Source organism: Bubalus bubalis, chromosome 18 (assembly GCF_019923935.1).
Source record: "Bubalus bubalis isolate 160015118507 breed Murrah chromosome 18, NDDB_SH_1, whole genome shotgun sequence".
Classification (NCBI taxonomy): Eukaryota; Metazoa; Chordata; class Mammalia; order Artiodactyla; family Bovidae; genus Bubalus; species Bubalus bubalis.
In genome coordinates this window covers 53,246,036-53,366,926 of record NC_059174.1, presented here as the reverse complement: position 1 = coordinate 53,366,926, position 120,891 = coordinate 53,246,036, and the positions used below count along the sequence as shown (strand labels likewise).

At 52.5% G+C, this 120,891-nt stretch overlaps 5 protein-coding genes, 1 long non-coding RNA gene and 1 other non-coding gene across 11 annotated transcripts; 5 read left to right on the top strand and 2 right to left on the bottom strand.

Moving 5' to 3' along the window:
* Nucleotides 1-9,388: 9,388 nt before the first annotated feature.
* On the top strand, nt 9,389-9,461 carry TRNAE-CUC. The gene has a single exon. It is a non-coding gene; the product is annotated as a tRNA-Glu (tRNA).
* Nucleotides 9,462-12,024: 2,563 nt separating this feature from the next.
* Nucleotides 12,025-23,614, top strand: SLC1A5 (solute carrier family 1 member 5). The gene is made up of 8 exons (XM_006067463.4): nt 12,025-13,263; nt 15,580-15,622; nt 16,077-16,124; nt 16,950-17,116; nt 19,874-20,107; nt 20,840-21,034; nt 21,181-21,315; nt 22,755-23,614. Exons 1-8 carry the CDS (start codon nt 12,701-12,703, stop codon nt 22,987-22,989), a joined length of 1,620 nt encoding a protein of 539 aa, XP_006067525.2. The 5' UTR covers nt 12,025-12,700; the 3' UTR covers nt 22,990-23,614.
* Nucleotides 13,974-15,144, bottom strand: LOC123330151. Its single transcript, XR_006545853.1, has 2 exons — nt 14,689-15,144; nt 13,974-14,102 (listed from the first exon to the last, which is right to left on the bottom strand). It is a non-coding gene; the product is annotated as an uncharacterized LOC123330151 (long non-coding RNA).
* A 5,541-nt stretch (nt 23,615-29,155) lies between the features above and the next one.
* On the bottom strand, nt 29,156-39,403 carry LOC102405213 (fukutin related protein). Of its 3 annotated transcripts, none has more exons than XM_025269370.2 (3): nt 39,362-39,403; nt 37,809-37,870; nt 29,156-32,921 (listed from the first exon to the last, which is right to left on the bottom strand). In XM_025269370.2, the coding sequence occupies exon 3, from the start codon at nt 32,880-32,882 to the stop codon at nt 31,395-31,397; it is 1,488 nt and encodes a 495-aa protein (XP_025125155.1). In that variant the 5' UTR covers nt 32,883-32,921; nt 37,809-37,870; nt 39,362-39,403; the 3' UTR covers nt 29,156-31,394. The 3 variants fall into 3 exon arrangements, with proteins under 3 accessions (XP_025125155.1, XP_025125156.1, XP_044786715.1); XM_025269371.2 differs by lacking the exon at nt 39,362-39,403 and adding an exon at nt 38,185-38,917; XM_044930780.1 differs by lacking the exon at nt 39,362-39,403 and adding an exon at nt 38,104-38,128.
* STRN4 (striatin 4) lies at nt 39,006-63,625 on the top strand. Of its 2 annotated transcripts, none has more exons than XM_025269369.2 (18): nt 39,006-39,305; nt 46,191-46,294; nt 46,777-46,850; nt 47,778-47,856; nt 49,860-50,057; nt 52,145-52,286; nt 55,494-55,653; nt 56,181-56,294; nt 56,664-56,758; nt 58,601-58,776; nt 58,867-58,914; nt 59,267-59,388; nt 60,448-60,618; nt 60,756-60,896; nt 61,358-61,456; nt 61,638-61,724; nt 62,430-62,667; nt 62,894-63,625. In XM_025269369.2, exons 1-17 carry the CDS (start codon nt 39,021-39,023, stop codon nt 62,597-62,599), a joined length of 2,265 nt encoding a protein of 754 aa, XP_025125154.1. In that variant the 5' UTR covers nt 39,006-39,020; the 3' UTR covers nt 62,600-62,667; nt 62,894-63,625. The 2 variants fall into 2 exon arrangements, with proteins under 2 accessions (XP_025125154.1, XP_025125153.1); XM_025269368.2 differs by having other exon boundaries at nt 56,643-56,758.
* A 2,747-nt stretch (nt 63,626-66,372) lies between these two features.
* PRKD2 (protein kinase D2) lies at nt 66,373-99,946 on the top strand. Of its 2 annotated transcripts, XM_006067466.3 has the most exons (18): nt 66,374-67,363; nt 69,583-69,721; nt 73,805-73,936; nt 77,882-78,036; nt 78,141-78,363; nt 79,922-79,999; nt 80,077-80,230; nt 81,162-81,279; nt 81,567-81,644; nt 83,139-83,397; nt 85,228-85,280; nt 85,431-85,503; nt 86,181-86,287; nt 87,140-87,301; nt 91,399-91,497; nt 96,030-96,297; nt 99,067-99,152; nt 99,487-99,946. In XM_006067466.3, exons 1-18 carry the CDS (start codon nt 67,124-67,126, stop codon nt 99,697-99,699), a joined length of 2,637 nt encoding a protein of 878 aa, XP_006067528.2. In that variant the 5' UTR covers nt 66,374-67,123; the 3' UTR covers nt 99,700-99,946. The 2 variants fall into 2 exon arrangements, with proteins under 2 accessions (XP_044786713.1, XP_006067528.2); XM_044930778.1 differs by lacking the exon at nt 99,067-99,152 and having other exon boundaries at nt 66,373-67,363.
* Nucleotides 99,947-105,462: 5,516 nt separating this feature from the next.
* On the top strand, nt 105,463-115,438 carry DACT3 (dishevelled binding antagonist of beta catenin 3). The gene is made up of 4 exons (XM_045163506.1): nt 105,463-105,847; nt 111,453-111,549; nt 111,710-111,862; nt 113,180-115,438. The coding sequence occupies exons 1-4, from the start codon at nt 105,599-105,601 to the stop codon at nt 114,577-114,579; spliced, it is 1,899 nt and encodes a 632-aa protein (XP_045019441.1). The 5' UTR covers nt 105,463-105,598; the 3' UTR covers nt 114,580-115,438.
* The last annotated feature ends 5,453 nt before the right edge of the window (nt 115,439-120,891 follow it).

Sequence of the window (120,891 nt, the reverse complement as noted above, 5' to 3'; positions counted from 1 at the left end):
GTTATTACATGATACTGAGTATAGTAGGCCCTTGTTGGTTATCTGTTTTATGTATATGTGTGTGTGTGTGTGTGCGTGCACGTGCGCGTGCACACTGTGGTTTCCCTCATATACAGGTGGCGTCAGTGGTAATGAATCCGTCTGCAATGCAGGAGACGCAGGTTTGATCCCTGGGTTGGGAAGATCCCCTGGAGGAAGGCATGGCAACCCACTCCAGTATTCTTGCCTGGAGAATCGCATGGACAGAGGAGCCTGGTGGGCTGCAGTCCATGGGGTTGCAGAGTTGAGCACAACTGATTGAGCATGCACGCATACATACGTTAATCACAAACTCCTAATTTAGTCTTCCCCCCCTTCCTCTTTGGTAACCATCAGTTGTTTTTTTGTTTTTTTTTTCTATGTCTGTGGGTCTATTTCTGTTTTGTATATAAGTTCATTTGTATTATTTTTTAAGATTCCACAGGTAAGTGATATCATATGATCTTTGTCTTTATCTGACTTCACTTAGTACAATAATTTCTAGGTCCATCCATGTTGCTGCAAATGGCATGATTTCATTCTTTTTTTTTAATCCCTGAGTAATATTTCTTGTATAAATATACCACATCTTCTTTATCCATTCCTCTGTTGATGGACATTTAGGTGGTTTCCATGTCTTGGCTATTGTGAATAGGGCTGCAAGGTGGATTGCAACATATGAAATTGGGCGGGGGGAGGGGATGCAAATACTCAGACCATCACAGTCACATGTTGTAGGATTCCATTTGTCTGAAAACATCCAGAATACGCAAATCCTTAGAGACAGAAAGTAGACTAGTGGTTGCCAGGATCCGGTGGGAGGGGGTGCAGAGTGACTGCTGGATGGGTGTGGGGTGTCCTTTGGGAAGGTGATGAGAATGACTTGAAACTACCTAGTGGCGATGGTTGTGCAATGTTGTGAAGTTACTAAATGCTGCTGTGTCATACACTTGAAAATGGTTGATTTTTATGTGAATTTTACCTCGAACATTTTTTTCCATTAGTACTTTGGGAAAAAAAAGATGGAATGTATCTTGATGTCCTTCTCAGACTGTGAAGCCTTGAGACTTCGTTGTCCTGGATGGATTGGGCCCTTCTCTCTTCCAGGGACTGATAAACCACCCCTACCCAGGGCCTTAGCTGGCTTGGCTTACAACTCATCCCCTGGGTCTTGCAATAATTAGCTTGGTCTTTGGAACTCAGCTTCTGTGTCTGTACCAAGAGGGACTTGGACCCATTGGTTTCTCTTTTTTTTTTTGGCCATGCTGTGAGGCTTTCAAGGGCTTTCTAGGTGGCTCGGTGATAAAGAGTCCCCCTGCCAAAGCAGGAGACACTGGTCTGATCCCTGGGTTGGAAAGATCCCCTGGAGAAGGAAATGGCAACTGACGCCAGTATTCTGGCCTGGAAAATCTCATAGACTGAGAAGCCTGGCAGGCTACGGTCCACGGGGTTGCAAAGAGTCAGACACGACTGAGTGACTGAGCACGCATGCACGCACACATATGAGGCTTGTAGGATCTTAGTTCCCCAACCAGGGATTGAACCTGAGCTATGGCAGTGAAAGCGCTGAATCCTGACCACTGGACCTTCAGGGAATTCCCCAGACCCACTGGTTTCCAACGTGTCCTCAGATTTCACAGGCCCAGGCATTACTTGAGCCCAATGCCGAAGCTGAAGCTCCAACCCTTTGGCCACCTGATGCGAACAGCCAACTCACTGGAAAAGACCTCGATGCTGGGAAGGACTGAGGGCTGGAAGAAGAGGGGGGTGACAGAGGATGAGATGGTTGGATGGCATCACCGACTCAATGGATGTGAGTTTGAGCAAACTCCGGGTGATGGTGAGAGACAGGGAAGCCTGGCGTGCTACACTTCGTGGGGTTGCAAAGAGTCAGACATGACTTAGCGACTGAACAACAGCAACAAGGTGGTACCCCTTCACTCTACCCTTCCCCCTAAATGCAGACTCTCTCCCAGATCTAGCAGGATTTTGCACAGGGCCTGGGAATCAGCATTCAGACACCCACCCCCATATTGGACTGCAGACTCTAACTCCTCTTGAAATCAGGCCACCTGCTCCTCACTCCTCTCAGGAAGGGAGACCGGGGCTCTTTGGACTTTTCTCCCGGGATCCAGCTGGCTGCACACAGTGATGGGAGGGACCGGGCACTCCAGGTCTCTAGCCCCAGGCAGTCAGAGGTGGCCAATGTCTGCCGACTCACAATGTCCTGGTCCTTCGGGCTGGCCGCCTTCAGAGATGGTGCCCACACAGTCACAGGAGCAAACTGTGTGGTTATCCGCCCTCAGAACTGGTTCTTGACAGGCCCTCATCCTTTACAGCCCCAGGGCAGCCTAGCATCCCCCAGCCTCCGTGCTGCCCCCCGCCCCCACCGTCTGTGGCTTGGCTTGCCTCTGACCGGGGCTCTCTAAAGAGAAAAGCTAATAATTGCAGTAATAAAAGACTCCCCAACATACTGCCTCTTAATACATCATCCAGACCCACGCGAAGGACTTTGGTCATGCCATTTGTTCGTTTCTTGTTTTTTTGGTTTTGTTTTTTGTTTGTGCTCTGGTGGATGTGGGATCTTAATTCCCTGGCCAGGGATTGAACTCGTACCCCTTCCAGGGGCAGCAGTCTTAACCATTGGACTGCCAGGAAAGTGCCCTCTCACATTCTCTTACACCACTGGGGTGGAAACTCCATTCATCCTGTTTTAGACCGGAGGATCTGAGGCTCGGAGGTGGAATCCTTTGTCCAAGGTCAGCTAAGGAGTAGGCAGGCTCGTGTCTCTGGCCCTGCCCCCTCTGCCTTTGATCATTTGATGTTGTTGGTTGGTCGCGACGTCGAGTCTGACTCTTTATGACCCCATGGACTGCAGCACGCCGGGCTTCCCTGTACTTCACTGTCCCCCGGAGTTTGCTCAGACTCGTGTCCACTGGGTCGATGATGCCATCCAACCATCTTGTCCTCTGCCGTCCCCTTCTCTTCCTGCCCTCAATCTTTCCCAGCCTCAGGGTCTTTTTCAATGAGTCCGTCATCTTCTATCTCCCTGGAAGCATCAAATATCTTTCTCTGCAGGTCACTTGAGCTCCTGGACACCTGTGGGGTCCCAGGGCAGGGCCTGGAGTGGTGGCAGGGTCGACTTCCTTGGAAAACAGCTCCCATGGCCTTGGCTGATCTGGGCGAAGGGCACTGTCCGACTCTCCCCGCTCTGGGCCTCGAGAAACCTGAGTTACATGTTGCACACAAGCTGCAGGGGCCGGACAGCCTACAGCTGGGGGAGGTGGGGCAGAGCAACCCAGACAAGCCCGCTCTTAAATAAATAACTAGAGAGGTAGGAAAGGACGGTCTGGGCCAGTCTCCAGTACCCCCAGTTGCAGCTTCCCAGCCAGGCCAGAAAGCATGAAGTCCCCATGATTCTTGGCCCTGATAGACCCAAGGGTTCTGCTTCCTCGTTTCCTTCCTGTTTCTTAAAGACTCAACCCACACTCCCAAAGTCCCTACTGTGTGCCTGGCCCCATGCAGGGCAATGCCTGGGGGGATTCAGCAGTGGTTGAGAAGGCTCCCATCCCCAGTCCAAGGGAGGGCACAGACTCATCCCCAGAGAGTGACCACCCAGAGTGGGCAGGGCTGGATGGGGGCGTCCAAGGCGCTGGTGGGGACTAGAGGGACACCTGAGCCGGCCTCAGGGTCATGGAGACTCCAGGGATGCCCCAGGGGAAATCTGAAGATCTTAGTTACTTGAAGAGAAAAGCACGTGAGAAAAAGAGGTGAGGAAATAGGTCTAAAAATTTAAGGAGGGAGATCATGCGGGGCTCCTTTGGCCACCGGTTTTCAAGCTGTCTTGAATTAGAGACACCATATAGTGTTCATTTTGCACGCAACACAGTATGTGTATGAGCAAGTATGCACACACACGCATAAATGAAAATTTCAGGAAACAGTAATGACTTGTACACTATGTTCTATTTGACCTTTTTTTCACTTTTTTAATCGGAGTATAATTCCTTTACAATGTTGTATTAGCTTCTGCTGTACAACGAAGTGAATCAGCTATATGTACGCATGTATCCCCTCCCTCTCGAACCTCCCTCCCACACCCCTCCTCTATTTGACATTTTGAAAAATTAACTGCTTGGAACCCACTACTTTATTTCATGCCCTATTAATAGGTTAACACTGGGGTTTGAAAATATAGATGTCCAGGCTGTGCTTAGAACACCTGGACTCCAATCAAAGGAGGAGAATTCTAGAATCAGCAGGCATGATGTCTTAGGTCAGCTCAAGGATTCTCCCATCCTCCTATCCCTCTGGGCACGTGGTGTGATTGTACTTACCTCCCTTTGGAAGGTAGCCTTGAAGCCCAGGAATCTGCATTTTAACAGACAATAGGAGCTGTGAGACTTGGGAAATTTAATAAACAGTGACGTAGTGATAAACTCTGAGAGGATAGGGCAGAATCTGCTTTGGCCATTTGCACAGACCCCAGAAGGTGCTTAGAAAACATGTGTTCAAGGAATGATTTTAACTTCAGTCTTTTTATTTCTGTCTACCTGATCTAAGGCTTCCCTGGTGACTCGGTGGTAAAGAATCTGCCTTCAGTGCAGGAGCCACAGGAGATGTGGGTCCAATCCCTGGGCCAGGAAGATCCCTTGGAGGAGGGCATGGCAACCCACTCCAGTATTCTTGCCTGGAGAATCCCATGGACAGAGGGTCGCAAAGAGTCGGACGTGAATGATAGCACTCCTCTCCAGCTTCAGTTCTCAGTGATTTCCTGCTTCCACTCTGCCGGATGGAACTCTTCTTGGTTTCATAAATTTCCCATCTCCAGGTCTTTGCCCTTTCTGTCTCCTCTGCCTGTTTCCTTTTGCTCCTCTCTTCACTGTACGGCTCTGACATCCTTCCAAATGCAGCTCAAATGTCCCCTCTTGCAGGAAGCCTTCCCTGACTCCATTTCCCAAGCTGGGTTTCCCCTCTGAGCTCCTCCATTCCAGCCTTACTCACTCTGGGTCATCACCGTCTGTCTATCCCGCTGGATTCTGAACCCCAGGAGAATAGGAACTAGGCTCGTCTCAGCCACTGATGGGTCCCCAGTGCCACCCAGAACAGGGCACCCAGTAGGTACTCAGAAAAGGTCCAGTGAGTGCATGAATGCAAATCTGAAGTAGGAGGAGAAGCCTGATCACAGGCTTGGTGGAGAAGCCTGAAGCCCTGGAGTTTACTCAATCCCTCCCAAGGTCAGACACCTAGTCCTCTAGGGAGGATGAAGCTCAGAACTATGCCCATTCCACAGGCAACAAACTGAGACCAAAAAGGACCTTCTTGTTCTCATCCCAGCCTTCTCCTGGACCCTCTCACCTCCTTCTCAGAGTCTTTTTTTTTTTTTTTTTCCTAATGATGAAATCTGAATCTGGGTAGGAGGTTTGGCTGAATAGCAAGAAACCTGGCCGAGACCAGTTGTCTGTTTTTCTCTCCGAGCCTGAGGAGGACAAGGGGTGGGGCATTCCTGGCCAATCCTGAACCAAATCCTCAAACCCTACCCTCATGGCTGGGACCCACTCTGTACTTCCTGAAGGTTCTGGGATTCCAGGATCCCTTGAGTTCTGAAGCCTTCTCCCTTCCTCCTCTGCCTGTCTGGCAGCCCTGTAGGTGGCCAGTGACTAGACCAAGCCTGGCCCATGCTCATGTTGCCCAGCTGGCCTGGGTTGCTTCTCCATTGCCAGGGGCTCTAATTACCAGGAAGGCTGCCAGCAGCTTGCTGGCCCCCAGCCTGGCCACCTGGTGCTGGGTCCCACCTGGGACCTCTCATGCTCTTTTGCTCAGTGGTCCCTGGGGCCTGAACATTCCTGGGCAGAAGCACCAGTCCGTGAGTCTGCGGGAACTCACAGAGAGCTTTTTTTTTACTTTCACCCTTAGGTATAATGTCAATATCAAAAAGTCTTCGGAGCTTAAAATACTGTGAGGCTATGATTTGCCAGACACCAAGCCAAGCATTTTACACACATGAACTTGGAGGTTTGTGTGACCTTGGAGGCAGATGCTACCCTTTAAGCCCATTCCACAGTCATGCAAACTAAGGCTGGAGGATTGAGTGACTTGCTGGAGGTCATTCAGCTACTAAGCCATGAGACACGAAGATGATGGTTTCATGGTGCCGTGCTGTACTACAAAGCCACAGACTTCCTTCCTGTAAGTTTCCATTCTGAGCAGTTTCTGTGATTCTTTCAGAGATAGTCAATGCAGAGGAAACATTTATATATATATATTTTTTAATTTAATTTATTTTATATATTTTACTTATTTTTAATAAATTTTTATTTTAGTTATTTATTTTAACTTTATTTAATTACCTATCAATAATTACCTTAAATGTAAAGGGTTGAATGCCCCAACCAAAAGACAAAGACTGGCTGAATGGATACAAAAACAAGACCCCTATATATGTTGTCTACATATTTTATTTTTATAAATATTTTAATTTATTTATTAAATTTTTGTTATATATTTTTAATTTATTTTTATTTAATTTTTTACGTCACTGGGAGGCATGTGGGATCTTAGTTCCCATCTACCTAACAGGACTGACCCACTCCAGTGTTCTTGCCTGGAGAATCCCAGGGACGGGGAAGCCTGGTGGGCTGCCGTGTATGGGGTCACACAGAGTTGGACACGACTGAAGCGACTTAGCAGTAGCAGCAGTAGCAGTAACAGGACTGAACTCGAGCCCCCTGCAGTGGAAGCACAGATTTTTACAGATTCTTAACCACTGGACCACCAAGGAAGTCCCTATATACATATTATTATATGTATACATATATATTTTTTGTTATATAGATTGTTTTTTTCCCCCACAGATGGTAGGGTGCCCTGTCTTATATACTCCTCCTGCATCTTACCTTTATTTCCTTAGCAATATTTCTTGACCACCTGATTTGGTACTGAAACCTGCCCTCCACCCAGATCCCCATCTGTCTCATTCTATCTGGTGCCTCTCAGTGGGTCAGGAGGGCTTCCCAGGTGGCACTAGTATAAAGAATCTGCCTGCCAGAGCCAGAAACTCGGGTTCCATCCCTAGGTTGGGAAGATCCCCTGGAGGAGGGCATGGCAACCCACTCCAGCATTCTTGCCTGAAGAATCCCATGGACTGAGGAGCCTGGCAGGCTACAGTCCATGTGGTCGCAAAGAGTTGGACACGACTTAGTGATTAAACAATAAAAACAACAAAATGTTCCATTCAGTGGATACGGTTTGTTGAATGATTGAAGGAATGAATTACTGAATAGACAGATGCCTGGCTAAAGAGCTTGGACTTTGTCCTGAGAGAAGCCACTGGGGTGACTAGATTAGATCTGTGCTTTTGAACATTCTAGGCTCTTCTCATGTACTTGTCCCTTCATTCTTTCCCTGGATTTGGTCCAACCCCTCCCTATTCCAACTGGGATGCCTCCTCTTCCAGGCAGCCCTCCTTGACCCCTAGTCCGGGTCAAGCATCCCGTCTGGGCTCCTTCAACCCAGCTCTGCTCGCTCTGTGTTGTCACAATCGGAGGGTGTGTTTGTCACCCTCTCTGGACTGTGATTCTCCAGAGGATAGGGTTACGACTATCTTGGTCATTCTTGGATCCCTGGCACCACCTATCATAGGGCCCAAAGCTGTGATCAGAATAGATGATGGTCCCTGGAAGGAAATAGCTCTGCTTGGGATGGGGACCAACTGTAGGATAGCTGAGGTGTCAGATAAGTGTTGAGGACACCTGAGTTCAAATCTCCTGCCCAGGTAGGGGTGGGGCCACAACAAACCTCATTACCCTGTCTGCTTCCAAGTCACTAAAACGGGACTGATCTCAAAGATTAGTGAAGATCTGAAAACGTTTGATAGCATCCACACAAGGGCAGAAACCTCTTCTGCTGCCTTAGAGGTTTGGACCAGGTTCAATCCCTGCTCAGGGAACTCGATCTCATGTGCCACAACAAGAGCCCAGGTGCCGCAACCAAAGATTCTGCATGTTGCAACTCAAAGATCCCACTTGCCGTAATGAAAAGTTTCCACGGGTCACAGTGAAGATCAAAAATTCCATGTGCAGAAGCTAAGACCCAGGGCAGCCAAAGAAGTTAATTAAATAAGTATTTAAAAAAGAGAGATTTCTTCCCAGATTGTCCCAGTGGGCTCCTTCTTGTCATTCAGATTTCATGGCAAATGTCACCTCCTCAGAGTGGTCCATCCTGTACTGTTTGTTCTTGCTGTATCTGCTGGGCAATGAACGGTTTCTCTTTCTCCAGCTCTTATTCCCACCTGACAACCCAAGTTCATTTCCTCATCTCCCCTTGCTAGAACACTAGTGAGGAGTTTTGTATGAGTTATTATTTTTAAATTTTATTTAAAAAGTTTTTATCAAAGAATGGTTGATTTACAATGTTGTGCTAGTTTCTGATCTCTAACAGTGATTCAGATATATATATGATTCATATATATATATGTATATGATTCAGATGTGTGTATATATATATATAGTTTTCCTTTCCATTATAGGTTATTGTAACATATTGAGGGAATTCCCTGGTGGTCCAATGGTTAGGACTCATGTTTCACTGCCAGGGCCTGGATTCAACCTCTGGTTGGGGAACTAAGATCTTGCAAGCCACATGGCATGGCCCCCCCAAAAAAAGATAATGAATATATTTCCTGGGCTTTATTTTTAATTTTTTCCTTACTGTGGAATCCCCAGCCCCTTGAATGGCACTTGGCCCCTAGTAATGGCCCGAGGAGTATTTGTGGAATGAACAGAGTGCTGAGGAATTGTCCCCTCGTGTTTTGCGTCAGGGGTCTCTGTGTACGCCATCAAATTCACTCTCACAATGACTCTAGGACAAATGCGGAAACTGATGCTTAGCTGATAAGTGGTGGAGCCAGGACTCGAACCAGTCTGTGTGGCTTTAGGGCCCACGTTTTGTGTCTAGCAGAGCGCCAAGCATGTGGGAGTTTAATGTGAGTGTCGAACGAATACAGCTTTAGACTCGGAGGGTGGGGTGATGGACGGGGGCCTTCTGAAGTAGGAGGCGTGGAATCTGGGAGAATTTAGGAGGGAGAGCATCCAAGAGACCCAGGAAGGAGGTCTATATGGCCACTTGTGCCTGGGTGGTGGGCTCTTCAGGTTCTGGGCAAATTCTCTGCTCGGTTTGGCCCCTTCAGTTCCTGCCAGATGTCATCATAAGCTCTCAAAGCTCCTGTCCAGGCAGGTGGAGGGCTAGGGCTGGCTGAGACCAAGTGACCAGGAGGAATAATTTACCACCAGGGGCAAACACCATCTGGAGCTGGTTGGGGACTCCCAAACCATGTTCTTCAATAATAATGACAACAACAACAATAGGGTCTTCCTTGGTGGTCCAGTGGCTAAGACTCTGCATTCTCAACGCAAGGGGCCCAGGTTCAAATCCTGGTCAGGGAACTGGGATCCCACACACCACAAGGAAGATCAAAGATCCCGTATGCCATAACTAAGACCTGGTGCAGCCAAATAAATAACATAAATGCCAAAATATTTTAATAACATAATAATATTTATTTATTTATTGCTTCTGGGAAGAAAAGCTATGACAAATGTAGACAGTGTATTGAGAAGCAGAGATATTACTTTGCCAACAAAGTGATTGCAAACAGTCAAAGCTATGATTTTTCCAGTAGTCATGTACAGATGTGAGGGTTGGACCATAAAGAAGGCTGAGTGCCAAAGAATTGATGCTTTCAAACTATGGTGCTGGAGAAGACTCCTGAAAGTCCCTTGGACAACAAGGAGATCAAAGTGGTCAATCCTAAAGGAAATCAACCCTGAATATTCACTGGAAGGACTGATACTGAAGCTGAAGCTCCAATACTCTGGCCGTCTGATGCAAAGAGCCGACTCATTGGAAAAGACCCTGATGCTGGGAAAGATTGAGGACAGGAGAAGGGAGTGACGGCATCACCGACTCAATGGACATGAGTTTGAGCCAACTCCAGGAGATAGTGAAGGGCAGGGAAGCCTGGCATGCTGTAGTCCATGGGGTTGCAAAGAGTTGGACATGAGTGAGTGGCTGAACAGCAACAACAAATATTTTAGAGAGATAGTGACAACAATAAGAGTAGTTATAGTTAACTTTATAGGGGTTAACCTGTACCCCATCTAAATACTTTGAATGTAGGGTCTCATTTGATCTTCAGTACCCAAGGAAGTCTGAGCTACTATTATTCTCCCCATTTTACAGACTTATAAGAGAAAACAGGCTTATAGAGGTGGTGACTTGCCTAAGGCCCCACAGTTGCTTTAGAAGGAAGCCTCTGAGATGATCACTATCAATAATCTTTACAAGTGTGAACACGTGATACGTTATCAGAGAACAGTCCAGGTGGGAAAGAAGTAGGATTTCAACATGGCCAGGAGGAGGAGGAGATCACAACTGATTTCCTTTAAGGGTAGGGTCTTGAGAGGCAGGCTTGCAGCTCCCAGCTCCCTTCAGGTGTGGCTTCAAGATGAGTGACTTCCTCTGGCCATAAGGCCCAGTTTTGCCCATCTGGAGAATGGGTATATTAGTGGACCCAACTTCACCAAGCAATTTTGGAGATTCCAGTGAAATCAGGCATATGCATTTGTTAAAAACCAGCAGGCGTTACTAATGGTTTGTGCATTTTGTGAAAAAGGACTGTCTACAGGGAATTCACTGGTGGTCTAGTGGTTAGGATTCAGCACTATCATTGCCCAAAATGTGGGTTCAAGCCCTAGTCAGGGAACTAAGATCCCACAAGCCAGTCAGCATGGCCCAAAAATTAAAAATAAATAAATAAATAAAGAGGACTGCATACAAATATTGAACTGTGATTAATAAATGCATCCTTAATTGTTTAGAAAGGGCGCTGATATTTGCAACTTACTTTGACATGTAGCCAAAGAAGGTGAATGGGTAGATGGCTAGAGAAAGATAAATGTATAGAAATTGTATATAGAAGTATGGTGAAATAACTCTAGACTCTAGGTCTAGGCTATATGGATGTTCACTGTAAAATCCTCTAAACTTTTTTGTATCTTGAAAATTTTCATAATAAAAAGAGGAAACTATTTGGTGAAAGCAAAAGCCTTAGATTAAACTGAATTACCATTTAAAATAGATAATTGCAAATTACCTACCTAGGGGGAAGTGGATTATAATCTTCAGTTCAGTTCAGTCGCTCAGTCGTGTCCGACTCTTTGCCACCCCATGAATCGCAGCACGCCAGGCCTCCCTGTCCATCACCAACTTCCGGAGTTCACCCAAACTCACGTCCATCGAGTCAGTGATGCCATCCAGCCATCTCATCCTCTGTCGTCCCCTTCTCCTCCTGCCTCCAATCCCTCCCAGCATCAGAGTCTTTTCCAATGAGTCAACTCTTCGCATGAGGTGGCCAAAATATTGGAGTTTCAGCCTCAGCATCAGTCCTTCCAATGAACACCCAGGACTGGTCTCCTTTAGTATGGACTGGTTGGATCTCCTTGCAGTCCAAGGGACTCGCAAGAGTCTTCTCCAGCACCACAGTTCAAACGCATCGATTCTGCCATTAATCGACACGTGTGGGGCTCTGAACTGAGAACCTTTATTCTGAAAATTATTAACATCATTCACGTGAGGGATCTGTATTTTACTTTGACATCGAGGAACAAAAAACCGGAATTTAGGGTGGAAGGAGCTAAACAGATTTACACGATAAGCCCCCCGCGGATCACCTGGCACTTTCTAGATGATTTGGCTCCACGGACTTTTGTGGTTTAAAGCCTCCAATCCTAGCCTTTGGCGGGAAAAACAAACCTCCTTCCAACGCCCCGCCCCTGCGGACTCTCCACGCCCCATCCGGACCCCGCCCCTGAATACAAACTCTGTTATTTCGCCATCCCTAGGGATGTCTTGGCCCCACCCCCGTCCTAAGACCCGCTCTATAAGCGCGAGAGCCAATCGGCAGCGGCGCGCTGGTCCTGCCCACCCCCCACCCCACCCCCCGCGCTCTCTCCCGCCTCGCCCGAGGATTCTTGATTCCACCAGCTTCCGCTAAAGCCACTCAGAGCCACGCGGCGCGCTCAGGAGGTTTGGTGTAGGCTAGCAGCTGTTTACTCCTGGGGTCTCGGGCCGCCGCCTTCGGCACCCCGGGGCTCGAATCTCCCCTCTTGGACCCAGGAACCTGGCCCCCTCTCTTCCCGGAGCTCCGTCTTCTGGCCCCCAGACTCAGACTCCCCAGTCCTCTGTTTCCAGGACCCCGCCAACCGCCAGGTTCCCGCCTCCCGGATCCAGGCGTCCCGGATCTGAGCCACCAGGACCTAGTCTCTTGAAGACCTCCGCCGCCCAGACGTCTTCAACCCTTCCGGAGCCGAGGACCCCAGGGTCCCATTTCGAGAACCTCCCATATTCCTGACCCCTACGGTCAAGAACGCCAACGCTCCCACCTCCCAGCTTTCAGCGCCGGACACAGAGAACAGAGGAACCCCAGCGCCCAGCCAAGGGACTCTCAAACATTTCAGCTTCTAAGAGCCAAGGAACTTGAGCGCTGTGAACTCACAACTGCAAAGAATTCTTGAAAGTTCTAGCCTCCGGACTCTGTTAAAGTTTTAAGGAACGTCAGCGTCTTGAGAAGGAACCCCAAGCGCTCCCAACTTGCAGGCGCTAAGGAACCCCAGCGGCGTTCATCATGGTGGCCGATCCGGCTAAGGGAGACCCCAAAGGGTACGCGGCGGCGGAACCCACCGCCAACGGTGTCTCGATGTTGGTCCCCATAGAGGACGTAGGCTCGTTAAAAGGCGGCCGTTGCGGTTCCGGGGATCAGGTGCGTCGCTGCTTTCGCGCCAACCTGCTGGTGCTGCTGACGGTAGTGGCCGTGGTGGCCGGCGTGGCGCTGGGGCTGGGGGTCTCGGGAGCCGGCGGCGCGCTCGCCCTGGGCCCCGCGCGCCTGGAAGCCTTCTCCTTTCCCGGAGAGCTGCTGCTGCGCCTGTTAAAGATGATCATCTTGCCGCTGGTGGTGTGCAGTTTGATCGGCGGCGCCGCCAGCCTGGATCCGAGCGCGCTCGGGCGCCTGGGCGCCTGGGCGCTGCTCTTTTTCCTTGTCACCACACTGCTAGCGTCCGCGCTCGGCGTGGGCTTGGCGCTCGCGCTGCAGCCGGGCGCCGCCTTCGCCGCCATCAACACCTCGGTCGGGGCTCCGGTGGAAGAGGCCCCCAGCAAGGAGGTGCTCGATTCGTTCCTGGATCTTGTGAGGTCAGAGCCCGCCCTACCTGGTGGAGGGGTGGGGGATAGGGGTGCTTCAGCCTGGTGGGAAGGGGAGTCGCCACGTGGACGGAAGAGGGGTTTGGGGTCCTGGGGTGGAAGGCCCGGGACATCCCCAGGGCCTCAGGAAAAATGGGGAGGGATAGTTGGGGGGGCTCTGGGGAGGGTCAGGATAGGGAGGTTTCTAAATATGAGAGCTTGGGTACATAAAGGGGACCCCACAGGAGAGTGATAGGCATGAAAGTTTTAGGAGTGATGCTTGGCAGCCAGGGTGGTGGGGAGGGTGTGTTGGGGGGGGGGGGCTAGGGGGACCTCTGCTGTGAAGGGGGAGGATGCTGAGGGGATATTGGAAGGGAATCTTTGAGTGTTGGAGGGCCCCAGGATGAGATTTCTGGATAAAGATTTAAGTCCCCTGTCCGGATAAAAGTTTGGGGAGCCCTGTATCAGGGGGCCCTGAAGGACTCGAGGAGATTGGAGGGGACCCCCCCAGCCAGGCCCTCTTCCCACGTGGTTCCCCCACCACGTGTCACCCAGACAAAGCCAGGTCCTTTTCTGAGCCTCTCTTCCACGCCTAGTTCATCTGTGCTGGACCATGCATGCTGCCACCTATGCAGCCTTACCATCCCATTTCCTGTTCTGTCTGGTCCCCGGCCGCCCTCCGCTGGCACTAGGCTGCCCAGAGAGGGGGCAGATTCTTTTCCTTTGGGCTTTTGCTCCCTGTGCCTCAAGAATGTCTCTTCTCCCTTTTAAGGAGGGCAGACGGGCTGGGTCCACATGGCCTTGCCTCTGAGGGCTGCTGATTCAGTGTCTCCAGGTTGGTTGGGGACTTCCTGGAAGTGACAGAAGGAAATGATGAGTCACGGAACAGGGTTCCCCCGTGGCCTCTTGGCATCAACACAGGCTGATATTGAGGGAAGGCTGGGTGTCCAGAAGTTAACGTGGGTGGGCACCTCCTGGGTCAGGCAGATAGCTGCGTCCCGACCCAGCCCTGGCTGGCCTGGCTGAGTACAGGCTGACCTGCTGACAGGCAAGCCACCTGAAGGCTGTTTTTATGTGTACAAGCTTTGGTGTTGTGCCAGATCCAGGCACACTTGGCCAGTCACTCGACAACTGACCTGGAACATCTCAGAACCACTCAGCTTTATAAGCAGCTGACACACAGCTGGACACAGGCACGCAGACACACGGCTGTGCCATCTCACCAACACATGGGCTTATACCGTCACACACACTGGGCACTGCCACCTTTTTAGCACAAACAGCCACTCACTGATGCTGCCGATCACACCAACATGTGAAACCCTGCCTAAACACAGCTCAAGAGCACATAGACACTCACATACACCTTCAGGGTCGCACACCTCTAAACACTAACCCGCGCCCCCCCACCCCCCCCCCCCACAACCAGCTGCGTACCCATGGCTTTGGTGAGAGGGAGGATCTGAGGTTGCTGCGTAGTTAGGACTGTGAAACCAGCTAGCAGGGCTCAAATCCCAGCTCTGCCGCTCCTGCAAGTTTCTTCACCTGTCAGTGCTTCAGTTTACTTTCCTGTCAAATGGGGATAACAGGGCCCCGCCCCAAGGGCTGTTGGGAGGATGAAATGAGTTGATTTATATTCAGCACTTAGTCCAATGCCCATAGTTGCCTTGGCTGTTATTTTTGTCTTAACCTGAGAGACAGGGGGCCGCTGTCTGACTCCCTCACACACTGCATGGGGTTTCATGTATGCTGCTGTATCCTTAATCACACCCAGACACCCTCACACAAGAGTGGCCGCATAAACAAAGATGCCTTCACGACAGCACAGGCAATCCTTGTCACTTTCTCACCAACACACCCAGATTTTCCCCACACCCTGCAAGCCACCAGACAGCCCCCAGGGCCACCCCTTCCTCAGGCCTGAAGGAGGAAGTGGCTGATGCAAGATGTCCCTGGTATTGAGGCTGCTACAGGGGTGGAGCCCAGGCCCTGTAGCCCTGCCCCAGCCGGCATGGGAAGGGCATGGGAAGCTGGCATTCCTCAGTCTCAATCAGCACTCCCTTGGGGCTAGAATACTAGTCTCCTGGGGCCCCAGGAGTCCAGCTCAGACTCCCCACACCCTGGAAAAATGTGCAGGGCCAGGTCCATCTGTACCTGGCTGAACCTGGCTGAGGCATGGTTGGGGACCATGTCTGGGTACAAATGGGGCCTCTAAGGTTCCCTTCACCCCAAGAAGCCAACCCAGTAACCCTGATACCCCCTGATCTCCTGCCTTATCTAATACTCCCTACCCGCCCCCCTCCACCCCACCCATGTTTCTTTCTGCAGAAATATCTTCCCCTCCAACCTGGTATCTGCAGCCTTCCGCTCAGTGAGTCTTCAGGGGTGTCCCTCGGGGTTGGGGGGGGACAGGGAGGGAGACAGGCAGTCACAGCTGCTGGATGCCTGATTTGGGGTGGCACCTGGAAAAACACAGATGCCTGCTTATTTATAGCCATAGTGCAGGGCTCCTGGATGACCTATGAATGAAACCCATCCACGCCTCTCATGAAAATATGGGTTCTGAGCCCTTTCTGGGTTCTAATTCTAGTTGGGCGACCCTGAGCAAGCGCCTTTACCTCTGTGAGCCTCACAGTTTCCACCTCTGGAAAATGGGGGTATGAATGGTCCTAGTGCAGTGGGGTTGATGGTGGGATGGAACAAAATCAGTATAAGGGATGCCTAGGGTGGGCTTTGAGTATTAACAGAGCCAGGGTCGGATGGGGGAGCCTCGATGACAACTGACAAAGACAATTGATCCTGACTCTTCTCAACCCCTCCTGCAGTACACTACCTCCTATAAGGAGAGATTGTTCAACGGCACCTTGGTGAAGGTAAGAGGTGGGAAGGGTTGGGGTGGGCGGGGGGCTGCACCGTGGCCCGTTGCTGTAGATTTTTTCATTTTGTTCTTACCCCTGTCTTGTCTGCCCTCTGGGTCTTCTAGCATTTGGGGTGCAGTCTGTTTTAAATTCTCTGAAGCCCTTCCCCAATTTCTGTCTTTTCTGCCTTTCTGGAATCTCCATTTTGCCCTTCTTCCTCCCTACAGCCATGCTCTGATCTGGGTTGTTATTCTCACCCCCACCCCGCTTCAGCCTGGCTTTCCAAAGCGCAAACCTGACCTCTCCTCTCTTCCACCTAAAGCCCTCTCCTGCTCCTGAGTGCCCTCGGAAGAAAGCCCAGGCACCTCACCATAGTCCATGGGGCTCTGTGAGGCCCCAGCCCTGCCCATCCGCCCACCCAGCCCCATCTTGTGACTCCGCCCGGCTCATTCTACCCCAGCTTCTTTCTCTTCTTTGAATGCCTGGATTAGAGTCATTTCTAGGTTGTTGCATATTGTTACCTCTCTAGAACCTTCTACCTCTTCCCTGCTTTACCTTGTTCACCCCTAGTCTCCAAGTCTTTACCCTCTCCTCCAGGAAGTCCTTCTGATCCCTCTCCTCTGAGTTTCGCAGCACTGCCTTCCTCAGTTCCCATACTCCCTTGGGTTCTCCCTTGCCCACTCTGGGTGGTCCCTGGACCTGGACTATGAGCCTTTGGAGGAAGGGGCCTGGGGAATGGTCTTGTCTCTGCTGGGTCCCAGCAGTGCTCAGGACAGGCCCCCAGTCCCTGTGCAGGTTGACCGAATGGCCCCTCCTCACCCCATCTGTTCTTGCCCAAAGGTGCCCACTGGGGGTGAGGTTGAGGGTATGAACATTCTGGGCCTGGTGGTGTTTGCCATCATCTTTGGCGTGGCCCTTCGGAAGTTGGGGCCCGAGGGAGAGCTGCTCATTCGCTTCTTCAACTCCTTCAATGATGCCACCATGGTGCTGGTCTCCTGGATCATGTGGTAAGTGATGGGAGTGGGGACATCTGTCCCTTCAAACCAGATCATCTAGATTCAAATCTCGCACTGACTGTTCCCTGGCTGTGTGACTTTGGACAAGTGACTTACTCTCTCTGTGCCTCAGTTTCCTTATCTATAAGACAACAGTGCTGTATTCCATGAGAGCTAAGACTGATCCCAGAACCTTCTTGATCCTACTGCTAAGTCGCTTCAGTCGTGTCCAACTCTTTGCAACCCTTTGGACTGCAGCCCACCAGGCTCCTCTGTCCATGGGGATTCTCCAGGCAAGAATACTGGAGTGGCTTCCCACGCCCTCCTCCAGGGGATCTTCCCAAGCCAGGGATTGAACCTGAGTCTCTCATGTCTCCTGCGTTGGCAGGCAGGTTCTTTACCACTAGCGCGACCTGGCACTGGAAGGGGACCAAAAGACAGCCGCGCTGTGGCCACAGCCTGGCTAACGCATCTCAGTTTTCCAGATTTCAGGGTCATCAGATGTTTGCCTTTGGGTCGATGATTGAGAATAGTGCCTGCTTTATAGGGTTATCATGAAGATGAACCGAGTGAGTGGGGTGTAAGTAAAGCACTTAGAAAGTGCTGTAAACATCTCGCACTTACTGAGCATTCACTTAATGTCAGCTACAATTATTATTAATGTGTATGAGCTTTTGTTAAATGGCCTCAGATAATGAGGGAAAGAAACACATACTGAGGCTTTCGGCTTCACCCTTGCCACCTCCCTCTGCCGTGTCTCCCCATGGTGTCACGTGGATTCTTAGCACCCATGCTAGATCAGAAGGTCAGACATCAGGAGGTGGGGGACTTCCCTGGCTGTCCAGTGGTTGACTCTGTGCTTCTAATGCAGGCTGGTGAGGGTTCAGTCCCTGGTTGGGGAACAAGAATCCCACATGCCATGCAGCATGGCCAAAAAAAAAAAAGAAATCAGGAGGTGGGTTAGGGCAGCTGTGTTTTTACCAAATCTCCCTCCCTGACCTTGATTCCAGTGTAGCTGACATCTACAAAGCTGCTGTTGGAACTAATAGAAACAGTTTTGTTGTTTAGTCGCTCAGTCGTGTCCGACTCCTTGCAACCCCATGGACTGGAGCCTGCCAGGCAACTCTGTCCATGGGATTTTTCCAAGCAAGAATACTGGAGTGGGTTGCCATTTCCTACTCCAGGGGATCTTCCTGACCCAGGGATGGAAGCTGTGTCTCCTGTACTGGCAAGCGTCTTTTTTTTTTTCTTTTTTTTTTTAACCACCAAGCCACCTGGGAAACCCAGTAGAAAACACTCGGAGGTTGGGTCAGAGTAGGCTCTGCAGCTGGATAGCCTAGTTCCCATCCTGGTGCTGCCTCTCCCCAGCTCTGTGCCCTATGACATGTTATTTATCCTGCCGTGCCTCAGTTTGCCCGTGTGGAAAATGGAATCGATAGTACTGGGCACGAGTGAGTTAATATGTGTAAAGTTCTTGGGTCAGTGCCTGCCCCATAGCGTGCCTACAATAAATGAGCTTAGCTAATATTTGTCAAGTAATGGTGTAATTTCTGGGCGCATCCCTGTGGCTAAAGTTCAGGCATTTGGCCAAACCGTGGTACACAGGTGGCTGGGAAATGGTGCTTTTCTTTTGTTACTAAAGAGGAGAAAGGGGGCACCTCCCTAGTGGTCCAGTGGTTAAGACTCCATACTTCCAATGCAGGAGCCCTGGGTTCCGCCCCTGGTCAGGGAACTAGGTCCACATGCTGCAACTAACTCTCAGCACAGCCAAATAAATGTTAAAAGTAGAGGAAAAGGGGTTTGAAAACAAGTAGCTTTAGTGATCAGACAGTCGAGGTGATGATGGGAGCCCTCCTGGCAGGGAGGCACGAGCAACCCCTGGGATCTTCGCTCTAGGAGTTAGAATAAATCCCAGCTGAAGTCTAATTGTTGTTGTTTAGTTGCCAAGTCGTGTCGGAGTCTTGAGACCCCCATGAGCTGTAGCCCTCCAGGCTTCTCTGTCCCATGGCATTTCCCAGGCAAGAATACTGGAGTGGGTTGCTATTTCCCTCTCCAGGGGATCTTCCCAACCCAGGGATCGAACCTACATCTCCTGCATTGGCAGGCAACTTCTTTACCACTGAGCCACCAGGGAAGCCTAGCTGAAGTCTATAGACTTCACTTATTGGGCACAGAAAGCTTTCAACTCATTTCAACTGGCATCTCATTTAATCCTCCCATAGTTCTTGTGAAGTTGGTAGCATTATGGGTCCCTGTTTTATAGACCGATTTGCTTTTGCTTAATGCAATGATAGCTGCAAGAGTCTCAAAATAAAAGCTCCCTCATGGGGTTGTGGTGAAGATTCCATCCTCTTCAAGGGCTCAGCACATCATAAATGCTTCATACCTGGGAGCTGTCATTAAGACATGAGTCACAATCCTTATTTTTCATGGAGAGACAGTATATTGGTTTAAGTCATGTCAGCTGCTGTAACAAACCCCAGAAAATGTAAATGGTTTGCATGGTGGGTGTTTCTTTCCTGGTCACGTGTTAAGTGCAGATCTGGTGGGTGTCTACTCCATGTGGTGATGGAACCACCCAAACTTCTTTTACATCCCAGCAGCACCATGTCAAGAGGAGAGAGTGGCAGATGACAGGGGAGGTGTCCAAACGTCAGCCCACGATGCAGTGGGCGCTTCCTTTGAGGAAGGCTGAGATGTGCCCAGCACAGTGCCTGGCACTGGGTGAGCACATGATTAGAGGTGGCAATCTGTCTCTTGGGTAATTAGGTACGCCCCTGTGGGCATCTTGTTCTTGGTGGCCGGCAAGATTGTGGAGATGGAGGACGTGGGGCTGCTCTTTGCCAGTCTCGGTAAATACATCCTGTGCTGCCTGCTCGGCCATGCCATCCACGGGCTCCTGACACTGCCCCTCATCTACTTCCTCTTCGCCCGCAAGAACCCCTACCGCTTCCTGTGGGGCATCATGACGCCACTGGCCACCGCCTTCGGGACCTCCTCCAGGTATGACCTTGGAGCAGAACAGGACAGCGTTTTTAAGAGTAGGGGTTCTGGAGTGGGCATCTGATGTCTAAAGAGCCCTAGAATTTTGTTTGTGGGACACGGGATCTGGCACAGAGGCCACACTTCAGTATGTTTCTCATAAGGTCCTGGAAAACCCCTATTCTTAAGAAACTGCTATCCTGGAGATTTATTCCTCCCTTTCTGAGAAGCCCTCCCTGCCCCCAGGCATGCCCTTGAGGGACTCTAGGACCCTGGATCCAAACTCTCAAAATCTCCTTCCACCCCTCCTGGGTAGTTTGTCCATCTGCTGGCCCTGTCCCCTAGAAACCCAAACCTCCCTACAGCAGCCTAGTCGAGGTCTGTTATAGGTAGAGGGAAGGGGTGTGAGTCAGCGAGCACTCAGAATTTAGGTATGAGTCTTTATGTGTATTTGGCGAGTAGTGGTCGGTACTCTCCCTGGGGGTCCTGGACTCTATTTTGGAGTGCTTTCATTCTATGGGATCCCTAGTGCTTTCTGTCTCTGGGAAGAGAAGGGCATGGAGGGCTGGGAGGGCTGGGGGTGTGGGAAGCAGGGGGCGGTCTAAGGTGGTGGGCGGAGCTTGTGCCCCAGTGGAGGCGCTGTGGGCAGGGCCTGACCCAGGGGCTGGTCAGGGGCGTGGCTTGGGCGGTGGGCGGGGCCCAAGTGGCCCAGCTTAGGGAGCGAACAATGACTCTGATCTGTGGTCCTCGCAGCTCCGCCACGCTGCCGCTGATGATGAAGTGTGTGGAGGAGAAGAATGGAGTGGCCAGACACATCAGCCGCTTCATTCTGCCCATCGGTGCCACGGTCAACATGGACGGTGCCGCCCTCTTCCAGTGTGTGGCTGCCGTGTTCATTGCACAGCTCAACCACCGGTCCTTGGACTTCGTGAAGATTATCACCATCCTGTGAGTGTGGGGTGGCTGCGGCGGGGACCGCCGACCCACCTGACCCCTCCCTTGACAACAGAGAAAACCTGGGCAGGGCAGCCGCCCCCCCGCAGCTCCTCCCACTACCCAGGGACCTTCTTGTGACCTCCCTTCTCCTCCCCCAGGGTCACGGCCACAGCATCCAGTGTGGGTGCGGCGGGCATCCCATCTGGAGGGGTTCTCACTCTGGCCATCATCCTCGAGGCGGTCAACCTGCCGGTTCACGACATCTCCTTGATCTTGGCCGTGGACTGGCTAGTGTGAGTGTGGGTTTGGGATTTCAGGGTTTGCCCAGGGGTACTCCTGGGGAAGGGAATGAGCAAGTGGGTCATTGATAGCCTCTGAGCAGAAGAGGAGAGGAAGGAAGGAATTCTAGAAGAAAGGGGAAGGGATCTAGAGTATTCCAATCAGAGGGAAGGAAGGGATCTTTGGGGTTCCAACAGGAACCCCAAAAAAGTAGCATGCCCTGGTAGTTAATAGAGCAGACTCTTCAATCAGGCTCCCAGATCAGCTGTTGCTGGCTATTATGACCTTGGACATAAGATGTGTAAGATTATTACACATTAATATTACACATAAAAACTTTATCACACATAAAAACTTAATCGCCTTGTGTCTCAGTTTCTCCATCTGTAAAATGAGAATAGTTTCTCCTGAAGGATTAGATAACTTAATACAAGCAGCTTTCTTAGAAGAGTAAGTAGTAAGTGCTACATCATTGTTAGCTATCATGATGAAGTATTAAGAACCTAAGAGATTAGAAGACAGTTTAGTTTCAAAACTTAGAGAGTTACCATGTATCTTAGCAATACCACCCCTATGTTTAAACGCAAGAGAATTGAAAACATGGCCACAAAAACTTGTACATGATTGTTCATGGCAGCACCATACATAATAGCAAACAGGTGGAAACAAACCGAATACTGATCAGTTGACAAATGGATAAGCAAAGTGTCATATGTCCATACAATGGAATATTACCCAGCAATACAATGGAATGAAGCAGTGATAAAAACATACATAACATATGACCCTTGAAAATATTATGCTAAGTGAAAGAAACCAGACACAAAGGACCACATTGTATATGATTCCATTTATATGAACTGTTCAGAAGAAGCAGATGTATAGACAAAGTAGATTAGTGGTTGCCTAGGGCTGCGGTGTGGGAGAAAATGGGAAATAATTGCTTAATGGATACAAGGGTTTCTTTCTGCCGTGATGAAAATAATCTGGAATTAAATAGTAGTGATTGCCTAACTCTGAAAAAAAACTAAAACCCACTGAGTTGTATGCTTTTAAAGGGTGAATTTTATGATATCTGAATTAGATCTCAATTTTTTTTAATAGCATACACACCCACACAAAATGTATAAGAAGAGGAAGGAAGAAGATCCTTAGGGTTCTAGGGAGTTCAGGGGGCCTGAGGGATAATGTAGTATTTCAGAAGGAGAAAGAGGCATTGAGGGCTCTTCTGGGGCCCCCAGGAAAGGAGAGGTTCCAGAAGGAATGAATCTTGTATTTTACTGGAAGGAGGATCGCTGGGGATCCAGGGAGAATGGAGGAGATCTTTGAGGTTCTAAAGCAGAGAACTGCATGATGGGGCACTTGGGATTATGAAGATTTCGGGGGAGAGGGGTGAGGCTGGGGCCTGACCTCTCCCCTCCCACTCACTTCCCTGTCACTGTTCCCCCTTCAGGGACCGGTCCTGTACCGTGCTCAACGTGGAAGGTGATGCCTTTGGGGCGGGACTCCTCCAGAGTTACCTGGATCGCACAGAGAACCGCAACTCCGTGCCGGAGCTGATCCAGGTGAAGAGTGAGATGCCCCTGGCCGCGCTGCCGGTCCCCAGCGAGGAGGGGAACCCTCTCCTCAAAGGCTGCCCGGGACCTGCTGGGGATGCTGACACCTGTGAGAAGGAATCAGTCATGTGAATCCCTGCAGAGACCTTCCCTGCCCCATGGGGGTGCTCCGGACATTGGAATCATGGGGGATGGATGAACGGACAAACAAGGCCTCTTGGAGGGCCCTGGCCACACACTCGGGAGCCATGGGCCTCAGCTTCCCTCCCTGTCGTCAGATCCGGGAGGCCTCGCTGCTGGGGTGTATGTTGCTTGTGTGTGAATGAGTGTGTGTGTGTGTGTGACTGTTTCCAAATCTGCCCAGTCCTCAACTCCTGGCCCCCACCCAAGGCTAGGAAACCATATAAGACAGAGAAGTAGCATGGCCTCCACACCCCATCCTGGCAGCCTGCCTGGCCTTCCTGTCTCAGGGCATAGGGCATCATGGGAAATTCTGCTGTCTGAGAGCAAGGATGTTCTGACAGGTTGCTGGCTCCTTTTCTGGTTATTTTGGTGGCTGTGGCTCTGTGTGTGTGTGTGTGTGTGTGTGTGTGTGTGTGTGTTCTGTGACTCTCCACGGTACATCCCACCCTGTCCCCGGGCCCTCTGTCCCCTCCACAATACCAAATACTCCTTGGGAACACTGAAGGGAGACTCATAACATGTTGCTGTTACTCTGAGGATGTTTATAACAATAAAACTGTCAGTTTGTAGTCTATCTCATCAGATGTTTGTAAGAATTTGACTAAAAATGCTAGCTATGCAGAAAACAACAGAAAATACAAATAGGACTTCATTGAAATGAAATATCTGCTTATCGAAAAACACCATTGGAAACCACCATGAGATACTGCTTCACTTGGCAGGGCAGCGATCAAAAGCAATACCACGTGCTGATGGGGTGTGGAAGTGGATAGAGCCCGTGTTGTTGCTGGTGGGAATGCAAAATGGTCTAGTCATTTTGGAAAATCACTGGGTGATTATGAAAATGGGGTGTTTTAGTGTCAAAGCATATATTAAAATATCTACTTAACCAGGGAGCTTGTGAGTCTCAGTCCTGGGAATGTACCCAAGAGAAAGGAAAGCTCCTATTCACTCAAAAACTGGTACACAGATGTTTAGAGTTGCTCTCCGTAATTGCCAAAACTTAGAAACATCAACTGGATTACTGGGTACAAGCATCATTTGATGAAAGGCTGCTGGGCAAAAATATATATAGATAGATAGATAGATACACTCAATGCGATGCATCTCACAGATAACACTTTGAATGGAACTGGAAATAGTAAGTGCCTTATAATTCCATTTATATGAAGGTCTACGTGCAAAGTTGCTTCAATCATGCCCAACTCTGTGTGACCCTATGGACTATAGCCCACCAGGCATTTCTGTCCATAGGATTCTCCAGGAAAGAATACTGGAGTGGATTGCCATGCCCTCCTCCAGGGATTTTCTTGAGGGATTGAACCTGAGGTGGGTTCTTTACCACTAATGCCACCTGAGAAGTTCCATATGAAAGTCTAGAGCAAACTAAACTGGTCTATAATGAGAGAACTCAGAACAGTGGTGACTGATACCTGGGTCAGGAAGATCCACTGGTGAAGGGATAGGCTACCCACTCCAGTATTCTTGGGCTTCCCTTGAGGCTCAGCTGGTAAAGAATCTGCCTGCAATGCTGGAGACCTGGGTTTGATCCCTGGGTTGGGAAGATCCCCTGGAAAAGGGAAAGGCTACCCACTCCAGTATTCTGGCCTGGAGAATTGCATGGACTGCGATCTGCAAAGAGTAGGGCATGACCAAAGAGTAGGACATGACTGAGTGACTTGCACATGAAGATCTATCGATTTGGAGAGGGCAGAAAGGAACTTTAAAACAAGCTGTAGGGCATGTGCCATCTTAGTTCCCAACCAGGAGTTGAAATGGTGCCCCCTGCCTTGGAAGCGCAGAGTCTCAATCACTGGACCACCAGGAAAGTTGAGGGCAACTTTCTATGACGGGAAATGTGTATCTTGATATGACTGATGGTTACACACACAGTTGAGAAAACATTAACTGGTACACAATACGTGGGTATTATCTCTCCTAGGTATTTTATCTTTTAGTTAAAAGTTTTGTACCACCAGTGGTAAATTCCTTTCCCACTGTAACCACCTCCATAGTAATGCAGTTTCCTCTTGGTATCTTTTTAAGTCTGCTGAATTTATCACAACGCTGCCTCTGTTTTGGTTTTTTTGGCCCCCGAGGCATGTGGGATCTTATCTCCCCAACCAGGGATGGAACCCACATCCCCTGCATTGGAAGGCAAAGTCTTAACCACTGGACTGCCAGGGAAGTCCCTACCTCTTGATATCTTAAGTCTCATTACCCTAAAATAATGGCTTGCTCTTTTTTTTTTTTTAATCCCAATTTGCTGTTTGCATCAAAAACTTGCCGTGTAACTGTTGGCAGTCCTGTTTGAATCCCTGATGCGGAAGATAGCAATCAAGACTCATCTGTTCTAACAGGATCCTGTCTTGTGCATTGTTGAAGCACATTACTCCTGACTGATAGTCTCTTCCCCTCCCTGGGTTGGTATGTAGGCTTCTGCAGGTGCCTGGAGGCACCACCAATATGGATCCAGTTATAAATGTTATCTTGTAGCTTTGACCTTTATGGAGAGTTATTTAGTTACATCTCCTGATCATTGCTGTGTGACCCAGAAAAAAGATTCATATCTGATTCTGTGCAAAACTGTGTATTGTGCACAAACATAGCCACTAATGAGTCCACTGAGTAGAAAAATTAATTGTTTTCAATGTTTTCTATTATGCCAAAATCCTTAGTGGGTAGTTATAGAAGTGTTTGATAAGAGTGTTGAATGATATTTAGGGAAATCATTTGGGGTTTTTGGGTGGAGAAAGAGGTGTCTTATTTTCCTCAATTGAAACAGTTATTTATTCTCCAATTTTCTATTTTGTGCTTTTGGGGGAATGGATTAGATTTGGGTGATGAGGGATGGCTGTTTAAAGAGATAAACACCTATATATGTAATAAATTGCGTATACAATCTATGTAGAAAATACATGTACATATAAAGAATATGTAGTGGCCAAGTTCTGCTTTCTGGGGGGTCAACATTATTGAGTATAACTTACATACAATAAACTGCATCAGTCAAAGCACACAATGGGAGGAGGTTTGTTTTTTGCCTCGAAAACAGTGGGATCTTAGTTCCCTGACCAAGGATCGAACCCACGCTCCATGCAGTGGAAGCTCAGAGTCCTAACCACTGGGGGAGTTGAAGGATGAGTTTTGACAGATACTTACACTCGTGAAAAACCACCACCACAAAACACAGTATTCCCACTGCCTCCCCAGATTTCCTCATGCTCCTTTGCAGTTATTTCCTTCTTTCGCCCCGGGTCCAGCCACCACTAATCTGCTTTTGATCCTGAAGGATTTCTTTTTGTCTCTTAGAATTTCACAGTACCAGAATCGTACAGTATGGAGCTTTTTGCATCAGCTCCTTTGACTCAGCATAATGCTTTAGAAATTCAGTCATGTTTTCACATGTATCAGTAGTTCATCCCTCCCCCTGTCCACCTTAATTACTGAGAAGTATTCCATTGTCTGGATGTATACAGCTTATTTCATGTGTTCAAGGACATTGCATCGTTTCCATTTGGGAGTTGCCGGGCATAAAAGTGCATTGTAAACATGTCTTTGTGTGCCATTCGCTTTTCAGACCAAATATTCTGTAATGTCCAGTGGTGATACACAAAAGAGATGCTACTTAGTAAATGCATTGGCCCATCTGACAGCCACTGAGACATTCCTCCCACTGTGCCTAGTGTTAACCCTGGGCTGCTGGGTCAGGGGGAGATCTAGGGAGGGGGTCCCCAGAGAGAGCCAGAATAATAGGGTACTCTTGGTGGTCCAGTGGTCGGGGCTCTGCACTTCCACTGAAGGAGGCATGGGTTCCATCCCTGGTCTGGGAAATAAGATCCCCCATGCTGCACAGGGACACAAAAATTAAATTAAACAAGAGAGACTCTTGGCAGGGACCATTTACCAATGAATTAATAACCCGTAAGTTAATGCTTTTGTGTTTAAACCACAGGCAGGGCCACACCAGTGCTTGTGCTGACTTGCATGTCAGCTCTGGGAAACTCCTCTTGGTTCTCCTGAAATGAGGTTCATAGGTAATATAACCCACTCACACCTGATATTAAAAATGATTCCAAAAAGCAGCAAGGTCCTGCTATGCAACACAGAGAACTAGATTCAGTATCCTACAATAAGCCATAACAGAAAGGAATGTGTGTGTGTGTGTACAACTGAATCACTTTGCTGCACAGCAGTGATTAACACGACATTGTAAATCAACTATATTTGGATCAGAAATAAAAATTTAAAAAGCAAATCCTTTCACACACACAAAATAATCCCATATTGCCCAAACTGTAAGAAAAAGGAGAAATAAAAGAATAGGAATTTGGGACTTTCCTGGTGGTCCAGTGGTTAAGAATCCACCTTCCGACGCAAGGGATATGGATTTGATCCCTGATTTCGGAACTAAGATCCCACACTGTGGTAGGCCACCCTCCCTTCGTGGTGCCTCAGATGGTAAAGAATCTGCTTGCCATGCAGGAGGCACAGGTTTGATCCCTGGGTGAGGAAGATCCCCTGGAGAAGGGAATGGTTACCTTGGCTTCTTGCCTGGAGAATTCCATGGACAGAGAAGCCTGGCAGGCTACAGTCCTGCCAGGGGTTTCGAAGAGTCCGACATGACTAAGTGACTAACTCTAGCTGCTGCTGCTGCTGCTAAGTCGCTTCAGTTGTGTTCGACTCTGTGCGACCCCAGAGACGACAGCCCACCAGGCTCCCCCGTCCCTGGGATTCTCCAGGCAAGAACACTGGGCCAGCCCACAATTACTAAGCCCGAGAGCTCTTGAGCCCATGCTCCACAATAAGAAAAGCCTGTGTACCGCAAGGAAGACCCAGTGCAGCCAAAATAGCAAATAAATAAAACTTTAAAAAAATGATAACAACTTATAATATGTATTTCAATATGCAGATATGTGGGGCCACCTCCCCAGAAGCTGAGAGAAACCAAACATTTACACCTGTAAAGAAGGCAGCTCCCTAGTCAGCTATAAACACTCAACGTAGGTATCAAGTTACTGAGAACCAGGTAGAACATGATTTTTTGATATTGTTGACAATCCCTGGCCAAGCTTTGAACAAAGCCTGATACTTCCTTCATCTTTCATGGTAGTTGCACTTCCTGGAAAATTCAGAACTAGTGAAAACCATCCAATGAGGACTTTGTGTTTGCCCAAGGAGAGTCTAGTTCTGGACTTGGATGATTCTTAACCAGGTTTTTCCAAGTAGGGCTAAAATTTCGTTCATTTGTGCTAATGTGGATGGGCTGGTTGTTAAAATATTGAAAAAGCTTCCGTTCTGGCTGGTGAACAGTATAAGAGTAATTGAGAAAGCAGTAAAATTCAAAAAGACAAATTGCAACAAACTTATTAGTGAAAGGTTGTTGTTGAATCACGCGAATACACCGGTATTCTTGGCCCCCGGAGGAGAAGAATTCAATCCGGGGCCAGAGACGAGGCTTGATCGCTCAGAACTTTTGTGTAATAAAGTTTTATTAAAGCATAAAGGAGATAGAGAAAGCTTCTGACATAGGCATCAGAAGGGGGCAGAAAGAGCACCCCCCTGCTAGTCTTCAGCTGGATGTTATATAGTCACTAGCAGTCTGTTAATGAAAGAAAGGAATGTCTTATAATTCAGAATAGCACCAGGCCCCTCGCCCATAAGATGCATTTTGGGATAATCTTGGCACCAAATGGTTTATCTTGGACCATAAAATAATTAACTTGAATCTTAAAGAATAGCTAACTTCAGGCGAAACCAGGTGTCATTATGGCAACACAGTATTTTAAGAGAAACCTCTCTTTAAATTTGTATAGAGAAGGAAAAAAATATTGCTAGTTTGTTTCCTCCTGCCGCTTAAGAGAGATAAAAATGTCTGACACTTGCAGGCTATGTCCTCCATTTGGAGACCCCTGGCCTTCCTGCCTGTTACCCTCTCATTAGTTCAAGTTAGTTGTTGTGATAGGTTTTCTGTCATCCCATTATTTAGTTGAATATAAAGATATTGAACAAAGTGATTACACAATATTTTAAGGGCTAGAAAAGTCTCAAACGTAATTGCTGTTAGTTCAGGAACTGCAGAGACTTCGAAAAAAAAAAACACCAACACACTAAGTTTGAGTCTAAGAGAAATTCTTTATCTACTGAGATCTCAAGTTTCTAATGATTCTCATTTAATGGAAAGTTGCTAGAAGCATATGATGTGGTTCCTTTCTCAAACCACAGCTAAGAAAATGTTGTTTTAAATACATATATGTACATATATTTTATGTATATATGCATATACAGCTGTGTCAATCAAGAAGTCACACTAACAATTTCTAAATGAAACAAAACCATTACAATAATTTAAGTGATTTGAGCTTCAAGTTAGGTTCTTGGCAATAAGAAGTATGGATATATAGATAATTTTGATCATTTTGAGAATTAAAAAATATTTTTTAAATGTGATACATATATTGATTTATACATTTATATTACCATACCAGTTGCAAAATATTTTGAATATCACCAGTCCTTCAGGAATGCCTGATGGGACATTTTGAAACAGTATGTGGCAAGGGTCCCTGCTTCGTTGTGTGCAGGTGCCCTGCGTATAAGACATTTCCCTGGACTGTGCAGAGAGCCAAGAACACTGTCCAACCACATCGATAACCTGAATCATCCCCATAAATTTCCAGAATGTTCCCTGGGAACCCAACAGACTGCCAGCAGTTGGCAGTTTCAGTGGTTAGAAACAGGCTGCATTATAAGAGGTCAGGCTTGGGATGTCTGAGCCTCTGGAGATTGGGCCGAAGTGGCATTTAGCTTCTCTTGCTGGTGAAGCTTTCTCTTCCAAGGGCTTCACATTTCTGCAAGATCACCAATCCCTCCACCCGTTCAGAGAAGCAGTGAGTTGCCTTAGGTCACAAAGAAAGACAAGAGCCACACTTGGTCCTGAATCACAACCCCTTTACTCCTGTGGGTCGAGGATCACCGTTACTTACTTCTCAGGTGCATACTGAGGTGCAGGAAGCATAGTCCCTCATGGCCCAAGTTCATAGTGGGAGGACGCAGCAGTCCTTGGATTTGAACCCAGGCCTCTCCCTTTTCAGAGCCTGTGCTCTCAAAGCCAAGTGCACATACCCAAGGGGTGTGCAGGACATGTCACTGGGATAAGGCTGATCAACAAAGCCCTCTCTGTTTATTTTTTAATTTTAAAATGGAATAATTTGAGCTGTATTACTAATATACAGAATGCCAGTAGTGCCTGGATATAATTTAGCAATAAATACACATATTGGAGGTACACGTCCAAGCAGGATTTCCTCTGAGGTGCCCGATCACCAGAGAAAGGCTGCCACCGCGTCACCTGCTAAGTGGTTTGGCTCCCCAAGCCCCCACTTTGGGGTACCACATCTGCAAAGACGATGTGGGCAACGGCAGTGAAGTCTCCAGACTGACAGCCTGGGTTCGAGTCCCCCACTCTGACACTTCCCAAGCTGTCTGGCCTTGGACAAGTGACTTTATCAGTTTTCTCCTCTGTAAAATTAAAATAATAGCAGCTCTCACCTCTGACGGTGGAGGTGAAGGATAAGTCAGTTACTCCGTGTGAAATGCTGAGAACGAAGCCTGATATACAGTAAGTGCTCAGTAAATGTGAGCTATGAGGACTGTTCACCCTGCCTCGCGAGTGGGCGAACAGGTGCAGAGAGCTAAAATAATGAGGTAACGCAGTTCAGTGGCTTGGGCTGGGATCCAGAACCATATCTGCATCTCTGAGCTCTGAGCCTGCTTCCTTCTCTGCAAGATGGGGTGAATAGCAGCATGCACCCCCTCAAGGGCTCGCCCAGGAGGGAAGGAGGTCATTTTCGGGCGGGGGGGGGGGGGGGCGGGGGTGGTGGTGTGCGGATTGTTATCCTGTCCAGCCAGGCGCAAGAGACCAGAGAGAAGACCAAAAGGCTCAAAAGACGTTAAAGCCAGTGAACTCAGGTCCTGGGCTTACGCTCACCTTGGCTCCAAGGTAGGACAAGGTCGCCCTCTAGTGGCGAAAGCAACCCAACAGCCAAGCGACCTGGGCTCTGCGCTCGACTCCGAGGGTTCGCGTGGAAAACCGAAGGAAACCCGAGGCACAGAAAAATTGCAACAAGACAGTCTGACCCCAGAACCTACACTCATATTCTCCTTCTCTTTCCAAAACTCTGTCCCAGCCCCGGAGCCCCGGTTCTGAGACTCTTGGGTAGGGCGCATCCTTGACATCCGGGGCTGGGCGGTTTCGCAGCCCTGGCCCGCTCACCAAACGCCAGCTGCACCAACCAGAGGACAGCGCCCTGTGCCCGAATGTTCTCCGGACGCCGGGAGCCGACGCGGCAGCTTCAACTGTTTCCCCCCAAACTCAGGAGCGCCGGGTTGGGATATTCGGGGTTCTCGATGACCCCGGGGCCGAACTTGAGTTCCAGGAAGCGGCGGTAGTTGTTAGGCGCCTGGGCTACGAAGCCTGCAAAGGGCAGGGGCACGAGAGGTTGCAGGAAGTGTTCGGGGAACTCGACATCCTGCCGGTGGTCCAGCCACGTGTCCTTGGTCATGACCCCGTTCCGGGGGTAGAAGGGCCACAGGTCCACGTGCAGGTGGTTGCTCTCGCTGTACTGCACGCGGAAGAAGTCGCCCTCCACCGCCTTCTCCCACACGAAGCCGCGCTCGTCCACCACCGAGCCTGCCTCAGCGCCCCGCAGCTGCTCGCAGTTGCCCACGTCCTCCAGGTAGATGCCCAGGTCCACGTCGTAGTCCCACGGGATGATGTCCCCGTGGCGGGCCGCCCCCAGCAGCGAGCCGCCCTCCAGCCAGTAGCGCACGCCGGCCGCCTCCAGCACGCCCACCACGTAGCGGGCAGTCTCGCGCAGTGCGCGGAGGCAGCATGGGGGCGTCCAGCGCTCCTCGTACAGGTAGGCCGGCGTGTCGCCCACCACCGTCCCGAAGCAGCGCGGGGTCTCCTTGTTGCAGCCGAACCACTCGAGCCGCCCGCCCTCCCAGCTCACCAGGCGGATGCCCAGCGCCCGCAGCAGCGCCGCCCGCCGTGCGCGCCCCTCGCGCTCTGCCTTCCAGCGCGCATGGGCCGTGGCCAGCGGAGGCTGGCGCGCCGCGCCGAAGGGCAGGTCCAGCATTTGCACCGTCCAGCCGCGGAGAGCGGTCTGCAGGAAGAGGCCGGTGCCCACGGGCCGGGCCAGGGGCGCCGAGAGATTGAAGAGGTCGCGGGCGCGCAGGAGCACCACGGCATCCCCGTCCAGGGCGTCGCAGCGCGGTGCGGAGGGTGCTGGGCCGTAGCGGGCGGTCCACTCCCGCAGGCTGATGTTCAGGGCCAGGCACCGGGCCGGGTTGGCCGAAGCGACGGGAGCGGCCACCAGGCGTGCGCCGCCCGCTCGGAGCACCTCGACCATGCGCTCCAGCTGGCCTGGTGCCTCGGCCCTCGCCCCGTCGGGCACCAAGGCCACGTACTCGGTGGCCACGTACGTCTCCGGGCGCGAGGCTGCGGCGGGTCGGTCCAGGGCGGGCTGGAGCAGCGCCAGGCGAACGTTGGGAATGCGCGGCAGGGCCAGGGGCGGGTAGGGGAGCGTGTCGGCCACCACCACCACCGGCTGGGCGGGCTCTTGCTGCAGGAAAGAGTCCACCAGCTCGGGTACCGCGTTGTCAAAGGCCTCGAACTCTCGCACCAAGATGGTGACACGGGGGCCAGAGGCGGATCCACGGCGGGAGCCCCTGGTCCGGGAGCTCCTGGGCTGGTGATGCAGCCATGAGACGTAGAACAGGACCAGAAGGTTGAGGGTGATGGCGGCTGCCAGGGCAGCCTGGCAGCGGGTGAGCCGCATGGGGCTGAAGTCAGGCCCTAGCCGGGCTTCCGGGGTATCCTGGGGGTGGGGGGGTGATAAAAGGGGAGACTAGAACTGGTGTCAGAAACTCCCCCACCCATCCTCATCCTTGTCTTCCTCTCCCAGCCCTTTCTTTATTTTTCAGTTCTGACCTTTCCTCCTACAGGAAGCCCTCCCTGATCCCAGGCTGAGTCTGGGATCCTTCAGCCCCCCTCTCTGGTCTCCTTCAGCCTCCTCCAGGTTCTCTGACTCTAGCTTACCACTCTAATTCATTACGATTAGGGACCAAGCTGTGTGAGGGGGGTCCAGAGCCTGTCTTGGTCACTGTTGGGTCCCCATGGTCACCCAGCCCAGAGCCAGGGACACACTAGATGCTCAGGAAGTTTTTATCAAATGAACCACCTTCCCATCTTCCTTGTTCAATCCCACCCTTTTATTCATTGTCAACTTCTTCAGTTTCCGGTTCAGTTACAAATGCCCAGACCCCTTCATTGCCTGCTCTTACCCCAGGTCTTTCCTTCCTTCCCCTCCCACACTGTGGCCCTGGGGTCAGAGCTGTGGCCATCCAGCCCCTCTCCCCTACTGTCTCCTCCTCACTTCTTCAAATCCTGTGCCATCTGGCCATCTCTTTCCTGATGATAAGCCAGATGGTTTTGCAAGAAAAGCTAGAAGTTTTAAGTCAGAAATTCCAATTTGTAATGTTGGCCACTAATTAATTTTCTTTTTTAATGGAATGGGTCAAACTCACAGAAACAGGAAGTAGATGGTGGTTGCCAGGGACCATGGGGGAAGGAGAAAGGGGGAATTGTTAGTTAATGGGAATGGAATTCCAGTTTTGCAAGACAAAAAAGTTCTGGAGATTGCTTCCCCAATAGTATGAATATACATAACTCTACTAAACTATGCACTTGAAAACAGTTAAGATGACAAATCTTGCTATGTGTCTTTTGTTACAATTAAAAAATCATTTTTTAAAAAGTAGAGTATGTGCATGCTAAATCGCTTTAGTCGTGTCCAACTCTTTGTGACCCTATGGACTGTAGCCTGCCATGCTCCTCTGTCCATGGGATTCTCCAGGCAAGAATACTGGAGTGGTTTGCTATTTGCTTCTCCAGGGAAACTTCCCGACCCAGGGATTGAACCTGCGTCTCTTAGGTCTCCTGCATTGGCAAGCAGGTTCTTTACCACTAGAGCCACCTGGGAAGCCACTCTCCCCACCCCCAAAAAAGTAGAGTGGGCTGCATCAAAGGAAAGGCTGTGCTCCATAGAGCACCCTCTACCGTCTGTTCACTGGTCACATTTCTAGGCAACCCCCAGGTGGCGCTGTCTCCCTATACTCTTCACAACTTGACGCTTGCGCGGGTTTCCAGCATAGAAGGAATAACTAACTCGCCCCATTTTGAGCAGATACTCAAGAAACAGTTTCCCCACGAAGGATCATCTTAGGTTCAATCCTTCCCAGAAAGGGAGACATTAGAGACCCAGCTAATCTTCCTCCCTCCTGAGTACTTCTGACCCCTCCTCTTCATTCCCCCAACTCCTGCTTCAATCCAGGTTCACCCAGATCCCCACTCAGCCTCCTCCTGGTCTCCTGACCAAGCCCCTTCCTCATGGTAGCCACAGGGGTCTGCAGAAAGCACAGGCTGACCTCCCCTTCTCTTGCTCAGAATCTGCCATGGCTCCCTAGTGCTCTGGGGAGAAAGTCTAAGTTTCTCACAATGTCCCACAAGGTGTGACCTGCCTGCCCAGCCCCGTCTCCTGCCACACTTCCTTGAATTCTGAGCCTAAGCCATCTTGGGCTTTGCTTCAAACAGGTCTTATTCACCCCCACCACACACGATTTTTAAATTTTTTCTGGCCATGCTGCACTGCTTGTGGGAGCTTAGCTGCCTGACCAGGGATTGAACCCAGGCCCACAGCTGTGAAAGCTCAGAGCCCTAACCACTAGACCACCAGGGAATTCCCAAACAGGCTTATTTCTAAGCCTTTGCATATCCTGTTCCTCCTGCCTGGAAGAGTCTCTCTTGAACACCTTCTCCCCATGCCTCTCTTCCTCTGAAGAACTCCTGCTTATGTTCAGGCTTCAGCTCAGATGCCCCCCTCCTCCAGGAAGCCCTCCCTGAACCACCAGCTGAGTGAGAAATTCCCTCTAGGCTCCCAGAGCCCTTGGGCTGCCCATTCTGGTTTGCCACTATCTGGTAATGGGTCTGTCTGCCCCCAATAGACTGTGAGCCCCAAGAGGACAGAGCCAGGGCTGTCTAGATCACCGCTGTGTTCCTTGCATGCAGCTGGACACTGAAAATGTACTTGGGGAAAAGATGATGACCTGGGGCATGGTTTCTGTGTGTCTGTGTAGCCCACTCAGGTCCCCAGGGCTGCACGGGGGCTATGTACCTGGGGCCCTGCCCTGGTCTCCCTGTCTCTTCTCTTTCACCCACCAGGAACACCCTCCCATCCCCTTCAGCCATCCAGGCCTGCTTGTCCTTCTCTGATCCAATTCAGATGGCGCTTAAGAATCTGCGTTGCACTTTCAGAGTGACTTGTTATTCTTTAGGACCTTGGAATTGACTTCTGGACCTTCCATGGACCCCTCCTTCCTTTCACCCTTCAGCATCTATTGTGGAACTCTACAACACAGAGGGCGCTGTCCTAGGCAGTGGGGACCCAGCCGTGGACACATAACATAAGAGACAGACGAGACTCCTGAGCTCGGACAACGCACATTACAGTAGGGGGAGGAGACTTTGAAACCACAGAATGTTTGGGGTCTTAAAAACCTGAGAATTTTAGCGCTCAGGTACACAGAAGCACAAAACAGACCCTTAGGTGGTTTCAGAATCGTCTAACAATTCTAAAGAGACCATCCTGGGACTTCCCTGGTGGTCCAGTGGTTAAGACTCTGCGCTTCCAATGTGGGTTCAATCTCTGGTCAGGGAACTGAGAATTGCACATGCCGCTGTGTGGCCAAAAAGTAAAAATTAAAAATTGAGGACTGCTTGGCTTCACTTACAAAAAAAATAAAGAGACCATCCTGCTGCTTCACCCTTGTCCTCTATGGTCTGGGTCCCACTCGGAGCCCAGAGGGATCCTGTTCCACCTTGACTTAGATCCTGTCCTGCCTGCGTCTGCTCTCAAACCTTCTGTGGCTGGAGACTCACTCAAATGGAGGGCCAGAGTCTTCACTGGGACCCACCTACTGGGACTCCCCCTACTGTAATGTGCGTTGTCCGAGCTCAGGAGTCTCGTCTGTCTCTTATGTTATGTGTCCACGGCTGGGTCCCCACTGCCTAGGACAGCGCCCTCTGTGTTGTAGAGTTCCACAATAGATGCTGAAGGGTGAAAGGAAGGAGGGGTCCATGGAAGGTCCAGAAGTCAATTCCAAGGTCCTAAAGAATAACAAGTCACTCTGAAAGTGCAACGCAGATTCTTAAGCGCCATCTGAATTGGATCAGAGAAGCCCCATGTGATCCCTGCCCTCTCCCACTCAGCTGCAGTCACGTGGACCACCATTCTCCAAATACACCCGGGAGACCTCAGCTGCAGCACTCACTTGTTCCCTCTGCCTGGATGCTCTCCCGGCCCAGCAGCAGCTGCATGCCCCCCACCCCCGCCTCGCCAGCCATCAGATCTTGGCCCCTTCCTTTGGCAACCCTACTTAAAACGCCTCACCCTATCACTCTCATACTTCCTATGTCTTTTTTCCTCTCCTAATAGTTCTCATGTAGATGTGACTTATCTTGTGTCTTATTTTGTCTGTTTTGTTTCATGTTGTATACCCGGAACATGGCTCAGTACCCTGCCCACTCCAGGTGCTCAATAAATTTGCGTGGAAAGAATGATTCCTGTTATTCAAATGTGGAACCTGAGCCCCAGAGAGAGGAAGGTCAGAGGGAGCAGAATCCAGGTCTCCATCCCCCAGCCCTGACTCTCACTAGGCACTGTCTGGCTGACTCTGGGCCAGGAGGCGCCCAATAGAACACAGGATAGGAGCTGGTTTCTCAGAGACCAGTGGGTGCGAGGGCCAAATGAGGAGGTGATGGGACCAGCGAAGAAAGAGAGAGGACTCATCTAGTATCGTGACAAGTTCGGGCTTGGCTTCCCCAACTGTAAAGACTCAAAAACACTGGGGCCAAGTGGATGAAACGAGGCTTCTGAAAGATCATAACAGGATCATAATAATATCAGCAATTCTAGCCACTCATGCTGTGCCAGACTGTATTCTAAGCATTTTACCAGTACAAACTCGTTTAATCTTCACATTTGATCACATTAAAAGATGAGGAAACTGAGGCACAGAAAAGTGAAGTCACTTGCTGCAGGTCACATAGCGGGGAAGTGGGCAACCCAGGATTGGATGGGGAAGCTGGGTTCAGAGTTCTGATTTTAGCCAATAAACTTGGCTGTCTCTTTTGGGTCCACAAAGACAGTCCGACTCTCAGCCCATCTTCAGTGAGACAACCCTCTTTTCCCAGTCCTCACCTAACAGGTGCTTTCAAAGCTGAATATGGCCCGTTAATTAATTTAACTCGTTACTCAACAAACAGGTATTTATTGAGTGTCCTCTGTGTTCTGGAGACCCAGGATGAACCAGACAGTGGTTGGGCAGGTCCTTCCAGAGGTTGTAAGACACACAAAATCCCTGCAAACAACTTATAGACAGAGCAAGAAAACAAAAGGGGGTGTGAGCGAGAAAAAGTGGTCAGTGAGGAGAGGATTGTTAAGCTGAGACTGTCCTGCCATTGCCCACGAAACAGTGTAAGGGGATCAATACTCACTTCAGGCCAGGCTTCACCTGGCCTGAGTCTCAATGGCTGCATCTGTAGAATGGTAATGTGATGGATAAAGAAAACGTCTGACATGTGGAGAAACCTTTGGGGACAAGGGCAGTTTCCCCATGAGTGCTGGTAACACTGAGGGATTTCTTACCTTTTAGGTTGCAGGATGAGGGAGCTTTAGGGGGGCGGTTCCAGCCCAGCTCAGCTGCACCACTGAGGGAAGGAGAAACCAGGAGACCCCAAATCAGTCAATTTCACACAATAGAACACAATTTCATCTCACCTACAAAAGTGAGATGGGAAGGATGTCATAGCAACGTATAACCACCCCTTCTTTCATAAATGTGTCCAGAAAGGTCAGACTAGGAGTGACAGAAGGTGTTACCATGACAACCCCTTCCCTAGACCCACTCCATCCTGAGAAACAATCTTAAAATGTCCTTTACCTTGGTGGGTCTTAGGGTCACTGGAAGGGGGACTGCCCCCATTACCATAGTAACCAGGACTTCGCTTTGCTTGTTTCTCACCTCTCTGGGGATGGTCCAGGCCTCGTAACCATAGCAACTACTTCTCAGCAGAGCATCTCCTCTAAATAAAAACACCTGGTTGGTTTGGTCCACAGACCTCCCACGATGGGAAAGGGGGAGATGGTTACCATGGTAATGCCAACTGTGTGGCTGGGGGGAGGGGCTGGGAAAGAGCTGCTTCCCTCAGCAGTGTCCTTGGGGCTGGGGTCCTTTCTACCTGAGTGCTAGGTGAGGTTGCCATAGTAACCGATGAGGGTAGGGGCATAAGGACCACCAGGGACTTGGGTTACCTTAGCAACCTCTTCCTGGTGCAGGGCCAGGAGAGAGTTGGAGCTCCATAACTACAAAGGTGGAAGGGAGGGGAGGCTAAGGGTGTTCCAGACTGGGAGGAGTTACCATGACAACCGACCTGGGCCAGAAATCAGGATGGGGTCATTGCTGAAACCACCCCTGGTGGTAGTTCTTTCCCTCAAAGAGTGACAGTGATTGTGGAGGAGAGTGCTATTTGGGTCTGGAGAGGGCTAGAGTCTTTCTTTGGGGTGAAACGGGAGGAGGAGGGTAGAAAGCGGTCCCTCCCCAAGTACCGCGTTTCCCAGGGGCGACCCTCGCGCGGAGCCTGGGTCGCGTTTGCCTTCCTCCGGGCTCGCGCCCCCTTTCCGCCCCGCGCCCCCTCCCACGCGCGCGCCTTCGGGGTCGACCCGGGTGGGCGAGGCGCGCGCCCGACTTCGTTCCCGTCACCCGCCCCACCGGCCCCCACCGAGCGCGCGCGCGAGGGCTGGCGCGGCCGCGCAGGCGCGCGAGGCACAGCGGGCGCGCGGGCCGGCCCCGGGGCCTCCATGATGGAGGAGCGAGCGGCCGCCGCCGTTGCCGCCGCCGCCTCCTCCTGCCGCCCGCTGGGCTCCGGCGCGGGCCCCGGCCCGACGGGGGCGGCCCTGGTCTCCGCCCCCGCCCCCGGGCCCGGCCCGGCTGCCAAGGGAGGCGGCGGCGGCGGAGGCAGCCCCGGTCCCGCAGCGGGACCGGAGCCCCTGAGCCTGCCCGGGATCCTACACTTTATCCAGCACGAGTGGGCGCGCTTCGAAGCGGAGAAGGCCCGCTGGGAGGCCGAGCGCGCCGAGCTGCAGGTGAGCACAGCCCCGGGACCCCCGACCCCCGCCCGCCCGGCCCGGCCCAGCCTCACCCGCCGCCGCCGCCGCCGCCATCTTGGAGCAATGGCCGTCGGGACGGCCGGGGGGGCGGGAGGGGACGGCGACCGGCCGGGAGCCGGAGTGAGGGGCCGGCCGAGGGGCGTCCGGAGGGCACCCGGGCGGCCGGCGGCGGGAGGGGGGCCCGCGCGGTCGCCGGGAGAAGGCGGCGCGGGGGACTCGAGCCTGCTGAAGGGGGAGTGGGAGTGAACCGGCCGGCGGAAAGGTTCCTGAGAGAGTGGCCTCGGGGCGCCGAGGGGACCCCAGCTCAGCGAAGGGCGTTGGGAGAGGATGGAGGGGTCTTGTATACGAGTGAGCCAAAAGCTCCCAGGGTGCCGCACGAGGGACTCCCCATTCCGTCCCCGACCAGGTGCGCGTTGGAGGTGGAGCCCGATGGACCCCGGGTGGGTGAGAGGGGGCGTCGGGGGTGACCTAGGATCAGCCGGGGGCGAGACCGGGGCGGGGAGCCCGTGTGAGTCGAGAGAGGAAGTCCGGGAGCCCGGGACGGGTAGGTGTTTCGGAGCGTTTGGACTGGAGGGACTGAATGACGGCTGTGTTGAGGACTCCAAGGATGCGGAGCAAGGTCTCCGGGCGGGAGGTGGGGGGCGTGAAGGTGTGTGACCTCTCCTCTGAGGAGGAAACTTTGGGGAGCCCCGGCAGGCCTGGCTTCCGAGTGCAAGGTAGGGGTCCCAGGGTTGGAAGCACGAATGGAGCCAGGACGTGAGCCAGGAGCCTGTGTTGGAAGAGAACGGAGAGCCGAAACTCTTTGGGGATGTGGAGGCGTGGGGGCCCCCGCCGTGAGATGGGAGGTGTGTGGGATGTCAGATGGAGAACCCCCGAACTGGAGTATGGGAGGGTCAAACTTGGCCAGCTGTGGAGAGAGGCGGTGGGATGGAGACAGTGAAGAGGAATCGGGGGACCTGGGGCATGGCAAGGGGAGCCTTTTTGTAGAGCAGGAAGACAGCCAGAGGAAACATTTCAGAAGGATCCTGGGGTGGGAGGTGTTTGTGGAAGTTTCTGGGAAAGAATCCTATGGTTTGTGGAGTAGATTCGGGGAGGGAGGTGTCCTGAGATGTTTGGAAGAGGCTGAGGAGCTGGGCGGGTTTTGTGACCTTGAGAAGTGTGGGTCAATTGGCACAGTGTCCTGAGGAGCCTGGGTATCCCGGTGGCAAGGATTTGGAGGGTTGGGGCATTGTTAGCAGAAGTCAGTATCTCCTTCTAGCATCTGGTCTTTCCTCTTCTGAGTTGCTGTTTCGTATCTGGTTGAGGTGGGGACCCAAGTAAATAACCAGATTAGAATTTTCTCCCTAGAATGACTAGAGAGCATCCCACACTTCTCCCACCCCGAAAGGGATCTTCACTGTGTGGTAGCTGAGGCTTGGGGTTAGGGTGGGAGAGAAAGCCTTATGTAAGTACCCCTTGCTATGGTATCCCATCTCCACTTCCCGAGTGCTTGCCCAGGGTCTTACTAGATCTTCTCAATACCCCCATTGTGGAGACAGGGCCAAGGACATTGCCCTTATTTAGCAATTATAGTAGCAGCTGCTATTTATTGAGTATGTATTACAGGCAAGACACTGTATTAGACACAGCAGATACATGGTATCGCTTAGTCCTTGCAACATTCCGGGAGGGTGGGAGATGTTATTCCCCTTCCCTTCCTTTTAAAAGATAATCAAAAGAGGAAGTGGAGATTTGGAGAAGGTCAGTAATATATCGAGGGTCACAGCCTGTGGGTGGCAGGGGTGGTCTCTGGGCTTTCGAGCCCATGGATTATACCCGTCTGACGCCCAGGACAGATGACAAGCTTGTTTCAGGGCAGCTCAGTGACCTTCCCAGGATCATCCAGGCGGTCATAGCAGACCAGGGTACCCTACAGCACCCACCACGCCGCTGCCTCATCTTTGAGACCAGCAAGAGGAAAGATGCGTGTGCTCCCGCACTTAGTGATCCTTCTTGGAGTCTGAGCGGAAGTGGTGGTTTGTGCCCCGTTGGGCTGTCATTTGTCCGGGCTCTAGCGTCATTTACTTTGTACTCTTTTGTTGTTATTGTTCTGTTACATTAGTAAATTTCAAGGATCTCAGAAGTGCCTGTGTGTATAGATGTACACACACACCCAAGTGAGTGAGAAGGGAAGGAGCCACTCCCCCAAACTCTATTATTGCTATAAAAGTAATTTAGCTCTGTGTGTGTAATATACGAAATCCTATTCAGTTCGGTTCAGTCGCTCAGTCGTGTCTGACTCTTTGTGACCCCATGGACTGCATCATGCCAGGCCTCCCTGTCCATCACCAGCTCCCGGAGTTTACTCAAACTCATGTCCATAGAGTCGGTGATGCCATCCAGCCATCTCGTCCTCTGTCGTCCCCTTCTCCTCCTGCCTTTTACATCCTATCACATGCATCATTTTGTGACTTATTTTCATGTACTTATACATCTTTTGCGCTTCTTTCATATGAGCACACAGAGCGCTTATTATTTTTAGGAACTGCACCCCGCGGGTGTCTGCGCCACAGCTCATTTAGTTTGTGTCCCCCTAATGGATTTTTTGGTAGTTTCCAGGTTTTGCCCATTGGAAGTGGCTGCAGGGACTGTCCTTGTATTCCCTCTTGTGTGAGTGTACAGCAGAATAAACAGGTGGGGTGGTAGAATAGACGTGTTTATAAACTGGTGATTGGTTCTGCCAAGTTGTCCCACATTTACACTCCCCACAGCAGCACCTCTTTTTATACACTTTTACTTGAGCACTTATCACTTAGAGAGGTGTGACTTCTCCCGCGAGAGCCTTCACGGCCTGGACTGCGTCAGATTCTCCCCATAAACCCCGAATACCTCTTCTCCAAATAGCTTCTTTGTGCAGCTGCTCCTGGCACCAGACGATCAGTGTGGGGTAATGGCAGAAAAGGCAACTTCTTGGGAGGTCCTGCCAGGAGGCGCCCAGAAGATGGGAGCAGGGAGCTGGCATTGTGGGGGGATTCTGAGAAGGAGGTGGTGAGGTTTCTGCCCTTCAGAAACCTCCAGGCTAACGGAGAAGGCTGGTTTGTGCAGGGGGTTACAGAGGTTCGCACGTAGTTGAGGTTTCAGTGGTGTGGCTCTGGCACTTCTGCAAAGGGCTGTGAGCTTTTTTGAGGACAAGAGGAACCTCGAGGGGTGGGGGTGGGGGCCTGACTGGACATTCAGGGATGAGCGAGGGCAGCGAGCACACTGCTGCAGGTAGAGAAGATGGGGAGCTGGTCCCCGCCCCCTGCCCCTCCACCGCCCCCGCCAGCCTCACAAGGAGCTCTGAGGGATCCACAGGGACTCAACCCTGCCAGAGCCTGGGGAGGAGGGAGTGGAGTGCAGGAGACACAGGGCCAGATGGGACTGAAGGGCCTGGGGTGGGGGGGGGGGGGTGGGACAGAAAGCTTGGGATGGGGAGAGTCAGCAAGGGCTCCCAGGAGCACTGAGATAGCCAGGTTCCTCCCATGCCGCCTGGATGGGGAGGGAACAGCCAGAGGAGAGGCGGCCGCCCTGTCTCAGTGGCAGTGGGCAGAGGTGCTGGTTGGGTAGAGGACTTCCAGATCCCAGCCTTGCCTGCCGGCGTGCCGTGGTCCCGGCAGGTCAGGCAGCCGCGGCCATGTGGCTGTGACCGCTGGTGTGTGCAGGGTGGGAGGGCCGGGCCCCCAGCGCTTCCCCTCTCTGTGGCATTCCACCAGCTTAGGACACTTCACCCACGTGTTTCTGGTTCTCCTTCTCCTTTCTTTGCTGGAGGAACTGGGAAGGGGACCACAGAGCAGAGTGATTTTCTCGCATCATCATTGGATGGACGCTCAGGGAGCAAGGGAGGCCATGGGGGGTGAGCAGGGCGTGACTCTGACCCTGCTTCTCCCCCTCCACTTTCTTCCCCCACAGGTGAGGGCCACCTCCTCAGTACGCTAAACCTACTCCTCACCCCGCTGCCTGTTCCTGGTTTGAGCCCCTGTCGTTTCTTTCTGGGATCTGCCTCCTCCTGTGACTGGTTTCTGGGTCTTTAGCTTGTCCCTCTCCCTGCCCCCACCCGCGAGCAGGTTTGATGATATCTCTCGTCTGCTGAAAAAGCCCTTCCATAGCTTCCCCTGTGCTTTACGGTGGGTTTCAAACTTGTTTGCGTGGTCTGTGACTCTTTGTCAGGCCGACAAGCTTCTCTGACTTCCCTCACTAACCCTTTTACACATTCTCAGATGGAGCCATACTGGCCGTTGTAGAGTTTGCCGTTCTCTACCAGCTGCACGCTCTACCCCTGGCCGCCTGCTAACCAGGCTCAGATCTCAGCTGAACTGTCACTTCTTCACATAGGTGTCCCTCCTCCCCACCCTCCTCTGCTCCCTCCTGGGGTCCGAGTCGAGTCATGTGTTAGCTGTGGCTGCTTGTGCCCGGCCCGTGCCCTGGACTGAGGGCTCTGTGGGGGCAGGAGGCGCTCATCTTCTCTGTTACTCCGCCAGCCCCGCACCCTGAACCTGTCCCATCAGGGTGGGCGGTCACCCGTGTCCAGTGGGGAATGCCTGTGGGCTCAGCAGGCGGGGCAGGCACCCAGTATCAGAAACTTGTGGATGGAAGCCCAGAGTGGCGAGGGCATGGGGAGACAGGGACCTGGGGCATGTGTTTGGTGATCAACCTCGTCTTCTCCGCCACTCCCCTCACCTTCTAAAACTCACTCCAGACAGCATTGATTTGGGTGGCTGAGAAGATCCACAAAGGACATAAATTCAAACTCCGAAGATGTTGATCACGTGTGTGTCTGCCTGTCTGGCCTTAGATATTTATGTACATACGTGTTGATTTAAAGCGTAGAGAAAAGAAGTATTGGGAGGAGTCCCTTTCTCTCAGCGGACAGGTGAGGTTTATTTTCCATAGCACACCTGTGACATGTATTTATTTGTTCACTGCTGGTCCCACACCCTCCTCTAAAATATGAACTTCATCTTGTTCAGTTTTGTGTCCAGGATTGTATCTGATACATAGTAAATGTTTGTGGAGTGAATTAAAGATACTTTTGTTGTGCATTAATATATGCAAAGGAAGGAAGTCTACCCTTGCAGTTATACTTATGGGGTAAACTCCTTAGAAGTGGAACTGCTAGGACAAAAGGAATGTGTATTTAACATGTTTGTGGATGTGGCCAGATTGCCCGCTGGAGGGGTTTGTGAACTTGTGGGCCCCCCCCGGCGGTGCCTGAGTGTGCCTTTTCCTCTGGCCCTGTGCTCAGGCCAGTGCTCAGCAGTACTCAGCCCACATTTGATTCTCTGCTGACCTGAAGGAGAGACCTGGTCCCTGGAGCAGGAGGCGGGTGACGGGAGGCATTTGGGCACAGGGCCATATGGGGCATAAGTGCTAGGGGCAGGGAGGTCGGGGCTCTTCGAGCCCCAGGGCGAGGAGTAAGCCTGTTCATGGGCATCTGAGAGGCCACCAACCGCAGACAGTCCTGGAGCAAGGCTTTGGGAATGTTCGCCGCCTGGCAAAGGTGTCTGGGGGCTCCTGAGGGAGCTGCGGAAGTTCTTCAGCAAGCTCGTGATGTGTGAGGGTCGGCTCCAGGACGACGCAGCTGCCGAGGAGGGGGCAGGAGGCCTGTCAGCCACGGACACGTCTGCTCCATGGTCTCAGGTCTTGGGGATCCTAGCTCCCATGAAGAACCGGGCCCCGGGACTTTTCTGGTGGTCCAGTGGTTTAGAATCTGCCTTCTAGAGCAGAGGATGTGGGTTTGATCGCTGGTCGGGGAACTGGGATTCTACATGCAGCAAGGCAGCTAAGCCCACAAGGGAAGCCTGTGGACCACAAGGAGAGATCCCGCATGCCTGCATGCCAGAACTGAGACTCAATGCAGCCAAATAATTAAGTACTTTGAGAGAATAAAAATAACAAGAGGTGGGAGCTGGCATTTGTTAGCCCTTCGTCTGTGCCAGGCTTTGGACTGAGAACAACTTCACACGTGAGGAGCAGGCACTCTCAGGAGCCCCATTTTCTGGAAGGGGAAGGGGAGGTTCAGAGAGGGCTAATGACCCGCCTAAGATCGTCCCTCGCGGAAGTGGCCGAGCCAGGCCTGAAGCTCGGGTGGTCCCAGCCTGGGTCAGAGGAGCACTTGAGGGGAAGCCAGGGAGGAGCACGGCACTCAGGGCTCTGGCACTGGGCTTCCGGAACATGGTCGGGGGCCAGGAGCATACCTCGAAGGCTGTTGGTGTCTCCAAAAGGCCCGTTGACAGGCCAGAGCAGACGGGGGCAGACTGGGCCAGCAGATGGTGTGAAGTGGTTGGCAGGGGTCCGGGGTCATGTCTGTGACATGTCTCCCTTCCTCTGGGCCGACTCCCCCAGGACGGTCGATCCCCACCGTGGAGGTCAGGCGGCGAAGCTGTTGCATTGCAGCGGGAGCCGAGCCGAGCCACCCACTCCTGTCCCTAGACTCCAGAAGCAGCTTCCCACACCCCCCAGAGACAGAAGTTCTGCTTGAACAGTGCCGTGCCACCTCCCCCAACAACCTCGGGGACGGCACCTGCCCGGGGGTGGGGGAGGAGGCGCCCAGGGCTCTTAATACCTACCGCCCCCACCTTCTCCCCAGTGGTGGGGGCCCAGGGAGCCCCAAGCTGTTCCCATTTAGTCTCTCTTCAGTTGTCTCATCGCGGGTGACAGGGAAACAGATCCAGCCGCCCTCTCATTGCCCCGCTGAACCCTGGCTCAGGGTCTCCACTCTTGAAGAACTGGCTGCTGCATGTCCCGGGGGTGGGGGTGCTGGAGCTGCCTGCCCCGAGCGAGCATGAGACACAGGTCGGCGAGCCTGAGCCCTGCTGTCCCCCGCCCCCTTCTGTCTGCCCACAGGCTCAGGTGGCCTTCCTCCAGGGAGAGAGGAAGGGGCAGGAGAATCTCAAGACAGACCTGGTGCGGCGGATCAAGATGCTGGAATACGCGCTGAAGCAGGAGAGGTGAGCCCTGCCGTGCCCTAGCTGCCTGCCTTCATGGGTCGAGCCCCTGGGAGAATCCTCTCCTCCATCACTCAGTACCGCACGGTCCAGGAGAGGGGGGCAGAACAGGCCCTCGTGGGTGGGGTTCAGGGCAGACCACAAGCAATGGCTTCATCGTGGCGGCAGCCCACCACGTTGCAGACTCCACACAGTCCTCGTCTCATCCCTCCCTTCCAGGGGCCCGATGGGTGCAGGTGAGGCTTCTGGAGGGAGAGGACTTCTTCAAGGACTCTAGAGCTGGGACAGCAGCCCGGTGTGCCTGGCTCCCAGCAGCGGGCTCGCCACAGTGCCATCTGTGCCACTGCCTCTACCACGGCTGCTTCCCAGTCAGGCAGGGCGGAGGGCGGAGAAGAACGAGAACCCGGGCTCTGGGATTTTGGAGGCGAGGGCTGGCCCTGTCGACGCTTCGGTGCCTCTCATTCATTCATCATTTGACCTCTTAGGGCCAAATACCATAAATTGAAATTCGGGACAGACCTGAACCAGGGAGAGAAGAAGCCAGAACTGTCGGAACCAGGTACCCACGCCAGCCTGATCCTCCCTGCATGCCCGCCCCCTGCAAACCGAGCGTGACAGAGCAGAGATGGACCCCTGAGTCTCATATGCTCCATGGAAAGCAGCTTGGCCGGGACTGGGAGTGGTTGGCTCTCACTCATGGTGCCCTCCTGTTGGGGGGCAGGGGGCAGGGAAGGCCTGGGAGTCCTGCCTGCTGTCCCTCTGTCTGTCTGAGGCAGACAGACACACGAGGCCCCTGGGAGTCGGAGCTCCTAGAAAGAGGCATCAGTTCACCATCAGGGAAGTAGGGAGGGTGTTCCAGGTGGAGGGAGGAGGGTCCAGGAGCGTAGAGACGTGGAAGAGTGGCGTGTGTTCACAAGGTGAGGCTGCGGTGGCCGTTGTTCTTCATGTCGGACACTGACCAGAGCGCCTTCCACAAGGACAGGTCTGTGTCGACCCATACAGTCCAGGCACCTAGCTGGCCACATAATAGATGCCGGATAAATATTCGATGAGGAAAGTAAACAGGCTGCCTCATTCAGTCCTCACAGCAGTCCCAAGAGGTGGGTGCTGTGATTGTTAACTTCGTTTCTCAGATAAGGAAACTGAGGCTCAGAGAGGTAAACCGACCTGCTCACGCCACATAGCCGGGAAGCGGCCGAGGCGGGCTGGGCCAGTCATCTGCCCGTTCGTTCAGAGCCCAGCCCGTTTCCTGTGTGGGGAAATAGCAGAACAGAGTCTGAAGACAGTCCAGGGACGGTCTGGGGAGTGACCCAAAGAGACCAGAGAGGAGGAGGGCAGGGGAAGAGGGAGGCTCCAGGCCCTCCCAGCGTGTGGCTCCACAGTGACCGACTTGGGTTTGAGGGTGAGGACAGGGCCGGTGGAGGAGGTGGTGGGCGCCTGGATGGTGCCCTCGAGACAGCCCGCCTCCTTTCTCTCTACCCCGCAGTCTCCAATGGCCCCGTGGAGTCGGTCACCCTGGAGAACAGCCCGCTGGTGTGGAAGGAGGGGCGGCAGCTTCTCCGACAGTGAGTGTGCGCTGGGCCAGGGCGGAGGCTGGGCCAGGGAGATAAGCCCGGGGACGCCACAGTCCTTCCTGTCCTCATTGGGGACCGTGAGATCTCAGGATCCCTGCTGGCCACAGCCGAGAGGGCCCATCACCCTGTGGGGGTGGAGCGTGGGAAGACTCCTGGCAGGAGGCAGCCCTGGGAGACCCCCACACTTGGAAAGCAATCCCACATGCCCTTCCCCCCCACCCAGGATGTAATGTTAAAATTTTTTTGCTTTTCATTAGAGAGAGACGTGTGTTTTAGAAAACTTGGGAAACAGGAAAACACAGAAAAGAACAAAAATCACCCATAATTCCACCACCCAGGGAATCCATGCGCCTGTAAACATGTTGACACACAGGCTTTCGCTTCTGTGTATATGTATCTGTGCGCGTTTTATAAAAGCAGGGCTTCCCCCTCTGCATTGTTTCATAAGGCATTGCTTTTAAGTGTTGTGAACGTTTCTCCGCGTAAATTAGTTATGTTGCATCATTTCAAGACCTATGTAATCGTAATTTCCTGTGGCCAGTCTCTTCTTGTGTATTTTGTTGAAGGCATTTTTTTAATAGTGTGACAAACACCAGGAAGTTATTTGTCTGTATCCTTGATTTCCTTACGCTAAACGTCAGAGAGGATAGTTGCAGTTGCTAGCTTAAAGGGCGTGCACACAGTGATGACAGAAGGATTGTCCCAGGCGACGCCTGCCAGGTACCTGTTATGTGCCCGGAGCCGGGCTAAACACCCGGCACACAAGGATTCCTCACGGAAATCCCTGGGCAGTGTAACTGCTAGCGTTCCCCTCATTTTCACAGGCGAAAAAAACGAGGTGCAGAGAGGGCATCCGTGCAGAAGGTCCAGCTAATAAGTGGAAGGTCTGACGTGTGATCTTAGGAAGCCGTCCCCGGAGCCCAGCTCCTTCCATCCACCTTGCCCTGCCTCCCCCGCCTCTCCCTGGTGGTGGCGGCAGGGGAGCCTCAGACACAAATGCACATGCCCAAGATGGTGTGTCTGTTGTTGCCCAAGGGGCAAGGTCACGGTCAACAGAAAAGGCTCTGCGGGTGCTCCCTGAGGACCAGCCAGGGACTCCTGTCTCCAGTGATTTGAAGCCACAGATACTCATAGTTGAATTTTTTCCGTTTTTTTTAGCCTTTAGGCCAGTCTTAGCTGGCTTCAGGTTTTGTAATCCTGGGGGTGATAAATGCTCGTGTGTCGAGTAAATGACAGAAGTTCCTACTGACATCCCTAACCTCACTCTGCAGAGATCACTGCTCTGAAGTTCAGTGTGTTTCTTTCTAGGCCTGGTGCAGGGCATGATACAAATGTGTGTTTGTGTGTGGTCTATCCTTAGAGGCACATTCTTTTTTTTTTTTTCCTACAAACACTTGAATTGTAAGGAACACTTAACTTACAATTTCTGTTGTGCTATTTATTGAGCAGGCTCTCTCCTCTTCGGGCTTCCCAGATGGCTCAGTGGTAAAGAATCCGCCTGCAATGCAGGAGCCGTTAAGAGACACGGGTTCGATCCCTGGGTTGGGAAGATCCCCTGGAGAAGGGGCCGCACCCTGCTTCAGTATTCTTGGACAGAGGAGCCTGGTGGGCTACGGTCTGTGGGCTCCCAAGGGATCGGACGCGACTGAGCACACATTGAGCACTTGGCACTCTGCCTCGTTTATCCTGTGCCTAGTGTCCCATCAGCTGTCTACTTCCACAGTCCTCGTCAGCAGACGTGTGGGTCAGCCCCTGCCTTTAGGTCCCCCAAATGTACATTGTCTCTGCGAGCATCTGCGACAGCGCGATGCCCACGTAGAAAGGCTCAGGGGAACGCTTACGTGAGAGTTCGGTGTGTTGTCTTCAGTTGCTTCTCCAAAAAGGCTGGCCCAGCTTGCATCCACCCCTGTAGTATAGAAGGGAGCCATGTGGTGCCTGACCCACCCCGGTTCCGCCTCCCCGGCCTGACCTGTCCTGGTTCTGCCTCCCCGCAGGTACCTGGAAGAGGTCGGCTACACTGACACCATCCTGGACATGCGGTCCAAGCGCGTGCGCTCCCTCCTGGGCCGCTCGTTAGAGCTCAACGGGGCTGCCGAGCCCAGCGAAGGGGGCCCTAGGGCCCCGCTGGCACCCGGGGGGCTCAGCGGCGGAGAATCGCTGCTGGTGAAACAGATCGAGGAGCAGATCAAGAGGTGAGCCCTGGGGTCTGGAGGGTGTCTCCCCACCACTCCCCCTCCATGAGGCTGGTCCATGATCTGGGGTCGCATCCCTCCTGGAGCGTATCGTGGGTTTCTCTGCTCCGGAACCCGCTGTCCATCCCTTGTGGAATGTACAGGTTCTGTCCTGGGTGGCCCTCCCCTGGCGTCACCTCCGTGCTGCTGCGCTCCATAGCTCTCCTCCGGCCTGGCCCTGCACGAGGCTCCGGCCTGCGCACGCCCCATCAAACGCCAGGTCCCTGCTGAAGGCAGCCCTGGGCCCACGCCAGGACCTGGGGAGCGTAGCCCAACACGTGGTCACTGCCCCCCGGGGAGCTCTCCTGTGTTCATTCTCTCGTCAGTAGCTGCTGTTTGTCAGAAAATAACTAAATTGCTGATGACATGAGGAGGTCTATGAAAGGCAGTGAGAAAGCAGTGGGAGGGGGCTTCCCTGCGGTCCAGTGGTTGAGACTTTCCCAGGTCGAGAGCGAAGATCCCACATGCCTCGCAGCCAAAAGCCCAAACATAAAACAGACAGAATATTATAACAAAGTCAGTAAAGACTTTTAAAACAATCTACATCAAAAAAGAAAAAAAAATGTTAATTTAAGAGAAAAAGAGAGATGGAAAAAGCAGTACTGCTTAGGAGAGGATGACGTTTGGGCAGAGAACTGCATGGAGTGGAGGCCGAGCCAGCCGAGTAGCTGGGAGGGAAGTGTTCTCGGTAAAGGATCCAGGACAGGAGAGGGCTGGCACGCCCAGGAGCAGGCAGAGGCTGGCGTGGGGGCAGCGCTGCCAGTACATGGTGCCATGATCTGTGGTGAGGCTGAAATCTCAGGAGTCCGATCACAGCAGGCCTCACGGGCCACGATGAGGAGCTTGGAGACAAGCTTGTGGTTTTGAGCCAGGGTGTGACATCATCTCATAGGCTTGGTCTTCTTCGAGATGGAGAGGCTGACCGAGGGCCTGGCTGGGAGCAGGGAGGGCCAATTGGAGACTCTTGGAGACGTCCAGGCCAGAGATGGTGGACGTCAGCAGTGGAGGGGTGAGGCTGGTCCGCTTCTCAGCGGGTTTTCAGCAGGAGCCGACGATAACAAAAGGACTGGCTGTAGGGGGAGACGCAAAGAAACTGGGGTAACTGGAGGGTGGAGTCTGAGCAGCTGGGAGCAGCACTGACCCGGGTGGGGGACTTTAAGGGGGCCATTCAGAACGAGTGGAGTGTGAGGTGTCTGTGTGAGCCCCCGTGGCGAGGGTAGGGGCAGCGCTTAACTCGTAAATGTATCTCCAGTTTATCAGCACACAGGCGGGCTTGAAAACCCTGGGGTTGGGCAGTCACTGAGGCAGAGGGTGTGGAGATGGTGCCAAGGAAGGAGCCTGTTCCACGTGTGGAGGCCCCCAGGGGAGCAGGGAGGCTGGGAAGTGAGGGCTGGGGGCTGGACTGGCAGCCCAGGGGTGGGAGGTCTCTACCGAGTGGCACCCATCTTGCCCGGGCAGCTGACAAGAACACTTGGAGCATCAGCCCGGTGGCAACCTCCTTTTGGGAGGCCGTTCGCGTTAATCTGAACTTCGAATTCTGCCCTCCTTTCTGCCCTGGAGTCACGTTTGGTGACTCCATTTGGCAAACAATTCCTTGGCTTAAACTTGTCATCCCAAGGGAGCCACTCAACAGCAGGCCCAGAGGTGGACTGGCAGCACCGTCTGGTGGTGGGGAGGGCGCAGGCCATGAGGGGCCCGAGCAGTCATGGGATGACTGGTTCCGCTTCCCTGCCACCAGATGTGTTCCTGCCGTGCTCTGCCCTGAGTGTGCGTGGTTCGGCTGTGGTGACGGGGGCTGCGGAGTCAGCGGCGATCTCTCAACCAGCTCTCTGTCTGACTCGGCACACACAGGGGATGTGTGGTCAGGGTGGGGGTCTGGTCTGGAACTGCTCTGGCGAGGGTCAGAGCTCAGTGAGGGGTCTAGCCAGGGTGTGCCCGGCCGAGGCTGGGCTCCAAGCCCCATGCAGGGTCAGAGTCAAGGCTCCCCTGGGCTCAGGCTCCCAGCAGGACTGACCCCCCACCCCCCGCCCCACCCCCGTCCTGGGCAGGAACGCGGCCGGCAAGGACGGCAGAGAGCGCTTGGGTGGCTCGGTGCTGGAGCAGATCCCCTTCCTGCAGCACTGCGAGGACGATGACAGTGACGAGGACGATGAGCTGGACGGCGCGCAGCACAGGAAGCAGCGCGTGAAGGTGAGCGCGCCGGCCCCGCCCCGGAGGAGCCCTGTCCAGGAGGAGCCCCATACACAGAGGGCCTCCAGGGCGTGCTGGGCTCTTCTGAAGGCTGCTCCATCCCTTCCCCATGTCCCCGGCTCCTGCCAGCCGTGCTGTGGCCTCTGGTCCCTTCTGAGGCACCTTGATCGTTTTTGTTAGAGCAACCCCTTCTCCAGCTGTACCCCTGTCATTCTTTCCACATTCCCTCCTTGGGCTCTGATGTTTTCAAGAGGCCTTTCCTGAATCCCCAGGCCAGGCCAGCCCCGAGACGCCCTCTCATGGCGCGTTCTCCTTCCTGCCAGCCCGACCACAGTGGGACTTGGAAATGTTCTGACGTGCCCCCAGCTCTGTCTCCTGCAGTAGACAGTGAGCTCCCTGAGCCAGGGGCTGTGTGGGTCTTTTCTCTTTCCTCCCCGGCACCCTTAGGGGATGTGGCCGAGCCCCCGGCGTAGCCTGAAGTCAGGTTGGGGGGCTCTGGGGGCACTTCGTAGGATGCGAGTGTCTAGTCTGCTGTTGGTGTCCCAGGCCCAGGGACACTGCTCACAGGGTAGAGTCCAAGTCTTCTCAGCTTGGCCTGGAGGTCGGGCTCCCACCACATTTCACCCCCGCTCCTGAACTGCCGGAGCCCAGTGCTCCTGCCATCCTGATGGCGCTGTCCTTAGGCGGGGCCTGGTCTCACCAGTCAGTGTAGGCCTTGTGGGCCAGGCTCTGTGCTGGCAGCGAGGACAGGGAGACACCGAGGCCTGGTCCCTGCAGGGAGGAGCTTGTGGCCAGCAGTGGGCTTATAGGTAGTCACAGGCAGGTACACGCACCCATGAGGGGGGGCCTGTGGGAGAGGAGACAGCCTCAGGGGCTTTCCTTGACCAGCTCTTCCCAGCTGAACTCCCTTGCTCCCCTTCTCTCCACAGGGTCAGGAATCTCCTGTGGGCTGCCCCATCCTGACTGGGACCACCCTGGGTCCTCCCTGTCTGGTGTCAGGCTTGTCTTGGCCTCCACTCTGTATCCAGGGTGCCCACCATGGCTCAGCACAGGGTCCCACGCAGGTCAGGCGCTCAGTGACCACGCTGAGGGGAACGGAGCGCCCAGAGCCGGAGCCCTGGCCCTGGGGTTCCAGGAAGAGCAGGGTGTCTCTGAGTCCAGAGCACCTGGTCCCTCCTGCCCCCTGCTGGATTTCCACTCCTTTCTCAGGTCTCCCTCAGCCCCCTCTGGGAAACCTCCCCTCTCCCCTGCACGCCTGTTAGAAATGCTCGCGTGCTCCCCGCACGCCTGTTAGAAATGCTCGCGTGCTCCCCGCGGCGGCCACCTCTGTCCCCGCGTCTATCCCACACACCCTGTCAGGCGGCTCCCTGTGCAGGGTCTCACGCTTCCCTAGGCCTCTGTCTCCATGAGTGCCTCCCAGAGTGGCCACTGGCCTGGCTCTATAACCAGGGTCACGTGATTCCCTTTGTCATGGTTTTGCCCTCAGAGGCTGGTAGTTTGTTTCTGAGTTGTTGAGGAATTCAGTAAAATGAGTCCTGGGAGTTCTCTGGCGGTCCAGTGGTTAGGACTCGGCGCTTTCACTGCTGCGGCCCAGGTTCAGTCCCACCTCAGGGAACTGCAATCCCTAAGCCCCCACATGGCAGGGCCAGAGATAAATGAATAAGTGAATAAAATCTGTACGTTTGAAAAATAAATGAGTTCACACTGGGTAGATGCGTGGCACTGACGGTCCCAGGCGGTGAGAGAGAAGAAAGGCCCCTCTAAAGGACCAAGCCCTACCGTCCTCTCTCTGGGCAGGCCAGGTGTTCTCCCAGAAAGGAAGGGGAAGGCAGTCACATCCCATCCCCCTCCTCCCACACAGGCCAGAGGCTGGCCCCTCAAGATGCCCTAGCACAGCCACCTCCATGTCCATACCCTCAAGACCCAGCGTGGGGTGCTGAGCCTCTGGGACGGAGTCACCCGCGCCCCGGAGGAATTCACAGCCTGACTGAACCTGGGTCCAGGCTGGGGACACTGAGGAGGGGGAAGGCTTCCTGGAAGAGGTAGTGTTTGAGTCCACTGGTCCCGGAGTCCCAGTGCTGAGGGAGGGCTGTGTCCTAAGCCAGCACTGAAAGCAGAACTCAGATATCCAAACGGTCTTTGAAAACTCTGAAACTCTCTTTAAGCGATCTAAGTGCAGTCTGTGAAGAGCCCAGTACACAGCTCCCTCCCGGACGGCACTTGATGTAAAGCATAGTGATGCGTAGGGAGTGGGAGGCTGAAGGATTAAGTGCGAGATGTCACTTCATGAGGCTGCGTCTCAAAGGTGTCTGGTGGGGAAACGCAGGCGTGATGCTGCCCCTCAGTTCACAGGCCTGGGATGGGGTCCAAGCTCGTGGACTGAGGAAAACGAGGGGATTTGGTTCTCAGCCCTGGTTATGACCAACTGTGGGAAAACTCAGCAGACTCTGTGTTCACTCGCCCAGCATTCTGTTTCTCAGAAAGGAAGACCTGGGGTGTTTTCTCATTCTAAAAGTAGCTCCTGCTTGTTATATAAGAAAACAAAAATGCAGCCAGTATAGGAAGTTATCGGGAAGACTTGGAGACCCCCGGGTAACCTCACACCCCAAAGCTTGTCTTTGATGTATGTGGAATGGCTTGGACCTGGGCCAAGGGGCTTCACTCGGCTCAGCCTCGGTCTCCTTAATCTGTAATATGGGAATAATAATTAGAAGAGTGATAACTGTTCGTGGGGTTGTGAAATCATATGCGAAGCTGATCAGTGCACTGAGTAACTCAGAGGTCGGCACTGTGGGAAGTGTTCCTCGTCATTACTGTTGTAGCCATGGATCTGGTCTCACTTTGTAGTGTCTCCTTCGACGCCTGTACACCCATACACCCAAATATAGCTTCCCTTGCCCCCGAAACAGGTTGTCATATTATCTGACATTTTTTTCATGAGAAGTGTACTGGGCTGGGAGGCAGGGCACAGGGGAGCAGGACCAGCCTGAGCGAAAGGAGGAGGGCCCTGTGTGGGGGTCCATGCGGGCAGCAGCGAAAGGGGTTTCCAGAGCCAGGCTGGGGGCTGGTACGCCCCGAGGGCTTCCAGTAGGGGGAGCACGGCGGCAGGCTGTGGGACTGGGGGCCGCAGGCGGAACGCTGGTTTCCCCGCTCTGGGCTAGCAAGTGGGCCAGGGCCCTGAGCTCTCTGCTGGTCTCCACGCCCCAGCTGCCATCCAAGGCCCTGGCCCCTGAGACGGAGGACGAAGACGAGGAGGACGACTCAGAGGACGCTATCAGCGAGTTTGACTTCCTGGGCTCTGGAGAGGATGGGGAGGGCCCGCACGACCCGCGGCGGTGCGCTGCAGAGGGCGCCCACCACGAACTGGGTGAGCTGGGGCGTCTGGGCCCGCCTTCCTCACCGAGGGCACCACCGCTGCCTGCGCCTGCAGCTGCTTCCTGCCCCAGGGTCCCCACCGGCCGGATACGCTTCCTGAGAGGAGAGTGGCCTTGCAGAGCCGGCGGCTGCACTGCCGTGGCCAGGCCTTGTCCCCTTCCCTGGAGAATCTCGGGGTCACAGGCAGGCCCGGCTCTTCCTGAGGCAGAGCCTCCAGACCTCCAGCCCTGGGAGGATAGGGAGGGGAGGGGGGACAGGATGCAGACCCAGCGTGGGGGAGGCAGGGGGACAGCGCTTCCTGTCCTGTGACTCTGAGCTCCGAGGCCCCCGGGGTCACGTAGGATGGCGGGGGATTGAGGCCATGGAGGGTCCCCTCTCCATCTGTCTCCTCCTCCTGTCCCCCACCCCTACTCGGAGCCCAGGGCTCTCCAGCCCCCCCACAGTGGCAGGAGAGCACCCTCCCCACGTGGCTGAGTGGCCGGTCAGTGACACCCACCCACCTGCCCCCTGTGCCTGCAGAAAGCCGGCGGGTCAAACTTCAGGGGATCTTGGCTGACCTTCGGGATGTGGATGGGCTGCCCCCCAAAGTGACCGGCCCACCTCCCGGCACCCCCCAGCCCCGGCCCCACGAAGGTAAGCAGCCCCTGCACCCTGGCCCAGTCCTGAGGGCCCCACAGCAGAGGGAGGCTGCAGAAACTAAGCCCCGGGCTTCTGTGTCCTCAGGGTCAAGGCCCAGCCTCTCTCTGGTCTGCAGCCTCCCTGTCCCAAAAGTTCGTCTGTCTATCTCTGTCTCCCTCTCTTTTTGTCTGTCCTGCCCTGTCTGTCTGTCTGACTCTCCCTGTTTCTTTCTCTCCAGCTGTGATTCTTGATCTTGTCCTCTGCCTGCCTCTCTGTCTCCCTTCTCACCTCTCTCTGCCTCTCTCTGTCTCTCTCTCTCTCTCCCGGCCCTTCTCTGCCCCCTCCCTCCCCTCCCCCTACCAGGTTCCTTTGGCTTCTCCTCAGACGTTTTCATCATGGACACTATCGGGGGCGGGGAGGTGAGCCTGGGGGACTTGGCAGATCTCACCGTCACCAACGACAACGACCTCAGCTGTGATGTAAGTCCTTGGGGTGCCCCATCCCTCGCGGGCCCCCCCAGGCGTCCGGTGCAGCGCTGGGACTGGCTGAGCTCTGGCCAGGTGCCTGCCTGCACCCAGCCCCTCACGCAGCAGGACGATGTGAGATCATTCGCCAGCTCACCCTGTGTCACAGGGGTGCCGATGCAGACAGGCACCGGGACTTGACGGGGTCACCAAGGTGCCTGGCCTGGCAGGCTCTGGGGCCTGGGTTTCAGTCACGCTGCCAGGCTGCTCCTCTCAGCAATGCTCCCTCCCACCCCAGACTTCCCATGCACCTCAAATCTAGGACCCACCATAGGCGCGAAGCAGGGGCAGAGGGGTGCTGAGCCCAAATACAGCATCAGAGGCGGCAGATGCTTTGGGGCTGGGGCAGAGCAGGTAGGAGTCTGTGCAGGAGGTGGGGATTGTGGATGGGAAGGTGACCTCCAGCCACAAAACAAAACAAAAAAAATCAGGCTGATCTGGTATGAGTGGAGGCTGGTGGGGCAGTGGGGCTGGAGTGCAGAGAGACCTCAGGGCCAGTGTCCTGAGCCTGAGATCTGTGGCCAGGCTGCTGGCTCTCCGGACATCTCTGAGGCGGGCGCGTGTGAGCTTCTTCCTGTGGTAGGACACTTACCGCAGCTTCCAGCGAGACTCCATGCGGTTGGTGATCTCAGCCAGGTTAGGCATTCTGGGGGTGGGGGGGCGGGTTGGGAGAGTTTGAGCAGGAAGATGCAGGGTTCTTCTGCTCCCCCAAGACGAAATGAAGACACTCCCCACCTGGGTCTGCATACGCATGAGGGGGTAGAGCCTCTAGTCCTGAACAACTGTGGCAGGAGCGATGACCTCGAGTGACAGAGCCCAGATGTAGGGGTCCGTCGGGGTGCACCCCACCTTAGGGCAGGGCACTGAGGCTTGCCTGACAGTCTGCTCGTCTCCTTACCCCAGGGGCCCTCTCTGGGTCCCCTACCTCGAGAGCAACACCATGGTCCATCAGGCCCTCTGTGGTGTCTCGGGGACTCTCCCCCAGAGGCCTGTGGACTCTGCTCCCCGGTCTCTCCCGCACGGTGTGCTGGTCCCCTTTTCCACTCCCCGCATCGGGTCTGCCTCACCACTCCTGGGAGACTTCCCTGGGGACCTCCTCCCACCTCTCTCTGCAGCCACTCTCCTCTTCCCCAGTCCAGCACCCCCGCCATGGAGCAGCCAGAACAACCTGGGCCATTCCTCTGCTCTAAACCCTCCCGAGGGCCCCCCCCCGCAACCCCATCCCTGAGAAGGAGCAGCAGGTTCCTGAGTGTGGGCCAGCCCCCTAGGCCTCTTCCCCTGCCGCTCTCCCTCACTTGCTGGGGCCCTGGCCTCCTCTCAGCTCAAGATCCGCCTTTGCTCCCTCTGCCTCAGGGACTTCGCACATTTCGTTCCGCCCTCTGTTCCCTTCATTTACCTAGTAACATCCTGATCACATGTCAGTTCCCCAGGAAAGCCTTACTGACCCGCACAGATGGGGACGGGTTGCCCGGCACCTCCTCTCAGTGCATCTGAAATTCATGGCATTGCTTGTTAATCGTCTCTGTGATGGAGACCATCTCTGACCATCTCCCCCAGGCTCCCCCTGATGGGGACACCCCAGGGCTTGGGCTCACCGTTGCCTCCTCAGAAGCTATCATGGGCCCTGCACACTGCAGGAACTCACTGAGCGACTGAGGGGGTGCTGCGGGCGGGCGAGAAGGAAGTGGCTGGGCCCAGGCCAGAGGCTCGTGTGTGCCGCGTGTCGCTTCATGTGGGGCTGGGTTGTGGGGACCGTCAGCTGGGATGGCAGACCCTGAGGCAGCTCCCCCACCCCAGCTGTCTGACAGCAAAGATGCCTTCAAGAAGACCTGGAACCCCAAGTTCACTCTCCGCTCCCACTACGATGGCATCCGCTCCCTGGCTTTCCACCACAGCCAGTCGGCTTTGCTCACCGCTTCCGAGGACGGCACACTCAAGCTCTGGAACCTGCAGAAGGCGGTCACAGCCAAGAAGTGAGGGCAGCAGCCCTGGGGTGGAGGGCTGGGTGGGGATGTCCGGGCGTGGGGATGCAGGGTGACCCCGGCTCCTCTCCCTGCCCACAGGAATGCCGCGCTAGATGTGGAGCCTATCCATGCCTTCCGGGCTCACAGGTAGGGAAGCGCCCCTGCCCCCGTGGCAGCCTGCCTCCGGCCCGCTCGCTGCCATCCTGGGGGGCAGGGCAGCCAAAGGCTCCAGGTCCCCGTGGCCTCTGCACACACCCCACCCTCTCCTGGCACCCTGCAGACTTCCAGTGCCCCACAGCTGGTTCTTGGCACAGCCTTTAGAGGAGTTGGGGAGGCTGGGGGCGGGCAGCTAGCCTGGGTGGCCCAACCAGAGGTCCAGATGCCAAGTTCCTTTTCAGCAGCCTTGAAATACGCTAGCAGTGTACCCTCAGGTCCCGTTGAGGGGAGGAGGTGAGCCCAGAGTGTCTGGCCCCCCTCACCGCCCCTCGGTCTCCTCCAGGGGCCCCGTGTTGGCTGTGGCCATGGGCAGCCACAGTGAGTGCTGTTACAGTGGTGGGGCAGACGCCCGCATCCACAGCTGGAAGATCCCAGACCTCAACATGGACCCCTACGATGGTTACGGTGAGGACAGCTCCCTCCCGTCTTCCTTTCCCCCGCCCACCTGCCCCTGGGAGCCTCTTGGTTCCTCAGCACCCGGGCTTCACACTTCAAGAACTCAGGAGGGAACGCCAAGGGCTCCCGCTCTGGGGAAGCCAGGACCCAGGTGATTCAGCACGTGACCGAGGGTCAGATGAGACAAGGCAGCGAAGGGGCGATGGGTGAGCGGTGCACAGAGCAGCTCATTGGGGTGGAGCTTTGGGACAAAGCCAGGCAAAGGCGTGGTGGCCCTGGCAGCACTCCACGGTCTCCGCCTGCATCTGCGTGGTGGAGCGGAGGGGCCAGGGCAGGGGAGGTAGAGACGCTGGCTGGGCCGGGCTGCAGGGTTTACTGTTAAGTGGAGAAGGGAGTAGACCGTCCCCTTCGGTCAGTGTCCGTGTTCCTGCCCTCTGACACCTCTTGATAATGCTTTTGATCACACGCTTGGCTCCATGCCGCAGTGTGTCGGGGCAGAGTTTGGGGATCTGTGTCTCCTCTCAGGATCGTCTCACCCTGTCAAAGGTCAGGGGTCAGCCCCAGGCAGTGTCTGCTGTTCACCTGGCAGGCTGTCACACATTGTGTGTCAGCAGGGCCCAGCCAGAGCACCCCACATGGACCCGAGTGACCAGGGAGTCCATGGTGGGAACAACCAGAGGGCTTTGGAGGAGAGAGTGGGCAAGAAAAGACCGCGGGGACAGAGGGTGGGGCTGACTCCAGGGGCCAGGCTGCAGAAGTCTTTTCCCTTATCCCCTTAACTGAGTCCTAAAAGGTACGTCCCGTGCAGGGCTTTGTGGCAGGCACTGTCGCAGGCCTGGGGGAATAGCTTGGGAGCCAGATCATCCCTACCTCTGGAGCTTCCACTCTGGGGGCGTTGAAAGCCTGAAACCTTCACAGAACAGCCGGCCCACGGTTGCAGCCTGAGCAGCTCTGAGGGCATGAGGACTGGGGGTGGGGGGTGACGGCAGAGCCGAGGCTGCCGGGCTGTCCGAGCTGGAGCTGGGCCGCGGCCCTGATGCAGCCCTCTCCCCCCTCCGGCGGGTCCAGACCCGAGCATGTTGAGCCACGTCCTGGAGGGCCACGGGGACGCCGTGTGGGGCCTGGCCTTCAGCCCCGCCTCCCAGCGCCTGGCCTCCTGCTCTGCCGACGGCTCCGTTCGCATCTGGGACCCCAGCAACAGCAGCCCGACCTGCCTCTTCACCTTTTCCACAGCCAGCGGTGAGGGGCAGGGCGGGGGGCCGTGACACCCCGGGGGTGGAGGCCCCAGAGGAGGGTGACTCCTGACGAGGGCCCAGGCTTCCCGCCGCAGGGCAGGAGCGGGGCTGTTGGCAGCCTTCCGTTCCCTCTGCCTTCAGATCACGGGACCCCCACCTCAGTGGCCTTCACCAGCACCGAGCCTGCCCACATCGTGGCCTCCTTTCGTTCTGGCGACACCGTCCTGTATGACCTGGAGGCTGGCAGTGCGCTTCTCACGCTGGACTCCCGGGGGAACAGTGGTAAGGGGGTGCCCAGAGCCAGGGACTGAAGTCTGAATGCTTCCAGGGCCCCAGTTTCTCCTGGGGCTTTGGTGGCCTGTTGCCCAGTCAGTGGACAGTGGCTGCCCTACCCTGTGCAGGGCTCTGAGCAGGATGGAGATCAAGTCCCAGTCACTGTGCCCTTACGGACAGCTCCAGAGGGCTGGGGGAGAGACATCCCAGGGGCTCCCCTGTGGGCCGCTCGGTGGAGCAGAAGCACTGCCCTCACGGTTGCCATCCCTCCTGCTTGCCCCGGGACCGCGCAGTGTCCACGGCACAGATGGAGAAGCCCTGGGCCCTGGAGGGAGCGGCTGGGGCGCCCAGCCCTGCTCGGCATCTCGGCAGAGGACAGGGATGGGATGGCAGTTCTCCTCTTGTCTTTGTCCCTTCTGGTCTCTCTACTTGCACCCCACTTTACTTCTTCTGCTTTCTCTCCTTTTCAGGCCCAACCCAGATCAACCAGGTGGTGAGTCACCCCAGCCAGCCCCTCACCATCACCGCCCATGATGACAGAGGCATCCGTTTTCTGGACAACCGCACAGGTGAGGCCCAGCCTCCCCGGCCCCCGCTCATCTGTGCTGGTGGGGGGCGGGGTCAGCCCAGCTTAGAGAGGGAGATTGGTCAGTCCACCTTGGAGGCTCAGTGTCCCCGCTAGCCCCTGCACCTTTCCAGGCTGGGCACAGAGTGGAAAAGTAACCTGCTGCCCACCCTCTCTCTCTGCAGGGAAGTTGGTGCACTCCATGGTCGCCCACCTGGATGCGGTCACATGCCTCGCCGTGGACCCCAATGGCGTCTTCCTGATGTCAGGAAGTAAGTCGGGAGCCTCCTGGCCCCTCAGGAGTGAGGGCACATGCCCTTCCCAGCAGGAGAGGGAGAGGAGTGCTCGGGGGCTCCCTGAGGCTGGGGCGCTGGTGGGAGTGCTGTCTGAGCAGGGCTCAGGAGCTCCTCTGTGGCTGGTTAGAGTGGTCACAGGGGTGGGGTCATCGGAGCCACGGTAGGCACGCTCCCACACAGCCCCGTTGCATTTGAATGAGGTTGGTACTGCAGCCCCCATTGCGCACATGTGGAAACTGGGCCTAGAGAACTCACTTCACTTGGTCACAGCCCAGCAGGTTGAAGGGATTGACGTTCAGGCCTATCTGACTCTCAGTCCCCGCAAGACAGGGGACTCTTAGCAGTTGGGGCACCTGCCGTTTGTGGATAAAGACACCAAGCCCCAGTGACCGCGGGGCTGCTCCTCAATGGCGTGGCTGGGACTCGGGTGGATGGAGAAGGGGCTGAAACTCCCCAGGGGGGTGAAGGGGGTGCACTGGCCTGACCAGAGCCTGCCCTGCCCCGGGATATCAGCAAATGCGAGCACGCGCAGAGGCACGAGCTATGGTGGCGGAGGGCGGGGTGGCCCAGGACAGTTCAGCTGTCTCCAGGGAGGCCAGGTTCAGGAGGCAGGTCTGGGCAGGGAGCTGGGGGACCCGGAGCTGCTGAGCGACAGCCCCTTCTGCTCCCGCACCCGCACAGGCCACGACTGCTCGCTGCGTTTGTGGAGCCTGGACAACAAGACGTGCGTTCAGGAGATCACAGCCCACCGCAAGAAGCATGAGGAGGCCATCCACGCAGTCGCCTGCCACCCCAGCAAGGCCCTCATCGCCAGTGCAGGCGCCGATGCCCTGGCCAAGGTCTTCGTATGATGCCCACCTGGCCCCCCAGCCCAGGCTGCCACCCTGGCTGGGGGGTGGGGCCGGGCAGTGGGACTGAGGTGAGGGGATGGAGGGAGGGAGGCTTGGGTTGGGAGGGCAGAAGCCCCCGGCACCCTCACTCCCGCCTGGCATTTCCGGCGGGTGCCAAATCCCGACACCCTAGCTGGGATGCCCTGCGAGAATTGCCAGGGTGGCCCCAGGCATTCAAAGGAAGGGCCGGAACTACCTGACCTCTGGCACTCTGGAGACTGTGGTCCAGCCTCCCCTCCCTTCTGTCTCCCGCAGGTGACTCCCGGCCTCGGTCTGGAGGCCCCGAGGCGTGGCCGCCTCCCGCCTGCCTTGGGGCCTGGTGGTGCTATGGGCCCTCTCCCCAGGAGGCCCTTCCCGCAGCCTCCCGCCGGGTGCGGCCTCCTTCAGGAATCGCCCTCCAGCATGGTCTCTGGGAATTTTCCCTTTACCCTGGCACCCACTCCGGGTCTCTGAGCCTCCTTCTCGGGAGCCACACATCCAGGCCTGGGTGTCCTTGGGGCTCAACTTTTCCAAGATGCCAGAAGGTGCCGGGTTCTCTTTTGGAACCCCTGACTGCTCCTCTCCACCTCCCTGGCCCCGGGTGGGAGCCGGGCGGGAGGCGCCCCCACGCCCCTGCTCTGGGTCTGCTGGGGCCCTGGAGCCAGCTACAGGCAGGGATTGTCCTCCCTGCGGGGGCCTCCCCCATCCCCACCAGCGTGCCCAGTGATCCCCCTCCCCTCAGTTCCCTCAGCACAGCTTTCCAGACACTACCCGGCGCTGCCAGGGCCAGTAACTGCCTGGGGAGCAGGTGATGCCCTCGGGGGAGCGCCCAACCCTACCTCCCCCAACACTCCTCCAAGGGCAGACCCCCAAACCCCCATGGGGTTACCCATGGGGAGAGAGATAGCGTTCTCTTGCCCCTCTGCAGGGCATGGAGGGTGGAGTGGGGTCCCCTGGGCCCCCCATAACTCCCTGTATATCTGTATAAATAAATGGGATTTTAATGGAGCCCCCCCCCCATGTTGTTATCACTGTGTGATAGTCTGTCTGTTTCCGCTCCTGACCCTTCACTCTCTTCCTCTATTTATTTCACTCTGTTTTGGGTTCCACCCTGTGCCCCCAGGTTCCTGTTTATAAGCCCCATTCCCTCCGCCCTGACTTGTACGTGAAACTTGTCTCAATAAACCCTTTGGAGTAAGATGGGTGGCAGTGCTGACTGTCGAGGGGACTGGGGACTTTCGGGGAGGAGTCACTGGCTCCGCCAGGGGTGGGTGGAGCTTGGGGAGAGGAGATAGGATGGGTTGGGGTTTTGTGGTAGGGTTGGGGGGGCAGAGCTTGGGCGGGGTGTGGGTGGAGGGACGGAAGTTGGGGCACAGGACCGAATCTCCCTTTGCCCCTCCTTTCAGTCCCTAAGCGCTCCCTCCCCAGGGGCTCTAGCAGCAGCCTGGTGGGGCAGAGCCCTGACTGGCCAATGATAGACGTGACAGTTCAGCTCAAGACTCTTGGTCCCCTGCCCGCCCCCAGCGTGGCAGCGAAAAGCTAGTCGAGAAGTCCACGTGCCAACCCAGAGTACTGAACACCCCCCTTCCGTACCTGCCCGCATGGGGTGTAGGGCCTGCCAAGGGCCTGGGGCCTGCCCACTCGGAACACCTCCACCCTGCTGGGACTCCTCTCCCTTCTCGAGGTGGCCTTATCTCAGTGGCTGGGTGTTCCCTCAGTGGGAGCCAGACCCTGTGCTTAGCTCTTCGGGTGCCATTGCACCGGGTTCCCACAACCTCAGACCATGACACATGATGTAGAGGATGAGAGATGGAGGCCGGGGCTCGAGGCAGCCCCGCAGGTTGTTCAGGGCCCAGCAGGTCATCAGCGTTTGTATCCAGTCCCTTGGGACCCCCTCTGCTTGCTCTGAGGCCTCCACCCCTACCAGCCAGGGGTCCTTGGGCCAATCCCAGCACCTCTCTGGACCTCAGCATCCCCAGAAAAGAGAGCCAGACAGTAATGCCCACCTCCTGGCTTATCAAGGGCTGCCCCCCAATTCCCAGAACAGGGCCTGCCGCCTGTCAGGGCCCCGTGAACACTTAGGGAAGGATGAAGGCCTGTGAAGGGCACTTGAGGAAGGATGAAACCCTGAGAAGTACACACTGCTGTTGGGACTTCCCGGTGGCAGTCGCCCGCCCGTCTGGACAGAGGGTGCAGGTGGGCAGAGGGCCATCAGGTGAGGCTGACAGGAGCCCAGCTTCAGGCGCCACGCGGCCTCACCCGCCCCCATCCCTCTAGGCTCCGTGCTGCTTCCCCAGGTGGTGGTTTAGGTTTTCACCCCAGCCTCAGACTTCCTTCCCCAGCCCCAGCCAGCCCCCGGATGTGGTGGCAGATTCGCTACTGTACCAACCTCAGCTGCCCCCAACAGCCCTCTTAGGAGCAGCAGGGGGCTCGTCTTGAGGTCCTCACCCCCACCCAGCCCTGCTGGTCAGGAGCCCATCTCAACCTGGGTGCCTCTGGGGCTCAGCCAGGCCTTGGCCTCTCAATGCAGCCTATGGGCGGCAGCTACCCGCTGGATGATCTTGGACAAGTCACTCTGCCTCTCTGAGGGTTCAGCTTCCTGTATGTAAACTAAATGGTAGCCGCCCTTATTATTAGCTGGGGAGGAAAAATCAAGTCCAAATGGCTCCTTGAAGGGGTGTTTTATGACAGGCCTGGCCTCAATTCATACTTGCTGAATGACTGAGCAAACCCACCCACAGCACCGGAGTGTCTGAGGTGCGCACCCCTCTATCTCAGCACATTAGAGTCACAGCCAGCAGGACTGAGCTTCTGCTGTGTTCTAGGCACACTTACACCGTCTCATCCCCACAAAGACCCTCGGGGGTCAGTCCAATTGTCCCATCTGAGAGAGAAGAGAAACAGGCTCAGAGTGGAGAAGTCACCAACCTAAAGTTACCCAGAGATAAGACACGTGCACACTTCCCCAGAACAATGTGCTTTCCCTCTGTGAGGTGGTGAGGATGTGTGGTCCTCCCTGGTTGCTATGGTTCTTTCAGGCTCCCCTAGGCTTTTATCTGGCTCTTCACCCTTCTAAAGACTGGGGCAGAGTGGGAAGCTGACTACAGGAGGAAGGAAACTACACCCCTTCTCCGCCGGCCCTGAGCCTGACTCTACCGGCACTGGGCGCACCAGCCCTGACACTCCAGTCTGTTCGTGGCACTTTGGCCACGGTCGTTGGGGCAAGACCTGAGGCAAGGATCTCTGTCCATCTGGAGGCCTCGGTCTTTCCACCTGTGGAATGGGCTGGGGTGTGTCGCGAGGGAGGACGGTGACGCTCTGGGAAGACGCAGGCTCACTCCGGAGAGCGGACCGGACCTGACACCGTCTCCCACCCTTTCCCCTGCGGTGGGCGCCGGATGCAGGCCAGGCGAGATGGCTCCCTTCCTTAAAGGGCCAGACGCCTCTTCAGCCCCGGCCTCGCGACCTGTGGTGGGGGTGAGGGTGGCTTGCTCCTCCCTTACCAGCTGAGGGAAAAGTCAACTTTCCAGACAAGGCTTTGTTAGTGGGAGGAATCAGTCTCTCCTCCCAGTCCTGCATCTCCCAGCCCAGGTCCCCAGGCCTGGGCGGGGGAGGTGTTACCCCCAACTTGGAGGCGCGCTGAGCCCGCCCTCCTCTTCCGCCCCCAGGCTCTCATCAGGTTCCACCCTCTCTGACGTCACCAAGAGCGGTGCCGATTGGCCGACTGAACTGTCACTCTAAACACTTCCTCCTGGGCCGCCGCCGCGGAGTTAAACTTTGGAGGGGGAAAAAGAGCCACCGGCTCCCTGCGCTGGGCGACTTTCCCATCCCTCCCACCCCTCGCCACCCCACTGCCGATGGTAACACCGCCTTCCCCGCGGGCCCCGACCGAATTTTTCTCCAACTTCCGAGACCCGTGAGATTCCCTCCTTAGCACCCCGGCCCTCGGGATCCCTCTGCCCATCCCCGGGCCCGCCATCGGATCCCTGGGATCCATTCGATCCCCGACTCAGAGGCTCCTGCTCTCCACCCCCAAGGTCTGGTGAATCCCTCTGGCCCCCTTCTTAAATGGATCATCTTTCTAGAGCCACTGACTTCTCGACTCCACCTGCTCCCTTTCCAATCCCTTCTCTCTCCACGGATCCTTTGGATCCGGGGCTCTTTTGATCGCTGTGACTCGGACCTACTAGATTTTCTTCTTTGATTTCTTGGTATCTCCCAATCGCTGGCCCCCCTCCCCAAAAGCACTAGATTTCTCCTTTCTGATCATCTGTGATCCTTTAATTCCCCGGGTGGGTGTCTGATCCACTGGATTCCTTTTCTCTAACTTCCCAGGGTCCCACTATCCTCGAGTTCCCTCAACCTGCCAGGCACGGTTCTCTTCTTGGATTCCCGGGATCCCCGCTTATAAGGTCCCTGGGATACAGTGACCCAAGCCTCCCTGCTCAGGCTTCTCCAGCCGGATCCCGGGGTGGGCGCCGGGCGGCGGACCCCGGGCCTCGCCCTATGGCCGCCGCCCCCTCGCATCCCGCCGGGCTCCCGGGCTCTCCCGGGCCGGGGTCACCTTCGCCCTCCGGCGGCTTGGAACTGCAGTCGCCGCCACCGCTGCTGCCCCAGGTCCCGGCCCCGGGCTCGGGGGTCTCCTTCCACATACAGATCGGGCTGACCCGCGAGTTCGTGCTGTTGCCCGCCGCCTCTGAGCTGGCCCACGTGAAGCAGCTGGCTTGCTCCATCGTTGACCAGAAGGTGAGCACACAGGTTTCCCACTCCCGCCCCAGCTTTAGGAGAGGTCTGGGGGGTGGGAGGGCGCTGGCAGAGGTGGCTTCGAGCCCATTATAAGGAAGGGGGAGAGAAGTGGACTAAGCCTCGGGCTGCTGAGGGGTGGGGGTGCAGCATTGGCCCCCCAGTTGCCTCCTCACCCCACTACCCCTTTGAGAGAGGCCTGGTCCGGGGTGGGGTGCCCCAGAGGCCTCCCCGAATTGCATGTCCCTGCATGTTGTTGTTTGCTGCAGACAGCAGGGAGGAAGGGAGGGGCCAGCCAGGTGTAGGCACCCAGAAGGAGCAGGCGGGAGCCCCAGATGTGGGAGACCTCTCTGTCTGGGCCCACCCCAGCCTCCCTCCGACTTGGTGGAAACAGTAGAAATTGAAGCCGGGCCGGCCTGGGCGATCGGGTGACATGTGTGGGTGAGGGTGTGGGTGCGCACCCTGGACTAACTGCCAGGGGCAAGTGAGGTCTCAGGGACCAATTTCTGCCCTCCCCCAGGACGGAGGTGTGTATGGAGGGGCAGGCGCGCCTCTTCAAAATCCCCAGAGGTTCTGAGGTCTCTGTCCCCGCTCCTGATCGGTGTCCCCACCCTTCAGCTCTGAGGCTGGCCTGTCAACACGCGCCTTCCCCACTCCACCCCACGCTTTGCTTTGGACATCACGGTCACTGGGGTTGAGGCCTGGAGAATCTCGTCAAGGGGAAAAGCGGGTGGGACACAGTGTTTGAATTCTAGAACACTAAAAGTTAGAATAGTGGGCTACTCTACTGTTGGAATTTTTGACTTTAAAAATGTTAGAATTCTACATTGTTGGAATATGCAACTGCTAGGTAACTGACTCCTCTGGTATTGAAGTGTTCAAACATTAGACCCTGAGGTGGTTGAAGTACTAAAACATTAAAATGTTGGAATATTCTTTTTTTTTTTTAAATGTTGGAATATTCTATTCCCATGTTGTTAGAATCCTAGAGCATTAAAATGTTAGAATTTTGGTACGCTGGGTTGTCGAAAACTTTCAGGCTAAGATATTCAAATATTAGAATCCTAGTTTGGCAGATCCCTACAACATTAAAATATTAGGCTACTGCTAATCTAGGTAGTTAAAAGTCTAAACTTTATAATAATTTGTTGGAATCTAGAAATGAATCCTACCATAGGAGCATGCTGGAATCCCCAAATATTCAAATTCTAGAATCTTCTTAGACTCCTGGGAATGGATTCTCTGGGCTTCAGAGAAAACACGAGGAGCCTGGCCAACTCTCCCATTTTACAGACAAGGAAACTTAGAGAAAGACCTCCGGGGCAGTCAGGACTCAAGTCCTGGCACCTGGGGACCGTCTCCCAGCAGCAAGAACAGATGAGTTTCCTTTGCCACCAACCCCTCTTCCCCTTAACCAGCTCCCACATCCAACTCAGCCTGCTCCTTGGGGAAACAGGCTGGGGGGAGAGCAGTTGTTCCCTGGGTAAGATTCTTTATCTGCTCAAGTCCTCAGCCTACCCCCTCAGGCCTCACCCCAGTTTTCTCTTCTGCCCCCCTGTCCAGGTGTAGTAGGGCCCCTTTCCTTCCTTCCAGCGGCTCCACCTGGGTGGTTTCACTTTCTGTTCTACAGGTTTCATTTCCTGCCCCCCCCTCTCCCTAAGCTGGGGACCGGGGCACCTGGGTCCTTGGGGCTTTGGGTAGGGGCACCTTGCCTATCTCCCAACTCCTTGGAGCCCTAGACTTTCTGCACCCCCACACCCCACACCCCCAACCAGGAGTCTTAAATCTCCTCCTTCCAGATTGCCCAGCCCCAGTGCTGGGTGTGGAGCCAGGTAACAGGGACAATAGATTCAGGAAGGAAACTGGGGGTTGGGGGACAAGGAGGGGGGAGGCGGGGGGCTGCGGGAGCAGGAGGTGGTGTGGAGATAAGGGAAGGGGTGCTCACTCAGCCCTGCCCCTCTCACTTCCAGAAGATTCTAGGTCCCAAGATCCCAGAACCAGTCTCCTTCCCCAACTCTGGCAGGTGGCTCTCGCCCAGCACACCTGGGTCTCTGGCACCCTGCCCGGCTCGACTCGAGCTGGGTTTGGGAGGGTACAGACAGGAAGCAAGGGGCTGCGGGGTCCCTTGAGTTTCCGGGGGAAACAGCCCGCCCTGCCCTGGGAAGGTTCCAGACCGCTGCTCGGAGCTTTTCCGTCACCACGTCCCTCTCCCGCCCCCTCAGTTCCCTGAATGTGGCTTCTACGGCCTTTACGACAAGATCCTGCTCTTCAAACATGACCCCACGTCGGCCAACCTCCTGCAGTTGGTGCGCTCGGCCGGAGACATCCAGGAGGGCGACCTGGTGGAGGTGGTACTGTCGGGTGAGAGGCCGAGGCCCGCCTAGGGGCGGAGCCTCGAGCGGGGGGGCGGGACATCGGTAGGAGGCGGGGCGGGGTAGGCCCAGAAACAGTTCTTCAAGTTAGGGACCCGCGGTTCTAAGCGCTGGCTGCAAATTAGGAGCCCCGGGGAGCTCTTAAAAACTTCCGCTTCCCGGAATGGGTAGATGTGGTCCCTGCACACCGTGGAATTCGCCCCGCACTGAACGTAAATGAGCCAGAGCAACCGGGATGGATCTCACACATCTTGCTTAAGGGACAGAAGCTAAGCTAGGCATTGAATCATGCCATTTACGAAGCACAAAGACATTTACGCTATTTTGGCAGAAGCCAGGAGAGTGGGTGCCTCTGAGGAAGCTGCGGTGGGCGGGTCACAGTGGTTGAAACTTCCATTTATCCATCAGGATGCTGGTGACACGGCGTGAACAGTTTGACGGTTCATCGAGCTATGCGTTTCTGATTTGGCCCTTTCTAGACCTATGCGTCACCTTGATATAAAGTTCAAAATGTTTTGCTGTCTGTGTCTCCTCTCGATGACATGCTTAATTCAATCAGATTCTGCAGCAGGAGATGAAACCCGGGCACCTGGATTTTCAGCCAGAATCTAGCCCACCCACTGGCCCTTCCCATTTGATAGATGCGCAAGCTCTCAGCACTTAGAGGAATCTTTAGCGCTTGGTTCTTTCAGAAAGGCTGAGGTGGGTGGGAAGCACCTTCCTTACTCTGGTTGTGTGTCCTCCCCCCGCCCCCCCGCCCGCCCCCATCCCCACCCCCACCCTGAGTGCTGCAATGCTCAGTAAAATTTGCTGGATGGATGGATGACAATTAGAAGTTTGGATTTACCTCCAACCTAGAGTCTCACAACCCTTGGATGTTTATCTTCATCCTGGTTCTCCCCTCAAACCCTAGTCTTGTTTATGTAGCTATCTTCCTGATGCTTTCACCAGGTGCCTCCAGGCATCTCAGATATAGCCTGTCCAAGACAGAAATCTTGATTTTTGCCTTCTTTTTTGTTGTTGCACCACTGGGCATATGGGATCTTAGTTCCCCCACCAAGGATTGGACCCATGCCCTCTGCAGTGGAAGTGCAGTGTCTTAACCACTGGACCACCAGGGAAGTCCCCTGCCCTTCTAACCCTTCTCTTCCCACAATCTTCTCCAGCTTGGTGAAGGATATCATACAGGTGCTCATGCCCCAAACCTTGGGTCATCCCTGACTCTTCTTTTTTCCTGTACCCCTTTACTTGGTCCATCATCAGACCTACTGATCTCACCCTTAATTTACATCCTGAAGCTACTTCTTATTCTCTCCATGGATCCAAGCCACCATCACTTCCTGCCTAGATTATTGCAGTAACACCCAAGTCAACTCATGACATTCCACTGTTCAGAATCCTCCCATGGCCCCCCAGTACCCTTGGAAGAAAAGATGCAAACTCCTCCTCAAAGTGGTCTCAAGGCTGTGCATGACCTGGCCCCTGCCAATTCCCTGAATTCATCTCTTAACACTGTCCTTCTTTCTTTCTTTGTTCCAACCATCTTGTCTGCCTTCTGTCCCTTGAAGAAGCCAAGCTCCCTCCCACCTCAGGGCCTTTGCACTTGCTGTTTTGTTTTTGGTTTTGGCTTTTGGCATTTTTGTTTTTTTTTAACATTTCTTTACTTATTTTGCTATGCCAAGTCTTTTTTTTTTGGCTTGTGGGATCTAGTTCCCTGTCCAGGGATCAAACCTGGACCTCCTGCATTGGGAATGCAGAATCTTAGCCACTGAATCACCAGGAAGTCCCTATTCTTCTTCTTCTTTTTTTTTTTTGTAGTGTTTCTTGTCTCTTTCCTGAAAAGAATGTCAGCTCTCTGAGAGTGGGGCGAAAAATCTCTCTTGTTCAGAGCTTTATCCTGAGTGTGTAAACAGTGCTTGGCACATAGAACACAGTCCCCTTTCCATTGCATAATATAAGAAAAGTAACTTAATGATAGACAAAAAATTGGGGTGGGGGTAGGGAGCCCAACAAGATTTAGTCCAAAAACAAAACTTTTAAAATAATAGCTAACATATTATTGGGCATTTTCTCTGTGTCAGGTACTGTTTTAAGAGTTTTCCAGGACTTCCCTGTCAGTCCAGTTGTTAGGACTCCAAGCTCACTGCCAAGGGCCCAGGTTTAATCCCTGGTCTGGGAATTAAAATCCCATCAGCAATATGGTAAGGCACAAAACAAAACAAAACAAAACAAATAGAGCTTTCCATATATTCATTTAACCCATAAAAAAGAACTGTAAGCAGATACTATTAAGATACTGGGCACGGAGATGTCCCTGGTAGTCCAGTGGCTAAGACTCTGTGCTCACAATGCAGGGGGCCCGGGTTCAATCTCTGGTTGGGGAACTAGATCCCACATCCCACAGCTAAGATCCAGTGCAGCCAAATAAATAAAGTACTTAAAAGAAAGAAAAAAGGTACTGGGCCTGTTCTTTGCTAGATTCCTGCATAGCCCAGACTCTTACCTTTTTCAAGCCTGTATCCTCATGTCATCTCCTCAAGAAAGCCTTCCCTGACTACCTATTTTATTTTGGCCATGTAGCACAGGTTTTGAGGATCTTAGTTCCCCAACCAGGGATTGAGCCCCAGCCCCAGGCAGTGAAAGCACCAAGTCCTAACCACTGGACCGCCAGGGACTTCCCCTGGCCACCTATTTAAAATGGTACCTCTTGCATCTTCCCTATCTAACCTCTTTGCTTAATTTTTCTCCCAAGCATTTACTGACTTCTCACTTAGTGTATATTTTATTGCTTAAAAATTTCAGAAGCAGTATGCACAGTGGCTCAGAAAGATCCCCTGGAAAAGGGCATGGCAACCCACTCGAGTATTCTTGCCTGGAGAATCCCACGGACAGAGGATCCTGGTGGGCTATGGTCCATGGGCTCGCAAAGAGTCGGACACGACTAGCAACTAACACTTTCATGTACAGGGTTAAAAGCATGAACTCTAGAGCCACCTTGGCCTGGATTTGGATTTGAGTTCTGCACCTTGCTAGCTGTCTGACCTTGGGCAGATTGCTTCACCTACCGTGCTGTAGTCTTTTCATCTAGAAAATAGGGATAATTATGTCCCTCAGTGGGCTCTTGAGAAGGCTAAATTTGTTAATATTATAAAGTACTCAGCACAGTGTGGCTTGGTGGCTCAGTGGTAGAGAACCCACCTGCCAATTCAGGAGACACAGGTGTGATCCCTAGATCAGAAAGATCCCTCTGAAGAAGGAAATGGCAGCCCACTCTAGTATTCTTGCCTGGGAAATCCCGTGGCGGGCTACAGACTCCACAAAAGACTCGAACACAACTTAGCAACTAAGCAGCAGCAACAACTCAGCATAGCGCCTGGCACAGAGTAACTGCTAGATTGAGAGACTGTTAAATGAGAGTATTTCTCTTACTTGTTTGTCAGTCTCCCTTACTAGAGGCCAGGCAGAGATTTTGTCTGTGTTGTTCTGTGTAGTGTCCCCAGCCCCTGGAACAATATCCAGTAATTATCTGTTGAATTTCCATTTTACGGATGAGAAAAGTGAGAAACATAGATATTTTCTTTTGTTTTGTCTTTCTCTTTCTCTCTCTCTCTTTTTTTACAATTCCCAGATCAAGTAGATCAAAAATTCTGAAGGTGGGACCCAAACATTTGTATTTTTTTTTAGTTAAACATTTTTAAATTGTGATGAAATATACATAACATAAAACTGCCATCTTAACCGTTTTAAAAGTCCAGTGTTTAGCAGTGTTAATCACATTCACATTGTTATGCAATCAACCTCCAAAACTGCTTTCATATTGCAAAATTGGAACTCTGTACCCATTAAACAACTCCCCATTCCCCCTCCCCTCAGCTCCTGGCATAGGTACATAGGTGTTCTGGCCAGTGGTGGAGCTGGGATTTGAACCCAGGTCGAATGTAGGATGCGAGTAAATGATTGAAGGCGAGATCAAACCTTGCAGCCGGGAGGACTGAGAAACCTGGGAACACGGAGGCTGAAATGGCCACCGCTGGTCGCGGCTCAACCATGCACCCCTCTCTGCTGCCTGCAGCTTCAGCCACCTTCGAAGACTTCCAGATCCGCCCGCATGCCCTCACCGTGCATTCGTACCGAGCGCCTGCCTTCTGCGACCATTGCGGGGAAATGCTCTTCGGCCTAGTTCGCCAGGGCCTCAAGTGTGATGGTGAGAGACCGAGGGGGCTGGAGGCGGGGCCAAGAGGAAGGGCGTGAGCGTGAGGGCGGGGCCGAGGTGGAGCTCAGGACCTGGAGGTGGGGCCTAAGAGGCGGGGGCTCGGAAGGCGAGGTGAGCGCCCAGAGGCAGGGCTTGGGGGAGGAACTAGAGGTGGGGCAGGAGGTGGGGCCTGGGTGGGGGCGGGATCTGGGTGGGACTCGGTTTGGGGGTGGGGGGTGGGGACTGGGAGGTGGAGCTCCGAGGGAGACGTAAGAGACAGAGGCTTTGGGGTAGAAAAGGGGTGATGGAGAAGAGAGCGGCGGAACCCATACCAGTCAGGCACCAACGGGAGAAACAGAGCCTGTAGGGAGCACATATTAAGGGATATTTGGGAAAGGAATTGGATACCAGGATTGTGGTCACTGGCAACTCTGAAATCCACGGTGTGGGTCGTCAGGAAGGGCAGGCTGGAACTCAGGCAAGAGCTGAAACGTCTCTCCACCTGGGAAATCTCAGGTTGCTCTTTAAACCTTTCAACTGACTCAAACAGGCCCACCCAGATTAACTAGGATGATTTCCCTTTGTGGACTTGAATCACATCGCCAAATACCTTCGCAGTAATACGCAGATTAATAACTGGGGATGTGACACATAAAGCTGACCATCAGCGTCCACCCCTTGGCAACTTGGCACTTCCTTCTCCTAGGGCTGTCCTAACAAAAGATCATGGGCTGGGTGGTGTAAACAATGGAAATTTATTTTCTCTTGGTTCTGGAGGCTGGAAAGTTCAAGATCTGGGTTCTGACAAGATATGGCTCCTGGTGAGGGCTGACTTCCTAGCTTGCCGATGGCCACCATCTCATTGTGTGCTCACACAGCACGTGGGGAGAGGGAGATTTTTCATGTCTCTTCTTTTTATAAGGATCCCAGTCCCCCTGATCAGGGCCCCATCCTTAGGGCCTCACTTAAACTTAATTCCTTCCTTAAAGGCCCCATCTCCAAATACAGTCACATTGATGATTAGGGCTTCAATAGATGAATCTGGAGGAGAACACAAGCATTTAGTCCATAACAAGCACCTTTAACGCATCTCCTTAGGTCATACTTAAAAAAAAATAAAGGAACACAGTGTGTTCCTTTGAGACAAGTTGTCTTAAGGTTAAGCCCAAGAGTTGGGATCCACAGGTTCACTGTTTCTGTCTTTGATGCTTCTGATCGGGAACGTTGAGATCATGCCTACCCTGAAGATGAGGGCGGCACTGCACGCCTTAGCTGGGCTCTATACACAGCAAATGAGGACCATCCGTTCTAAGATGATGATCTGAACCACCATTGTTTATTCAGTGTGACCCACTATTAAAGAGTATTCTCAGATGCTCCACTGTCTAAGGATCTCCAGCTTTGTGGCTGTCAGGCTCATATGGAAATCTGGAGTCCCTGATACCCTGTGTTTCAGATGGCCCACAGCACTGGTGAGGACTCTTATCATGCATTCCTAAATATGGGACTTCCTTAGTGGTTCAGCAGTAAAGAATCTGCCTGCAGTGCAGGCAGGAAGTGCAGGTTCAATCCCAGGGGTCAGAAAGATGCCCTGGAGGAGGAGGGCATGGCAACCCACACCAGTATTCTAGCACCAGTATTCTTGGAGAATCCCATGGACAGAGGAGCCTGGAGGGCCACAGTCTGCCTGTGTGCACGCATGCTAAGTCGCTTCAGTCATGTCCGACTCTCTACAACCCCATGGACCGTAGCCCGCCAGGCTCCTCTATCCATGGGATTCTCCAGGCAAGAATACTGGAGTGGGTTGCCATGCCCTCCTCCAGGGGATCTTCTCGACTCAGGAATCAAACCCATGTCTCCTGCGGCTCCTGCATTGCAGGCAGATTGTTTACCACTAAGCCACCAGGGAAGCCCAGGCTACAGTCTATGGGGTTGCAAAGAGTCGCACATGACTGAAGCTACTGAGCAGCAACAGCAGCCCTAAATATGCTTGTGGAGGACTTCCCTGGTGGGCCAGTGGTTAAGACTCCACTTTTCCACTGCAGGGGACACAGATTTGATCCCTGGTCGGGGAAGTAAGATCCTGCATGCCGCATGGCCAAAAAACAACAACAAAAAAACAAAGCATAATTAAATACACTTGTGGCATTATTTAAGGGCTCTAGAGATAATAGCTGTATTAGGCCTGCAAAAACCAGTTTAGTGCATTCAAAGCTGCTGTCAATATTGCCATCGTTCACACATCGTATCCAACTCTTGATGTCTTGGTTTGCATAACCTTCATCACGGTGTATCCCTGGTGTCATTAAGTTCTAATGGCCATTCTCCGAGTGGACTTCATTGGCCTGGCGTCACAGATGATGGTCCAAGTACACGTGGTTCCAAAAGAGGCCCAAATGCCTGTCCTTAATGCCAGTGACAACCTTCCTACAGGAGATTGACTCCACTTTGGTATTCATGCTAGGAGTCAAAGATGAGATTCTGAAATTCGGTGAAGCATGTGAATAATTAAAGACAAACTGAGACATGGTTCCTGTGTGCGATTTGCAACCCTGGAACTCCTAGCAGTGCCAACAATGGTCCTGAGGCTTGCATCTGCAGTTGTGACATCATGCATTCGAGACTGCCTAGGAGGAGGAATTACTGAGCAGGAAAGTCTGCAACAGGCAGGCTGCCAGAAGACAGGTTTCATGAGGTGTTTCAAAAGAAGTTTCCAAAGGATGGAGGAACGCTTTTTTTTTTTTTTAGTATTTCTTTATTTGTTTGACTGTGCTGGGTTTTAGTTGCAGCATTCCAACTGTTAGTTGGAGCATGTGGCATCTATTTCCCTGACCAGGAATCGAACCCAGGCCCCTTGCATTGGAAAGCATGGAGTCTTAGGCAAGGGAGTCCCTGAAGGAAGCAGTCCTGGAGTCATCTGGAATTATCAGAGATGTATGGAGAAGCGTTCAGGAAGTCCAGTAGGAAATGACAAGCTGAGCCTGACTCTATCATGGTCAAGGATTAAAAATAGAAAAGAAAGAACAAAGTCACACTTCCACCTGATATGATACAACCATCCGGAGTGGGACTGAAAACGTGCTCTTTCTCCAGAAGGCAATGTCCTCGTGTGATAGTCCCTCTTCTCCTTTGATATCCTGTAACTTAGATGTCAGGACTCTCCAGGTGGCTCAAAGAATCAGCCTGCCAATGAAGGAGACGCGGGTTCCATCCCTGAGTCGGGTAGATCCCCTGGAGAAGGAAATGACAACCCACTCCAGTATTCTTGCCTGGAGAATCCCATGGACAGAGGAACCCAGAGGTGCCTCAGTCCATGGGGTGGCAAAAGAGTCAGACACGACTTAGCAACTGAACGACAACAACTTATATATCATGATATAAAGCTAGTTATTATTAATATGTTATAGAATAACGGGGTAGAAGAGGGAAGAAGAAAATATTTGGTATCCGCATGTATTCATAACAAAGTAAGGAAGAAATAGTCATAACTGTGAAGTCCTCGGGGCTGCAACTAATCACGTGGCTTAGGTTTCCTTGTCTTCCTTCTCCACTGCCTGGTCCATATTTCCCTCGCCCTCAGCCAACACCTCACCTGCCCAGGGTGGTGGCCCAAACCTTTCTTTCTTTCTTTCTTTTCCGGCTGCCCTACGCATCTTGGAGCTTATTTTCCCAACCAGGGATTGCACCACATCCTCAACAGCGAAAGCGCCGAGTCCTAACCAACAGGACTGCCAGGGAATTCCCCAGACCTTTATTCCTGCAGTCTCTCAGCCCTTAGCAGTTCTGCCTGAATTGGGTTTTGTAGTTTTCCGTTGAAGTTAATTACACTAGGAAGAGGTATCTCGAGGGATCTGCTCTATTCCAGAGCTTCAGAAGAGGAGGAGGAGGGGGTGAGCGGAGCTTTAGAGCCCGGACCCGGTAGAGGCTATGAATCTGACCGTCTGGCGCCCCCCACAGGCTGCGGACTGAATTACCACAAGCGCTGCGCCTTCAGCATCCCCAACAACTGCAGCGGGGCGCGCAAGCGACGCCTGTCGTCCACGTCTCTGGCCAGCAGCCACTCGGTGCGCCTGGGCACCTCCGAGTCCCTGCTCAGCATGACTGATGAGCTGGTGAGTGGCTGGGGGAATGGAGAAGGTGAGTGGCTGGAGGCTGACGGGGCTCCCATGTGGGGGAATCTCACTGGAGTGTCCCTTCCACTCTTGATGTCTGATAGAGCCGTAGTACCACCGAGCTCATCCCTCGCCGCCCTCCCTCGTCCTCCTCTTCATCTTCTGCCTCGTCCTACACCGGTCGCCCCATCGAGCTGGATAAGATGCTGCTGTCCAAGGTCAAGGTGCCACACACCTTCCTCATCCACAGCTACACACGGCCCACCGTCTGTCAGGCTTGCAAGAAACTCCTCAAGGGCCTCTTTCGCCAGGGCCTACAGTGCAAAGGTCAGCAAGGGCCCCGGGGTGGGGGTGGGGACAGAGTCAGAATCTGCCCCCACCCACACGCACACTCTAAGAGACTTAGGATCTCAGCTGGGCTTGTGGCTGGAAACAAGAACCTCTGGCCTGTTCTTTAGAAGCACAGGGTCTCAGAAGGGAGTGCCCTGAATCCTGGTGTTCTAGAACCTTTGGAATTCCGGAATCCTAGAACCTCAGTCTTTAGAAACTTGTAATCCTAGTGCCTGAGAAATCTAGATTCATATGACTCTCAGCATGGAATTCTAAAACTGTAGAACTTGAGAATTCTCAAATCAGAGAATTATAGAAACATAAGTTTCAAGACTTCTGGATCATAGGATTCAACAGAAGGAATCACAGAACCTTCAGTTCAGTTCAGTCGCTCAGTCGTGTCCAACTCTTTGCGACCCCATGAATCGCAGCACACCAGGCCTCCCTGTCCATCACCAACTCAGCACAGAACCTTAGACTCAGAAATATTAAAACTCTCAAATTATAGATTCTCAGGTGTCCATTGTTCGTTTTCATACCTTATTCAAGACTCCCCAGTGTATTTAATTGCATTGAGCAACTACAGCTTCATGCAACAAATTCTGGCAAATTCTCTTTTCATATCTATTCTATGACACATATTATCTATGTCCTTGTTATGGTTTCTTAGATACACCCATCATTTAAAAGTGGGCATTTAATTTCCAAATACATGGGATTTTTAAAGTTAAAAAAAAAAAGATTCTCAGAATGTTACAACTTTAAAACCATAGGAAGCGAGAATGATAGTGAAGTGAAGTCGATCAGTCATGTCCGACTCTTTGCGACCCATGGACTGTAGCCTACCAGGCTCCTCTGTCTATGGGATCTTTCCAGGCAATAGTCCTGAAGTGGATTGCCATTTCCTTCTCCAGGGGATCTTCCCAACCCAGGGATTGAACCCGGGTCTCCCGCATTATAGACAGACGCTTTACCATAGAAACCTAGAAACAACACTTTTGAGTCTGAGAAGTCTAGAACCATATAGCCTTGGAGGCATCCTAGAAATCTAGGATCCCAGAACTTTGAATGATCAAATTCTGGAATACCAGAAGTCTAGATCCATAAAAAGTTAGAGCCATCCAATTCTAGGATTCATCAGAACAAGCAAATTCTAGAATCTTAGGTGTTTGGCGCTAAAGAACCATAGAAACATTAAGTTCTAGGTTAATGGGTGTACAGAATCCTAAGGATTTTGACACTCAGATTCTAGAGGCTTAGAAGTCTAGAATCATAGAAGTGTAGAGTCACCAAATTTAGACTCTTTGAGTCCTAGGACTGTCAAGCCATGAACACTTCATCTGGCCCTCTTCCATTTAATTGAGCCACTCCATAGTTGAGGACTTTGACTCAAAGGCAGGATGACCAGAGTAGGACCAGTTAGCTTTCCTGCCCCACAAAGCAAGAACAGACTCTTTTGAGACTAGGGGCTAGGGGGTCAAGGGTTAACCCTTAGAGGTGACCTCTCTTCTCCCCCTCCCACTCATCTCCACATTCCTTGTCCTCCTACCACCAGATTGCAAGTTCAACTGTCACAAACGCTGCGCCACCCGCGTCCCTAACGACTGTCTGGGGGAGGCACTCATCAATGGAGGTAAGAAGCTAGGGGTGCTGAGTGGGAAAGGGCGACAGGACTGGGTGGAGGCCCCTCTGATTTCCCTGTCCCCCCAGATGTGCCCATGGAGGAGGCCACTGATTTCAGCGAGGCTGACAAGAGCTCCCTCACGGATGAGCCAGATGACTCTGGTTTCATCCCCGGCTCCCACTCGGAAAATGCTCTCCATGCCAGCGAAGAGGAGGAAGGCGAGGGGGGCAAATCTGAGAGGTACCCAGGGCCCCATCCAGCAAAGGCCCTTCTGCATCCCTACTGTGGGTTGACTACACCCTGTGCTTTTACATTTCCCAGTTTCCTGAGATCTGTTGCAGGAATAGCAAGCAACCTGGTGTGGCTGAAGCAGGGAGAACAAGGGGAAAAGGATGGGAAGTGAAGCTGGCGGGGGGTACTCAGATCACAGTGGTCACCCCGAGTTTCCTCCTAGTGCCACCGGCCCTGGCCACCTGGAACCTCAGGATCCCTTTCTCCCAGGTCTTTCCTATCATTAACAGAGTGATAAGCTCTCAGAGCTGGACCTTGAAGCACTTGAGAAGAGAGGACTATTGGGAGAGGCAGCCTATTTCACAGATGAGGAAACTGAGTCTCAGCGAGGCAAAGAGAAGTGGCCACAGCCAGTGCAGTCCAGGTTCTCACACAGGGATCAAGAGATTGTTGGCTCTGGAGTTGCACGGCCACTTAATTTTTCTCTGCCTTCATTTCCTCACTGTAACAACAGTATGTGCACAGCGGCACAGAGAGGCTGAGCCACTTGCTTGGTGTCACACAACTGGCTCCACAATCAGTGGGTTCAGGACTCATTACCGCTTACTGGGGGCCCACGATGTGCCAAACACTCTGCTAAGCTGCTAAGAAGGGCTTCACTTCTCACAACACCACCTTTGGTTGGAGAAACTGAGGCACGAAGAGATTAGTACTTGCCAGGCAGCCTGACTTTGGAAACCAGCCTTTTAATGTGGGTCTCTCAAGAGTCGCCTTCCTCATTATGGTAAATCTAGAAACACAGGCAAAAAAGCGGGGCCGAAATCGCCCTAGCTACCCAGAGATTGACTCCCACTTCCCCACCCCTCCCCCTGCTGTAGCCCCAGGCACTATGGTTATTTTCTGCTTGTAACTTCTCACTCCTTCTCTCCCCGACTCTCAGCTCCCTGGGGTACATCCCCCTAATGAGGGTGGTGCAGTCAGTGCGACACACAACGCGGAAATCCAGCACAACGCTTCGAGAGGGCTGGGTGGTTCATTACAGCAACAAGGATACACTGGTGAGTAGGGGCGGGGAGCCGGGTAGGTGGGGCTAGAGTTGGAGGAGGAGGGGTTTGAGGGGGCGGGGCTGGTTGGGGCTTGGAATGGGCGGAGTCATGCTGGAGGCAGAGCTAGAAATGGGTGGCCCTAGGCGTTTGGGGGCGGGGCGGGATTTGGGGGCGGGACTAAGGCAGGGTCAGGGGTGAGGCGGGGCTAGAATTAGGGGCGGGATTTGGCTGGGATTAGTCAGAGCAGCAGTAGCATGCGGGGCGGAAGACCTCACCCTCTCAAGCACCTCTCCCAACAGAGGAAGCGGCACTATTGGCGCCTGGACTGCAAGTGCATCACGCTCTTCCAGAACAACACGACCAACAGATACTACAAGGTGGGCCTTCTGGCTCCCAGGTCCCCCAGCCCTCTCCTCTTTGTCCGCTGTATTCTCCCTTCCTCTCCCAGTTGCTTCAGCCAAACGCCTGCGAATCACACCCTCTGCCCACCCCCTGCTTGTACGCTCCCGTCCCATCAGCAAGTGTCGCCTACGTGGACACCGTGCCCTCAGTTTGATTTCGGCTCCATCACTTTTCAGCTGGGGGACCCAGGCAAGTTACCTCACCTCTCTGCACCCTGCGCCTCTCACCTGTAAAGGGCGTCCAAGAATAGTCCTTGCCTCAGGGCTGTGCCAGAATTCAAAGAGATAATCTATGTGGAGCAATTAGTTTAGGACCAGGCGTATGTTAAGCTCCATTAAACTCCCAGTAATTTTAAGTGTGTTATCATTATTACTTTATAGTTAATTTATTGAATTCTTTCTTTGTATTTATTCATCATTGCCTCCCATGCCAGTCCTGGGTTCCAGCAACTCTCCTCCTGGGTCCTTGCTTCTGCCCTCGACCTCACTGTCTTTTTCCACACAACAGTCAGAGGAGTCCATTAAAACCATTACAACCTCCCAGTAGCTCCCACTGCCCTTGGAATAAAACCCAGACACCTCACTGTTTACCTGCTCTGGAGCATCCTCCTAACCCGTCCCATGGCTACTTTCTTCTCATCCTTCCCATCTTCCTCAAGCCATGTTATCTTAAATACCATCCCTGTTGCAACATCTCCATCTCCTGGTTTGTTTGGTTTGGCCATGCGGCATGTGGGATCATCCCTGACCAGGGATTGAACCTGTGCCGCCTGCATTGGGAGCTCGGAGTCCTAACCACTGGACCCCCAGTAAAGTCCTGGCTCCTGGCTTTATTGGTTTCACAAGTCTCTCTCTCTCATTCTTTCCTTCTTTTCTTCCTCCCTTCCTTTGTCTTTCAACACTTTTCAAAGCATATTCTTCCTCTCCATAGACCCTCCACCTTCTCTCCTCCCAGGGCCCCCTCTGCCTCCCTCCTCGTCTCCTCTGTCAGTCCCATCCTCTCTCATTCACCTTCCACACACAGTTAGAGAGAAATGTTCCCTGCCTTGCACTAAACCCTTCCATGGTTCCCCAGGGCCCTGGAGACAAAGCCCAGGCTCCTGCCTGTGGCCCATTAGGCCCTGCAGAGCTGACCCTAGCCTGATCCTTTTTTATTCATCAAACCTGGCATACCTACTTTGTGCCAGGCACCATCCATGTAATGGGGATATGGCATGTCCCTTGAACACAAACCTTTTCTACCTCAGAACCTTTGCACATGCTTCCCCCCCAACATTCCTCCACCAGCTGGCCTCTTCTTACCTTTCTGATCTCTGCTTCAATGTAAATTCCACCAGGAGGCCTTTCCTGACCACTCCATGCAAACCAGGCTCTTCCCCACCAACCCTGGATTCTTTGTGCTCATCTGAGTAAGTAGAGAGCTCCAGGGTCTGCCCAGAGCCCTCACGCATACTGTCTCTGTCCTGCCAGGAAATTCCACTGTCCGAAATCCTCACCGTGGAGCCAGCCCAGAACTTCAGCCTTGTGCCACCAGGCACCAACCCACACTGCTTCGAGATTGTCACTGCCAATGCCACCTACTTTGTGGGAGAAACCCCTGGTGGGGCCCCAGGAGGGCCTAGTGGGCAGGGGGCCGAGACTGCCCGGGGCTGGGAAACGGCCATCCGCCAGGCCCTGATGCCTGTCATCCTCCAGGACGCACCCAGCGCTCCAGGCCACACACCCCACAGTAAGGGCCCCGCTTCAGATCCCTGTGAAGAGCGGTCTCGGAGGGCTTGGGTGGGGCCCTGGAGAAGGAAAGAGCTAGGGAATGGCAGAGCGGAGAATGTGGCTTCTGGTCTCAGCAGAAATCAGTCTAAATCATTAAGCCCCAGACCTCACATGTAGCCTTGGGCATGTCACTTCCCCTTTCTGAGTCTTGTCCTGGGGCAGGTAATGACTCCTTCAGGTTGTTAGTTCAGACCTTTTAATTCATGTTCCTTTGTGCCTGGCCTGTGCCCAGACAGTGCTGTGGGCCCAGCTGTGACCAAAACAGCCCCACTCTTCCGGGACTCACAGTCCCAGAAGGAAGATAGACCTGTCCCCAGACACTGATGACTCACAGTTGGCAGGGCTGGGACAGGGGAGCCAGAGGGCTATGGGAGCTCAGAGTGGGGTGACTAACCCAGGCTGAGTGTCCAGGAGGGCTTCCTGGAGGAGGCAACATCCAGGCTAAGACATGGAAGTTGAGGAGGGGTGAAATGAAGAGAAGGGAAATGGGAAATCGTTTCAGGCAGAGGCAAAGGATGATCAGAGTCCTGGTTTACTATGTTATGGAGCTCATAGTCCAGGGTAACTGACAGATGTTCATCAGATCTTCCTGGAGGAATGACAAGTGGGATGTAGAACGTGTGCTAGAGGAATCCAATGTGGTCCCAGGGTGACATGTGAGCTGAGACTGGGAGACGAGGAGGATTTAACTTGGCAACCCACTCCAGTGTTCTTGCCTGGAGAATCCCAGGGATGGTGGAGCCTGGTGGGCTGCCATCTATGGGGTCACACAGAGTCGGACACGACTGAAGCAACTTAGCAGCAGCAGCAGCAGCAGCAGAATGAGAGAAAGAGCATTCCTGGCAGAAGGAAGAGCAAGTGCCAGGGACTGGAGATAGGAGAGACTTTGACGTATGGGAGGCCTGGCGAGGAAGCCTAAGTGTCAGGAATGCACAACAACAAGGGAGAGGATGAAGTCAAAGAGGCAGAGGGACCAGACACTTCCTGTTAGGCTATTTAAGGGACTTGGCCTTCCCCTTCAGGACACTGTGGAGCCATAGCAGAATTTTTTTTAATTAAAAAAATATTTATTTATTTGGCTGTGCCAGGTCTCAGTTGCAGCACACGAGAGCTTTAGTTGGGGCATGGGAACTCGTGGTTGCATCCTGTGGGATCTAGTTCCCTGACCAGGGATTGAACCCAGCCCCCTGCATTGGGAGTGTGAGGTCTTAGCTACTGGACCACCAGGGAAGTCCCCATGGCAGGGTTTTGAGCAGGGGAAGGACAGAGTTAGGCTTATGCTTTCAAGATCCCTCTGGCTTCCCTATGGAGGGGGAATAGGAGAGATGGAGACAGGACAGAGAGACCAGGGAGGAGGCTAAGGGGCAAGGACTGAATATTCCTCAGGGAGGGGACAGATGTTCAAATGGCAGAAGGATCAGGACTTTGGAAGTGTCTGGCCCTGGTTGGGTTGGTAGTGGGGCAAATTCAGGGGAAGAAGCCTGAGTCAGTTTCCTACTGAGCCCCAGTTTCCTCCTCAGTAAAATGGGATCATCATGCCTCCCTTGGGGCTGAGATCACAGAATGAAATGCTCGGAGAACTGCTTCATGACAACATATTTTGAGCTCCTCTCATTTCCTCCTCCCACTGGCCCTAGGAGGGAGGTCCTTTTATCATTCCCGTTCTTCGGGATGAGAAAACTGAGGTTCTTAGTGAATGAGTCTAGTCTAACTACTGGCTCCAGAGGGTGGAGTTATGGGTGATCTTGAGCCTGGGGTCTCCTCACGTCCGCCTTCCCCCTCTTCCCAGGACAAGCTTCTCTGAGCATCTCTGTGTCTAACAGCCAGATTCAAGAGAATGTGGTAAGACCCCACCCACACCCGGCAGCCCCGAGGATGTGCCCGCCCCCCCCCCGCCCCCAAACCACCCCCCAGCTCTCCCACCCTCCCAGCTTCCTTGACCACCCCCCATCGCCAGGTGCACCTCTGACTCTCCCTCTTCCCACCCTGCAGGACATCGCCACTGTCTACCAGATCTTCCCAGATGAGGTCCTGGGCTCCGGCCAGTTTGGAGTGGTCTATGGCGGTAAGGATGTTTCAAGAGCCGACCTAGAAAGGCATCCTGCGGGTTTCTGGGCCCCAGATCGCCCCTTCTTTTTTTTTTTTTTAAATTATTTATTTGGCTTCCCTGGGTTATGGCACACAGGATCTTTGATCTTCACTGTGGCATGTGGGATCTAGTTCCCTGACCAGGAATTGAACCCGGGCCCCTGCATTGGGAGCTCAGAGTCTTAGCCACTGGACCACCAGGGAAGTCCCCAGACCTCCCCTTCTGATTGGCCACATGCTCACCTCCTTTTCTAGTTGATTAAGAAGGCTGGATCCTGGGGGCAGATGGTTGCAGGCTCACGTTTTCTCACTCGGAAAGGCCAGTGACTTTCTCCCATTATTAATAGGAAAGTAAACTCTGCCCTGATTGGCCACAGAGCTAGATGCTGGATTCTGATTGGTTACAAATCTAGTTTCTTATGTTATAGCGCCTCAGAGCTCTAACTTAACCTTCCTTCATTCTACCTTTATTCCTCCCCCCCCCCCCCCCCCCCCACCCTTGACATCACTCCTGGGGGCCCCTCAGAGCCCCCTTGGTGGCTTTTCATCTACCTCTGCCCAACTGTAGCTGTGTATCTCTAGTGGGGTCTTCCTCTTGCCAGGACTGGAAGGTCCTGCTCCTTTCATCCCCCACCTCCCCTACCCTTTCCCCAGGGAAGCACCGGAAGACAGGCCGGGATGTGGCAGTAAAGGTCATCGACAAACTGCGTTTCCCCACCAAGCAGGAGAGCCAACTCCGGAACGAAGTGGCCATTCTGCAGGTGACCCCTGGAGTCTGTGGTCCCGCTCTGCCCCCATCCCCCCCCTGCAAAGACTTGCCCTTCCCACTTCCTCCAGTCTGCGGGTGGTCAGGGAAGGCTTCCTAGAGGAGGCGGTATGCATGTTGAGACTGAAGGGGTGGCGTACGTATTCTGAACAGAAGGACCAGCCTGTGCAAAGCTCCAGAGTTGAGAAGGAACACAAAGTCTTCTAGGAACTTGAAGGGGTTCAAGGTTATTAGATGGTTTATGTGAAGCAAGGTGGTAGGCGGTGAGGCTAGGGAACAGGGTGGGGTCCCACCCTATGGGCTTTCTCCTGAGGGTACTAGGGAGCCATGGAAAGATTTTGAGCAAAGAGGGGGACAGAGTCAGATGTGTGAACTTTAGAAAGATCCCACTGGCTGCTCTTGGAGTGGAGGTGGAAGATTTGTGGGGCTGGTGCCTGGAGCCCTGGGAGGAGGCTGGGTGGGGACCTGTGTGAACAGATGGGGTTCAGCTAGGCAAGGGTTGGGGAAGAGCCAGGAGGGTGGGGATTTAAAAGATACAGATGTACAAAGCTCCTTCCCATTTCTTCAGGCTCCCCTCCCTCTTGCTCTCTCAACCCTGGGCCTTCACCACAATTTCATGATGTAAAGATCCTTCTGGACACCTGGTGGTGCGGGAGGGGTGGTCCTCTCTGGGGCTGTGGACACCCTTTCCCCTCCCCCACTGCCACCCCCAGGGGGGAACGGCCCTCCAGGGACATCCTCTTGTTTGTTGTCCACCCGCTCCTGTGGCTTGTCCTCTGGGGTCCCAAGCTCATGGGCGACCTGGGTCCTGACCCCCCTCCTCCCCACCCCACCTCACCCACCCCAGAGCCTGCGGCACCCAGGGATTGTCAATCTGGAATGTATGTTCGAGACCCCGGAGAAGGTGTTCGTGGTGATGGAGAAGCTGCACGGGGACATGCTGGAGATGATCCTCTCCAGCGAGAAGGGCCGGCTGCCTGAGCGCCTCACCAAGTTCCTCATCACCCAGGTGCACACGCCCCGCCCACTGCCCCGCCCACCGCCCCCCTCCCCAGCCTGGCTCCCCACCTGTCCTGCAAGACGCACCTGTGCTGTGTGCCCTGAAGGGCAGGCAGACATTGGATGAGAATCATAATCGCAGATAAGAGAAAATGTAGTAATAGAGTAATAACGATCAGAAAAAGTATTAGAATGATACTTTAAAAATTATAATAGAATATGATAGAACAGTTAGTAGAATAACAGTAATAGAGTAATAACAATAGATACATAAGACAAGTTGAAAATAATAGAGCAGTAATAATAATATTATAGAAAATAACTATTATTTTTTATCTTTTATTACTTTATATAATGAGTCAGGCTCACTGGGCCTGACTTCACAAAGAAAAAGGGAAGGAGAGAGAAGCCTTTCCCTGGGGAGCTCATTCATTCATTTATTAAATGGTTCAGCAAACAGTGTCTGGCCCCATGTTGGGCAGTGTGAGGACACAGTGGTGACCTCGATAGCCCTGGGTCTGCACAGTGATCACCCAGAGTGGGCAGGGCTGAGATGGGGGTGCTGATAATGAGAATGATAAACAATGTGGTCACTAACCTTTATTGAGCCCTTACTGGATGCCAGCCACTGTTTTAGTTCATGTAATCTTCCTAGCAACCCATGTGGTAGTGGTTATTACTACTCCCATTTTACTGCGGCTCAGAGACTTTAAGTCACTCACCCAGGGTCACACAGCTGGTGGGATTTAAACCTGGAAGCATGCTTTTACCGAGTAAAGTCAAACAGTGTCTTAGTCGCTCAGTCATGTCTGACTCTTTGCAACACTATGGACTGTATGTAGCCCACCAGGCTCCTCTGTCCATGGAATTCTCCAGGCAAGAATACTGGGGTGGGATGCCATTCCCTTCTCCAAAAGTCAAACTAATTTGTGTTATTTGTCTCTGTGTGTGCATACATACATTTAAATTGATTTCACATCACATATAACACTGTTGTTCTGCTTCTTACTTTCTTCACTGTAATAGTGCTTCTGAAAGACCGTTCTATTTCAGTATGTAGTTAGCACAACTGTCTCTTTTTCTTAATTGTATCCCATGACAATATCACTAAATTCTGCAGTTGCTGAGCATGTAGTTGGTTTCACTATCCCACTACTGCAAACAACAGCCTGTGAACATTTGTCTACAAACATCAATAGGCTCTGGTGGGAGGATTTCAATAGAACATGTTTCAAATAGTAGACTCCCGAGCCTAAGGAAATGTGCTTAAAATTTTTTTGAAAGGTGTTGCCCAGTTATTCTCTAAAACCTCTTTCAATCTTTGCTCTCACCAACAGAGTTTGAGGGTGTCTATTTTCTCAGTCCTTACTCTGGATAATATATTCACCAGTCCTTTTTTTTTCCCCCCAAGCCACATGGCTTGAGGGATTTTAGTTCCTGACCAGGGGTTGAACGTGGGCCATGGCAGTGAAAGTGTTGAGTCCTAGCCACTGGACTGCCAGGGAATTCCCAATATAATCACTAGGCTTAAAGGTAGAAAAATAATACTTCATATGGCTTCACTTGGTGGTTTAAAAATTACTAGTGAGGTTGAGCATATTTTCACACATTTATTGACCTGTGCTTTATGCACTCTTTGGCCATTTTTTTCAGTTGTATTATTCTTATTGAATTGTAAACAGTTCTTTGTATAAGAAGGACCCTGGATCTTTGTTGCTTGTGTTGTTCCCATCTTTTATCCCAGTATTTCTTTTCCTCTTCATTTTGTTTGTGGTGTTTACTTTCATTTTGGGGGTTTCACAGCCTTCTTGGAAACATCTTCCCACCTGGCTGGGCCCACACTTAATTCTGGGACCTGTTCCCTGTCGGTTGAAAAGTCTCCTGTGCTGGCTTCCTTTCTCCAGGCCCAGCACCCTTCCTCTCCCAAGCTGTCTGCCTTTGTCAGCCTGGCTTGTGGGGTAGGGATAGAAACTCACTGAGTCAGGCCCATCTGGACTTCAGGTGGGGAGAGGAAACTGCCTGCCTTCAGCAACTGAGGCAGTTTCTCTTTCATTCTGGTCTTTCATCTCTTTCTCTCTTTTTGTCTGTGCTCTTCTCTATCTTTCTCTCTCTCTGCAGATTTCTGCTTTTTGCCTCTTGCCTGCCCCACCCCAAGTCCTGGGCTAAGCCCTATACCTCATGAACTTATAAACTTCACAACCATCTTTGAGGTAGGTATTATTATAATCTCCATTTTACAGATGAGGAAACTGAGGTTGACGGGTTTCCTAGGTCTCACCCAAGGTCATACAGGTACAAGGTCACACTGCCAGGTAGCAGTCTGGCCGAGGTTTGAACCTGGGTCTGTCCAGCTTCCCATCTACCCTCTTTGTTCACCATATTTACTTGGAGAAGGCAATGACAAGCCACTTCAGTACTCTTGCCTAGAAAATCCCATGGATGGAGGAGCCTGGTGGGCTGCAGTCCATGGGGTCGCCCCATAATCTCCATTTTACAGATGAGGAAACTGAGGTTGAGGGGTTTCCTAGGTCTCGCCCAAGGTCATACAGGTACAAGGTCACACTGCCAGGTAGCAGTCTGGCCGAGTTTGAACCTGGATCTGTCCAGCTTCCCATCTACCATCTTTGTTCACCATATTTACTAGGGGTTGGGAAAATCAGTAAACTGAAGCTATGTAGGAGAGGATTCCCATATATAGCTTTGGACCTCCAGTCTCTCTGTCTGTGGAGTGAGGAACTTGGACCTCAGCAGTAGCTTCCAAATAGCATTTCCATACTCCAAAATCATCCAGTGAAAACAACGAAAAAGTCCAAATATTTCAGTTCTAAGATATAAATTACAGCTTCATGCTTATGTCACACTTTTGACAATTTGACATTTTGTTTGAGTTGTGTAGAATCAAGGAAAATCATGGCTTCCATAGATAAGTAGTTACAAATGGTAACAGTTTTGGTGTTTTTTTTTGCATTTATTTATTTTTGGCTGTGCTGGATCTTCATTGCAGCCTGGCTTTTCTCTAGTTGTGGCGAGCATGGGCTTCTCATTGCAGTGGCTTCTCTTCTTGTGGAGCGCAGGCTCTTGGGTTCAAGGGCTTCAGTAGTTGCGGCTCCTGGGCACTAGAGACCAGGTTCAATAGTTGGGAGCAGGGGCTTAGTTGCTCTGCAGCATGTGCAATCTTCCCAGATCAGAGAGTTAATCCATGTCTCCTGCATTAGCATATAGATTCTTTACCACTAAGCCACTAGGGAAGACCAACAGTTTTTTGTTTGTTTGTTTAAGTCAGCTCACCTTGCCATCATAGAATACTCTTAAATTAACAGCTACAGCAGGAAAAGTTTTATTTGAAACACTCACAGGAAGGTGTCCACTAACAGGCCATCACAAGAATAATAACCAAAGCAACAACAATAATAATAGCTCACATGGAGTGCTTGCTGTGTGCCAGACACTGCCCTAAGCACTTCATATACCTCACTCAACTCACTTAAAGCTCACAGCAACCCATGAGGATGGTTTCTATTATTACCCCCATTTTACAGGTGAGAACACTGAGACCCAGAGAGATAAAGTGACTTGCTGTAGGCATCAGGCTAGTAAGTGTGGAGCCAGGTATGCTACCTTGATAAGGCTGGCTCTCAAACCCACCTAACACCTACCTAACACCCCACCTCTTAAGGGTGTTATGTTTGATTTATGTCATATTGGTATTGTTTGTAATTGTTTAGTATTTCAGGTTTTTAATCCGTGAAAAAATATTTTTTAAAAAATTGAATCACACAGTAGCACCTCCTTGAAACCGCTGCGTTATTCATAGCTCTTTTCCAGCAGGATCTGCATGTCAAAGGGTGTCAGGATCTTCCCAAACCCCCTGCTCCAGTTCAGTCTCCCTAGAATTATGTGTCCAACTTCTATCTTTGACTGAAATGGTTCTGGGGTTCTGAGCTTCTTCTTTGGCACTCCAATGCCTTCCCTGGTCTGGGGCGGGGGGGTGGAGTTGCAGGGGGCTGGTGATGGCATGGATGGGGTTTGGAGGACTGGCTGCTGAAGGCAGAATCTCACAGCAGGGACTCTTCTAACTTTTTTACTGGTGCCATCTCCTCCCCTCAGATTCTGGTGGCTTTGAGACACCTTCACTTCAAGAATATCGTCCACTGTGACTTGAAACCAGAAAACGTGTTGCTGTCATCAGCTGACCCATTTCCTCAGGTCAGAAATGTCCCCTCCTTATTTGGGGAAGTCCATCTAACACTAACGGTGGGTCGGGACTGTGTTAATCAAGATAATTAATCAGCCACAGAGACCCAAGATAATGGCTTAAGTGAGCCAGAGGCTTGCTTCTCACTCATGGAGGGACCAGCATAATCATTTTGAGGGTGAAAAAGCCGTGCAATGGTGTTAGGACCACAGCTCCTGCTGTCTTGTTCTGGCCTCTCTATGGCGTTGCCTGGTCTTCATGGTTCATGTTGTGCCGCTGCTGCCCCGCCTCCCAAATGTAAAAGGATAATGCGGCGGAGGAAAGAAACGGGGTAGAAGAAATGGAGGCATCATTTTCCTTCCCTAAGGTAATACTATGAACGTGCACGGGGCACGCCTCACATTCCATTGGCCAGAACTTGATCACGTGGGGCTTCAAAAGGACGCTGGGAAATGTAGTTTTCATTCTGAGCGGCCCTGTGGCTCATTAAAAATCCGGAATTTTTATTAAGAGGAGAAGCAGAGAACAGATCGGAGAAGGCAATGGCACCCCACTCCAGTACTCTTGCCTGGAAAATCCCATGGATGGAGGAGCCTGGACGGCTGCAGTCCATGGGGTCGCTGAGGGTCGGACATGACTGAGCGACTTCACTTTCACTTTTCACTTTCATGCACTGGAGAAGGAAATAGCAACCCACTCCAGTGTTCTTGCCTGGAGAATCCCAGGGATGGGGAAGCCTGGTGGGCTGCTGTCTATGGGGTCACACAGAGTCGGACACGACTGAAGTGACTTAGCAATAGCAATAGAGAACAGATATTGGAGGGGAGCGACTGGTAATTTCTTCTGTGGGTCTCTTAGGAAAACAGTTTTTTGGTGTTCTTCTTTGTTTGTTTTTAATATTTATTTATTTATTTGGCTGCTCCTGGTCTTAGTTGCCGCAAGTGGGATCTTCAATCTTCCCTTTCATATGTGAGATCTTTTTTAGTTGCAGCATGTGGGATCTAGTTCCCTGACCAGGGATCAAACCCAGGCCCCTTGCATTGGGAACGTAGCCTCTTAGCCACTGGTCCACCAGGGAGGTCCCAGGAAAACAGTTTTGATGAGCCTCTGACTGGTTGGATGAGCATCCCCTTGGGGCAAAGCCCGATTGAGCAAGGGTAATGATTGTAACAGCTCCAGTTGATTGGGTGCCCGCTGTGGTTAAGGGCCTTTAGCTACAGGTTCTCATTTAGCCCCTCCACACCCCTGTGAAGTTTTTGCTTCCTTATCTCTCTTTTGTGATTTTCATTTCATTTTAAAAGTTCATTTTGGTCATCAACTAAAAATTATTGTGTGCCTAGTATGTGCTAAGCTGCATGCTGGAGCATTAGGAACTGTAGTAAGTAGAGACATCCCCATCTCCATGCCCACTGGTTTACAGCTGGGGCTGATTTTGCACCCCAGGGGATATTTGACAACATTGGAGACGTTTTTGGTTGTCACAAGCTGTTTGAGGGGGAGCGTTACTACTGGCATGGAGGGATTGCTAAGCAGCTGACAGTGCACAGGATAGCCCCAAAATACAAGACTATGCTATGCTATGCTAAGTCACTTCAGTCGTGTCCTGACTCTGTGTGACCCCACAGACGGCAGCCCACCAGGCTCCCCCGTCCTTGAGATTCTCCAGGCAAGAACACTGGAGTGGGTTGCCATTTCCTTTTCCAATGCATGAAAGTGAAAAGTGAAAGTGAAGTTGCTCAGTCGTGTCCAACTCTTCGAGACCCCATGGACTGCAGCCTTCCAGGCTCCTCCATCCATGGGATTTTCCATGCAAGAGTACTGGAGTGGGGTGCCATTGCCTTCTCCGAAATACAAGACTATCTTTCCCTAATATCAGTAGTGCAGGGTATGAGAAACTCTAACTTACAGCAGTAATATCCACTAGAAATATAATGTACTGGGACTTACTTCCCTGGTGGTTCAGTGGCTAAGACTCTGTGCTCCCAAAGCAGGGGGCCGGGATTCGATCCCTGGTCAGGAAACTAGATCCCACATGATGCAACCAATAGTTCACAGGTCACAACCAGAGATCCCGTAGAAATTAAATTTTATTAATTTATAAATAAAGATAAATTAATTAAAAAGAAATATAATGTGAACCCCTATCTATAATTTTACATTTTCTAGTAAGCCACATTTTAAAAACTGAAGAGAAACTGGTGAAATTAATTTTGCTAATATACTTTATTCTAGTATATCTAAATATTACCATTTCAACACATAATCAACCACATAAACATTATTAATGAAATAGTCTTTCTTTTCCTACTAAGTCTTCCAAATCTGTTGTGTATTTTACACTTAAAGTAAATCTCAATTTGGGTAATAAATTTCTATGAGAAATACTTGATTTTGCACTTAGATTTCAGAAAGTTAACAGTTGGGAAAGTAGGTTGACACACCTAAGTTGTTCCAAGCTTATTTAAAAATTATCCAATAAAAAAATCTAGGACCCCCTTTAAAATATAAATTAATTAAAATTAAATAAAAAATAGTTTCTCAGTTGCACTTGCCACATTCAGGTGCTCTGCAGCCACATGTGGCCACCATACTGGACAGCAAAACTCAAAGAGGAAAGATGAAATACTGGTCAAATTGTCACAAGAATGTAATTATATCTGTGATGAGTTCTGTGACACAGTTCTATGAGCTCAAACTGTATAGCCCAGTGGAAGTTCAGAGAAAATTTATCTGAAGAAAGAGTAGGTTTTTTTGGGGGAGGGGACAAGTGTTCTAGTCAGTGGGAGCAGCCTGTGCAAAGGCCCTGTGGTGTACTTAAAAAAAAAAAGTTTTATTGAGATATAATGTGCGTACTATACAATTTACCACTTTATACAATTTAGTGGTTTTTAGGGTATTCAGAGTTGTGCAACTATCACCATGATCAATTTTGGAACATTTTCATAACCACAAAAGAAACCTCATACTTCTAGCCAACATCCTCCAATTGCACCATCCCCCTACCCACAACAACTAATCTACTTTATGTGGATTTGTCAGTTCGAGCATTTTATGTAAATGGAATAAACAAACACTTCTCTCTCTCTCTCTCTTTGTATGTGTGTGTGTGTGTGTGCTCAGTAGCTTCAGTCGTGTCCAACTCTTTGCAACCCCATGGGCTATAGCCCACCAGGCTCCTCTGTCCCTGGGATTCTCCAGGCAAGAATACTAGAGTGCATTGCCATGCCCTCCTCCAAGGGATCTTCCTGACCCAGGCATTGAACCTGGTTTCCTGCACTGCAGGCAGATTCTTTACCATCTGAACCACCAGGGAAGCCCATTATACATGGCCATAAAAAGAAGTAAACTACTGACACATGCTGTAACATAAATGAACCTTGAAAACAATTAAGAAAAAGAAGCCAGTCACAAAGGATGACACATTATATTATTGTATGTTCCATATTGTGTATTTCATGTGTACATATATGGAATATACAATAATAATATGTCATCATTTGTGACTGGCTTCTTTCCCTTAATGTTTTCAAGGTTCATTTATGTTATAGCATGTGTCAGTACTTCACTTCTTTTTATGTCCATTTAATATTCCATCATAAGATAGGTAGAAAAGGGTGGATCTTAGAAAAGTAAAAGATTATAAGGTCTGTTAAAAGGGCAAAGGATCCTAGGAAAAGGCTGTCAGATTTGGATCAGGGGTTGGGGTGTGGCTGTTTTTGAATGCAATAGAGGCTTGGGGCAATAGTGAGCCAGAGAAGGGTTTTGAGTAGGGGAGGGACAGTATACGAATAGAGGTGGCAGCTGCCTATGGACTGGTAGGCAGCAGACAGGACCTTGAACCCAGACTTGCTGGCTCTGAAGCCTATCCATGACCCTAGACTGCCTCCAACAAGGGCAAGGTCGGTTCACACCTATTACCATGGATGCCGTGCTTAGCTGTTTACATGCTGGGTGCCCTTTAATCCCCAGGGAGGCCTGATCGGCAGCTGCTGTTAACATCCTCAACCCGGATGACAAAAACGGGGCTTCGAGAACTTCTGTCCCTCAGCTGAGATCCCCGAGGCTCTCTTTACGCCCGCCGCTGCTCCTATCATTTTCCCACATATTTACTCTTTCACAGCTATCCTTTAAGGTAGGGACTATTAGCATCGCCGTGGTGCAAAAGAGGAGATAGAGGCAGAAGAAGGTTGAGACCTGTTCGACGTGACAGAGGGATGACAGCAGGGAGCCTTTACGGAGCCTCACTGCAGGTCGCGCATTTATTGTCCTGTGAGCTTTAGATGGATGAAACCCATATAATCCTCACGACAGCCCTTTGAGATAGGCGCTGGTACGATCTTCCTCCTCGTACAGATGAATAAACGGAGGCCCAGACAGAGGAAGCACCCTGCCCAGGGTCACCCAGCTAGCTAGTGAGCAGAGGAGCCTGAATTCGAACCAGCATTCGACTTTGTCTGGAATACCGTGGTGGCCCTACGCTTGCGCAGAGGCAGGAGGCACGCCCTCCATACGCCCTGAGACCCTCTACCCCCCGCCTCCGCAGGTGAAGCTGTGCGACTTCGGCTTCGCACGCATCATCGGCGAGAAGTCGTTCCGGCGCTCGGTGGTGGGCACGCCGGCCTACCTGGCGCCCGAGGTGCTGCTCAACCAGGGCTACAACCGCTCGCTGGACATGTGGTCGGTGGGCGTGATCATGTACGTCAGCCTCAGCGGCACGTTCCCCTTCAACGAGGACGAGGACATCAAAGACCAGATCCAGAATGCTGCGTTCATGTACCCGGCCTGCCCTTGGAGCTGCATCTCGGCTGGAGGTGCGGGGCTAGCTTGACTCCTGGGAGCAGGCGAGGGGCGGGGCCCCGCGGTGGGGGCGTGGTGGGGATAATGGGCGGGGCTGTCCTGAGAAGGCCTGTGGCCGTGAGGGTGGAGCCTAGTGAAGGGGCGAGAGCACCCGGAAGACTCTGTTTAAGGGAGGCACTGAGACCTGAAACTTTGCGGGAGGGACTCAGCACGTGTGTGAAACTAGGGTCCGAAGCCTCAAGCCTAAACTAGGTTATGCGAGTTGGAAAGGAAGTGCCCTAGAAACACTAAGACACTTGCCACCTTGGAGGCTATTAATTAATACTTGGCTTGTCTAGGGCGAGACCAGGAGAAGGACTAGACCCGAGAAAGTCAAAGGGCTGGGGTGGCCAGGAGAAAGAACAGGTCCTCCCAAGGTGTTGGCTGGAGCCTGAAGTCTTTGGGGTTATGACCTCAAAAGGATTAACCCCACAGAAGCAGTGGCGCCAGGGGGCAGGGTTGAGGAACAAGGGCTTGGCTAATTTGCCGGGTACTGGGGCCTTGACTGGGATAAAGATGGGCCTGGGCCCTGGGATTAGATCCAGTGATGGAGGGAGCTGGTTTAGGGGCTTAGCTAGAGAAGGGGCAGGGCTTCCCTGGTGGCTTAGGTGGTAAAGAATCTGCCATCAGTGTAGAAGACGTGGGTTCGATCCCTGGGTTGGGAAGATCCCCTGGAGAAGGGAATGGCAACCCACTCCAGTATTCTGTCCTGGGAAATCCCATGGACAGAGGATCCTGGCGGATGAGCTACAGTCCATGGGGTTACAAAGAGTCAGACATGACTGAGTGACTAACACTTTCACTAGAGGAGGGGCAGGGCCATGGAGGGTTTCTGCAGACTTCTAAGGGAAGGACTGATCCTGAAACCAAAGTCAGGCCTGGAATCTGGGAGCATGTGGCGGTCAGGAGAAGAATGGGGCTATGGGGGTCAGGGCTAGAGGGCAGGACAGAGGTGGACATTGGGATCTCTGCATGTAGGGGCTTTGGCATCGTGGCCTGGTGGTGGTGATGGTCTTTGTGATGCTCCTGCCGACTTGGAGACAGGTCTGGAAAATTTAACTCCTGAGGGCCCCCAGCTTTGGGGCAAAGCCAGGTGTGAGGATGAGCCAAGGGTGAGGCTAAGATACTGGGGTGTGTGAAGATGCCTTAAATGAGTTAGAACAAAGGGCAGGTTCTGAAACCAGAAGCTCAGGAAGACAGAAGTGTGGGAAGGAGGTTAGTTAAAAAGACAAGCATTTGCGAGTTCCCTGGTGGTCTAGTCATTAAGATTCAGTGGTTTCACTGCCATGGCCAGGGTTCAATCCCTGGTCAGGGAACTGAGATTCCAAAAGACATAAGGTGCAGAGGAAAGAAAACAAAAAACCAAGCTCATCCATAAGAGTTTCTTCAACAAGTATGTGTTGAGTGTCTACTTTGTGCCTAGTACTCACTGTCCTATGTTCTGGGAATACTGGAATCAGGTGAAGAGAAGGGATCATGAAAGAAGGTTGCCCAGTGGTCTGTGAAGAGGAGGGGGAGGGGCATAGAGGGTGTGACCTCATGGAGCAGGCAAAGGGGGTTTCTCAGTGCAGGAAAAGGTGTTGGTGGCCCAAGAAAGATGAACACTGAGCAGTGAGGAGGTGGATTGACTTGAGTCCTGGAGCAGTATAAGGGGTTGTCTTTTGGGACCTGATCCGGAGTCCCTCAGTCAAAGTGTGTCCTCCGGTGTATGCGAGTGAATTTGAGTGTGGGTAGGTCTGTGCAAGGGAGCCTGTGAGAACAAGGCCTATACTCAGAGGAGTTTACACAGTGGGGCCTTGTCTTTCAAGGCTCATGATCAAGCAGGGAGCCTTGGACGAGTGCTAGCTTGTCTTGAATGCCTGACGCTCGCTAATCCTTTTCATAGAGAGCAGACCTCTGACTCTGGATCTTCTGCAGGAAACTGGTGCCTGATTAGCATCTCCTAACATTGTTTTCTTTTCATTTTATATTTGTGGACATGGCAAGTTATCTTAGGATTTCTATTGACGAGGGTGATAAAGTTTCCATTTTATATAATTCTGTATCCTATATTTTATATAAAGTACATATTTATACAATTACATATATAAATATATATTTGTGTATTTTCACCTTAAAAAGTGAGTTGAAAAAGTGAATTGACTTAAAACCAAATTCTACCTATTTTCCAAGGGTTATGTACATGGTTCAAATTTTTTCTATGTACAAAAGGGTCTAAAATGAAAATTCTCTCTTATTCTTTTATTTGACATCCTTCCCAAAAGCAGTGTCTATTACAAGTCTATATACTTATGCAAGCCAATACGGGTACATACATTCTCTTATTTCTCCTTTTACACAGTGGCAGCGTGCTATACACAATATATTGTTTTTAACCAACTTGCTTTGTCCGCATCCCAGCAATCTTGGGTAAATGAGTTGGCTTAAAGAAAAATACTAAGTGAAATATAGTACAGATGTACCTGTACATACTTCTGTATGACAAAAAAACCTATGAAGGTGACATAGGAATGGGGAAGGATTCCTATGGTATGAGACTTGGTGAGGAGATGTAGGATCCAACGATAGGGATGGGGATAAATGTGTAGTTTAATGAGGAAATAGGTGGGAGAGTGATTCGTGCAGGTGAGGCTTACTGCACTGAAGGAAGGCCCCATGGCAGGTGAGTAGGGTGGGGTGCCTGTTGAAGGAGGGGCGGCCCCTCACCCCACAGGATTTAAGCTGTCTCTCTCCTTCCGGTGCAGCCATCGACCTCATCAACAACCTGCTGCAGGTGAAGATGCGCAAGCGCTACAGCGTGGACAAGTCTCTCAGCCACCCCTGGTTACAGGTGATCCAGGGGCGGGGCTTAGAGCCAAGTGAGAGGGGCTGAGTCATTCGTTGAGATAGAGGAAGGCGTGGAACCACGTCTCTTATAGGATACTAAGGTAGTTTAGGTTGTAGGTACATTTCCCATGGACAGGGAATGTGGCTGAGTTTCCCATTGGCTGGGCTGTAGAAGGAGGTGGAGCTAATTGGCTAGGTAGGTTGTGAAGGGTGTGGCTTCACGGTCCTTGGTATCCGGCTTCTCACTGGCAGGGCAGATCTCATGGGGGTGATGCTCTGGCAACTACTGGCTGCCCTTGGAGCAGTACCGAAACTAATCCCTGTTCTCCCCGGCCCAGGAGTACCAGACGTGGCTGGACCTCCGGGAACTGGAAGGGAAGATGGGCGAGCGGTACATCACGCACGAGAGTGACGATGCGCGCTGGGAGCAGTTTGTGGCAGAGCACCCACTACCTGGGCCGGGGCTGCCAGCCGACAGGGTGCTCGGTGGGACCCTCCCACCCCCGGACCACGAGATGCAGGGGCTGGCCGAGCGCATCAGTGTCCTCTGAGGTCTCGGGCTCCCACTCTGGCTGCCTCATGATGCTGTCCTTGCGTGCTCAGAGAGCGACGCTCCACGCCTTACCAGTGATGAACTGTTCTAAGGAAAGCAGTTTCCTGCCCGAATTGGACACGCCCCCGGGAGAGGGGCATGGCGGGGGCAGGGGCAGGGGCCGGGGTTATTTCCAAAGTTAATTCCCCAACAATTAAAATGGACTCATCTCTGGCCCTATGGCCTTGGTCTTTGGCCACACCGCACTCTCGTATTACTGAGTCTGTTGCTCACCAAGATGGAGTTCATCTGGAAAAAAAATGGGATGGAGGAGGGATGGAGGGAGGGGCACTGAAGGGAAAGGAGTTTTGGAAGGAGAACTAACAGATAAAAAAAATATACGGAGGGAGCACTGCCAGGCGGCAAGACTAGAAAGGGAAACAATATGAAAGAGCATAAAGAGGAGAGGGAAGATTAATGGAGGAGAGATAGAAGGAATATGATCGGAGGGGTGAAGGATTTAGAAAAACTCAAAAACTCAAGTAATCTCATGGCTTAATGGTTTAATTTTTTAATTTGGTGTTACTGCTACTAACTGCACATCTGGTCTATGGTAGAAAATCGATACACTGTAGTTGGTATTTTCTTATAAGTTGATGTGATGACTTCTCTTGTTCGCTGGCTCATCCATTTGTCACACTGTGCGGAGTGATGCTGGGGACACGGTGGTGACCGAGCCAGCCCAGGTCCTGCCTTCAGGGACTTCACCATCCAGTGGGAGAGACAGGCTTGTTCCTGGCTAGTGAGGACCCAGAGTGGGGAAGCCTGGAATGGGAGAGCCCAAGAGGGTGGGGCAGCCTAGAATGAGCCTGGGTGTCTTTGGGGGCAGTTCTTCTAAGCTGACTTGAGGTTCACCTTCACCCAAAAGGTTGTAGGCAGAGAGAACTTCTGTCCTTTGACCCCTGTCCTTCAGTGCCCTCAGTTCAGTTCAGTTGCTCAGTCGTGTCCGACTCTTTATGACCCCCTGAATCGCAGCACACCAGGCCTCCCTGTCCATCACCAACTCCCGGAGTTCACTCAGACTCATGTCCAGCGAGTCAGTGATGCCATCCAGCCATCTCATCCTCTGTCGTCCTCTTCTCCTCCTGCCCCCAATCCCTCCCAGCATCAGAGTCTTTTCCAATAAGTCAACTCTTTGCATGAGGTGGCCAAAGTACTGGAGTTTCAGCTTTAGCATCATTCCTTCCAAAGAAATCCCAGGGCTGATCTCCTTCAGAATGAACTGGTTGGATCTCCTTGCAGTCCAAGGGACTCTCAAGAGTCTTCTCCAACACCACACTTCAAAAGCATCAATTCTTTGGTGCTCAGCTTTCTTCACAGTCCAACTCTCACATCCATACATGACCACTGGAAAAAGTGCCCTAGCTCCCCATTATCACCCAGACTTTTGGCTGTAGAGCTGAAGGCAAGAGATCAGAGCATGCACTTAGCCAAGTTCTCTATACACCTTGGTCATGCTCGAAGTTACACACCATAGTTAAAGATTTTCCTGAGCCCCATAAAACCAGGATGGTATTCAGCAGCTAATTTAAAACTGCCTGCAATGCAGGAAATGTGGGTTTGATCCTTGGGTTGGGAAGATTCCCTGGAGGAGGAAATGGCAACCCACTCCAGTATTCTTGCCTGGGAAATCCCATGGACCAAGGAACCTGTCGGGCTACAGTCTATGGGGTCACAAAAGAGTCAGACACGACTTAGCAACTAAACAAATTAGGCTAGTACCTAGAGCTTAGGCTCCATGTCTTCCCAGTTCAGTTCAGTTCAGTTCAGTCACTCAGTTGTGTCCGACTCTTTGCGACCCCATGAATTGCAGCACGCCAGGCCTCCCTGTCCATCACCAACTCCTGGAGTTCACTCAAACTCATGTCCATCAAGTCGGTGATGCCATCCAGCCATCTCATCCTCTGTTGTCCCCTTTTCCTCCTGCCCCCAATCCCTCCCAGCATCAGAGTCTTTTCCAATGAGTCAACTCTTCACATGAGGTGGCCAAAGTACTGGAGTTTCAGCTTTAGCATCATTCCTTCCAAAGAACACCCAGGACTGATCTCCTTTAGAATGGACTGGTTGGATCTCCTTGCAGTCCATGGGACCCTCAAGCGTCTTCTCCACCACCACAGTTCAAAAGCATCAATTCTTTGGTGCTCAGCTTTCTTCACAGTCCAACTCTCACATCCATACATGACCACTGGAAAAACCATAGCCTTGACTAGATGGACCTTTGTTGGCAAAGTAATGTCTCTGCTTTTGAATATGCTATCTAGGTTGGTCATAACTTTCCTTCCAAAGAGTTAGCATCTTTTAATTTCAAGGCTGCAATCACCATCTGCCATGTCTTCCCAACTTATATCAATTAGCCCATCTGCTGGTTGGTTGGGGAGTTGCAGCTCTTTAATTTGAAAAGGTTGAATGAACCCTAGTCAATGAGGATCTCCAAACAAACCAGAACACCTCTGAGGCATATTCCAAGCCCACACTTTTGGGGCATGTCTCTTAGACCCCATCCTGAGTGTTTCTCCTAAAACTAACTGGTCTAAAATTCAGGAGGGTAGACAACAGAGGGACAAATCCATCTGCAATGATAGAGCCAGGCCAGGAAATAGATGGAAAGAGTACTCAGGCCTGATCCCTGACAATCACACTGCTTCTATCTTGGCCACGACTTTTGTCAACATCCTGGGGTCAGAAACCAAAGACAATCAAAAACATCGTGTTAGCCTGATTACAGAACTCCAAGAGAGTCCAACATGAGGATGCAAAAAAAAAAAAAAAAAAAAAAATCCACACAATCCAATTTAAGGTCCTGATACTTAAACAATTGGAGATAAATAGGTAAAAATCCATCCTATTGGGCCATCAGAAACCACTAAGCCTAATCGTGAGAGAGACACTTACAGGTACTATAAAGAAAAGGGACGTTGGACTTGAGCCTGTCCAGCTTTAAAATACAAAAAAGGAATTTGAAGGACTTCCCTGGTGGTCCAGTGGCTAAGACTCTGTGCTCCCAATGCAGGGAGCCTGGGTACCATCCCTGATCAGGGAAGGGAACTAGATCCCATATGCTACAACTAAGACCTGATGCAGCCAAATAAATATTTAAATAAACAAATAAAAGGAATTTGAACCTGAGATTCATTCTCCCCGGTGACTCCCAGCAGACCTTCTCCTCTTCATCCATAAACACCCCTCAACCCACAGAGGCAAATGACCATCCCCATTAATGGGCATGCTACCCCCAGCTTTGTAGATACAGGGGCCACCCCACCCCTTAAGTATCTCATTGTCTATCCACCTTTCAACCACCCTCAGGGCCCAGCAATGATTTTGATGAGATGCCACAATTTGCCACACTTTAATTTTTTATTTTTTTGGCCTTAGCCATGTGGCATGTGAGATCTTAGTTCTCCATGGGTGTCTGCGTGCGTGCCCAGTTGCTCAGTGGTGTCTGATTCTTTGTGACCCCATGGACTACGACCTACCAGGCTCCTCCGTCCGTGGGATTATCCAGGCAAGAATACTAGACTGGGTTGCCATGCCCTCCTTCCATACTCCCTTCCAAGACCCTTCCCAACTCAGTGCTCCATCTGCACAGGAAGCTCCCCCTACCCTATCTATGGATCAGGAGTCATGTGTGGTACGTTCATTCCCAGGAACTCTGCAGACATCATCATCCCTACCATCCAAAGGCCAACAAGGAAATCCAGAAAATTGCTACCACTCTTCTGACTCCACCTACTGAGGATCTCTCTTCATCTCCTACTTGGAACCCTCTCATCTGGCTGCACTCTTGTCTCAAATCTTTGGTTTTACTCCCTAATTGGATCATGAGCAATTCTCTTTTTATTTATCTTCCTAGGGATACTTATCTTCAAATGGTGGTGACCAGAACCCTAAGTCAGCTCCAGATCCAACATTTTACACAGAAAATGGTTCCACTGGTCTTGCACAAACAGCAGGGATGAAAACCAATCCTGACATCACCCCACACACTTACTGCCAAGAAAATCTTGTTTGAGAGCGAGCTTTCCATATCCCCTTTCATCAACCTGATCATCTCCCCACTGTTGGTAAATTAATGTAACTGAAGGAAATGGTAACCCACTCCAGCATTCTTGCCTGGAAGATTCCATGGACAGAGGAGCCTGGTGGGCTACAATCCATGGGGTTGCAAAGAGTTGAACACGACTTAATGACTGAACAACATCAACGATAAATGGCAGTCTACATCTGTCTTAAACAAGAGGAGGATTGAATAAAGTTTATCTCTACTAAAATCCAGACTCATTTTTTCTCCGTGGGACTCACAAGATTATGTTTAACTTATTTATCAGACCCTTCTGTGGCTCTTTATAATGGAAGTGCGCCAAGCACTTAACAAACATCTCCCTTAATCCTCATAACAATTCTATGCAGTAGACAGTATTACAGCCCCGATTAGACAGCTAACGAAAGGGGCACAGGGAGGGCAAGCATGTTTTCCAAGGTCACACAGCTAGAAAGTGGTAGAGCTAGGGCTCACCCCAGGTAGTCTGGTTCTGGAGTCTTTGCTCGCAATCTCTAACATTTTCTCTCCAGTCCAGGACCAGAAGGTAACCCGGGATCATAAAGGAGGAAGGATCTTGCACTATCTTCTGGGTTCTGGTTTTTAGGGAGTCAAAGTCAGTCTGAGAAATGGGTATAAATTTTGGAGCTAAATCTTGACGCACACTCAGCGTAGTGACACAGGCTGGCCGCCTGAGGGGGCTTCAGCCCTGTTCAAGGAGCCAGGGGAGGGAGGAGGGAACCTTGCAAACGAATGTCAGGCTCAGACTCATGAACTGTAGAGAGTTGAGAACAGAGCATCTTAGAAGGCCGAGAACAAAGCCTCTTAGAACGTAGTACAAAGGCCCCTGGAATCGTTGAATGGTGAGCGCAAAGCCTCACAGCATCTGGGAGATAAAAGACACTTAGATTCTGTTCGGCCCAGGGTCTTATAATTCCCGAATTTGGGACATGACCGATCTTAAGACTCTTAGACGTAAGACTGGCTACAGAATTTGAAAGGCCTAGTGCAAGGCCCTTTTTCAAAAAATAAGAATTTCAAGACAGTAACAGCAGAGTATTAAACCAAACTCGGGGCCCTCCTAAGCGGGTCATATGCCCGTGAAGCCGACCTCGCTTAGAAGCACAATTTTATGGGTGGATGTCGTCTCAGTTGGCCTGGCCCTCTCGTATTACAGCTGAATATCTGGGAAGGCTTCCTGGAAGAGGAGGCAAAATCAGCACTAGACTCTCAAATCCTTTCCGCCCCGCGCGCCGCTTCAGAAGCTGAAGGTTAGGAGGTGGGGAGAGAGGAGCAGCTGCCAAAATGTCCCAAGGACCCCTTCTTTATTTATAGATCACCCCTGCCCTTCTCGCGGGACAGTCCAATGACAGCCAGAGCTCTCCCGCAAGGGGGCGGAACCAGCTGCGGGATGGGAGAGACCAGGACCAATGACATCCGGGCAAGGGAGGACTTGTTTCATTGTGACGCGTGGGGGCGTGGCCAGAGCCCAAAAGGCGGTGAGAAGGGGGGCGTGGCGAGGAGGGCCGTAAGCCGATCGAGTAGGCAGCTGCGAGCATGCGTCGCGTTGGGGGGTGCACAGCAGAGCATCTTCGTAAAGAAGGGTACCAGCCAATAAGCCGGGGTTGCTCTGTCGCTGGGGGCGTGGCCATGCAGATAAGGCGCGGGTGGGCGGCCCAATGGGCGGGCGCCTATGCAGATGAGACGGTGACAGCCGGGCCAGCGGGCGGGCTGGCAGGCGGGCTGTTGGGGCGGGGAGGTGGGACCGGGAGAGGGGTGGCCGCGGGGCCCGGCCGGTCTGGGGCGGGGGGCCGCAGCCATGATCCGGGCCTTCTCGTTCCCGGTGAGCCCCGAGCGGGGTCGGCTGCGGGGCTGGCTAGAGGGCAGCCTGGCCGGGCTCTGCGAGTTGCACTGGCTCCGGGAGAGGCAGGAGTACCGCGTGCAGCAGGCGCTGCGGCTGGCCCAGCCCGGAATGGGGGGCGCCGAGGCCGAGGACGAGGAGGACGCCGACGAGGACGAAGATGCGGCGGCGGCGCGCCGGGCCGCAGCGGCCCTGGAAGAGCAGCTGGTGAGGGGCCGCCTGTCCTTCCGTCCCTGTGCTCTCGTCTGTGTCTGTCTGTCTGTCTCGGTTGGATGCTCAGACACCCGTCCGGGTGGGGGAGGGAGGAGGGGAAAAGGAGAGGGGGGTGGGGCTGGAGAGTCTGGGTGGCGGGCGGGATCAGGCCTCCCCGCCCCCAAACTGGGAAAGGGGGCTACCTCGCCTCTGCCGGTCCCTCGTGTGATGCACAGGCCCGCATTCCCTACACCCCTTCCCCAAAGAAAATCCATCTGGGCGCCAAGTACGTGTCAAGCCCGGGCTAAGTATTCGGCAGGCGTTGTCTTCTTGCAGCTTGGGGGATAATGGGGTGATAGTACCCATTTTATAGAGGAAAAAACCTGAGGCTCAGACAGGGCAAACGACTCACCCAAGGTCACACAGCCGGATCCAAACATGCCCCTCTCCTGGCCTCCCTATCAGCGCTCCCCCCACCCGCCCCACCCCCCCGTCTTCCCTAAGTCCTGGTGTGCTTGGAGATCTCCGGAGGGGGCGGGGAGGGGGGAGGGGATCCTCGAACCTCCTGAGGGAAGGATTGCTGCTGAGAGGAAGTTCACAGTCCCTTAGGATCCCACGGTGATCTCGACCCTCTGGTGACACTTTGCCTCCTTTGCTACCTGGTCACAGCCCTGCTTAACCCAAGCGGTGGCAAATTGAAGCAGCATGAGAGTCTGACTTCTAGACGCCCTGGGTGCTTGATGGTGGAAGATGAGGCAAGGTATCCAGAATGACTTAGGGAACATCACCCCTCTCTCCCTCTCTTTGTTATTCCTTAATTCTCCTGGGTTTCTTGCACTCTTTTCCCTCCTGCCACATCTCTGTGACTTTCTGTGCTGTTTCTTTGCCTTTCTCAGTCCTCTGTCTCTCTGTCTCCCTTGGTCTTCCTTTCTTGCATTTCTTCCTGCCCCACATCCCTGTCTCTCTCTTCCCCTCCCCCCAGCCTGCCAGGCCCCAGACCCCAGCTCCACTTGCTGATCCCATCCCCAAGCCTGTGTGTGGTCAGAGCTTCCCGTTTGGGGAAACCTGAGCCGAGGTAGCAGGGGGAGGGGGCTCTCCCTGCTACTGACCTCGACTGCCCCCTCCTTGGATGGGGAATGGCGGGGAGGTGGGGGTAAACTGAAGCCAGACTCTGGGGCTGGACGGCCAGCCCCTCCCCCCACCGCACCCCCCCCAACCCCCGCCAGGAGAGGGACCCTGCACATTCTTCTGTGGAAACAGAAACAGCTGTGGGAGGCCCCACCCCCTCCCAAAGTTAGAGCCGCGCTTTGTGGGGGCCCTCACCAGCTCACCCCACCCTAAACTGGCTGGGCTTGGGAAGGCACCTCCCATCCCTCCAAAGAGAGGCAGAAGGCATGGGGATGGGCCAGCTGCGTCCTGCCTCCCTGCCCCTCATCCTCTCCCTCTCTCTGCCTCAGTCTCCCCCTTTTCTGCCCCTCTGTCTACTCCCAGCCATCAGTACTCCCACCCCACCCCCCAACAATCTCCAAGCAGAGCTCCGTCCCCGCATCAGGGAGGAGGCGGTGGCAGGCAACGGGAGGGAGACAGCGCCACTGAGGGAGGAGCAGAGAAGCGCTAAATATAAACTCCTCTGGTGTTGGGGGTTCCTGGGTCCTTCCAAAGAGGGGGTGGGGGGCCTCCCCTGATCCCTGAGCCTCTGTTGTGTGATGCTCACCCCTTCGACTCCTCCATCCTGCCACCCAGGGATACACTCCCTTTGAAACAAGAAAGATTGAGGCCAGAATTGATTCATTTCTAGTAGGAAAGATAGGGATGCAGGGAAAGATTAGGGGGAACCTCAGAGAAAAGAGGCAAGAATCCTGAATGGGGCAGGAGTGCTGTTTTCTCCCGCCAAGGAAAATGGTCCCCTTCCAGCAAGAAGGACTCAAGTTAGACTTGCAGAAGGACTTCCTAACAGAGATCAAGGGAACTGGACACACACCAGGGCATGTGAGTGGGGGCAGTAAAGGTCTGGGAAAGTTTGGGCAAAGGGGTCTCCAGGGGTCCAAACCACATTCCTCTTAAACCTGCCTGAGTTGGACAGTGTCAGGTCCACTTGCAAATGGGCTTGCAAAAAAAAAAAAAAAAAACCAATGAGGGGCACTGTGAATAGGCAGAGAGCCAGATTCAGGCCAAGGACCTTCTGGTCTTTTAAAGATTCATCCTCTTGCAGCTGGGAGGATGAAGAAATGAGGTCAGACTTGCAAATAGGGGAGTGTTGTGGGGTCCAGGCACCTGGGAGGAAGAGGCCTCTGCTATTTATCTTCCTTACTCCTGCTCTTCCCTGCAGTGGAAGAACTGAAATTGGACCTACAGAACTTATTGGGGGGGAAAAAAGTCTTTTTTCATTTATTTCTAATTACACCAGTAAAGCATGATTTTATATTTTCCCTGTTGGAAATTCATGGCTTTCATGTAATAATAAAAGTCAGTATTTATTAAGTGCTTAAAAGGAACTGCTGTTTAAATTTGTTTAATCCTTACAACAACCCCATTGGAATCAAAAGATGCCCATGTTAGAGATGAGGAAACAGAGATGAGAAACTGGCTCAAGGTCATACAGTTGGCAAATGGCTGAACTTGAACCCTGGCAATTTGGCTCCCAGCCGTGCCTCCATAAACACTTCATCCTACTATCCAGTCCCCTCATCCATCCCCTGACCCCCTAAAATCCACCCTCTTGTCTGTGATCACCGTTGTCACCCTGGTGTGAATTCTGCATCTATGCACAAAAACAGGCTACATTCCAAAATACATAGAGTTTGCTTTGCTTTTTTCAAATTCCAGTTTCTTGGGTGAGGTATCAGAGACTATGGTTCTTAAAAAGTATGGCCTGATGGACTAGTAGCATCACCCAGGAACTTGTTGGAAATTCAATTTCTTAGGCTCCTGCCTGGAATCAGGGGTCAGACCCAGTAACTTAGCTTTTAATACAACCCCCAGGTAGTAGTTCTGACTCATCATTATACTGTACATTCTGCTTTTTTTGGCTGTGCTAGCTCTTTGTTACGGCACTTGGGCTGTCTGTTGCGATGCACAGGCTTCTCTAGTTGTGGAGTGTGGGCTTAGTTGCCTCGGGGCATTTGGGATCTTAGTTCCCCAACTAGGGATCAAACCCACATCTCTTGCCTAGTTGAGCTTAACCACTGGACCACCAGGGAAGTCCCTCTGCATTTTCCTTTTTTCACTCCACAATAGGTCTTGATGATGGTTCTGTTATATAGAAATGGCCTCGTTGCATTTTAACAGCTGTATAGTATTCTGCTGTATTCATTCATTCGTTCCTTTCCCAAACATTTCCTGGGCACCTACTTTGAGCCAGGAACTGTTCTAGGTACTGGGACTGGGTTGGGGAGGTGGTGACAGGGACAGTGCAGCAGTATACAGAAGAGACACGAATCTCTGCCCTTCTGGGGCTGGGGCTGACGATCTGGTGAGAAAATGAACAAATGACAGCCTGATACATCATTTTAAGTCAGGAGGTCATTGCTGCTATGTTGCAGGTGGGGGGTGGGGGAAAGGCAGGGCAACCCAGGTGCAGAATCATGGGGAGCTATTTTGGAAAGAATGATCAGAGAAGGGAGCATGTAGGCATCTGAATGAAGCAAGGGAGGGAGCCAGGAGAGTGTGCTGGGGAATCACATCCTACTGAGTTAGGAGCGTGTCTGGTATGTTCAGGGAACAGTCAGGAAGCCAGTGTGGCTACAGCGGGGTGAGCAAGGACATGATTAGTGTGGGACAGGATGTGGGATATAGGGGTGGTCCTTGATGTGTTTCAGCCATCCCTGACACTGCATCATGCGGCTGCATCCCTGGGATCTGCTCAAGGATGACACCACTCTGAGCATCTCTGTCCACTGAGCTCAAAGTGAAATGATCTGTTGACTTTCCTCCCAGATACAAGCCCAGATGGGGGCTTCTGTTCTAGGGGGGAGGGGTAAGGACCAGGGCCCAGGAGAGCAGCCACAGGAATAGGAAGTTGGAGGGGGGGGTTGTCTGCGGGGGAGCCGGCCAGTCTTTCTGCCCTAAATAGGCAAGCCTGGGCGGCTGCCCTCTCAGCCCCACCTCCCCCCTTCCCTCCCTCCCGCTGCCTGCCTGCCGTCCAGACAAGCCGCTTTTGTCTGAGGGTCAACCGTCAGCCCAAGGCTGCCCCCACCTCTGGCCTCACCCAGATCCGTGTGAGACTCTTCCTGGCTCCGGTCCTGTTTTTCAAAAGGGGGTTAAGTCCTAGTGTCTTGGAGACCCCATGTGTGTTGTTTCAGCCCCTGCCCTCACCGTGTCCCAGTCACTCCCCTTAAAGGGTTTCACCTTTATTTATTCACATCTGGTAGGAGGCGGTCTTTTCCTGCAGCACAAAGGATCCAGGGTAGACTCCATTCCAGGTAGACTTGACATTTCCCATGGGGATGAGGTGCTGCGACCCACACTAGGGCTTCTGGGTGAGGATGGAGCTAGGGCAGGAGGAGGAGGGGTCGCTGCTGGAGGCAATGGAACCCCCTGGGGTTTGCTATGGTAGTTCCACTAAGGCTAGATTCACAGAAGGGCATTTGCTGTTGTTGATCAGTCGCTACATCGTGTCTGACTCTTTGTGACCCCATGGACTGTAGTCCACCAGGCTCCTCTGTCCATGGGATTTCCCAGGCAAGAGTACTGGAGTGGGTTTCCATGCCCTCCTTCAGAGGATCTTCCCAACCCAGGGATCGAACCTGCATCTCCTGAATTCCTGCATTGGCAGGTGGATTCTTTACCACTGAGCCACCAGGGAAGCCCTCCAGTAGACATGAGGGGATTCTTTCTGGGATGTGCAAAGATTTATATGAATCGTGGTCACCCTGTTTTACCCAAATGAGAGACAGAGTCAACCTACAGCAAGAAAAACTTACGGACGACTTGCAGAAGGACTTTTCATTGGTGATAAAGGGCACTAGGGGGACTTCCCTGGAGGTCCAGTGGCCAGGACTCTGAACACTCCCAATGCAGGGGGGGCCTGGGTTAGGTCCCTGGTCAGTGAGTTAGGTCCCACAGGCTGCAACTACAACCTGGAGCAGCCAAGTAAGTAAATAAATAAAGATTAAAAAGGGGGGCCTTGGAGGGGAGGTGGGAGCATCTGAGACGAGAGAGTCAAAGTGTGGGAGAAGGCAGATGAATGAATGGCTGAGAGATCTGCTGGGTCCTGAACACTAACTTCTAGCAGTGACCTGCCTTTACAGCAGGAAAACCTGAAGTTATGCTCAAAGAGCATTCTAATAGGGGTTAAGGAGCCATGAGCTCCAGATAGAGGGAACAGCTGGTAGAGAAGGGACAAGAGATGGGGCCTTCTGAAGCCTTATCACTCACACTTAAGAGGGAATGAGGTGACTGCAGAATGAGGGACTGGAGTTAGACGACCAGGAAGACTTTCTAATGGGTTGAAGGGACAGAGATATTGAAGGGAATCCTGGAAGTTGGGTACTGCTTTTACCTTTTTGAAATTGAGCCTCACTGTCAAAGCGAAACTCTGCCCATGAGCTGCTAGAATAGAGGACCAGTTGGCAGAGGACTGGGGAGTCTTCTGACCATCTTGCTCTCCCTACCTCCTTAGGAGGCCTTGCCTGGGCTCATCTGGGACCTGGGCCAGCAGCTGGGAGACCTGAGCCTGGAGTCTGGGGGCTTGGAACAGGAGAGTGGGCGCAGCTCGGGTAAGCATGGGTTAGAGGTAGTGGGGTCTGCCGGGCCACCCCACCCCGCTGTCTCCTGTTTCACAGGCTCCTCACTCTGCCTCTTGATCTCCTCTCCTCCACCCCGTGTCCCCCTTTCAGCTCCCACTGATTGTTTTCTCCCCTTCTCTTTGAAATCTAGGCTTCTATGAAGACCCCAGCTCCACGGGAGGCCCAGACTCACCACCCTCGACTTTCTGTGGGGACAGTGGCTTCTCTGGCTCTGGCTCCTATGGACGCCTGGGTCCCTCTGAACCCCGGGGCATCTATGCCAGCGAGAGGCCCAAGTCCCTAGGTAAGGTGGGTGGGGTTGGGCCCCCGTGAGCCAGGCTTTTGATCACAAGCATCTGAGTCAGACCAACCTGGATTTGAAGTGTGGCTGTAACTGTCCCTTTCTGTGTGATTTTGAGCACATTCCTTCTTTCTGGGCTTCTTCATCCATTAAAATGGGATTCATAACAGCATCTACTTCACAGGGAAGTTTTGACTATTCAGTGAGCCTCTGCCCAAAGACATTGAAACTTGGCACATGGTAGCCATTCGGTAAACAGAAATCGCTGCTCTTCATTTGTTCAACTACGTTTCTGAGTCCCTACTATGTGCCTTCCTGGCACATATCATAGGGGTGAGGAATAGAGCAGTAAAGAAATTGCTGTCTTCATGAAACTGACATTCGAGTGAGAAATAGATAATATACAAGATAAATAAGTAAAACATTTAAGATATTAGATTTTTATTTATTTATTTATTTAATAAGCTCCCTGGTGGCTCAGACAGTAAAGAATCCACCTGCAATGCAGGAGGCACGGGTTCGATCCCTGAGTCGAGAAGATCCCCTGGAGAAGGAAATGGCAACCCACTCCAGTATCCTTGCCAGGGAAATCCCATGGACAGAGGAGCCTGGTGGGCTACAGTGCCTAGGGTCACAAAGAGTCACGTGACTGAATGACTTTCACTTTCACTTTTCATTATTTAACGGTCATGTCCCATGTTAAGATCTTAGTTCCCCGACCAGGGATTGAACCCATGCCCCCTGCATTGGAAGCACGGAGTCATAACCCCTGGGCCACCAGGGAAGTCCCTAGGATGTTAGATATTGACATGTACCATGAAAAGAAAATTATGGACGGGGACGAGAGCATGTTTCTTGGAGCCGGGGAGGGAACTGCAACTGTAGAAAATTTGGCCAGAGACGGCGTCACTGACACTGTGACACTGGAGTGGCGCCCTAAAGTAAGAGAGGGACTGGGTCAAGCAGACATCCTGGGGGAAGGGTAGTTTAGGTAGCAGGAGCAGCCAATACAGAGGCCGTGAGGTGGAAGTGCGACTGGCCCGGTGCATCCAGGAGGTGGAGCTCTCTAAGTGCAGAGGAGCTGGAGGTCAGACACGCAGAGGCAGGACGGACCATGCCAGGCCTTGGAGGCCACTGTGAAGACTTGGTTATGAACCTGATGTGTGGAAAGGGGTGAGAGCAGGTGCTTCGTTGCGACTGTCGTTTTTAATGGGAGTGGGAGAGTAGGGCAGGCGGCAGGCAAACTGCTCCGCCTAGGCTCATAGGGAAAGGGCTTTGAGAGCTTCTCTTCTCTCTTCCTTTTTTGCCTCCCTCCCCTAGGAGACGCCAGTCCCAGCGTACCCGAGACAGTGGGCGCTAGGGCAGCCGTGCCGCGGTCCTTCTCGGCGCCCTACCCGACGGCTGCGGGGTCTGCGGGCCCGGAGGCCTGCTCCTCCGCGGAGCGACGAGCCCGCGCGGGGCCCTTCCTGACGCCCAGCCCCCTGCACGCCGTGGCGCTGCGCAGCCCGCGACCATGCGGCCGCCCTCCCCCGGACTCGCCCGACGCCTCGGGCGCGGGGCGGCCCCTGGACGGCTACATCTCGGCGCTCTTGCGCAGGCGCCGCCGCCGGGGGGCGGGCCAGCCCCGGACCAGCCCCGGGGGCGCGGACGGGGGCCCGCGGCGCCAGAACAGCGTGCGCCAGCGGCCGCCCGACGCGTCCCCGCCCCCCGGAGGCGCGCGATCCGCGCCCGAGCCCCCGGTGGAGCGCGCGGGGGTCCGTCCCGCCAGCCCGGCCCCATTGGGCCGCGCCTGGGCCTCGCCGTGGGAGGCGGAGGCGACCCCCGAGCCCGTGGCGCCGCCCGCTGCCCCCTCGCCCCCCGACAGCCCGGCGGAGGGCCGCCTGGTGAAGGCACAGTACATCCCGGGCGCGCAGGCCGCCACCCGCGGCCTCCCTGGCCGCGCGGCGCGCCGCAAAGCGCCCCCTCTGACGCGGGGCCGCAGCGTGGAGCAGTCCCCACCTCGGGAGCGTCCCCGGGCCGCGGGCCGCCGCGGACGCATGGCCGAGGCCTCAGGCCGCAGGGGCTCGCCCAGGGCTCGCAAGGCTGCGCGCTCCCAGTCCGAGACCAGCCTTTTGGGCCGCGCCGCCGCAGTTCCGCCAGGTCCCCCCAAGTACCCCACAGCCGAAAGGGAAGAGCCCCGGCCGCCGCGGCCTCGCCGTGGTCCGGCGCCCACTCTCGCGGCTCAGGCCGCGGGGTCCTGCCGCCGCTGGCGCTCCACGGCCGAGATCGACGCTGCCGATGGGCGCCGGGGCCGGCCCCGCGGCCCCGCCGCCCGAGGCCCAGTTCCTGGCCCATCCCCTTCAGCTCCTCAGCGCCGTCTGCTCTACGGCTGCGCGGGCAGCGACTCGGAGTGCTCGGCCGGGCGCCTGGGGCCCCTGGGGCGCCGGGGCCCGGCGAGCGGCGTCGGCGGAGGCGGCTACGGGGAGAGTGAATCGAGCGCCAGCGAAGGCGAGTCGCCTGCCTTCAGCTCCGCATCCAGCGACTCCGATGGCAGCGGTGGCCTCGTGTGGCCTCAGCAGCTGGTGGCAGCCACCGCGGCCTCCGGGCCAGGGGCTGGTGCTGGTGGAGGGGCGCCTGCGGGCCCCGCCAAAGTCTTTGTGAAGATCAAGGCTTCCCACGCGCTCAAAAAGAAGATACTGCGTTTCCGTTCGGGTTCTCTCAAGGTCATGACTACAGTGTGAGTTTAGAGGTTTGCTTGGGATCCCCCTTCATGGCCTCTGCACCACCACACCCCCACTCACTGATCCTTCTACACCTCCTTTCCAAAGACCACCATTCTCTCTGCTTCCAAAGACCCTTCTTCACTGCCCCATCCACTGCAGTCTTGGTTGAAAAGGCTTCTCCTCCACCACAGGGAGGAGTCCTGTTTGACCCAGTTGAGCTGCGGACTCTGCAGCCCTTGGGCTAGAAAGTTCCCTTTCTGTGGGCCTCACTTTCTTCATCTGTACTATGGGTGTACTATGGTATACAGAAGGGGTAATTCAGTTTGAATTTCCCCATTTTAGTTTAGACAGTTAGTCCGTTTTTTCCTCTTCGTTTCTCTCACTGAGCCCTCTTATTCCTCGTTTCCATGCCCAGTTATGGCCCCCGTTCACATTCACAAAGTGCCCCCCTCCACATCCTTGAACCCTTAAGATATCCCCTTAGCATCCTGGTCAGAGACTCTGTGGCTGACCCAGAGGGTGCTTGCAGAGTGCCCTGAAAAGGGAAGGAGCACTGACTTTGGGGTTTTGAGGGTCAAGTAGGAGTTGGTAACACCAGGAAAGAAAGAATCTTTCACCTCCCTCCCTGGACAGATATAAAGGATTGGGAGGTAGAAGAGGGAAAGGAAGATGGCTTCTATCTCGTGGCACCCCCTGTGAGAGGGAGTGGGGGAAGCCCAGAATGACCCTCAGTTGTTCCAATCCAGTATTTTTTCCTTTTTTTAAAAAAAAAAATTACTGTATTTATTATGACGATGGTGACTCCCCAGTGCACAGGGGGGCCAGAATCTGTGTGTTTCTCTAACCTCTTTGTAAATAAATGCACAGTGTTACATAAGTGGTGGTGGACTTTCCTTTTGTGGTTAAATGGACTTTTCCTTTGGACTAATATTTATTGAGCAACTACTGTTTGCTTTGGGTATGGTAGTGTCAGAACCAGATGTCAAATCCTAGCTTAGGTCTCAATAGCATCTTTTTTTAACCATTGAATATTTTATATCAATGAATAATCCTAGGTTGAGTTTTGTTTGGTCATAAATATAGTTTCATAAAATGGAAATAATAAAGAAAAAGCAAAATGTTTAGAAACAAATAATATAGGTAAAGTGACAGCCCCAAATGCCTTCTCTCAGAAGTCATAATCAGTTTGATGTACATCCTTGTATGTTTTTCTTTATGTGTTTGCATACATGTACGAATCCTAGTAGCTATACAAATACATGTGACTATACATATGCATGAAGTGAAAGTCGCTCAGTCGTGTCTGACTCTTTGCGACCCCACGGATGTATAGTCCATGCAATTCTCCAGGCCAGAATACTGGAGTGGGTAGATCCCCTTCTCCAGGGGACCTTCCCAACCCAGGGGTCGAACCCAGGTCTCCCTCATTGCAGGCGGATTCTTTACCAGCTGAGCCACCAGGGAAGCCCATATATATTAATATACATACCAGTACTCTTGCCTGGGAAATCCCATGGACAGAGGAGCCTAGTAGGCTGCAGTCCATGGGGTCGCTGGGAGTCGGACACGACTGAGCAACTTCACTTTCACTTTCATGCATTGGAGGAGGAAATGGCAACCCACTCCAGTGTTCTTGCCTGGGAAATCCCATGGACAGAGGAGCCTACTAGGCTGCAGTCCATGGGGTCTCTGGGAGTCGGACACGACTGAGCAACTTCACTTTCACTTTCATGCATTGGAGGAGGAAATGGCAACCCACTCCAGTGTTCTTGCCTGGAGAATCCCAGGGACAGCGGGACCTGGTGGGCTGCCGTCTATGGGGTCGCACAGAGTCGGACACGACTGAAGCGACTTAGCAGCAGCAGCAGTTATACTCTATACAGCTAAAACTGTTTACATAAGTTGAGCCATATGTATACATTGTTTATCAAATTTTGATCTGTGCCTGGAGATTTCTATATGGGAAGGGTTTTAATTAGTTGAATTTCTTTGAGGATTTAGTACTGTTTAGCTTTTCTGTTTATTTGTTTATGCTTTTCTATTTCTTCATATGTCAGTTTTACTAGGTTGTATTCTAGGAATTTTTTCATCTCATCTAAATTTAGGTGACATATTTTCCTGTCACTGTAGTAGCTGAGTATGATTCCATGATCTAACCTTGTCAGCTCCTCAGTTCTTTCTATTTTGGATTTTAGTGCAGTTGTATCTTTGTATATGCCTCTTTGTGCATATCCATATTTCTGTAGGATCCTAGAAATAGACTTGCTTGGTCATTACAGTACAATCATTTGAAATATTAATTGACATAGTCACAATTCCTTCCACTGAGACTGCCCTCAGTTGACATTTCCAACAGTAATTTCTGAGATGCCCATTTTTTTTTCACCCCTTCACCAAACAAGAGATACTATTAATCATTTTCATTTTGCCAATCTGGGGGGGAAAATGATGTTTTTATTTTAATTAGCATGTCTCCCTACTTTTATACAACACATTTTGTATGCTTGTTGAAAGTTAAGTCGCTCAGTCGTGTCCAACTCTTTGCAGCCCCGTGGACTGTAGCCCATCAGGCTTCTCCATCCATGGGATTCTCCAGGCGGGAATACTGGAGTGGGTTGCCATTTCCTTCTCCAGGGGATCTTCCTGACCCAAGGATTGAACCCAGGTCTCCCACATTAGAGGCAGATGCTTTAACCTCTGAGCCACCTGGGAGGCTGACCCACTTGTAATTCTCTGAATTGCCTGTTCACACCTTTTGCCCATTTTTCTTTTGGGTAAGCCCAATAAAATCCCATGGATGGAGGAGCCTGGTAGGCTGCAATCCATGGGGTGGCTAAGAGTAGGACTTCACTTTCACTTTTCACTTTCATGCATTGGAGAAGGAAATGGTAACCCACTCCAGTGTTCTGCCTGGAGAATCCCAGGGACGGGAGCCTAGCGGGCTGCCATCTATGGGGTCGCACAGAGTCGGACACGACTGAAGCGACTTAGCAGCAGCAGCAGCAATAATTATACTAACTGCATGGATGGGTAAATAGAGACTCAGAAAGGGGCTATTACCCTGGTCACAAAGCAAGAGGGAGCCAGGACTAGGATCCAATCTCCACCTGACTCCACAGTCTGAAGAATGGGTATTTTTGTTGCTGCTTTGACCCTTGTGACTACATGGCTACATGGGTGCGTCCACCTCTCTGTCGCTTTGACTTCTGAGAGAGTAAGTTCTGTTGTACTCAGTTGTATGTCCAGGGCCCACTAAGGCAATTTGGATATGCTGCTGCTGCTAAGTTGCTTCAGTCGTGTCCGACTCTGTGCGACCCCAGAGACGGCAGCCCACCAGGCTCCCCCATCCCTGGGATTCTCCAGGCAAGAACACTGGAGTGGGTTGCCATTTCCTTCTCCAATGCATGAAAGTGAAAAGTGAAAGTGAAGTCGCTCAGTCGTGTCCGACTCCCAGCGACCCCATGGACTGCAGCCTACCAGGCTCCTCTGTCCATGGGATTTTCCAGGCAAGAGTACTGGAGTGGGTTGCCATTGCCTTCTCCACAGTTTGGATATAGTAAGGAACAAAACAGAAAAAAAGTCCTAGCGGCATGGAGCTTCCCTTCTGGTAGGTGTGAGTTGTAGTGGTGGTGTGTGTGTGGATTAAAAGATACTTCCTTCAACAGTAACAAAGTTTATTTTTTGCTTTGTTTTGATTTTTTTGCTTTTTTTTTTTTTTGGCTGTGCCATGAGATTTGCAGGATCTTATTTCTCTGACCAGAGAACTGGGGCATTGCACTGAAAGTGCCATCTAAAATCACTAGACCACCAGGGAACTCACAAAGTTATTTTTTAAAGTTTCCGGGAAAAGTCATTGCTTCTCAGGCCCTTGGGAATATTTCTCCCATCTCTGTTTCATAAAAAGAGCAACTAAAGCTGAAAGGGGGAAGGGACTTGTCCAAGGATACACAGATCACTCAGTGGTCAAGATGGTTGAAGTGCAGATGGCTGACCTTTCTTCCTTTTTAAGATTTTAGTGCTTAATCATAAAAAAATAACAACTAACACTCTGTGAGCACTTACTATATGCCAGACTATTCTCAGTGACTCATTTAATTCTCACATTCTCACGGAGGTGGATATGATTCTTATACCCATTAAAAAAATATATTTATTTATTTGGCTGTGCTGGGTCTTAGTTGTGACACTTGGTATCTTTAGTTGCAGCATGTGGAATTTAGTTCCCTGACCAGGGATCGAACCCAGGGCCCCCCTGCATTGGAAGCATGGAGCACTGGACCACCAGGGAAGTCCCTCTTATGTCCATTTTGATGGAGAAACGGAGGCACAGCTCTCTGGAGTCACTTACCAGAAACCAAGAAGTAGCAAAGCCAGACCTTTAAGTTCAGACTGCCTACGAGTCCACGTTGTTAGCCATTGCCCCATCAGCCTATTTCTGTATGGATTATCTCTAGACAGATACACAAGGAACTGCTCACAGGGATGGAGGCTGAGCTGGTGGCCGGCAGGAGAGGATGCTGACATAATAAATACATAAATTCTGTAATTTTTAAAAGGAGATAAGGACTGTGAGGGGAAAACAGCAGAGATGAAGGAATTGGGAGGAATGGGGAGGCAGAGGAGTTTTTAAGTAGACTGATCCGGGGGTGCTCTAATTGAGAGGGTGAGTTTGAACAGAGACCTGAAGGAGGTGGAGAGTTGAGGCTTGTGGCTCTCTTGGGAAAGAACCTCCCAGGCGGAGAGGTCAGCCAGTGCTGAAGCCCAAACAGTGCCTGGTATGTTGGCAAAATAGTTGGGAGTCCAGCATGTCTGGAGCAGTGAGTGATGGGGGAGAATGGGGCCTGGGGAGGGTGCGGGGGAGGCGAGGGCAGAAAATGGTCTGGGACCACTGCATCACGTGGGGTCTCATGGGCCACGGTGAGGAATTTGGTTTTTATTCCTCCAGAGAGATGAGAGCCATGGGAGAATTCAGAGCCGAAGAGGAACTTAGATGTTTGGGGTGTGGGAGGAGGGGGTTAACAGCTCTATTGAAACATAATTCACTACCATAAAATTCGCCCATATAAAATATGGGACTCAGTGGTTTTTGTTTAAATTTTTTCCCCCTTGTGATGAGAGCTTTTAAGATGGACTCTCTTAGCACCTTTCAAACATGCAACACAGGATTATTAATTATACTAACCATGTTGTACTTTATACCCCATGACTTACTTGTTTTACAACTAGAAATTTGCTTTTGACTCTCTTCACCCATTTTGCTCATCCCCCAACCCCTCAGGCAACCATCAATCTGTTCTATGTCTACAAGCTTTTTGTTTTTAGATTCTATATGTAAATGAGACCCCATGGCATTTGTCTTTTTCTGTCTGACTTGTCATCTGTTGTCCATCCATGTTGTCACAAATGGCAAGATTTCCCTCTTTTTATGCCTGAATAATATTCCATTATATTCACATTTTCTTTATTCATTCCCATCAGTGGACACTTAGGTTGCTTCCACAGCCTTGGCTATTCTAACAAATGCTGCAATGAACATAGGGGTGAATGTATCCTTTTCAATTACTGTTTTCACTTTCTTTAGATAAATGCCCAGAAGTGGAATTCCTGGACCATATGTTAGTTCTGTTTGTTTGAGGAAACTCCATACTGTTTGTCCATCCTGGCTACACCAGCTTACATTCCTAGGAATAGTGCCCGAGGGTTCCTTTTTCTTGACATCCTTGAATGACACCTGTCATTCTCTTTTTGATGACGGCCTTTCTGATAGATGTGAGGTGATATCTCATTGTGGCTTTGAGTTGCCTTTCCCTGGTGTTTAGTGATGTTGAGCACCTTTTCATGAACCTGTTGGCCATCTGAATGTCTTATTTGGAAAAATGTCTCTTCAGATCCTCTGTCCATTTTTTAAATCAGATTTTCTTTTTGCTTTTGACTTGTATGAGTTCTTTATATATTTTGGATATTAGTTCTTTATGTATGCTGGATGTTAATCCCTTATCTTGTACATGGTTAGCCATGTGCCCCATTCAGTAAGTTGCCCTTTCATTTTGTTGATGATTTCCTGTGCAGAAACTCTTAATTTGATATAGTCCCACATTTATTTTTGCTTTTAGTGTCAAATCCAAGAAATAAAATCTCCACATCTGATGTCAAAACATACTGCTTGTGTTTTCTCCTAGGACTTTTGTGGTTTCAGTTCTTAGGTTCAAGTATTTAATTCATTTGAGTTAATTTTTGCACAAGGTGTAAGATAGGGGTCCAGTTTCATTCTTCTGCATGTGGCTGTTGAGTTTTCAGAAGACCATTTACTGAAGAGACTGTCTTTTCTCT

What these genes read in the sequence shown, in the direction of transcription:
- SLC1A5 (XM_006067463.4), top strand. Translation starts at nt 12,701, where the DNA reads ATGGTGGCCGATCCGGCTAAGGGAGACCCCAAAGGGTACGCGGCGGCG. An exon ending in GCCTTCGGGACCTCCTCCAG is followed by an intron (nt 20,108 to 20,839) that starts GTATGACCTTGG and finishes TGGTCCTCGCAG; the next exon opens with CTCCGCCACGCTGCCGCTGA. An exon ending in GTGAAGATTATCACCATCCT is followed by an intron (nt 21,035 to 21,180) that starts GTGAGTGTGGGG and finishes CTCCTCCCCCAG; the next exon opens with GGTCACGGCCACAGCATCCA.
- LOC102405213 (XM_025269370.2), bottom strand. Translation starts at nt 32,882, where the DNA reads ATGCGGCTCACCCGCTGCCAGGCTGCCCTGGCAGCCGCCATCACCCTC.
- STRN4 (XM_025269368.2), top strand. Translation starts at nt 39,021, where the DNA reads ATGATGGAGGAGCGAGCGGCCGCCGCCGTTGCCGCCGCCGCCTCCTCC. An exon ending in ATCGAGGAGCAGATCAAGAG is followed by an intron (nt 50,058 to 52,144) that starts GTGAGCCCTGGG and finishes CGTCCTGGGCAG; the next exon opens with GAACGCGGCCGGCAAGGACG. An exon ending in ACAACGACCTCAGCTGTGAT is followed by an intron (nt 56,759 to 58,600) that starts GTAAGTCCTTGG and finishes CCCCCACCCCAG; the next exon opens with CTGTCTGACAGCAAAGATGC.
- PRKD2 (XM_006067466.3), top strand. Translation starts at nt 67,124, where the DNA reads ATGGCCGCCGCCCCCTCGCATCCCGCCGGGCTCCCGGGCTCTCCCGGG. An exon ending in CCAGGGCCTACAGTGCAAAG is followed by an intron (nt 78,364 to 79,921) that starts GTCAGCAAGGGC and finishes TCCTACCACCAG; the next exon opens with ATTGCAAGTTCAACTGTCAC. An exon ending in GTTTGGAGTGGTCTATGGCG is followed by an intron (nt 85,504 to 86,180) that starts GTAAGGATGTTT and finishes CCCTTTCCCCAG; the next exon opens with GGAAGCACCGGAAGACAGGC.
- DACT3 (XM_045163506.1), top strand. Translation starts at nt 105,599, where the DNA reads ATGATCCGGGCCTTCTCGTTCCCGGTGAGCCCCGAGCGGGGTCGGCTG. An exon ending in GGAGAGTGGGCGCAGCTCGG is followed by an intron (nt 111,550 to 111,709) that starts GTAAGCATGGGT and finishes TTTGAAATCTAG; the next exon opens with GCTTCTATGAAGACCCCAGC. An exon ending in CGAGAGGCCCAAGTCCCTAG is followed by an intron (nt 111,863 to 113,179) that starts GTAAGGTGGGTG and finishes TCCCTCCCCTAG; the next exon opens with GAGACGCCAGTCCCAGCGTA.